The sequence below is a fragment of the Strix aluco genome, chromosome W (assembly GCF_031877795.1).
Source record: "Strix aluco isolate bStrAlu1 chromosome W, bStrAlu1.hap1, whole genome shotgun sequence".
NCBI lineage: Eukaryota > Metazoa > Chordata > Aves > Strigiformes > Strigidae > Strix > Strix aluco.
In genome coordinates, this window is record NC_133970.1 from 30,769,569 (window position 1) to 30,891,464 (window position 121,896).

General features: G+C 43.4%; 1 protein-coding gene across 6 annotated transcripts; it reads right to left on the minus strand.

Moving 5' to 3' along the window:
• Nucleotides 1-48,231: 48,231 nt before the first annotated feature.
• LOC141917757 (neuronal regeneration-related protein-like) lies at nucleotides 48,232-110,233 on the minus strand. 6 transcript variants are annotated; one of them, XM_074811193.1, is made up of 4 exons: nucleotides 110,080-110,233; nucleotides 108,243-108,305; nucleotides 53,138-53,215; nucleotides 48,232-49,875 (listed from the first exon to the last, which is right to left on the minus strand). In XM_074811193.1, exons 2-4 carry the CDS (start codon nucleotides 108,243-108,245, stop codon nucleotides 49,657-49,659), a joined length of 300 nt encoding a protein of 99 aa, XP_074667294.1. In that variant the 5' UTR covers nucleotides 108,246-108,305; nucleotides 110,080-110,233; the 3' UTR covers nucleotides 48,232-49,656. The 6 variants fall into 6 exon arrangements, 2 of the variants coding, with proteins under 2 accessions (XP_074667294.1, XP_074667293.1); XM_074811192.1 differs by lacking the exon at nucleotides 110,080-110,233 and adding an exon at nucleotides 109,740-110,065; XR_012621435.1 differs by lacking the exons at nucleotides 48,232-49,875; nucleotides 53,138-53,215 and adding an exon at nucleotides 62,420-62,593.
• Nucleotides 110,234-121,896: the final 11,663 nt, after the last annotated feature.

Below are 121,896 nucleotides of genomic sequence, written 5' to 3' on the forward strand. Positions count from 1 at the left end.
CAGAAATTTTGGACCAGGTATATCCAGGTGAAACAAAGAGCTTCACTCAACAGTCAGTATTCAGTATAACTGTTAAGCAGGTATTCTTTATTCGCAGCGCTGGGCAGCACTGGGGATTGCTCCACCACAAATGCCACATTTACTAACAAAACTCTCTGACTAATATACACAAAAAGCATATATATGCATTAGATTTCTTAGAAAAGGCAGTCTTATGCTAATGGGTTCTCAGAATTCATTTACATAGTCTGAGCATGCGTAGTAAAAATAGAGTGAGGGTCTTCTCCCCTCCTTAGGGGTCCACACAGCCTTTCTCACACTGTCCGTTAGTGAACTTTAGGTCTCTAGTGTCCATATATGGTGTTACGGAGGCTTCCAAATAAACAACTCACCACCAATTTAAAAAAATAAATAAATTTATTTTTTTCTAAAACCACCAATCAGCCCTCCGTAGATTACAGATCCGGATGTCCGCAAGAGGAGGACAGAATAACTTTCTGGGGTTTAACAATAACCCCAAAGACTTTACAAAACCCCACTCCCCAGGGGTTTAACGAGAACCCCAAACGCAAACTCCACTTCCTGGGGTTTAACGGGAACCCGAAACGTAAACAAAACCTCACACCCCAGGGGTTTAACGGGAACCCCAAACGCAAACTTCACTTCGTGGGTTTAACGAGAACCCAAAACGTAAACAAAACTTCGCTACCTAGGGTTTAACGACAACCCAGAACGAGCTATCACTCACCTGGAAAATGAGGACTCTCAACCTCGAGGACCTGCTCAGGGCAGCGTCCCAACCCAAGGCACCTCGAGGAGTTTCCTTGGGCAGCGTCCTGACCCAAGGGGAGAGTCCTGACCGCAGCGTGCAGCTCCAGGGGACAAGCTCAAAATGGCTCCCCCAGGGGACTCCGTTTATACCCAGACCGAATCTGACCTGTAGTCAATAGCGGCTCCCATTGGTCAAAGGTCTCAACTACCGCGAGACCCTGAAAACAAAGACAGCCAAAAGCTGCCACGTTTCAACAACCAGGAAGCTTTGTTTTCACTGGGCGGATGCACCTGCCACATATGGTCATAGAGTTACTTCATCTATCCTTCAGCTCCTGTTTGTTCCAAGGAGGTTAGTTCAGACCAGCTTTCAGTCACTTATCTTGACACTGGCATCTTCTTAGACACTTGGTTTTTTAGATTCCTGCTATTAGGGATGTACTCAGGGAGTTTTTTCAGACTGTCCAAGGTCTGTCTTATCTTTACTAGGCAAGGAGTTAAAGGTTTCAAAACATCTTACAAGTGGGTAACTGGGTAATGACTACAGAGGGTAGTTAGGAAAAAGTGTAAATGAAATTATATACATTACAGTAAAATACAGGAAAAATACAGGAAAAACTAAAAGCTAGTAAAATATAAGTCATGTCTAACGTTAAAACTAAATGTCTTATATTACAGATCCCTGTACATTAGCAATTTCAAGTATACTTGTAGCAACTTCCCTTCACAGGAGTGTGGGCCTCTGGAATACCAGGTAAGGCTAAGAATGCCAAATGAATAGAAATCAAATTAAAACCAGGAGCTGCTCCGGTGAGGATTAAAAAATATCCTTTGCGTGCAGAAGTTCAGTTGGGGATAAAAGAAATTATTGATAAATTTTTTTAATTCGGACTGTTAATTGAATGTGAACCAGAGTATAATACCCCTGTCTTACCTGTAAAGAGGCCATCTGTTGCACACCCAAACCCAAAAAGGTAAAAGAACTCCGAACTTTCCTTGGGATGACAGGTTGGTGCCGATTGTGGATAAATAATTATGGACTTTTGGTAAAACCATTGTATTCCTTGCTAAAGGAAAATCCATCAAGATTAATGTGGACCGGAGAGGCTAGAAAGGCATTTGAACAATTAAAGAAGGACTTAATAAGAGCTCCTGCTGACTTGCGGAAACACGACCCCACAACCTATAAGGTTATAAAGTAGGTATGTTTATTCAGCGCTGAGACACACGGGGGATCGCTCCACCACAAACGTGTGCCCCTCTCGTGGCACCTTGTCTTGGCTTTATGCTACAAAGCATCACATATTCATAATACACCTATACATATGCATGACCTATCCCCGCTTCGTATTATAATGAGCCTGAAAGTCTTTTTCATATGTTCCACCCTGGTCTCCTCCTAGTCGCGTCTGCGCAGTGTGTCCCGGTGGTCATGGGCTGGGGTCGCAGAGATGAAGTAGCTCCTCTTTCTCACTGTTGAACTTTTTACCTCGGTTCCTTGCTCAGTCTCTGTAGCCTCCTGGACTCAGGCCGGACCATAGGGTTGGTTTTGACCAGTTTTTAGGGCTGTCTTCCTATTCCATCAGGAAGCGTTCCCTCACAGTTTCCATTAATCAAGGTTTCTATATTGTTCTGCTCTCTGGCCCATCGACTATGATCTATTATCCTATTCAGTCTTAGTTATCTTTTAACTAATGGGCCTCTAGCCCCTAGCCTGATCTCTAAGTCTTCCATCTTTATCTCTAAACTAGGTTATATCTTAATTTCTTGAGTGCCTAATTTCTATATCCTATTTTAATTTCCTAGCTCCCCATCTCACTGCCATGGGCCTCCTGATGTTTCTAAACCCTTTTGGTTGTTTTCACATGAGAGACAAGGCATAGCACTGAGAGTGCCGGCCCAGCAGCTGGGACCCTATAAGCAGGCAGTTCCTTACCTTTCTAAGCAATTGCATGAAGTGAGCAAAGGATGGCCCAGATGTTTGAGAGCAGTCGCAGCAGTTGTTCTCAACATTCAGGAAGCCCGAAAGTTTACTATGGGCCAAAAGATGACAGTATTGGTGTCCCATACTGTCTCAGCTGTCCTAGAAAAAAGGGAGGCCGCTGGCTTTCTCCTTCCAGATTTTTAAAATATCAAGCCATCCTGGTGGAACTGGATGATGTAAACATTGTGACCACTAACATTGTGAATCCAGCCTCTTTTCTCAGTGGGACCACATCAGAGCCTGTAACCCATGACTGTCTGGAGACCACGGAAGCCGTTTACTCCAGTAGACCTGACTTAAAAGAAGAACCACTTGAGGATACTGAGGACACCTGGTTCACGGATAGAAGCAGCTTCATAAAACAAGGAAACCGTAAGGCAGGTACACTGTAATAATTGCCTTGACCAGAGCTTTAGAGCTGGCAAAAGATCAATGTTTGGACAGACTCAAAATATGCTTTTGAAGTAGTCCCTGAAAAGGTAGCCATCATGCATTGCTGAGGGCATCAAAAAGGTAACACTGAACAGGAAATTGGAAATAATTTGGCAGATTGGAAGGCCAGAAATGACTGAAACCATAGCATTAGCTTTGGTCCCAGACAGTAAAACTTTCAATCTTAAACTCAGATTTGAAACCTGAATATTCAAAGGAGGATCAAAAATTGATTTATGATTTAAAGGGTAATAAAGAAAAAGATGGATGGTTTTATGTTCCACATGGGCGAATAATAGTGCCTTCTAACATACTATGGAAGCTAGTTTTGGGTAAACATAGGAAAACACATTGGGGAGCAGATGCTCTATACAAGCAGCTAAATCAAAAAACAGTAAGCTGACTATGCTGTTTTAAAAAACCCAAACAACCCAAACACGTCAAGTAAGATTCAAATTGGAGTTATAGGGAAAGGTAATAGTCCGGGTCAACACTGGCAAATAGATTTTTCTGAACTCCCAAGAAGAAGGGGGTATTGGTACTTACTGGTATTAACAGATACCTTCTCAGGTTGGCCAGATGCATTCCCATGCAGAACTAATAAGACAAGAGAAGTTACCAAAGTGTTATTGAATGAAATTATTTCTCAATCTGGAGTGTTGACAGTGAGACATGATGTTGGCTTCACATGGGGGATTGTGCACAGTTGTGAATTCTAGTTGTTGTACATACATAGATGAAACAGGAAAAATAAATGTAGATTTAGGAATAATATTGCAATAATTACCTATTTTGCAGGAGATAGGAAAGGACGATACTTCTTTAGGCTTTGAAGAAATATGGAACAAGTTTACGCCATGGTTACCAAACTTCAAATGCTTAAACCAATTGCTTGTATTGATCATAGGAATAGCTGTGATGATTGTAGTAACTTGTTTGACAATTCAATGTTGTAACTGCTGTTCACGATATAGCAAATTCGTTTAAATGAAGGATAGAGCTATAAAGCACTATACCCTCAAAAGAAAAGGGGGGAATGAAAAGGCTCAAACCAGTGAATTTCTGATTAAGACTAAACTGTGATGCATGAAAGTTTTGCTTGTGTTTGTTTCCCAAGGACTCCTCAACTGTTTTCCCTAGGCCTCTTTGTCTGTCTAGACAAAAGTAAAACGCTCCCTATATAACTCACTGATAGCAGCCTTCAGTGGGCACTTGGGCAAACTAAGATAAGGGGGAACTTGAACAAAAGGACACAGAGATACAATCTAGGGAGGATGATCTCGCCGATTTAGGAAGAAGACACCTGGACTTTACCTCACAGCGCATGCTCCGGAAAGAGCGGACACCGTGAAGAAGACCACGTACTTCTTCCCTCGACCACCGAAGACCCTCACTCTATTTTTACTACGCATGCTGGGACTATGTAAACGAATTCCAGGAACTCATTATCATAAGACACCCCTTTCCAGGAAATCTAATGAATATGTATGATTTGTGTGTATGTAAACTGATGTCCCTTGCTAGTTCTGGGGAGTCCTTATGGTGGAGAATCCCCAGGGCGACCCCAGCGCTGCTAATAAAGAATACCTGCTTAACAGTTTGTACTGGGTCTGGCTGAGCCGGAATTGGTTTTCCCCTTGATTCGCGGAAAAAGACTCTACAACTCGGGGAGAGTTATAAAGCAGGTATGTTTACTCTGATGCCGGGGTGCAAGGGGATTTCTCCACAAAGCTTGCACACCAACAGCACATTTTACCAAAAACTTATAGAGTGTGGATATACATATTCATTGGATTACATAACACAAACATACATATGCATGAGTAAGGCTGGGTTAGTTCAAAAGGCTGGTGTCGGCAGTTTATGTTCTCTTTGCACCTGCGCATTGTCTCCTGGTGGTTGTCTTTGGGGGTCTTTGGGAGGAAGGCTCGTAGTCTTTCTCACCTTGTTTTTTCCCCGGAGCATGTGCAGATTCTCTTGGCCAATTTCTTGAACAACAAAAATGTTTTTCAGCCGGTTTACTCATCCTATCTTATTTAAGGAAACCAATGAAACTTCTACCATCCGTATATGGCTATCTTTACTCATTACCGAGGCCCAACTAGTTAGAGCACACCTGTTCCTCAAGGACAAAAGCATGATATTTTGCTGAACACTGCAGTTCTTGGTAGATTTTCACAGTAAACTGCTTTGTTTTGATGGACACAGTAGTCCTTGGTAAAATTCCACGGAACAGTCTGGGCAAGCAGGATTCTTAGCAATATTCAAAAATACTATAAGTAATACTATAACTTGCTAGAAGTAAGTAAATAAGTTGCTAAGCAGTTTTCTATAAGTAAATAAGTCTTAAAAGAAGTAAGCATTTCTCTGTATCACCCTATAGCAGCCCTCATGGTGCTGTGTTTTATGTTGGGAGCTGGCAGGGTGTTGATAGTGTTATAAATTGAGACCACAATGGACTATAATTCACTCTTTATTAATTATAGCAAGTAGAATATGAGCAAAGACAGCGCTGGACGGCAGGGGAGTCTGCGCTCCGCCAACTGCCGTGCTGAGTAGTTCAAATAGTCCCCTTTTTATACATCTTTACTTCCGTGCTCATGAGGTAGTGGAGGTACTCCACGCATGCTTCAGTTGTTGTTAGGGGGGGTCGTTTCCTGCCTCCTGGTATTTGTTGAGGCTGAAGTAAGAAGTCTTCCCTCTTTGTCTCATAGTTGATCTTTTACTCATATATCCTTATATGGGCTGTCTTGTCCTGTTTCTTGTCGCTTCCTGGAAATCTGGTGGTTATCTTGCATGAGCAGTATCTGGTTCAGTTTGTGTGAGCGATTACAGTTATCTTATCTCACACAGGTGGCGTCCAGTGGTTGTTTGCATGAGTGGTTTCTGTCGTCTAATTTTACATTGAGCTTAACATAAATCTTAATAAACAATACCTTAGTCCACAGTTTCTCACAATCCCCCCTTTTTCTTTTTATCCTATTGTTTATTAGGTGCTACTTTCATCTTCATTCTTGTAAACAATTTCTTTTTCACAATTTCGACATTTATTATAGCACTCACAATAATGATTTTCGCGTGGCATAATACATTCACAATAATTTTCATCTTCATTATTAGATACACTTTCATATTCTACTCTCGAGGTTAGAATAAGCAATTTAGCTGTGTCAAACCGTTCTTTAATAAAATGAAAAATATAGTGTAATATACAAGGTCCAAATATAAGTCCCGGAATCAACATAACAAGCGGTCCTGCTAAAGCCGACAACAAAGTGGTTAGCCAAGGTGAAACATTAAACCAGTTTTCATACCATGACCTGCCCGCTTCACGATCCTTTCTTTTATTATTTTGAAAAAGCTTCCTCTATCTGCTCCAGGTTCCCAATATCTAATTCCCCAGGTACGGCCAATTAACCATGTGTCATCTTCTGGTTGTTTAACTTCAATTTCTATTCTGTCGCATTCTGATGGAGATGATTTCACCCCCCTTACAGATCCCCAGACCCCGGAGCCGTCAGATCCATGTTGTGGTGGAATGCAACCTGGAGGTCCCCAAGTGATACTTATATATTTGTCTCCTTTTGTTGGCCAGTCTGAGGCTATTGTCTCGCAACCCCAATAACCGCAATAAAAATGGCCTGGATAGTTGCAATAACTCTTTCCAGGATTGGAAGCTGGACACACATAGAAGGCTTTGGAGTTGGCTTCCGTCACCTCCCAGCCTCTCTGGATATCGACCGGAATCATTGAGACTAATTGGACAGTAAAATTCCAATTTCCCGGAGAGGTCTGATTTTGTATTAGTCTAGATTCCTGTAAGTTATATAGTTTCCAGAGCATTGGTTCATGGGGGTTTCCATTTGCTTGGGTTATTATCAATAACAAAACTAGCGGTACACCAGAAAAAAAGGTGTCTGTCAATTTTGCCAATTTAAGTATATTTTTATCATCCCTGGGGAAGTTTGGCCATTGTTGCTTTTGTGTCCCATTGTTCTGATTCTTTTCTCCACAGTTTGTTCCTCCTCTGCCTCGCCCGTCGACTCGGTTGCTTCGAGCCACGGGGTGTACCATCTTCTCGGCAGCAAGGGAATTCTTCAGGAGAACAGCTGTTTTGGGCTTTCTGCCTGTTTATATAGGCTCCCCACTTTACAGCTTTAACTAATGGGATGAGGCAAGGCACAGTTGGTACTTCCCTTCTTACACTTTATAGCCAAGATTTCAGTTACAAAGGGGATTGGTTCATTGGAATAGTAACAATAATATTGAGGGTTTATTCCTTTGGTAAAAATTTCCCACCACTCATGGGATTCTTAAATAATTTCTTGTTTAGACTCTAATTGCTTTGATTTTCACTCAGTGAGAGTTCTTTGGATTTTCCAACACTGTGTGCAAACCCCTATTGAAGGGTATCCACATTCACAGTGAGTCCACCATTTATCCTGGCATACCATACACTTGGAACAAGCAAACAGATAACAATTGCGGTTCAAATTATTACACTTAATTCGTATATCTAGAGTGTTTATATTAACATATTTTCTATATTCAATATTGTGTGGTTGCATGAGTTTAACAATTTCCTTTAGTACATTTTGTATGCTTCCATATATAATATACGAAGAGAGAAATAATTATTGCAAATATAAACAACAATACACACTTTATACCAAAAGGTAATGCGATTCGTTTCCTCAAGTAATAAGGCAGCAGCGACAATGATTTGTAAACAACTTGGCCAACCCCTGCTCACAGGATCCAACAGCTTCGATAAGTATGCCACCGGCTTCTTTTGTCCAGCCCATTCCTGAGTTAATACTCCGAATGCTGTTCCTTCATGTATGTTAACGAATAAATGGAATGGCCGCTTTAAATCTGGGAGGCTTAAAACCGGTGCTTGACTTAGCTCCCTTTTGAGATTAGCAAACTGCTCTTGATCCCGAGGGGTCCACTTGAGTATTTTGTCTTTAGACAATTGTTCGTATAAAAATTTAACTTTAAAGCTGTAGTTCTCTATCCATTGTCTACAATACCCAAATAGCCCTAATGCCTGCCGAATTTGCCTCTTAGTGACAGGCATAGGTAATTCTAGAATTCCTTTAATGCGCTCTGGGTCCAATATTTTTTTTGCCATTAAACAAATAATGTCCCAAATATTTCACTTTTTCCTCCACAAATTGTAACTTTTCTTGTGATACCCGTAGTCCCTTTTGTGCAAGAAAGTTTAGGAGTCGAATGCTTTCTTTTCTTACATCCTCCTTATTGTTCCCTGCTATGAGCAGATCATCTACATACTGTAACAGCACGTTTCCCGTTTGTACCTGGTATTCTTTTAAGAGTTCTTCCAGGGCCTGTCCAAACAGATTAGGGGACTCAGTGAACCCTTGGGGGAGCACGGTCCATCTCAATTGCTGCCTTCGGCCTGTCTCTATGTCTTCCCATTCAAAGGCAAAATAATCACGGCATTCTTCTGCCAATGGACAGGCCCAAAAAGCATCTTTTAAATCAGCCACACTATACCAGGAGTTATGGGGTCCTAGCTTGCTTAACAGTGTGTATGGATTTGCTACTACAGGGAACCGGGTGATAGTTCTTTTGTTTATTTCCCTTAAGTCATGTACAAGCCGATATTTTCCATTTGGCTTCCTTACAGGCAAAATAGGAGTGTTAAAGGGTGACATACAAGGTTCTAAGATTCCTTGTGTTAACAATCGATCAATTTCTGGTTTTAATCCCCTCCGTCCTTCTAAGGATATAGGATATTGCTTTACCCTTACAGGTATGTGGGGTTCGGAAATTTGAATTTTAATCGGTGGGATTTCTAATTTACTTATTGTATCCGGAGAGTACCAGACATCGGGGTTGATTTGGTTTTGATCATCCATGGTCAAGGGATAAGCAGACACCGTTAGCTCTTGTTTTTCTACTTTGATTTCTAATTGTAGTTCAACAATTAAATCCCGTCCCAACAGATTAAATTCTGCTTCAGGGACGAGCAAGAGTTCACCCATTCCAAATTTATTTTCAGTTTCGAATATCACATTTTTGATTTTGCTTACTTTAAAGGGTTCTCCTTTTGCCCCTATTACTTGTACTTTTTCAGGGGAAGCTTTACATCCCTCAGGTATTTGCCTAATAGTCGATTTCTCAGCCCCTGTGTCTACTAAAAAGGTGAACTCTTGTTTATGGGGACCTATTTTTAACTTTATCAAGGGCTCATGATGACTCCGGTCCCCTAAAATACAGAGCCCCTGACTCTCCTATTCTGCTTTCAATATTTCCTCATCTCTGATCCTTTCTCTGCAATTCTTCTTTATGTGTCCCTTCTTTCCACAGTAAAAACAACATCTCTGTTCCTTCTTTACTACTGCGTTCCCTTGTTTTATTCCAGCAGATCTGTGTTCACCAGTCCGCCCGTTGCGATCCTCTCTGACAGCTGCTACCATCATTTTTACTTGTCGCTTGCTGCTCTCTTCTTCCCGCCTTACGTAGACTTTCTGAGCTTCCCTCAATAATTCATCCAACCCTCTATTTTGCCAGTCTTCTAGCTTTTCAATCTTTTTTCTGATATCTTCCCATGATTTTGCTACAAACTGAGTTTTTAGGAGCGCTTGCCCTAAAGGGTCGTCTGGATTTACCCCAGAGTACAGTTGAAGGACTTTCCTCAGTCGTTCCAGCCACTCAGTAGGGCTCTCATCTTTCTTTTGCATTTCATTAAATGCTTTATTGATATTCTGGCCACGGGGTACTGCTTCTCTAATCCCCTGAATTACTATAGTTCTCAGATCTTGCATATGAGTTCTATGCACCGGATCCTGATTATCCCAGTTAGGTCTTTGGAGTGGCCATTTGATATCTGCTTGGGGTCCCTGGGCATGCTGAACATCCCACAGTCTCATTCCTGCTCGTCTAATCATATCTCTTTCCTCGGTAGTAAATAATTGACCAAGGATAGATTGCATCTCATCCCAAGTATAAAGGTTTGGTCCCAAAAATTGATCTAATCTTTCTGCCACTCCAAGTGGGTCCTCAATCAAGTTTCCCATCTCGGTTCTTTTAAAATCTCGTAGGTCAGCCGAGTTTAGGGGTACAGAAATATATCCAATCATAGGCTGAGGTCCCCCCATGGGCATTTCCCTTAGAGGATACATCTGAGCTGCCCCTTTTTGACTTCTAGTCATGCGTCTAGGAGGAGGGGAAGACCTTTGTTCCGACTCCGGTGGGGGAGTGGGAGCTCTGGGGACCTCGGGAGGGGCTACGGGAGCAGGAGGAGGAATGTAAGGAGGGGGGGTTAGAAGGGTTTCGTCTAACTCTTCCTGCTTTTTCTTTTGTTTAGTTTTTACTTCATTCAGTGGGTAAAGTTTAGCTCCCGGTCTTTTTATCCATACTTCCGCATACTGACTCTCCTCCGGGTTAAGGGGTTTTTTATTATTGACCCAGAGGTTTAATTGCTGTCTTACCCAATCTTCTTCTGACCCATAGACTGGCCAAAAGGTATTTTTAGAAATCTTCTTCCCTCCCCATATCTTAGTACAGTATTCTATCATTTTCTGTTTATCTTTCCCTAGGGTTCCAGGGAAATACCTCCAATTGTCTAAGACATATGCCAAAGGGGTATTCTTAGGTACAGTGTGTACCCTTCCCATGGGAGTCGAAGGCTTGCTGCCCTTCGCCCCCATCTTCTGGAATATCCACAAACATACACTCACTCACTCCCCTTGTTCCTGGCCCAATCCCTCGCGGGAGATGGGAAACGCAGTACTTAAGAGTCCACACTCGCTTGGTTCAGTATATCGAACCTCTCATTCGTTATATTCCAGGAAACCCAGTCCCGCCCGAACGGCAAACCTGCGAGCAAATTCGCAATATACTTACGCGTCCTGCGTCTTCGTCCGGACTCCCGTGCACAGAATTTTTATGGGATTTTACCGGTTTTCTCCTTTGCTCACTATTCTAGAATTTAGGTTCGTCGGTAAGGTTGAGGTAGGCTGTCAGTCGCGGGGCCGCGGATTGCCGCGGGGCGCCTCCCCGGAGGACAGAAGCCCACCGTTCCTTATCTGAGTCACGGCACCAGGAATTGTTATAAATTGAGACCACAATGGACTATAATTCACTCTTTATTAATTATAGCAAGTAGAATATGAGCAAAGACAGCGCTGGACGGCAGGGGAGTCTGCGCTCCGCCAACTGCCGTGCTGAGTAGTTCAAATAGTCCCCTTTTTATACATCTTTACTTCCGTGCTCATGAGGTAGTGGAGGTACTCCGCGCATGCTTCAGTTGTTGTTAGGGGGGGTCGTTTCCTGCCTCCTGGTATTTGTTGAGGCTGAAGTAAGAAGTCTTCCCTCTTTGTCTCATAGTTGATCTTTTACTCATATATCCTTATATGGGCTGTCTTGTCCTGTTTCTTGTCGCTTCCTGGAAATCTGGTGGTTATCTTGCATGAGCAGTATCTGGTTCAGTTTGTGTGAGCGATTACAGTTATCTTATCTCACACAGGTGGCGTCCAGTGGTTGTTTGCATGAGTGGTTTCTGTCGTCTAATTTTACATTGAGCTTAACATAAATCTTAATAAACAATACCTTAGTCCACAGTTTCTCACAATAGCACACTGGTGTTGTGGCTACTGCTGAGTAGTGCTTACACAGCACCAAGGCTCTTTCTGACATTTCCCCCCCACAGTGGGATGGGGTGGGCAAGATCTTGGGAGGGGACACAACCAGGACAGCTGACCCGAACTGACCAAAGGGATATTCCAGACCATATGACGTCTGCTCAGTATAAAGCTGGGAGAAAGGAGGAAGGGGGTGGGGTCACCCTTGGTCCTCCGAGGCAACCACTACGCGTATCGGAGCCCTGCTTCCTGAGAAGGCCCGACATCGCCTGTTCATGGGAAGTAGAGAATAAATCTGTTTTCTTTTTACTTCTGCACGCAGACCTCGCTTTGCTTTGCTGATATTAAAACTTCTTTTGTTTTTCCCACAAGGGTTGGGGTTTTTTTACCTATCTTATTTTCTTTCCCCTCTTTGTCCTGTTGAGAAAAAAGGGGGAAGGGGGGGGAAGTGATAGAGCGACTTGGTGGGTACCTGGTATTTAACCAAGGTCAAACCACCACACAGTTATATTGGATTCTGACTGTTGAGTGAATTTCTCCTTTTCAAGCCAAAGAAACAAAAATCAGAAATGTTAAGCTAGAGCAAGTATTACGTTCACTAGCCATAAGTTCAGCTAGCTAACTTGCATCAGTCAGATAACATTATCAAGTTAAAATATATTTTTAAATTATTGCAGAAAATCAGATGTTTAAATAATGGTGTAGATGAAAAGGTGGTGAAATCTATGTATCAGGATAGTCATCAATTGCCTTTTCTTCAGTGTTTCAGACAATTTCTATTGATTTCATAACAATTGCACAAAGTTTATTAAGGCAAACACAATATTATCACAGCAAGGAACTGCCTAATTTGGCAATATTAAATAAATATCAAGTTGATTTTATACCTGGGGGCCATGTTCTTATATGTGATATAAAGTGTGAAGAAGGCTGAAAGAACCACCTTCTCTGCAGGAAAATATGGCTTTCAAGACGTACTATTTGAAATTCAAAATCTGCCCGAAGACCATTTTAGCACAAATACTCATCTGATAAAAAAAATAAAGAAAGTCCACTAAAATAAAAACAAATAAAATGTTTTCAGGGTCACTTCTGTTATGTTATGTTATCCTGAAAAATAATTTATTGTCATTATTCTTTCATTAGCATACAAAGAAGAATGCAGGACTAGTTTGCAGTTATGCAAAAAAATTATCTGTTTCTCATGTAAATGCAATATCGCAAAGTGGTAAGTGTTATCTGAGCTCAGAATGCACTAGAAGGTGGAAAGAATATTTCTATTTACTAACAAGCTAATGTTTGAGTTGATTATCCAATAACTATTGCTGATAAGCCAAGGCCAAATGTAGGTTGATTTATTTCTTATCTGCTACTAACACTAGGAAATATCCCCAGTTTTAACCATTACTTAAGTCTAAGCAGAAGATCTGCGTCTTTTTGTCCTCTCTATAAATTAGTAGTACTTCACCATCTGTTGTTTTTTTAAAATATTTGTAGTTACATATATGCCTCTTCCTGAGAACAAGACCTCCAGGTATTCATACACATCCAAAATAGGTATTGTAAAGCCTTATCCAAACAGGTCAATTCAAGGGGCTGGGATCATGCTCCTCTCAAGTCAGTGGTAAGAGTGTGAAGAGCATTCCAGAAAGCTAACTTGCTTGGTAGGGACATATCAAGAGCTGCCCAACCAGAAACACTGGAGTTTAGACTGCCTAAAATGGAATTATAGCTGCTTAAACCTCAGAAAACAATTCATTCTCTCCTGAAAACAGTTGTCACTCTTGAAGGCAAATGAAAATCAATTTGCTTTGGTTTCTTGAATGCCTGAACTCACTCTCTTGCACTGTCCTCTAACCTGTAGATAGGCATGGATATTAAGGGATGTTATGAGCAGCCACTGCCTTCAGCAGTTCTGGGCCCAGGAATCACTCCTGCCTGGCTGCTGGAGCCCAGTCTGGTATGCCCAGGGTCCCAGGGGTCTCTGTCTCATGCCAATGGATGCATCTGCTGCTTTCTTCTTTACAGGTTCAATCAGTAACAAAGCTGAACATGTATCCCAGAGACACACACACACACACACACATACAAAGGATACTGACTGGCAGTTACAAAAACTGCCACAGACAAGGTGCTGCCTTCAACAGCACCTACATATAGGACTCACATAAAGCATAAACAGACAGCCAAGTTCCCTTCCTCTTCTTCGACTGATAAGGATTGCAGCTCACTAATGAAAGCACACACATGCATCACTCTCTAGGATCACAAGCATGTGCACATTCACATATTCCTCAAGTGTCGGCAGAGCCCCTCTGTCCATCCAATACCCTTGCCCAGATCCTGAGCCCTCTTACCCACTCCAGAGGTCTCCTACTTTCCAGCTTGGTGCTTGCTGACAAAAAGATGCATGCACTCACACACTTGTCTCACAGCCACCCCACACTTGCAGGTGTATTAAGAGCCTTACAGAAGACATTGTATTTGAGTAGTTAATTGATGATCTGGGCATACCATGTCTGCTCTATTGGGCCTTGTAATTAAGGCTTGAGAAGCCTGGATGTTAGCATGACTAGCCACTGTAAGGGGACCTGCTGTAGTGCCCTGTACCAGCCTGTGCTGCATGCTGGTGGATATTATGGACCGAGAGAAGAGTCCAGCCTATTAGGAGAAAATATATGGCTTTGTTACTTAAACAAGATAAAAGGCACCATGTCATGGGAGGGAGGAGGAACCTCTCCACAGATGGGACTTGTGCAGCATGCTGTAGGAAAATTCATCTGGGGGTCTGTCTGATGCTGCATGAAATCGGGGTTCCCAGTATCTGGAGGGACATAAGATTTACAAGGGCTGCCCTGTGCCAGACACAGCCATTTCCAGCAATCTGGGCAGTGGTCCCACCATAGGCCAACGCTGAGCCCATCAGCAAAACTAGTGGCGCCTCTGTGAAAACATACTTAAGAAAGGGCAGAAAATGCTAGATAGGGAGAGGAAGAAGGAAAAACAAGAGTGAGAAACAGAGGGAACACCAATGTCAGAAAAGGAAGAAGAGGAGGTGTTCCATGACAGGTATTGCCTGCAGCCCATGGAGAACCCGTGTCAGAGCAGAGGAGGAGTGCAAGAAAGAAGGAGCAGCGGAGAGAAACAGTTATGTACTGACTACAACCTCCCTGCCATCCCCTGTGCCACTTGGGGCAAGGAGAAGAGTCTGAAGTGAAGGAATCAAGTTGATCCTGGGAAAGGGAGGAGGAAAAGTTTTTTTTTAATATTTGTCTTCTTGTTTCCTGATAACTGAATTAGCAATTATTTTTTAATTTTAATTTTCCCCAAGTCAAGTCCGTTTTACATGCGATGGTAATTGGCAAGGAATCTCCCTGTATTTCTCTTCACCCACAAGCTTTCTCATTCCTGTTCTTCCTATTTTCTCCCCCCCATCCTGCTGAGGAGGAGAAGTGAGCGAACATCTGCATGGGACTTACTATCTTACGTGGGACTTTACTGCATCAGATAGACATACACAAGTCTATGCGACCGGATGGGATACATCCGAGGGTGCTGAAGGAGCTGGCTGGGGTGCTCGCCAAGCCGCTTTCCAGCATTTACCAGCAGTCCTGGCTGACCGGGGAGGTCCCGACAGATTGGAAATTGGCCAATGTGATGCCCATATATAAGAAGGGTCGGAAGAATGATCCAGGAAATTACAGGCCTGTCAGCTTGACTTCGGTGCCCAGGAAGCTGATGAAGCAGATCACCCTGATAGCCATCATACAACACATGCGGGACAACCAGATGATCAGGCCCAGTCAGCATGGGTTTATGAAAGGCAGGTCCTGCTTGACAAAACTTATCTCCTTCTACGACAGGGTGACCTGCTTATTGGATGAGGGAAAGGCTGTGGATGTTGTCTACCTTGAATTTAGTAAGCCCTTTGACACCATTTCCCACAGCATTCTCCTGGCAAAACTGGCTGCTCGTGGCTTGGATGGGCACACGCTTCGCTGGGTAAAAAACTGGCTGGATGGCCGGGCCCAAAGAGTTGTGGTGAACGGAGTTAAATCCGGTTGACGACCGGTCACAAGTGGTGTCCCCCAGGGCTCGGTTTTGGGGCCACTCCTGTTTAACATCTTTATTGATGATCTAGACGAGGGGATCGAGTGCACCCTCAGGAAGTTTGCAGATGACACCAAGTTGGGTGGGAGTGTTGATCTGCTCGAGGGTAGGGAGGATCTGCAGAGAGACCTGGACAGGCTGGAGCGATGGGCTAAGGCCAACTGGAGGAGTTTCAATAAGGTCAAATGCCGGGTGCTGCACTTCGGCCACAACAACCCCCAGCAGCGCTACAGGCTTGGGGAGGAGTGGCTGGAGAGCTGCCAGTCAGAGAGGGACCTGGGGGTGTTGATTGACAGCCGGCTGAACATGAGCCAACAGTGTGCCCAGGTGGCCAAGAAGGCCAATGGCATCCTGGCTTGTATCAGAAATAGCGTGGCCAGCAGGGACAGGGAAGTGATCTTACCCCTGTACTCGGCACCAGTGAGGCCGCACCTCGTTTACTGTGTTCAGTTTTGGTCCTCTCACTACAAAAAGGACATTGAATTACTCAAGCATGTCCAAAGAAGGGCAACGAAGCTGGTGAAGGGTCTGGAGCACATGTTGTACGAGGAGTGGCTGAGGGAAGTGGGGTTGTTTAGTCTGGAGAAGAGGAGGCTGAGGGGAGACCTCATCGCCCTCTACAACTACTTGAAAGGAGGTTGCAGAGAACTGGGGATGAGTCTCTTGAACCAAGTAACAAGTGATAGGACAAGAGGTAATGGCCTCAAGTTGCGCCAGGGAAGGTTTAGACTAGATATTGGGAAGTATTTCTTTACAGAATGGGTTGTTAGGCATTGGAATGGGCTGCCCAGGGCAGTGGTGGAGTCCCCATCCCTGGAGAGGTTTAAGAGTCAGGTTGACATGTTGCTTAGGGATATGGTAGAGTTGAAAGTGGTCAGTGTTAGGTTAATGGTTGGACTAGATGATCTTCAAGGTCTTTTCCAACCTAGATAATTCTGTGATTCTGTGATTGTGTGACTCAGCTTTCAGCCAAGGCAAACCCTCCACAGCTAATTAGAGAAAAGGTTATTTCCTGAAAATTCAAGGGTGGACATAAAGGGAAAATGATATTGATACTGAGTTGAAATGAAATGATATTGAGTTGTACATATATAATTTCTGTCTTTGTGGCAAAAAGGAAGACTAGATCACACATTACAGTACTATGAACAAAGGACAGACTAGCTGACTAGATACAAGGAAATAATTTTTCACCATGAGTGTGAGTGGTTATGCACTAGAACAGATTCCCAGATTGTCCTGATTTTGTCTGGGATAGAGTTAATTTTTCTTCTTAGTAGCTAGAATAGTGCTGTGTTTTGCATTCAGTATGGGATTTAGTATGAGAAGAATGTTGATAATACACTGATGTTTTCAGTTGTTTCTAAGAAACCAAGGACTTTCCAACTCCCCATGTCCTGCCCATGTGCAGGTGTACGAGAGGGTGCGGGAGCACAGCCAGAGCAACGAACACAAATTGGCCAATGAAATATTCCATATTATGTAACGTCATGCTCAGTATATAGAGGAGGGTCGGCCGGGAAGGAAGGGGTTGTCACATCCCACTCAGATGAGGGAGACAAGTGACTCAGGTTCGCAAATCCCCAGTGGAGCGGACAACAAGTCTCCAAGTCCAAACATTCATTAACTACCCACAATGTACTAATTGAACACACGATAATTGGCTAAGTATATAGCAAGTTGTGGCAAGCAATATAATATGCCTTGCATTTCTTAATGGGAAAGGGAAAAGAGGGAGATAGAGGGAATGGGGAAATACAGATCACCGGTCTGGGTTTCTGCGCTGATCCCACCAGCGAGGGTTCCAGGAGGCATCCGTCTTTTTTGCTTGCATCCGTCTTCTTCGTTTCGCTGTACTCTCCAGGGCCCTCCCCCCCCTTTCTTCCCCGCCCTTGATTTATACACACTTTCCTTGGATCTGTCCCCTAGGTCAACCCACATACCTATGAATCCCATGTACGGGGAGGGGTGAGGTGTTTCATGAGATTGTGAGAAACGCTCAGTTGCCAATTATCCACGGCTCAGACAGGATGCGGTGTGAAGCACTCTTTATTACGTTCTTGCAAGACCGGGCACCCCCATCAAGTGGACGCGCCTACCAGCCATCATGCAATGGTTTATATCCCTTTCTCCCAACCGCCAGTTCCCTCCCCTGATTCCTCATTGGCTGAGTACTACAGGGTGTACAGACTTCCCGAACCGCCTACCGATACGCCCCTTCATGTATGTGTTCATACGTCGCATGTTCATGGAAAAAGCAGGGCTCCAATACGCGTAGTGGTTGCCTCAGAGGACCAAGGGTGACCCCACCCCCTTCCTCCTTTCTCCCAGCTTTATACTGAGCAGATGTCATATGGTCTGGAATATCCCTTTGGTCAGTTCGGGTCAGCTGTCCTGGTTGTGTCCCCTCACAAGATCTTGCCCACCCCATCCCACTGTGTGTGGGGGGGAAATGTTGGAAAGAGCCTTGGTGCTGTGTAAGCACTACTCAGCAGTAGCCACAACACCAGTGTGCTATCAACACCCTGCCAGCTCCCAACATAAAACACAGCACCATGAGGGCTGCTACAGGGGAAAAACCAATTCTGGCTCAGCCAGACCCGGTACAGTAAGCCATTTTTCCTTTTCTCTCACGAGAAGCAGGGGATTGCCCTGGGGATATTAGCACAAGACCTGGGCCCATATCGTCGAGCAGTTGCCTACTTTTCCAAACAGTTGGATACAACTGCCAAGGGTTGGCCTGGATGCTTGCGAGCAGTCGCGGCTGTGGTATTAAACATCCAGGAAGCCCAAAAATTCACCTTGGGCCCGAAAATGACTGTGTTAGTATCCCATACAGTGTCTGCAGTGCTGGAGGCGAAAGGTGGACATTGGCTTTCCCCACAAAGATTCTTGAAATATCAGGCTGCAATGGTAGAACAAGATGATGTAGAGATTGTGGTTACTAACATTGTCAATCCAGCCTCTTTCCTCAGTGGGAACACAGGAGAACCAGTACAACATGACTGTCTAGAGACCATTGAAGCGACATATTTGAGCCGCACGGACTTGAGAGACAGCCCTATGGAGAACACAGAGAACTGGTTCACGGATGGAAGCAGCTATGTCCTAAGTGGTAGAAGACATGCTGGGTATGCCGTTACTACCAGCCAGGAAATAATAGAATCAGGGCATTTGCCCATGAACACCTCTGCACAAAAGGCAGAAATAATTGCCCTGACCCGCGCTTTGGAGTTGGCCCAAGGCAAGGCTGTGAATATCTATACGGACTCAAAATACACCTTTGGAGTCGTACACGCGCATGGAGCAATTTGGAAAGAGAGAGGACTATTGAACTCACAGGGTAAAAACATCAGACATGCAGAGGAAATTCTGAGACTGTTGGAAGCAGTCCAGCTTCCTAAAAAAGTAGCAATCATGCACATCAAGGCACACCAAAAGGTGAACTCGGATTTGGAGAAGGGAAATGAGCTGGCGGACAGAGGGGCAAAACGAGCAGCCAAAGGAGAGGTAAAAGTAGAAGGAGCTTTAATCCCTGATGGGCGAGTTTCCCTAGAGGGTAAGCCTAATTATACTAAAGAAGATCAAAAACTTATCACAGATCTGGAAGGATCATATAATGAGGAAGGTTGGGCCCTCACCCCGCAAGGAAAGATAGTCATTCCCTCTTCTTTAACATGGTCCCTTGTAAGGGAGGAACATAAGAAAGGACATTGGGGAGCAGAGGCCCCATATAAACACTTAATTAAAGACATTAGAGCTAGAAATTTATATACTACAGTAAGACAAGTGACTCAACAGTGTGATCTTTGCCTCCAGACTAATCCTAAAAATACCCCCAGATTGGAAATGGGCCGAATTGGGAAAGGCAATGGGCCTGGGCAACAATGGCAGATTGATTTTTCAGAACTTCCAAGAAAAGGGGGGTATAGATACCTATTGGTATTAACAGATACCTTTTCAGGCTGGCCGGAAGCGTTCCCTACCAGAACCGCCAAAGCTCGGGAGGTGACCAGAATATTAATACAAGAAATAATACCGTGCTTTGGGGTTCCAGCAACAATATCCTCTGACAGAGGGCCACATTTCATTTCAAAGGTGGTGCAACAAATCAGCCGCCATTTAGGTATAGATTGGCAGCTTCATACCCCATATCATCCCCAGTCAAGTGGCCAAGTAGAAAAGATGAATCATTTAATCAAACAGCAGATTGTGAAACTTGGACAGGAAACTAATTTGGCTTGGCCTCAGTCTCTTCCTGTGGCCCTTCTGCGCATACGAACTAAGCCAAGGGCAAGAGAGGGGTTAAGTCCTTTTGAAATTCTGTACGGACGACCCTATAGCATACAAAAGGGCATATCCACGCAGGCAGGGGATGAGACTATAACTTCATATCTGGTGGCATTGGGTAAACAGCTCAATAAAATTGGAAAACATGTGTTTGGAACCCGAAGTAGAGGGTTAGATGGACCTGTGCATAATATACAGCCTGGGGATTATGTGTATGTTAAGTCTCTTGCAGAAAAGACTCTGGAACCGCAATGGGAAGGACCGTTCCAAGTACTCCTCACCTCCTTTACGGCAATTAAGATCAAGGAGCAGAGCGCCTGGATCCATCATACCAGAGTGAAGAAGGCCCATAGATCTCCATGGAAGGTTACACAAATTCGGCCAGGAAAATTGTATTTTTCACGATAATTTTGGTCAACGTCTATACCGTTGTGGTAGCATGGAATCAGAATTTCTTTGTAGGCCTTCTTCATGGGATGGCTCAAGGAAATAATTTGTCAGATTGCTGGGTATGCACAGAATTATCAAAATCAGGTCAATTTCCTTTCCTAGGTATCCCCAAATTTAACATCCCACGGTTTACAAATACGACAGGTTGGGTAGGGGGACCCACTGAAGTGCTAAGGCTTGGACAACAGGCCCAAGCCAGAGTTGACCTATAGATGAATCCTGTATATTTTATAACTGATAACCATTGTGCTAGTAGGTATTGTACTAAGTTATAACAACCCACTTATGCTGGTGTAAAAAGTGCTAAAGCATTGAAATACTGAAGCCTGAACAACAGGCCCCAAGCTGAAGCTGCTAACTTAGCATGTAGTCATTAATAAAATATGTAAACTTGCTAGTGAAAGACAAAATATAATCAGTAGTGAGGAGAGAATGTATTCAACTTTCCTTTCGCAGCCTTCTTCAAGGCTGAGAACCCAAGTATTTGGCCTTGTTAGAAACTCCCTTGGTTCCCCCCCCGAGCCCTGGCCAGGCTTTGGGTGGAATCCAACAGGAGAATGAAACCAGAAACTTTCCGCTCAAAACAAAGGTGCCAGCTATTCTGGCTTGTCGATCTCTGGTATATAAGGCTGGGCCCATTTGCAGCGACTTTGGAAGCCTCACCTATGGGTGGACGCACCGCGTAGGATTTCCCACTTGCCGGGACAGGCTCTCCAAATCCTCGCTGTAACCGGGGCTGCCCAGCGTCTGCGGATCTGGATGATGATGATAATATATGCAAGTGGTGATGTATTTCTCTTAATTACTATTCTCTCTCTCTCTCGTGTAGTAATGATTTGATGCATTACCCTGTATTTCCTTGTTTGTTGCTTTAAGTGCACTATTCTGCTTCTTACTGTATGTTTTCTGTATTACTCTGTTACATTATTTGGTTATCACCAGTAAAATACACCTACTCTTTTCACTGTGGTGTCTGAGTTTAATTGGTATCCTTAATCAGCAAAACACCCACCCCTCATGATCTGACAGGAGTATGGAGACCACCCAATGGCAATTATGACAGGTATTGTCTTTATGGACTAGATTTAAAAATTCAGTTAGAATATCAATGGATATTAGATCAAGTTGACCGAAATGATGCCTTGTATAATGAATCCAAAGCCATTGAACAAATGTGGGCAAATAGCACATGGCCACTCCGACAGCCGATAATGATGCGAAACAGGGGAAGTAGTTCGGTCCAGTTCTTAGGCACAAAAAAGGGGGCTTATCAAACTTGCAATAATATGTACCCCAGAGGGTCAATAAGGAAGACCAGCTACACGGGATGGGGGAAATTCCCAGGCGAATGCCATGATACCGCTGAGTGGAAGCACGGTCCCAGTGAGAAAAGGTGCAGTTTACCGCCAGGCTGGTGGTACTTATGTGCAAACGGAAAGGCCAGGAAGTGTTTACCTCAAAATTGGTGGGTAGAATGTACAACAGGGATTTTATTGCCTATCTCATACCCCACTAGGAATCTGCAAGGTGTCTCACGGACCCTGTGGTACCCGGTTAAACAGAAAAGAGAGGTTGAGAACCCCCTGGTAATTAGAGGAACCGGATTTCATAGCTTTGTAAGATGGCTCATCCCTATGCTAGGAGTAAGCGAATTAGAAAAAGCCATAGTAAATATCTCTGCCACTGTTGAAATCTTGGCTAACGCTACTGCTGATGCCATTGTCAATTCACAAAAGGAGATTAATTCATTGGCAGAAGTAACTATAAAAAATCGCATGGCTTTGGATCTATTAATGGCTAAAGAAGGAGGGGTCTGTACAGTAATTAATCAAAGCTGCTGTGCCTTTGTAAATCGTGAGGCCCAAATTGAGACAGATGTGCATAGGATTTGGGAAGCTTCAAAACTATTTCATTTAATAGCACAAGATGATACGTCCTGGGGTTTCACAAATCTTTGGGAAAAATTGACTTCATGGCTACCTAATTTTGCATGGTTAAAACAGCTTTTTGTTCTGGTAGTGACAGTTGATTTTAGGAGTATTAACTTGTATTTTAATCACATGTTTCTTTTGGTGCTGCCAGAACACTGGAGATGCTTATGTCACATGGAAAAAGAATCAGCTTAGGCATAGGCTAGAATCAAACAAGTACTTTTCTAAAGTGTTAGATCAGGAGTCAATTTATTAAAGGTAGTAAAAGAATTTACTAATGTCTTAGAAAAGGGGGGAATTGAGATGAGGAGCTAGGAAATTAAAATAGGATATAGAAATTAGGCACTCAAGAAATGAAGGTATAACTTAGTTTAGAGATAAAGATGGAAGACTTAGAGGTCAGGCTAAGGGCTAGAGGCCCATTAGTTAAAAGATAACTAAGATTGAATAGGATAATAGATCATAGTCAATGGGCCAGAGAGCAGAACAATATGGAAACCTTGATTAATGGAAACTGTGAGGGAATGCTTCCTGAGGGAATAGGAAGACAGCCCTAAAAACTGGTCAAAACCAACCCTATGGTCCGGCCTGAGTCCAGGAGGCTACAGAGACTGCACAAGGAACCGAGGTAAAAAGTTCAACAGTGAGGAAGAGGAGCTACTTCATCTCTGCGACCCCAGCCCATGACCACCGGGACACACTGCGCAGACGCGACTAGGAGGAGACCAGGGTGGAACATATGAAAAAGACTTTCAGGCTCATTATAATACGAAGCGGGAATAGGTCATGCATATGTATAGGTGTATTATGAATATGTGATGCTTTGTAGCATAAAGCCAAGACAAGGTGCCACGAGAGGGGCGCACGTTTGTGGTAGAGCGATCCCCCGTGCGTCTCAGCGCTGAATAAACATACCTACTTTATAACCTTATAGGTTGTGGGGTCGTGTTTCCGCAAGTCAAGTGTGGATATACATATTTATTGGATTACATAACAGGAACATACATATGCATGAGTGAGGCTGGGTTAGTTCGAAAAGCTGGTGTCAGCAGTTTATGTTCTCTTTGTACCTGCGCATTGCCTCCTGGGGGGCGTCTTCGGGGGTCTTTTGGAGGAAGGCTCGTAGTCTTTCTCACCTTGTACTTTTCTTCGGAGTATGCGCAGATTCTCTTGGCCAATTTCTTGAATAACAAGAGTGGTTCCCACTGGTTTACCACCTCTATCTTATTTAAAAGCATCAGTCTATTAATTTCTACTGCCCATATATGGCTATCTATCCATAAACTTGCTAGAACACATCTGCTTTCCAAGGACAAGAAACATTTGTGCCAAACATAGTAATTCTTGGTAAGTTTCCACAGCAAACTGCTTTGTTTTGATGAACACAGTAGCGGTAGCCTTTGGTAAGCTTCCACAGAACAGTCAGGGCAAGCAGGATTATTAAGCAATATTCAGAAATCATTATAAGTTGCTATAAGTAAATAAGTTGCAAAGCAGGTGATCATTTCCTTGTATTACTGGGGATTCTCCACCATAAGGACTCCCCAGAACTAGCAAGGGACATCAGTTTACATACACACAAATCATACATATTCATTAGTATTCCTGGAAAGGGGTGTCTTATGATAATGAGTTCCTGGAATAGTCCCAGCATGCGTAGTAAAAATAGAGTGAGGGTCTTCGGTGGTCGAGGGAAGAAGTACGTGGTCTTCTTCACGGTGTCCGCTCTTTCCGGAGCATGCGCTGTGAGGTAAAGTCCAGGTGTCTTCTTCCTAAATCGGCGAGATCATCCTCCCTAGATTGTATCTCTGTGTCCTTTTGTTCAAGTTCCCCCTTATCTTAGTTTGCCCAAGTGTCCACTGAAGGCTGCTATCAGTGAGTTATATAGGGAGCGTTTTACTTTTGTCTAGACAGACAAAGAGGCCTAGGGAAAACAGTTGAGGAGTCCTTGGGAAACAAACACAAGCAAAACTTTCATGCATCACAGTTTAGTCTTAATCAGAAATTCACTGGTTTGAGCCCTTTCAACATTAAACAGAAAAAAACCTCTCTGAGCTTACCTGAAGACATAATTTTTCAGATTTTTTATTTAATTCAAAATGTCCCAGTTTTGCTTTCAGTATCTTTATACCAGACCTATATTGAAAATATGCTCACTCAAAACCTAAGGGACTGCTGATAGTCCCTGTGTAATTGTAACCTTTAGGATCCAGAATTTTCGTTGCACGAGTGTTGCAGATGAAAGTATTAACATGGTAATGATTTAGCAGCAAATCAAGATTTATTAATGGCTAACAACACTTAATCATTAACCAATTTAAAGATTTACAAAATAATTTGGTAAAATATGTTATGATTGAAATAGCGGCTTAACTACAGATTTGAAGATGACATGATTCACACTAACTTATTAGATGGTACCTTAAATCTATACATACATACATGCGCATTCACAAATACAAAACGTACAAACACACAGACAGACAAAAGTATTTGTATCCAGTAAAGTATATATATACCTACACTCGTGAAAATAATTGTGTATACCCAAACACATCGGTAAGCAGAGAGAGAGTAGGTGAGAGAGAAGTTAGCTCAAAGTTAAAATTTCCCTCTTCTTCAGTTTAGAGTAAATACTCACAATGCATCGGCATTCCTCACAGGCAATAATTGAGACTCGAGCGGGTCGACTTCGCCCTGGCCTCCAGTCAGCTCTATCAGTGGACCATACCTTGAGGAGTTAATACCTGAGAGGCGTCTCAGCCCAGGGGAGATGCTGGTCACAGGCCTGTTGTGATCCAGGAGAGCTCAAAGGGTCTCACTTGGGGCTGCTGTTTATAGGGTCCAAGATAATTGACTTCTGTCAGATACTTATCTCTCTGCCTAGCTTGGACAATGAGGCGTTCTGGTGCCTACCACCAGTTGCCAGGAACTTGATGGGTGTGCAATTCTGTTGTTCTCCCAGATTGTTAGGAGGTGATGAGCTGTTATAACCCAGCCAGGCTCGTCAAAGGGGTGCCTTAACACTCTGTTTACTGCCATCAGCAGTAATTATCTCCCCAGGTTGGTATGTGGCCCAGGAATGGGAGGGGGGGGGAGAGGGGGAATTGCACCACCATAATGAGATGAACACAACAGCACTTCTGTGAAGTTAGATCAGCAGTATTATCCCTTTCAAAAATTATGCTTTCTACCTACTTTCACAGTGCTGATTCAGGGATGCTCATATTTATTTGTTACTTTTAATGTATTCCATATGAACAATATATTTAGGGAATAATTTTATGTAATATCCTTGAGTAGGAGTTATTTATTTTTTATGTCTTGTTTTTACTTATCAGCTGAAATAGATGTAGCCCTGAAATCGGTATTGTTTCATAAAGCATTTCCAGATTAAAAATAAACTTGTTCTACTCCCACAAATCTAACTGGAGAGCAAGAACTGATGTGTCACTCAATGGCATTCATTATAATTGTGTAAGCCAAAACATCTTGCTAAACATTTTTTTTACTGAGAATAAAGTAGGTCAATGTCAATGTAGCTTCTGGAATGTGCAGACACAGCTGAAGGTTGGTGCTTTCGTGAAGAAGAAAGGGGTTTGAAGATAAGACAGTAATAAATAAGACAGATGGGCCTATTCTTGAAGATAACAGGAACAAGGTCGGGACAAATCAAAACAAACCAGCTGAAGACACAACACAGCTGCACAGCACCTCCTAAACAGACCTTTGTGAGCATGTGTGAGCACTGAGGTCAACCAGCAGACATGGTGAGGAAGACTATCAACGACCCCCAGGGACCCCTCGAGACCACCACCCAGCAAGAAAGAGCATGCATAATTAGGATGCAAATATAATTGGTTCCAGGAAATCTAATGCATATGTAACTCACTTCTCAGAAAAAATATGAATATGTATGATCACACTGTATATTAGCTGTCACTTATAGTTTTGGGGCGCACTCACTTTTTGCGAAGCTATTCGTATAAGCTATTCGTATGTGCGCCCAGCACTGCAGTAAAGAATGCCTGCTTTCTAAAGCTCCAAAATGAGTCTTAGAGAGTTCCTCTGCCAGCTATTACGGTACCAACTGTACTTTGCCTTTCACATCTGGCTGCATGACTGCATTTTTAGTTTCAAACGTCTAGAAACACCAGGGTAATTATGTTAATATAAACAGCAGCATTCAAAAGTTAAAGAAAAACCTGTTAGAAACACAAGACAGGTCTGCTTACTTGCTCATTTTCTCTCTTAAATGTCTGCATTGCAGACTCTCTTCACCTTTACACTATTCTCTGTTCCAACACCAGCATTAGACCAAGAGAGGGCACATAATCTATTGAGCCTAGAAGTGGAAATAAAACTTGTTTTGTGCTTTCCTGTGATTTAGGAATAAGGCAGAGTTCAGAGTTGTCCTTAAAAAATTCTAAAGAGCCTGTAATATTTGACTTTGGCTAAATCATTATATAAAGTGATCAAAGATGCATGTGAAGTAAACCAGCCATACATTCATTTGGGTCTTGTCAGTTCTGATTTATCCTGAAGAATTATATAGTGATTGCTGTATATTTCAAAAGAAATACTGAAGGTTCTGCTATAACCTTATTTTATGTTCCATCCTGTTCTAATACTGTAAAACTATATGAACATTCATAAAGAAGAACCATATGGAAAATTACCTATATAATTATGAATTCTTTTTAGCAATTCATTCCCATTTTAGTAGAAGCAGGTAACTTTAGTATCATGCTAATACATAGAAATTGTACTGAATCAGATCTGAGGCCTAATTAGTCGAGTACACTATCTCTTAGAGTGATTAGATTCAGATATGTTTGCTAATTATGCAAAAAGTAGACCAATAGGAGGAAAATTTATCTGCAACATTAGGTCTTCCCTTTTATCTCCAATAGCAAAAATGACTGTACTCATAAAGCAAGGTTAAAGTTTAAAGAGATGCTGTTTGATGGTGGTCCTCTTACCTGCATGAAAGTCAGTTCTGTAAACCTGCCTAAATTCTTGGCTTCACCAATGTAGTAGAATATTTAAAAAGCTTTCTTAAATGAAGCTTAGCAATAATTGTGTTGGTTCTAAAATAAGGAAAACCATACAGAATATTCTAAGCTCTTTAAAATTCACAAAACAATAAAAAACTACAGAATTGATGTAAAATTGCTTTCACATAATATAGAAAACACAGATAATTCTTCATGTAAAATTTTCCTTGTGGAAAGTCTGTAACAAAGTTTTTGTTTTCTCTTTACTCGAATAAAGAACATTTTTAATTCAGAGCATTTCTGAACTGAATGTACAATTTCACATCTATCCATGCTTTAGTATTCACCGCTTAAACATGCCAGGAGCCAAATCTCAAGGATTAACAAAGAAGAAATTAGTCTAAGAAACAAATTTACACCTCTATACTTAGTGAAATGTGTAATAAATTATTGGTTTTGAATGTATGCATATTAATATACTGATCCAGATGATAAGATAATATTAAATATCTGATGTGCCAGAGTTAACGGGTAGGCTGCAAATGTTATTGGTGTATTTCTGAGGGGTGTGCTGAATGCTAACATAAAAGTAAAATTCACTTTTGAACAGGCAATTATCCTGCAAGTATGACATAGTGGTTAAGTGTGCTTTAACAAAGCATTAGACAGATTGAATACTACCAGCTGAGCCCAAAGAAACTGTCCTTAGCCTGTAAGTATCATTTTGTGAGGGTTAGATGCAGGCATGCAGATACAGCTTTGTTCCCATGTCCCCTCTTTAAAGACAACATAGCTATAACCAATGTCAAACACTTTATGTTCATACAGTAGCCTGTACTGCCTAGAAGCATTTGGAAAGGTTAAGAATATTTGTAATAGTCAGGTAGATAAGATCTTCAGCTCCAACTGAAGCAATTATTTTTGTACATAATTTACATGCATCCTTGTCTATCAACCAATTTATAACTCTGGCTTGTACAGCAGCAGATTAAGTCCCATTAGCTTAATCTGCGTTCCTCTTCCATACTGAATTTGCATAATCCATGCAAGAGCCAGAAAAAAATCTAGTTATTTATGCTACATTATGCTACATATTCTGCATTGCCCCAGAAAGGGGTTTCCCAAAGTGCAGGACAGTATGCTGTTCCATGTCCTACTTCTGGTAGCTTGCTTTAAGAATACTAGTACTAAAATTTGTCTACCTAAAATGTAGCAACATGATCTATTTTAAGTATATGTTTTGCCTCAGTGTCATTGTCCTGGTTTTGGCTGGAATAGAGTTAATTTTTCTTCTTAGTAGCTAGAATAGTGCTGTGTTTTGCATTCAGTATGGGATTTGGTATGAGAAGAATGTTGATAATACACTGATGTTTTCAGCTGTTGCTAAGAAACCAAGGACTTTCCAGCTCCCCATATCCTGCCTGTGTGCAGGTGTACAAGAAGCTGTGAGGGAGCATGGCCAGAGCAATGGACCCAAATTGGCCAATTAAATATTCCGTATCATATAACATCATGCTCGATATATAGAGGAGGGTCGGCCAGGAAGGAGGGGGTCCTCTCTTGCTTCCGAGATTGCGGTTTCAGGATCTTGGCTTCTCTGGGATTGTTAGCTGGGAACAGGCTGGATATTGGTTGGTGGGTGGTGAGCAATCGCATTGTGCATTACCCTTTTGTACTTTCTATTATTGTTATTATTGTTTTATTTTATCTCAATTATTAAACTGTTTTTATCTCAACCTACGAGTCTCCTTACCTTTACCCCTTCAATTCTTTCCCCCATCCCCCGAGGTGGGGGAGAGTGAGCGAGCGTCTGTGTGGTGTTTGGCTGCCAGCTGGGTTTAAACCATGACAGTCATGGTTTAACTTCAGACAGCACCACACAACTGCTCAGTCATTTCCCCCCAGCAGGATGGGGGGAATTGGAAGGGTAAAAGTGAGAAAGCTCATGGGTTGAGATAAAAACAGTTTAATAATTGAAATAAAATAATAATAATAATAATAATAATTTGTAAAGAAAAGGAAAATAACAAAGAGATAGAATTAAAACCCAAGGAAGACAGTGATGCAAATGAAAAGAATTGCTCACTGCCAACCTACTGTGAGAAACTGAAATGTCAAATGACTGTCTCAAAGCTTGCTTGTGTCTGTGCAAACCTCAAGGACAAGCTGTGGCCTTTGGATTAGTCTAAGGAATGTCACCCAAGGAAGCAGGAGTGTATCAAAGGATGCACCCTCCACTCCCTTGCAGTTGCATTGTCAAACTCCTTAGATAAGCCTCAAAGGGAGAGACATGGACTGAGTGAAACCAAATGTTTGTCACTGGTTCCATTGTGTAGCCATTCGTGGCTCTATTGTGCACGCCAGACACCATGCATGCATTGCTAACGGACTGATAAGAGGCGAGCATTTCTGCCCCAGAAGCCAGATGATTGCTCAAGAAGCATGAAGTCAGCAAAAACCTGTGGGACCAAAGGAAAAACTAAAGGTGGGCAGATATGCTAATCAGCTGTTACGATGAACTTAAAAGGCAACAGAAAACTTTGCTCAGTGTGCACCCACCACTGAAGCTAGATCCGTGTGCACCCACCACTGAAGAACTGAAGACTAAAGACCAATAGGATGCTGCTGGATCCATGGTGGTGACTATTCCTGCAACTCTATTCTGGATGCTTGCTTGATTTCTGTCTTTTCCTTCCATTCTGTCCTATCGCTACCCCTCTTCACTTTTTTAATAAAAACTGGTTTGGGTGTACGGTATTTGACCTCCTTTGTGTCTTAATCTCGCTCTTGGGATCATATCGAAACCTCTCCCGACATTGGATCAGGACACCTACTGATGCACAGCCACTCCCTGAGCAGTGGCCCCCCTGCCAACCTCACCCCTAGTTTCATTGCTGAGCATGACATCATATGGTACGGTCAGTTGGGGTCAGCTGTCCCCTCCCAACTTCTTGTGCACCCCTAGTCTCCTTGCTGGTGGGGTTGTGTGAGAAGCAGAAAAGGCCTTGACTCTGTGTAAGCACTGCTCAGCAGTAATGAAAACATCTCTGTATTATCAACACTGTTTCCAGCACACATCCAAAACATAGCCCTATACCAGCTAGTATGAAGAAATTTAACTCTATCCCAGTCAAAACCAGCACATTCTAGTAAGTCTACTGTAATAACTCAAAGTTTACAGGTGTTTGAGATCAAGCTGATGACTTACTGTTTCAACATCCCTGGTCTTTTGGCATGTAATTTAGGCACACAGTGTTCTTGGATTGTCTTTCCACCAAATATCTTGGAAATTAGTATAGATAACATCAAAACATAGAAAAGATTTAATTAAGGTCCTTCTTTTCTATAAGTGGAAGATCATTCCCTGTTTTCCAGTTCTTTGCCTATCTTGTTTTCAGGGTCTTGGGTGACCCTGATCCTCTTATTTCCTTTTAGAAATCTTTTCCCCAGCCTTAGGACATTGTGTGGGATATTCTCATGTGAAAAAATATGCCTGTTTTTTTTTTAATATCATTTTTAATGAGATATTTGGCTCACACAGCTACTGATCATGGAATCCTGTTGCTAAAACCTACTCATCTGTGTCCCTCTGGGCAGAGCAAATTGGAGAAGTGGATAAGTGTAGTGTTAGGTTTTGGCAAGATGAAAGCTGTGCACGCCCCTGCAAGTTCCCAGCTTCTCCCTTCTGACTTAAGATATTCAGAACATTCAGGAAAGGGAGGGACAGCAAATGAAACTTGTAGGAAGAGTGCCTTGGCTTTTCCTCTGAATTCATGTGACATGGCAATGGTGTGAGCTTTACCAGATGAAGCAAATGGCAATTCTGTTAACTTGGGGTCCCGAGTAAAAAGAACATCATCAAACTGCTCACATTATTGTATTTCAGAGTGCAAAGCATGAAATATATCTTTTCTCACTTTGAGATCAAAGAGCACTTTTAAATAGAAGCAATTTTGCATTTTACATATGTCACGTCCCGCTCAGATGAGGGAGACAAGTGACTCAGATTTGCAAATCCCCAATGGAGCGGACAACAAGTCTCCAAGTCTAAACATTTATTAACTACTCACAATGTACTAATTGAACACACGATAGTTGGCTAAGTATATAGCAAGTTGTGGCAAGCAATACAATATGCCTTGCATTTCTTAATGGGAAAGGGAAAAGAGGGAGATAGAGGGAATGGGGAAATACAGATCACCGGTCTGGGTTTCTGCGCTGATCCTGCCGACGAGGGTTCCAGGAGGCACAGGAGGCAGCCGTCTTTTTCGCTGGCATCCGTCTTCTTCGCTTCACTGCACTCTCCCGGGCCACCCTCCCTCCTTCCCCCGCCCTTGATTTATACCCACTTTCCTTGGGTCCATCCCCTAGGTCGACCCACATACCTACGTATCCCATGTACGGGGAGGGGTAAGGTGTTTCATGGGATGATGTAATTAGCATGATCATGTTAGCCCTCGTTAGCATATTGAGGGGTGTTAACTTTAATATGCATTTCGTGGTAATGAAGCAAAGGTCATTCACCGGACAGATGGCCCTTGAAGTTTTGGCCAGGTGCACCAGAGCAGAGCCGCCCTGTCTTCACAGAGCTCCCTCCTCCAGTCCCATCTTGTGTTATTGGGGCAGCCTTATCAGCTTCGACCTCCACAGAATGCACCCTGTGACTCATAGTTTTGTCTTGCGAGTGTTTGAGGCATTTCTTCGATCAGCCTCAACTTTCACTTTCTCAGGCTGTTTTTCTTAGTTTCTCGCAGGCCTGGTTTCTGGTCTCTCACAACATAACCACTTCCTGCCATGGTTAGGATTCCAGAATCTGACAGAAATGATTCCTGCTGCTACAGTTAATTTACTGGCAACTTACTGTTGTTTATTCATGAATGCAATGTTCAGGCATCCTTTTTTTTTTTTTTTCTCCTGCTTTCTTTCTCTGGGAGTATTTTTGCCCCACACAGCCCTGTCCTCACACAATCTTCCTGTGAACACTATTTCTAGCTTGCATGGGCTACCAATGAACTGTTGAGAATTTCACAGAATCACAGAATCATCTAGGTTGGAAAGGACCTTGAAGATCATCTAGTCCAACCATTAACCTAACAATGACAGTTCCCAACTACACCATATCCCTAAGCGCTATGTCAACCCTACTCTTAAACACCTCCAGGGATGGGGACTCCACCACCTCCATGGGCAGCCCATTCCAACGCCTAACAAACTGTTCTGTAAAGAAATGCTTCCTAATATCTAGTCTAAACCTTCCCTGGTGCAACTTGAGGCCATTACCTCTTCTCTTATCGCTCATTACTTGGTTAAAGAGACTCATCCCCAGCTCTCTGCAACCGCCTTTCATGTAGTTGTGGAGAGCAATGAGGTCTCCCCTCAGCCTCCTCTTCTCCAGACTAAACAACCCCAGTTCCCTCAGCCACTCCTCATACGACATGTGCTCCAGACCCTTCACCAGCTTCGTTGCCCTTCTTTGGACACGCTCAAGTACTTCAATGTCCTTTTTGGAGTGAGGGGCCCAAAACTGAACACAGTAATTGAGTTGCGGCCTCACCAGTGCCGAGTACAGGGGTAAGATCCCTTCCCTCTCCCTGCTGGCCATGCTATTTCTGATTCAAGACAGGATACCATTGGCCTTCTTGGCCACCTGGGCACACTGCTGGCTCATGTTCAGCCGGCTGTCAATCAACACCCCCAGGTCCCTCTCTGACTGGCAGCTCTCCAGCCACTCCTCCCCAAGCCTGTAGCGCTGCTGGGGGTTGTTGTGGCCGAAGTGCAGCACCCGGCATTTGACCTTATTGAAACTCCTCCAGTTGGCCTTAGCCCATCGCTCCAGCCTGTCCAGGTCTCTCTGCAGAGCCTCCCTACCCTCGAGCAGATCAACACTCCCACCCAACTTGGTGTCATCTGCAAACTTCCTGAGGGTGCACTCGATCCCCTCGTCTAGATCATCAATAAAGATGTTAAACAGGAGTGGCCCCAAAACCAAGCCCTGGGGGACACCACTCGTGACTGGCCTCCAACTGGATTTAACTCCGTTCACCACAACTCTTTGGGCCCGGCCATCCAGCCAGTTTTTTTACCCAGCAAAGCGTGTGCCCATCCAAGCCTCGAGCAGCCAGTAAATTTGTTGGACTTGAAAAGAAAGTATTGTGAACTGTGAAGTTGTGAAAGGCTACAGGTGGTTTTGAAAGGCCAACTGAAATCTGTGCCAGAAATATTACAGCTCCTGAGTCCCAGGGGACTTCACCAGATGGGGCTTTACAGTTGAGCTAGTGACTAATGGACAGAAAACTACCTTGGAGCAAATAGTAGTGAGGAGAAAGTGACCAAGCCAAAAATGACTCAAAGGTAAATGAAACCTTCAGAGAAAAGACTGCTTTGACAGCCTGCCAACACACTTAACTCTAGCGACAACTGTACAGCTGTCAGTACAGTCAGTGTTGTGGCCAATTGCATAATCAGTGGGAAAGTAAATCTAGGTATAGCAACAAATCTGGGGCAATGGAGTCCTAAACAAAGCAGCTTCTATAACTTGCTGTCCAGTAGTTTTGTTGTAGAAAGTTGAATGGTCAATGGTAAATCTTGCATGACTAGATATAGACTTTTAAACTGACATCTCTGGTTGGGAAATGCAACTTTTAGGATGACAAGGTGTTGAGAAGGAGAAATCAGAGCACAAAGCTTTCTGAGTTCTTATATTTTTAATGGAAGTCTGCTGAGATGAACTGAGGACTCAAGACTTGGAAAAAAATACATGAGAATACATCCAAAAAATGCATGAGAAACCTGCTCAGCACTTTCACCTTGAAGATGTGTCTTGAAAGAAAGATGCCCCTAACTGCTGTGGCTTCTTGAAGCGTTCAGGAACTGGTTTAAGTTACATAAAGTATATTTCCCAAGAATAAAATCATCTGTCTGGACAGATTCATGGGTTCAACTTTGAACATATGCAATATATGCTGTGCAAGCAGGACACTCTTTATATAAAACATCAGCTGTTGGGTCATATCTCTTCCTCTGGAATCAGCAGCTGGAAAATATTAGGTGAGTTGCAAGGAGTGAGAACTTTGAAAAGCAGCATGCACCAAGTGATACCTTTAAACTTACAAGGAAAACCACCAAATTGGAGCCTTCAGAGCAGGGATAGTGTTACAGTGTCAAGCTGGTGTCACTGACATGCTCGGGCAATATGAGAAAGGGCAAGGTAGAAATGAATGCACAGAATATGAACACCCTTTTGATTTTTTTTTTTTTTTTAAGCAGCCCTGATTTTGCACTTACACTACTTTCTGAGATAATTTACACCTGCCTACACAGCACTTTGAGCTATGGTCATACCCTGACACACAGATAGCAGCTCAAAACTCTGAATACACTTACAAAACTGTTCAGATGAATCAGCATAGGTAGTAGGAATTGTCAGTATCTTAGTAGGTTACCTGAGGATTTAAGGTTATGTTTACATAGCAGTCAAACTATAAATGCAGGATGTAGCTGCTGCTTTATTTTGCAGCATATATAGGCTGTATTTGTGTATCCAAGTATTGGAGGCTTTTTCTTCAGGAGGATGCAAACTACAATATGTCTATTCTAGAACTAAAGCCACAGGGTCATACAGTGGCTGGCCATTGTGTGAATGTTGCCAGCCAGGTACATCTGTGGCCACAGGCAAAGACAGCATCATGATGTTAAATCTGGTCTAAGCAAGCATAGCTAAGGCAAGTGTGCCCTTCCTCTTTCACACACAGCTAGTGAAGAGTCTCATGCTAACACCTTCTCCCAGTGGGACTGCAGTACTCCAGACCACCTCCCCTCCTGCAGCTCCCTGATCCCCAGGAGAAAAACTATCAATGACTGTCCTCTAAGGTCAAGTTTGCTTTCTGGGTATTTTCAGCAAGGTATTTCAGAGATCAGTGTCTAAAAAGGAAAACATCTATTGCAAATTGCAGTGTAATATACTTTGGTTCTGTTTCTGTCTCTACAAACCTTCGGTCTCTTGAGCTCTAGCTCAGACAGGCACAATGTCTTCTGAATTCCCTATTTTCCCTTAATCGTTTGCTACTTTATTTTTTTTTTTCCTCTGGTCTTTTCTTTCTCTCAACTGGAGTGTAAGTTACATGTGTTTTCATCACTGCAGCAGCAAAGCCCATCTAAGTTTCTTGCCGACGCAGAAGTCTCGGACACAACTTAGACGACCAATGTGATCAAGTTGATGCCACTTTATTAAAGGTTGCACAGCAATTTATACTCTATCTCAAGCTTCACGCGCCGCTATCTTATTGCTAATAGGCTAAAGCTACTTGTTCACGCGCCCTTCTGCCCCCTATGATTGGTCCCGGTGTGGTGTCCACGCGCTGCTCTCCCCCCAGGTAGACCCCCTGTTTTCAACATTCCAACATCTTTATTTCTTGGGCAGGAATGTAGTTTCTCAGGCCATCTCGGCCTTGTTTATGTCCTTGAACACAGCTGCAGCTTGCTGTTACAGTGAGGCCCCTCGGCCTGGATCGCTCATAATATGTCCATTATTTTCCAGCCATTCCACAAATCCCCCCCTTTTTTTGAGCGATCCAGACTTCTCCTTTCTTAAACATTTGTTCAACCAGACTATTCAACATCCATCGCAAACACTGAAACAGACAGGGAAGAAGCAACATCAAGATTAATAAACCTACTAGCACTATCAATACTCCTTTGACCAAGGTCTGCAACCAACCCCCCATCCCGAGTCTAGTGAGCCAATCGGAAAAGGGGTCATGTCCTTCAGTAATATGTTTCATATTCTCATGCAGTTTTGCTAATTGCTGGTGTATGCTCTGCGAATGGTCTGACAAATTAAAGCAACACATCCCTTCAAAATCTTTACATCCGTGTCCATGTGCTAATAATAAAAAATCTATAGCAGCTCAATTTTGTAAGGTAGCATGTCTAACACTTGTCTCACATCATGTCTCACATCAGTGAGTAATGTGCTTATCATTTGCGAAGTCAAATTAGATTGTTTCTCACACCAACAAGCCAATCGCTGTATATTTTTTGCATTTATGGCAGCCATTCCTCCTGGGAGGAAAAAGGATGTGACTATAATTGTGGCTAACGATGGTAGCTGCACTTCATCGTTGCATGTTTCATCAAAGTTTCAAATAGATCTGCCTGATCTTCGCCCCTGACTCTGACTGGGATTTAGCAAATCTCTCATGTGGGGAGCAAACAATGTTAGTCGTCCAAGATAACAAGGACCACCAACAGGTCGTATAGGAATACCAGGCCATGCTCTATCCCCACAAATCAGAAACACTCCAGGTGGAAGTTTAAAGCCCCCTGTGGTTTCTACGGAGAATCCTCCTATTTTCAAATTATTCCAAGAAGAATGCCCTGTCACATTTTGATAACCTACAAACAAATCTTGGCGACCATTCTGAGCTAACCAAATATGCCATGGGTCACCAAACCAAACCACTCCTGTGCCATTCACTGGCTGCAGCTGAGGAACCACATTATGGCAGTTTGGCCTCTCCGTAACATCAACATACTTAACAGGTGTAACACTGGCCAACAAATCCAATTCTTGCAAGGGTAAAGAAGTTAACTGGTTTAGATTCTCAATGACTGTCTTTTGCCAAGCTGCATTACGCATGGAGGGCCAATTGGAAATGAAACAACTATCGTCATCTGGTCTGCCAATCAGGTCCACTCTCTGTTGTTTCCAATATCCTTCAAAATCAGTTTCATTCTCCCGCAACGGAATGCCAATTAAACAGGTTCGAAAAGGATCATCTGCTTGTTGTAGACTCAAACAGAAATCCTTTATCCCAGATGCGTTTGCCCAGGTTACCCAAATGGTTGCTCTGGGTTCGATGTCAAGAATCCCTTCATGGCTTAATGTGAGCCAAACCAGAACAAATGTGGCCCACATTTGACGTGTAGTCATCATTTCACTTTCCTTTCTCAGGTGTCCTGGTACACCTGCCAGTTTCGAGAACAGTTCTTTCCCAACACCACAATTCTTATCTACTATCTTATTGTTCTAATTAACACACTGCAAAGCCAAGCATCTACAAAGCTTCAAAACCAATTTCTGCTAAAATCCTTTATCTAAGGTTTTCAATTAAGCCTATAACTTTAACAAACTACTGCTGTTTTCTAAAAACTAAGCCTGCCTTTCTGTAACTAAAAGTGGATTGCTGATATGTCGGCTTGTTTGCAAAGTCAGACAACCAACTTGCTTCAGTATAAACTTCTGATCTGTGATAAGCGGCTGTATTCGAACAGCCGTGCAAAACGACTGCAAGCCCAGGAAAAGACAAAAGGCTTCTCTGTTTGCTGGATGTAGTGCTGTCAGCAACGAGGTCAGAACCAGGTGCAGTCGATGTTGGTGTCTCTGAAGTGCCTCAAAACACAGGGTGCTTCGTCCAGTTCGCAGAGGCCTACGTAGATGAATTGCTACCTGTAAAGACACAAGCATAAACCCCTGCCTAGGACCTGTGAGTGAGCCTAGTGCTCTGCGTCGTTCTTCCTGACTTCCCCTTTCCAGGGCCGCACCCATTGACTCGGTACCCATCTGACGCCGGTATCTGTAACAACACAAGCATATCCCCGACCGGTCATTCTTAGTTCTGCAGGTCCTTTCCATTCTCCTGTAACGACATCCCTGTATTGAACAAAAACATTACTGTCACATTGGTTTGTACCAGATTTCAAACCCAAACTATGTATTATTACTGGTGGTTCATTTCTATCACCTGTGAGCCGTAAGTAATTTAACACATACACCGCTTTTGCAAGTCGCTTTGCAGCAGCCAAGACCTCTCCCCCTTTTTGTTTTTGCAAAAGCGCTTTCAAGGTTTGATGTGCTCTCTCCACGATGGCTTGTCCCGTGGGGGAATGCGGTATTCCTGTGATGTGACGTATACCCCAGAGTTGGCAAAAATGAGTAAATTTCCGGGAAGTGTAGGCCGGACCATTGTCAGTTTTGATCTGTGCAGGCACACCCAGTGCCATAATTGCAGCATGCATATGTTTGATGACATGCCGTGCTGTTTCACCTGTTTGTGCTGTTGCCCAGAGTGCTAGAGAAAAGGTATCAATAGAGACATGCACATATTTAAGCCTGCCAAATTCTGGGATATGAGTCACATCCATCTGCCAAAGTTGTAGAGGTTGGAGTCCTCGGGGATTCACTCCCAAACCGAGGCCGACTCCTACCTTCTGGCAATTGGGACAGGATTGCACAATTCCTCTAGCATCAGCCACAGGAATGTGAAATTGTCTGGCTAACATTTTTGCTGATTGGTGAAAAAACTGGTGTGACAGCCTGGCCTGTTCAAAGGTGTTAACGGCAGGGCCCGTCCAGGCTGGAGCAACAAGCTGATCGGCTCAAGTATTTCCCAACGCAAGGACTCCACATCGCTGATGACTGCAAATGTGCATAATGAAATATTCATCCTGACGTTGGTTCAAAAGTGTCAGCAATTGTAACAACAAAGTATGTAATACAGGATTTCGCACAGGTTTTACCATGCTGTTTTCCAGACGTTGTACTGTACCCACAACATACAATGAGTCTGATACTATATTGAGAGGTTCTTGAGACCAGCGTTGAAATGTCCAAATAACAGCTCGAAGTTCTAAAGTCTGTAAGGAGTCACCAGGCACTCCAGGGAGTATTTGATGTTCCCAGGTGTCCCCTTCCTTCCAGGTGACTGCAGCCCTTCGAGATTTTCGTCCAGCATCAGTGAAGACAGTTATCCCTTCTACTGGAACCTCTGATCGCAAGGGTAAATGTACAAACCGCTGACGGCATAATAATGACAAAAGCTTATCCGATGGATAACTATTGGTGATAGTACCTAAGAAATCAGCAATTGCTATTTGAAAGACAGTTGAAGCAGATAATAACCAATCTAAATAGAACTGAGATACAGGTATGTAGATGACCTCTGGTTCGATGCCTGAGATGTCTAAAATTCGCTGCCTCCCTTTTATGACAAGCTGTGAAAATAATTCAGGACGTGTAACAACTGTGTTTCTGGGCTGAAAAGGGAGAAAAATCCATTCCAAAATTCATAAATTTGGTTTTGTTTCACTCAACTGAATAATAAGCCCTAATGGGTGTTCACGTTCACCCCCAGAGTTAACTAACATAAAAGAAAGAGCTTTATCATCCAATCGTCTGTGAGTATAAGCTGTCATGATTTTATTGGTCATTACTTGTAAGGCTTGCTGTTGATCCTCATCCAGTTGACGGCGCTCCTGAGCTAGTACAGATGTGCCCAGGAGTGGCATCAAAGGTTTCAGATCATCGTTCGTAATTCCACAGATATTACGAACCCACTGGATATCCCCAATTAATCTCTGCACATCAGACAATGTTTCTATTTTTGTGTTGATTTTAACCTTTTGAGGGCGAATCATTGCATCTGTAATAATCCAGCCCAGATACAGCCATGGTCCCTGTTTCTGAATTTTCTCTGGTGCTATCTCTAATCCCCTCTCCCTGAGACTGCATGTTAGCTGACCCAATATTGTCTCGCAGTCCAGTTGTTTTCCTGCCACTAAGATCTCATCCATGTAATGATAAATGAGTAAATGAGGATACTGTTTTCGGATGGGTTCCAGAGCCCACGTGACGAAAGACTGACAGATCGTGGGTGAATTTTTCATCCCTTGTGGTAGCACCACCCAGTGATACCTCTTTGCTGGTTCGGCCTTATTAATCGATGGCACTGTAAAGGCAAACCTTTCAGCATCCTCTGGATGTAAGGGGATTGTAAAGAAGCAATCTTTTAGATCGATAACCACCAGATCCCAGCCTTCAGGTAACATTACTGGGGAAGGCAAACCAGGTTGTAAGGTGCCCATGTCAGAGATAACCGCATTAATCGCTCTCAAATCATGTAACAGATGCCATTTCCCAGATTTTTTCTGAATTGTAAAAATCGGAGTGTTCCATGGGCTAGTTGAAGGCAGGATATGTCCGGCATCTAGCTGTTCCTGTACCAAATCATTAATAATTTGCAGCCGGTCCAGTTTCAGCGGCCACTGGTCGATCCATATGGGATCATCAGTTTTCCAGGTTAATTTTAGGATTGGCTGCTTTACTGTGGCTGTGCCTAAAAAGGCGAAGTAATCAATCGAGCTCCCATTTGACTGAGCAGATCTCTGCCCACCAGTGCCACAGGTGAGTGCATCACATAGGGACATGTGGTTACTACCTTGCCATCCGGAAACATAAATGCTATTGTGTCTCTGCTGATGGATGTGACTTGAGTTCCTTCAACCCCTAGAACTCCTGTATTAGCTGGCACTAAAGGCCACTGTCTAGGCCACTGATAAAGGGGTACGAGCGTGACGTCTGCTCCAGTATCAATGAGCATTCGTAATTTACTCGTCTGTCCATTAGGGTGTCTCATCTCCATCTGCTCCTCTGGCTTCCCCCGACTAATGTCCAGGGCTAACAAAACATCTGGTTGTCCGGTGGACCCAAAGCCTTTTTCACCTCTCTTCTTTTGTTCTGCATTAGGCACTTTTGATTCAAATGGAATTAGCTGAGCAATTTTCGATCCCTCCATGATAGTCAAGGGGGGAGTAAGTGTGTATACCATGATTTTAATTGTTCCCTCAAAGTCAGCATCAATAAGTCCTGGGATGACAAAAATACCTCTTGCAGATGCTGAGGAACGTCCAATTAATAAGGCACTTAAACCATGACCCAGAGGTCCCACCAAATTAGAATCAACCAGATGTATTGTAGTGTCTGTAAGAGTAACAGCTACTGCTGTTGCCAAGTCCACCCCTGCGCTTCCTGAGGTGGCAGCGGAGCAGCGGTCCAAGCACCCTGGACTTGTGTTGTCGTGCGAGGGCGGGGCGCGCTCTGCCTCCCGTTTCCCCTCTTACGAGACACGTGAGCACGACATTCTGATTTGAAATGACCCATTTGTCCACAGTTAAAGCACTTCTTATCTCGCTTCCCTTTATTGTGTCTGCCTCTGACAATTGGTGTTACTGCAGCTCCTACCGCAGCAGCCATAAAGGCAGCTTTCTCCTGATCGAGCATTCGCTCTGCTGCCTCCAGCAGCTGACCTGCAGTAGATTGTCGTGGGAGAAGGCTTAAAGCTTTCTTAGTTTTGTCGTTAGCATTGTCATAAGCAAGCATATCAAGGAATTTAACTTTCATTCCCCGGGTCGCGGAAGAAGGGGTTAAAAGGAAGAGGCGGCGGTGCTGTGGGGGTGGGCTGAGCCGCTTGCTGCATTCGGATTTCAAGTTGCTCTAATTTTCTCGTTAGTTCTTGCAAATGCTGATCTTGTAAACCATAACGAGATTGTTCCTGCGGCGACCGAGGTGTCGGGGGCGAGGACGGGGGCAGGGCTGGGTCGGCGCCGTCCTCTAAGGAGGAAGCAGCGGCGGCGGCGGCGGGGGGGTCGGGCGGGGGCCGGCGAGAGCGGGGCCGGGCCGAGCGCTCCGGTGATTGATCTTTTGGGCTTGAGGGAGGGGAGTCGAGCTGTAGTAAACCTGTTGACTTTTGCTCTTGCCTTCCCTGCCGCACGGGTGCTGCGCGTGCAGCGTCCCCGTCCCTCCTTTTAGGAGCCGCCTTGGGGAACAGGGATCCCGCGAACGTCCCAGCAGTGGCGGAATCCTGAGCGCCAGCGCGTTCGGCCTCTGCTGACCAGGCAGCGAAAGCGGAGGCGGGGGTCTGCCGTTCCGCTTTCAGTTCTGTCAGAGTGTCTAGGACCAATCTCCACACGGTGGAGAGTTTCCCACTGTCTTTAGAGCCTGAGCTAATGTCGTCCCACAGTGCCGCGCCGATCTTTTCCCAAGTAGCTGCTTCAAAGGCTGCGCTCACTGAGGGGATTAGTCCGTGCTGCCGAGCCCACAACAGCACCCTCCTCAGGTTCCCCTGATAAGATAATCCTCTCTCAGAGAGTATGTGTTGGAGGAGCTTAACCACTGCCGCTTCTTCTTTACCCAGCGCGGACCCCATCTCCTCCCCAGCCGCTCACCTGATCAGGGCGAGATTCCCGACGATTGCGCGCGCGTCTTCCCAGGCGCCGGGGCAGCGCCTGCTACGGCTGATACTGTCCCCTCTGGGCCGTCTTCTCTTGCTCGGGCGAGCACCGACGGGAGGGTCCCTACTCCCAGGGTACAAGCCCCACGTATTTTGGATAAGGCTCTTGTGGGTCCCTGTTGGGGCGCCACTTGCTGACGGGGAAGTCCCGGACACAACTTAGACGACCAATGTGATCAAGTTGATGCCACTTTATTAAAGGTTACACAGCAATTTATACTCTATCTCAAACTTCACGCGCCGCTATCTTATTGCTAATAGGCTAAAGCTACTTGTTCACGCGCCCTTTTGCCCCCTATGATTGGTCCCGGTGTGGCGTCCACGCGATGCTCTCCCCCCAGGTAGACCCCCTGTTTTCGACATTCCAACATCTTTATCTCTTGGGCAGGAATGTAGTTTCTCAGGCCGTCTCGGCCTTGTTTATGTCCTTGAACACAGCTGCAGCTTGCTGTTACAGTGAGGCCCCTCGGTTTGGATCGCTCATAATATGTCCATTATTTTCCAGCCATTCCACAGTTTCTATATTGCTTTCTTTTACTTCACCAAAACTTGAATGAATCCTAGAAAATAAGGATGTGAGGGGACTACATGCCACAGATGAAAGTATTAACACGGTAATGATTTAGCAGCAAATCAAGATTTATTAATGACTAGCAGCACTTAATCATTAACCAATTTAAAGATTTACAAAATAATTTGGTAAAATATGTTATGACTAAAATAGCAACTTCACTACAGATTCAAAAATGCAAGATGTGGCCCAGGAAGAGGGGGAGGAATCACACTAATCATCGAGTGGCCCAGGAGGCGGGGGAGGAATTGAACCACCACACTACAAGAAGGGGTCTTCTCATACCAAATCCCATACTGAATCCAAAGCACAGCACTATTCTAGCTACTGAGAAGAAAAATTAGCTCTATCCCAGCCAAAACCAGGACACTGCTTTCCTGGAAATGGCTAAACACCTGCTGATGGAAAGTAGTGAATGAATTCCTTATCTGACTTTTCTTGTGTGTGCAGCATTACCTTTCTCTATTTAATTTTCTTTATCTCAACTCACAAGTTATTTCACTTTTACCCTTCCAATTCTCTTCCCCATCTTGCTCCATGGGGAGTGAGCAAGCTGCTGTGTGGTGCTTAGCTGCCTACTGGGGTAACCCACAATAGGCTGGAAAGCAGCTTTGCAGAAAAGGACCTGGGGGTCCTGGTGGACACCAGGTGGAACATGAGCCAGCAATGTGCCCTTGCTGCAAAGAAGGTGAATGGTACCCTGAGCTGCGTTAGACAAAATATTGCCAGCAGGTCTCCTTGGAGACATTCAAAAGCTGTCTGGACATGGTCCTGGGCAGTGGGCTCTAGGTGGCCCTGCTTGAGCAGAGAGGTTTGTCAAGATGGCTTCCAGAGGTTCCTTCCAACCTCAGCCATTCTGTGATTCTGTGATATGATAGTACAGCTTTAATATTGGAATTTTTTTGTGAATAAACTTGTCTAGTTTAATTGGAGTCTAACTTTTGATTTAAATCTGCTACTGTTCTTTTGTATAGGTTTTATACCCACACAGGCACAATTTAGCTAACTTCCACTGAACAAGCTGATGAATATATATTTTTTCTTTTTAAACCCATCTCCTTTTGATGTCCTTGATGGTATAATTCCAATGTGTAATGGTTAGTCCTTAGTGGTATTATTTCAAGGTGTAATGATTAGTTTTCTTCTTGCAGTAGTTAACCATGCTGGTTTTTTCAGTACTGGAATTTAACTGATAATACTTGCAGTTCTGTCCTACTTTTTACTTAAAATGTGGTGCTCAATGCTAACAATAACTAGTTCCTAATTAGTGATTTTATCTGCCTAGCGCCCTCTAGGGTTAACAACTCCTAGGGTTAGGGGTCTTAGGGTTGGTCTCCAAGGTCTTTAGGTTTAGGGGTGTAGGGAGTGTGTAGAAGGGCACTTCTGGTGTCACTGGGAAAGTTCTGGCATGGAGACAGAAATTTCTAGTTGGCAGAAGAATACTTCTGGCATCAGAGAGCAACTTCTGGTGTACAGGCATCAACTACCGGTGTCAGGGAGGTCACTTCTGGTGGTCAGGGAGCAACTGCCAGTGATGTCATCTTTGATCTCTTAAATTTGCTTTGCTGAGGGACAAAGACTGATTTTCCAGATCCTATATGAGGCATTATTAGGTTTGTGAGATAGAACCAAGGTTTCCCAAACTAATCTACCTGATAATAATGCATGAAAGTTATTCTCAGTAGTCTTTCTACTGAACAAATAATTATTTAACAAGGGGTTTAACAGGGGAGTTTGTCATGCTGTACTGTATTGTGGCAGGTGCACCCGCTCAATGAAAATAGGGGTTCTTGGCTGCTGAAGTGTAACAGCTATTGAATTCCTTTTTCCATGCCCTTGTTCTCAGGGCTTTACGGTACTTAGGCGCCTTGGCCAATGGGAGCTGATATTGACCACGGATCAGATTTGGCTTGGGTATAAATGGAGTCCCTTGGGGGAGCCATTTTGAGCTAGTCCTCCTCCTTAGAGCAGTGCTCTGTGGTCAAAGACTCTCCCCTTGAGTTGGGACATGACCCAAGAAACCTCCTTGAGGTTCCTATGGCTTGGGATGCTTCCCTAAAAAGTTCCTTGAGGTTGAGAGCCCTCATTTTTTTTAGGCGAGTGACAGAGCATTTGGAGTTGCTGTTAAATGCTGGGAAGTTTGTGGCGATAATTTTGTTTTCCTCTTATGGATACTTGAATCTGCTGTTGTATGTTTGCACAGTGCTAGTTGGTTGTGTTAAAAATAAATCTTTTATTTTTGGTTGTTGTTTGCTTATTTGAGAGCTTCTGCAACATGCATCAACTAACTGAGACACAGTCACTGCTTTTTTTCAATTGTTTTCATCAGTTTTTCCACCCACAGGAAGCCTCCTCGACAATCAGAGGAGCACTAATCTTCTCTGTTCCCCTTCCTTGCCCTACCACCACCCCCCTAGATCAACTTTTATACTGCTGGTTCTCAGATCCAGCTCAAGGTCTCTTTGGTATAGGGAAAAATAAATGTTACTATCCCATGGATGAAAATAATATAACTTCTTTTGCTCTTGTTCTTGATGCCACAAAGTTCAGCTGTGATGTAGCTGCATTAGGCATACAGCTGGGAGAGATCAGTAGCATTGTGTTGTGGGGAGGGGGGAGATGATTGGGGCAGTCTTTTGGGAAAGCTGTGAGATGGGTAAGTTTTATATATGGAGATCTTCCTTCTCCACTAAACCTCCAAGCCCTCAACCCATCTGATTTTACTCAACAGTGAGGGCCTGTCCCTTGGGATTTCATTTGCAGCAGCTGCAAAGAAGGTGCTATTGGCCCAGGCCCCATGCCAGAGTACAGACTACATGCTCCCTGCAAAAAAGAGCAGCTAGGACTTCAGGATGATTTTGAGCCCAGAGTCAGTTTTGTACAACAGACAGGAGCAAACATGATTCATGTAGATAATATTCCAGACAGTTTCTTTGCATCCACATCTAATAATTATTTCATAGATCATTACAAGGAAGAAGACATATATGAAATCCTATGTGCATGCCTTTAAAAGACCATAGTGTGGGGTTTTTTTTAAGGTATGATCACTCTGTAGCCCCCTTTTTTTTTTTTTTTCTTTCCCCAAATCTTATGAATCTGATGATTCATACATGCTACAGTCACTATTAGTGATGTAGTAATATAGGTGACCTTAAAGTGGTTAGGAAGCCTCTATCAATCATAACCAATCATCCTCGGTACATTTCAGTCTCTATAATTGTCAGCCAGTCACCCCAGCCAGCAACTAAGCACCACACAGCTGCTCACTCACTTCCCCCAGTGGGATGGGGAAGAGAAATGGAAGGGTAAAAGTGAGAAAACTCATGGGTTGAGATAAAAACAGTTTAATAGGTAAAGCAAAAGCTGTGCATGCAAGCAAAGCAAAGTAAGGAATTCATTCACTACTTCCCATCGGTAGGCAGGTGTTTAGAGCCATCTCCAGGAAAGCAGGGCTCCATCACATCTAACGGTTACTTGGGAAGACAAATGCCATCACTCTGAATGTCAACCCCTTCCTCCTTCTTCCCAACAGCTTTTATTGCTGAGCATGACATCATATGGTATGGAATATCCCTTTGGTCAGCTGGGATCAGCTGTCCCAGCTATGTCCCCCTCCCAACTTCTTGTGCACCTTCAGCCTACTTGCTGATGGGGTTGTGTGAGAAGCAGAAAAGGCCTTGACTCTGTGTAAGCACTGCTCAGCAAGAATGAAAACATCTCTGTATTATCAACACTGTTTCCAGCACAAATCCAAAACATAGCCCTATACCAGCTAGTATGAAGAAATTTAACTCTATTCCAGCCAAAACCAGCACAGTAATGTTACTATAACAAAAGATGTAAAAGGGTAAAAGTGAGAAAACTTGTGGGCTGAGATAAAGACAGTTTAATAATTTTAAAAAATGAGAGAGAAAAAAAAAAGAGAACAATGGGGGGGGGGGACGACGATGACAAAACCAAGATAAAACTAAAAAGTGATGTAAAAAACCCCAACAATACCTCACCACCAACCAATCAACGCCCAGCCGGTCCCCAAGCAACAGCAGCCCCCACCAACGTTCATCCCCCCCAGTTTTATGTGCTGAGCATGACGTCATGTGGTATGGAATATCCCTTTGGTCAGTTGGGGTCAGCTATCCCCACTGTGTCCCCTTCCAACTTCTTGTGCACTGCCAGGCTACTTGCTGCTGGGGCTGTATGAGAAACTGAAAAGGCCTTGACACTGTGTAAGCACTGCTCAGCAATAACTAAAACATCAGTGTGTAATCAACACCATTTTCATCACAAATTCAAAACATAGCACCATACAAGGTACTATGAAGAAATTTAACTCTATGCCAGCCAAAACCAATACAGACACAACCAAAGTCATCAAGCTAAACTCAATCCCCATGTAAATTCACTTAGTGGGATAAACACTCATGGTATATGTAATTGCATTCATTTGGTCTCATGACTGGAAACCTTCAGGGGCTGTTAATTGGTAGATCTCTGCTCGTGTTTTAAAAAAAAAAACGCTGCTAAATTTGTGTTCTATGCTAAAATGAAACCAATATACATTCTAAACCTAACAAATGCAGATATTACTGATAAAACTGCTTTTGAGAGAGATGCATATATCAACATTCTCTAAAACTAACTTACACATAATAGAAAAAAGGCCTGTTAATTCAGTTTATTTTATCAGAGACGGAAAATGAAATGTATTGTAATTGCCATGCATACAACCCCACAGTCTCCTCCTAGGATTACTAAAAGTGGCATCAAGTATCACATCTGACCCAGCTACTCACAAATCTTAAAAGAGATAGCTCTGGCAGCAATCACTTCCCAAATCCAGATCTGGTATTTAGGTTATCTTAATAGCTAATGTTTAGCAGACAACGATTCAAAAGGAATCACCATTTACATTACCAGATATTTCTGAAATAAACTCAGAAGTCATGTAAAGAACAGCTGCAAAGATATAGTAAAGGAGCCCTCCCTTTACAGTAAGAAAACAGAGACATCATGGCTACTTTTAGAGCTTGCATATTTATTGAACAAATCCTACTAAAATAGCTAAAATATATTGGGTACTTGTAGTGCATTATTAAAGACCACATTGTTACAAAAGGCTGCATTTTCAGCAAGGCTGCTTTTTCAGCAGTATACAACTGCAACTATACATAAATGCTACAAATGCTGAATATTATTTCTTGTTCTATATACAGCACAGTAGATGTATCTAAACTATTGAAAAATAAAATATATAAGAAGAGGGATATAGAAAGTGGGGAAAGGAAATAACTCAAGGAAGTGCAGTGCATACATTGGTATTTAACAGTCAGAAGCTAAACCAGAACAAAGCTTGCCCTGTAAAAGGAAGAGATTAAAGACAAGAGTTTTCTAAAAAACTCAAAGTGGGCTTTCAGACTGTCTAGCACAACAACATTTCATGAGTAGATGATACTATTTAGCTTTGTGTTTTGTATTGTTAGTTCTCTGGGAGCAAGAACAAAAAAAAAATCCACATGTTAACAGTACTTTGGAAATGTACCCTTTCCCCCTATTATCCTTTATTTTATGGATTTGAAAAAGACATTAAAAATTGTCTTTTCTTTCAAAAAGACTTTAAAAAAAGACCAAAAAAAAATTTTTGAAAGTGATGAAAAATTATTGTTTGTCTTTCTCCAAGTTAGGTGGATAGGAATCAAAAAGGAAATTTTAAGTAAATTACAGTTTTGTGATTGCTCCCACTATAACTGCACATTTGTGAGTGTACCCTGATAGGGAATCAGTTCCTTGCTTGTACACTTTAAGTAGTTACTCACCTACAGCACCGAATAAGAAAGCCACACTGAAGATACAAGTAAACAAATCAGTCCAGTCGAAGGAACAGCATTCAGAAAAAAAAAGCACCAACACCTTCTCAGAACATGGAAAGAAAAAAAATAATACCATCAGAGCTACCTTGCCAAGGAGGATATTTAAAGTCTAAAATAGCACCATTCATCAGTGTCTCAAATCCTGTGGCAGCATCACAATCGCTTACCACAAGGAAACCATGAGTTTCATGCTACTTCTATATATCAAGAGAGTACATGGATAAAATATAGATATACAGACAATTGATGAAAATAAACTATTAGGACTGTTACATCTAAATGAAAAAAAAAAAAGGGAGGGGAACTCTCAGCCTCTGCAAGAAGCAGTTAGGGATGGTGGAAACAGAGGGTGAGCAGTTTACCAGCATATGAGCTGTGGAGTTTAAGTAGTGGAAGACGTTGTTGCGGTAGAACCAGGCCTGAAGACCCACCTATAATGTTTGTAAACATGGATTCACAGTGTGAAATTCTGAGAGCTTCCACTTGAGTCAGAATGTTAAAAACTATTTTTATGATACACATTTATTCTGCTATTTTTCTCTAAAGCAAGGCTCAGAGTCCCATAGTTCCTTCTTACACTTGATGATTTACACAGAAACAATTCCTGATATATGACACCATGACCTCATCAAACCCTAGAACCATCTGTAATAGAAATGGAAGAGTTATGACTGAAAAGAGGTAATTGATTTTGGTGAAATTGTGTCCATAGCCATCTACTGGAGTCAGGAATGCCACTTCAGCCTCACTTTTCTTCTTGTGATTTGCTTCCTTTGAGATAGGAAGATATCCCTGGAGAGAAGAAAAACAATATTAGCTGTGCTTCTACAAAATCTGTCTGATGGGATCCTCCTTCCTTTTTCATATCCTAAGGTTTTTATAGTCCTCTAACTGTAGTTTAGAAGTAAACATCTACTAAACGTAGCTTTATCAACTGTAAATAGTGGCACAGGGAGGAAAAGATTGTTTAAAAACTAGGCAAGCCTTGGAACATCTGAGGAAGTGTCTTGTCTTTGAGCTGAACAAGTGTGTCCTAGCAGTTGAAATACAAAAGACTTAAGACAACAAGCCCCCTCCATGGCTGAGCTGGGGAATTCAGCCATTTGTTGCAGCTGGGGAAGACCCCAACAATCCTATCAAAGCTACAGGGGAAGAAGCTATGGAGTGACAACCCTTTCCACAGCTCACCATCAATTGTACGTGCTACACTATTCCTCAAAATGATGTTTCTTGCTACCCCCAAACCAAGCAAATTCTGTGCCCTTCACAAGAGCTGGGACAGCTCAGATGTAAAACTGCACCTGCACATGTTGCATGTGCAGTTATTTTGGCATACAAATATGGACGATACTTAGCAATTATCCATTTTGCACACATGAAGCACAAAACACAGTCACAGAGTCTCAATATCATGAATGCAAAACTCATGGCCACAAATCTACAGATAGTATTGAGCCCTTTAAAAAATAACTCAGTACTAATGTGAGCAGCCAAAAAATTTATGTTAAAGGTATTATCTACCAATTAATTACTTTGCTTAATTACTTCTTTTATATCCCAAGATCTATTTTATGACTCCACTTGGCCTCCAACATGGAAAGTGTGTCTTAGTTACAAAAGATTGCCTCATTATTAAGAGAATCTTTCAGAGCTTAGACCTCTCACTTTTTAAACACCTTACATCTTAAGCAGCTAGCATACACTAAGAAATGACTTTCCTATAATACTTCATTGAAAAGAAATCCTTTTCCTATTGGCACTCTAAAGGTACTGTAGTGTATTATCATGGTCTGTGGACAAGTAAAGAAATAGTGCCATGTTAGTCAGCTATCTCAGTTTTTTGTTAACCATACTTAAACATTCTGCTCCACTGGCTGAAGTCTGCTTATTTAGCAAAGCACTTAAATATATGTTTCAGTTTAAGCATCAGTAGGAGGTCTAAAGGCTGTGTGATTAAAATACGTTGCTGATGATATGTCACAATGGGATCTTAAAAAAAATGTGTTTAACTAGTAATATATTGTAAGCTGATGAAAAAAAATTTAGTGACTGTACAAATCATGTTCCCTCACAGAACTCCAGAAAATTCCATCCTTGCGATAACATTTTTTGCTTTTTTGTTGACTAAATTTGCTACTTGTGTATCATTACAGGATATGAGGAAAAAAAAAATCTAGAAACTTACACATGCAAACAGGCACACCACACAGACCAAAGATCTGGGCAAATTTCCAAAAGCAGTGTTGGGCTGTGAACATAATCTCAGTCCTGAAATTCTGCCATACAATCATAAGATAAGATAAAAAGTCCCATATGACCCGTCTAGGTCTGAAAATAAGTTGTCTTTAATCAATACATCATTTTATACTTGTTGGTTGTATCTTTTATAAGAAATTATAAGTTTAAAAAAATCTATTCTTTTATTCTTTCAGTAGTTCAACCTGTTTAGATTAACAATGAGTATATAAAACTGTTAAACTGAAGGACTGGGTACTTTCTGAAGTCTTCTTCCGCAGTTTACTCTGATTTTATAATCTTGGTAAAAAAACAGACACTCAGTTTCAGTTAGATCTGGAAGCTGGATTGTGTGCAACTAATATTCAAGTTGCTTTTGAAACTCAGTTATGAAAGAAAATTTGGAGATAGTTCTAAAAACTGATCCTCCTAAGCATAAGCCAAATATCTTTTGAAAAAATACATAAAACCTAGAACAAATGCATGGAATTTAAAAAGCAGGAATCCAATCACTTTAAAGAAAAATGTATATTTTTCTGACTAGTTCAGAAACCATTATCCCTTTTAATATACTTTTTCAAAGCTATGTACAACACTAAAAACCAGGACAATAATGCAGCATTGTTACTAACTAGGCTGCACATAGTTCACAGCTTTAATAAATGTTTCAGGAAGGAACTGTGTATAACAATGAATCAACTCAGGAAAAACTGCTAACTTAAAAAGCATGAATAAAAATCAACTAGTTAACACACAGCTGATTAGGAAATCCATTTAATATAAGTGTGACCATATATAGCACATTCATCTTAATCTAGCATTGCTATCAGCCTATTTAGCTGAACTTCTGAAATATTTTCAATGTCAAGAATGACAGTATTTTCATATATGTTAAAGCTAAGCATGCTCACACAAGTCTGCAAATCTGATACACACAAATGTAGCCTAGCTATGAATTTTAGGACTTAATTTATAAAGTGTGAAAATTATTGTGTTATCAGATTGAATAGCAAAATTTTGTTAACAGGGATCTGCAGTCTAGATAGTAAATGAAATTTAATCAAAACAGTTTTCCATGTACTCTTTCCTTTGCTTACCTGCCAATTTTATTGCCAGATTTTGAGTCCTTAATCAACAAGAATATGAGAATAAAACACACATGTTCCGTGGTTTTGAGTAACAGTTTTATTTTTTTTATTCAAATTTCACATCCAATTTGGTGTTTATGGAACCAGTTATGGTAACAGACCAAAACCTTATCAAACTTATCTGATTTGCCACATCTTCTGCATTTATGTTCAAACTCAAATGAAGACTGCCATCTTTTTATGCTTGCTACTCAAGCAGAAACAAAAAACTTAACAAAAGAAAAAGAAAATAAAGAACAAATTACCCCTTCCCTCCTCCTGCATTATCATTGACTTTTTCCTCTATATTGCTACATGAGAATTACTAAAATCAAGCATTCAAAACTCAGATGTCAAGCTGTTTAATATCATGAGACAGGCTTAAGAAACATGAACTTTTGAAAATTAGTATGTTTTCTTTTTGGCATGTAAGCCAGAAAGAGTCCATGTTTTCTGAAAGTCTGAAAGCTAAAAACATAATTTTAAAATGAAAGCTGAAATCCTCACTTAACTGTCGAGGCTTTAAGAAAAAACATAATATCATGAAACTCATGATGAAATCATGAGAGCTGGCTACTCTCTTGAAGCAGTTATAAAATAAAATCTAATGAACTTCCACAGTGTGTTTTTTTTAGAGAAAACTTTCATCTTAATAAACTGTTAGATGAAAGAAATTACATAAATAACTTTACCTTTGGAAATTCCCCATTCCCTGGGCTGGTTGGAAAGAGTTTCTGGCTAACCCAAATTGTTAACCTTGGTTGATAAACCTGTAGTGACATAAAAACATATAATTTCTTACTAACAAAAAGATACCCATTAAATGCAATCAAATGGTGTTCATGTGACAGATCACATTACTAGAACCAAAAGTCTAATGTCAGGTGAGCTTGGCCTAGAGACCTAGAGCTGTGTTTTATGCTCAGTATACATTTTTTGAGTACACACAACAACAAGATCTGTCCCTAGAGTATTTCAACTATATTGTATATGGCAATGTGCATTCAACAGGCTTTTTAAAAAAGTATAGGATGTATCTTTTTGTAATATGGCTTTTAAAATCTCTTTAAGTAAATCTGTAATATGGCAGAATTTACACATATAAAAGGATGTCTGTTACTATTAAACTGTGGAGGTTTGAACTCAGTTGGCAGCCAGGCGCCACACCACGTGGCCCGGCCGTTCACCTCCCCCTCCCCCTCCCCCCTCTGGTGAAATAGGGGAGGGACAAAAAGAAGAGAATTCGTAGGTTGAATAAAAAGAAAGAATTTACTAAATATAACAAGAGAACAGTAACAATACTGAGTCCAAACAAAGAAACGGGTAAAATGCAGCAGTGGCTTACCGAGCGCGGCGACCACCCCCACAGCAACACACACCCGGGCCGACCCGAAAATCCCGAGCCCGCCCAAGAGAGCCCGCCCCTCTATATCCCTGGGCATGACATCACAGGGTATCAAATACTCCAATGAAAGTTAACTCCATCCTGGTCGAAACCAGGACATAAATTTATTTAGGATTTTGTGAGACCACATACGTGCCCGCTCTCTTCTGCTTCCAACTCCTGTTATACAATATCCCTGGTAAAGGACATTATAGACTACTGTCTTATTGAGGGTCTAGAGGAAGAAAAACCAGGATGAACAACTCCCACAATACACTCCTGAATTACAGCTGTGCACAGTACCACTAGCAGCCATAATTCCCTGGCAAGACTAATGAAGATTATTAATTTTGCTGGAGGCTGCAGGAGACAAGGACACCTTTGATAATCCTTTCACAGTGAACTACAAACTGGAATTTATTACTTTCTGAGGTCATGGAATATAGTTATAATCCTGTGTTAGTACCTTATTTTTTTAGACATTAAAGGAATTCTGAAACATTATAAAGGACATGATGAAATAGCTGGCAGCAGGATTTAATGGTTAGGGTACTGGCCTACAATTGCTCTGTGACAAAGTGTACTATGCAATCACAGAAGAGATGATCTGGGCTGATACATTCTACCTGAGACACTAAGAGCCCACTTTCCTTAGGTCTGCTCTGCAATCAAGAGACACTCACCCATCAGAAAAATGGGTAAGATCCAAAGCAGGCCACTGACTACAGTAGGAACCTAGAGTGAATAAATGCCAGTTATGATGAATCTGAGCTGCAGACCTCCTGTGCTTCAGTTTCTCAGTTTCAGGATGGGGACTGGAGCATTTCTCCATCTTGCTCTCATCAAATACTGAAGTGCTCAGGTACAAGTTGCATATGATACTGAAGATTTTAAATTTATTTTCCTGCTGGGTCTGCCTACTGGGCTTTTGGTTTGTGAATTAAACTCTTTCTGGGCAGTGGCTGAATGTCAAACTGTTTCAAGCTGAACTACTTTATAAGTTACACCCTTCAAACTTGTTTCTACTTTGGGACTCAAAATTTACCTTGTGAACTGGCTTTTTTTTTTTTTTTCCTGGTGAACTGGCTTTTATTCACCTGCTTGCCACTGTATCTACGTTGAAAACAGAGAAATGTTTTCATTTTTGTGGAGCTGCATGTTGACAATTACTAGTCACAATTGGACTAGATGCATCTTGGAGAAATTATTAGAGGATTATTTAAATCATCTTTCCAAAGAAAATCCTGAACTCTACTGTAAAGTAGGAAACAGAGGAGAGAAATTTAAAACACAGAGCCTAAGGCAGTGCCTATTCTGATAAACTTTCCTATGATTTTCCACAGTACAAAATGCAGTGCTGTCTACTGATTAAAGCATCAAATTTTATTTTATATTTTAGCTTACTATATGATCTCAGGCAAATCAGTTAAGCTCTCTGGGTATGGCTGACATACATAGGGATAACTACCACACAGCACAGGGTACTCTGAATTCATCAGTTAATGTTCACATTGAATCTCTGAGACACTCAAATGAAAGATACCAAGTAATCCCTAAGCTCTCCTGTTATTTATAATCACTGATTACCCATCCTGCAATTATGTCTTGATTTTGTTGTTTAGTCATAACCTTTGTATTGAAAATGCATGATATGAATCAGCAATAATGGTTCAGCTCTACCACAGGACATGCTCAAACCTGCAAGTATACAAAAATGCATATTTTCCTATAGAAGGAACAAATTAGCAACAGAATACAGTATTACTCATTATAATGAATATGAACTTCTATATTTTCTGTGAAGTCTGAGATGGATTCAAGTTATCCTATAGACCTTGTCCCCCCTATTAATAATTCAGTAGGAATAAAATAAGCACCTGTAGTTAAATGACAAAAAGGAGCATCTAGACTTGAATTCATAAAAACTTAGAAGGACTACAATTTGAGAACGGGTTTTTGGGGTAGGGTAAGGAAAAGGTGTAAACTGTAAGATATACTAACAACTATGCTCCAGGGTTAAACAAAAAAAACAAAAGAAAAAAAAAAAACAAAATAAAAAACCCCCAAATTATCTATGGACAAAGTATTTAGCTAATGTCCTACTTCTTTAATACCACCTTCAAAAACATCTACTGTGGCCACCATTAGGAGATAATAATCACATGGACCTACTCCATGTGTAGTAACTGCTGTGCTATAACTGTATCAAAGTCCATAACCAGGCAGCCAAAGGACTGTAATTACCTGCCTTTTATACAACCCTGAAAGGCTGGGTAATCATAGCTTGGATTTTGGCTAAAATAAGGAAGATTCTGGACTGGAAAAAAGATGCCAGTGTAGAAAAGTCCACTCGGGACTTCCTACAGTCCACAAGGAAAAATAAAAATAAGACATGTCTTGCCATGCTACATCCTCTTTAAAATGCAGAAACTACTTAAATGTTCAGATATGCTGGTTACTAAGTTTTATAAAGACACGGTGAGAACTTTTAGTCAATTACAGCAGCTCTAAACAACTGATATTAATGCTTCAAGATGAGCTATATGGAGAAAAAAATTGCAAAGCAATGTTCCATTACAGAGTAGGATGTAAGGCTTAAAATATTCCAGCTGTTAGCATGAAGCAAACACTTCTAGATAAATGCTTTCATTGATGCACACCATATTTTCATTTCTTAGTACTTCCTGTATGATTACTATGAGAGTACAGGCTTGGATAATAACAATTAACAAACATAACAATATTGGAAAATAATAAATAACAAAAATAATCAGGACTCAAAAAAGAATTGGACAGATGGACTGAAAACTAAAGTACCTGCAAGTCTAGATAATGTATAAGAGCAGTATGCTGACTCAAACTGATAGCCTCAGTGTTTGATAATCATTAGTAAAAAACCAAGTTAGTAAACTTCATCCATAAGCTATTGGAGTGTATCACTCCTAAACATCTGACTAACATTATATGCCTTGGAAGCATTATTTTCTGGCAGAACATGTGATACACAAAAACATCACTCCCATTTTAATAAGTCAGGGGAAAAGAAACCCACTGATCTGGTAAGCACTGTGTGAGATTGTTCTGCAACAACAAAGCAGTTCTGCCTGAGAAATTGAGGCCAACTTCAAATAGGGAAGATGGTTTTAACTTTTTTAGCCTCTGTTTTCTTAAAAGGGTAAAAAAAAAATCAAAATTAAGAATAAAAATCAGAAAAAGGAAAGGTAGAGGAAAATAAATGCCCAATTGATTTACTAGCTATTACTGCATCAGGACTGCAAAACTAGTTACTGCTACTTTGTTCAAAATCAGAAGGATTTCTGAGAGTAGAGTCTTCTTTTCTCCATTCAACAAACCGAGAATCCTCTTTTTGCTATTGCAAGGGCTCTGTTTAACCACTATTTCAAAACCCTAACACCTATCGCAGTCTACAACTTCCTCAAGGGGGGCAATGGAAGGGGAGGTGCTGATCTCCTCTCTCTGGTGACCAGTGATAGGACATGAGGAAATGGAACGAAGATGCGTCAGGGGAAGTTCAGATTGGACGTTAGGAAAAGGTTCTTCACTGAGAGGGTGGTCGGTCACTGCAACAGGCTCCCCAGGGAAGTGATCACGGCATCAAGCCTGTCAGAGTTCAAGGCACATCTGGACAACACTCTTAGTCACGTGGCTTAGGTTTAGGTAGTCCTGTGAGGAGCAGGGTGTAGGACTTGATGATCCTTATGGGTCCCTTCCAACTTGAGATATTGTATGATTCTATGATTCTATTCCATTTTGAGCTACTGGTCCTCTAAAGCTTCTTCCTCTTTATGAGCAATAGAAAGGGAGCACAAAGTTTTGTCCATCTTCAGAAAAGATACATAAAATAATTGTAAAAGAGCTGAACTAAATCTACAGTATCAGTCACAACAAAATACTAAAATTAATTTCTTGCTTCCTGTCCTTCATTCGTACACATCAAGAGCATCTTTCAGTCAGTTAAAACCATCAGGAAGAAGAACAGACTTATATCATAAATATAGGGTTTTAGTACAATGAACACAGTCCTGTTAAGCTTTTCCAAGGTTTTTATATTTAAGAAACAAACAAGGAAAGCCCCCACAGTTATTTTTTCTATCTTTTTTACTTTTCTTTTTACCATGACTGAATTTCTGTTCATCAAGTCTCATTCTGATATGCAGGAGTTCAATTCCTTCGTAGTCTGGAATTCTGACCTACAAGCTCGACAAAGGAAACCAACTGCTCTAATTACAACAGAAACCACCTTTTGACAAGTTTCAGATAAGTTGTTTATCGTGTAAGCCAGTTCTTTGGAAAACAAAGAAACAAAAAACCTGATGAAAAGTTCTCAAGAAATTCCTAGTTCCAAAGAAAAGGTCACCAACTCTAGTAATTCTTCACTAGCCTACTTAGAATAAAAGAAAAAAAAAAAAAAGACAAGCTTTTTTAGATGGATTAGTAGCTTAGCAGACACGAATGGCCATGTACGGAGGAATAGAGGAGTAAAATGATACATGTATGTGTTGAAGAGGAAAGAAAGTGGCAGCACACTTCTTTCATGGCATGCTCTTCCCCTCTGCAGTGCACTAAAACTTCACTGATGCACTTCTGAGGATTGAGGGCCCTGTGCTTCTGTAGCAGCACATAATCCAGAATGGAGACAAGTTGTCCTCATACCATGCTTCTGTGGGGACAAACCATATAGCTGGAAAGGAAAACCACTCCTCATTTCCATATCTACATTCCTTTCAAGTAGTTAAGAGATTTATTCATCACTGTTCCTCATGTTGCAATGATGCAAATAAATGGTATTAAAGCTCCTAGAGAAAAGGTTGTAGATTTTTTCCTTTTTGACTGGTTTCAGCATCACTGCAAGTGTAGCAGATTTTCTTTCCAAGTTAAGTTGAATTCTGATGCATTTTCTTGTGCAAAAATTATAACATAGTTGCCTGCTAAGTGGAAACAGCTATTTTTTGCAGTATTTTAAGTTTCTTAGTTACCAGCTGGTTTGAGCTGCAATGACTTTTCCCAGCATATAGCACCATCCACTTTTCAATCCCCCAAACGCATCCTACTACAGTAAAAAGTTCTATTTAAAACCCAGAGCCCACCATCACTATCCAGATGCATAAACAGAGCTGTTGTGGTTTGACCTTGGCTAAATGCCAGGTACCCACCAAGTCGCTCTATCACTTCCCCCCCCTTCCCCTTTTTTTTCTCAACATGGCAAAGAGGGGAAAGAAAAGAAGATAGAAAAAAACCCAACCCTTGTGGGTAAAACAACAGCAGTTTTAATATAAGCAAAGCAAAGCAAAGGTCCGCGCGTGGAAGCAAAAAAAAAAAGAAAACAGATTTATTCTCTACTTCCCATGAACAGGCGATGTCGGGCCTTCTCAGGAAGCAGGGCTCCAATACGCGTAGTGGTTGCCTCGGAGGACCAAGGGTGACCCCACCCCCTTCCTCCTTTCTCCCAGCTTTATACTGAGCAGACGTCATATGGTCTGGAATATCCCTTTGGTCAGTTCGGGTCAGCTGTCCTGGTTGTGTCCCCTCCCAAGATCTTGCCCACCCCGTCCCACTGTGGGGGGGAAATGTCAGAAAGAGCCTTGGTGCTGTGTAAGCACTACTCAGCAGTAGCCACAACACCAGTGTGCTATCAACACCCTGCCAGCTCCCAACATAAAACACAGCACCATGAGGGCTGCTACAGGGGAAAACCAATTCCGGCTCAGCCAGACCCGGTACAGTCTCCACCCCTTATTCCATACCATTTACGTCATGCCCAGGTCCCACATAACACTCATTTATCCATTCCGTAAGCTTTCTTCACTCCTCCAGATGTTCAGTGACTTGGCTCCCATCTGTCAAGGTGGATGTTCAGGACAGAGCAGTATGTTTGACTGTTGGACTCCAGCACCGGCTAGGTTTGGGTCATCATCGCACGTATCTGGTTCACTCTTCGTCGTTCCTACTTCCTCCATCACTTCCTGCAACATACAACTCACCCCACAGATTATTTTCCCCCCAAGGTTAAATCTCCTTGAGGCACACACTGAGTAGCCCCATTCTCCCACATTACCCACCAAGTACATCCAGGTCCCTGAGCAAAAACAATCCCACGAGTGGGCTTGCCTTTTCCCAAGGGAGGAGCAATCCACACTGCCTTCCCCAGCCATTTCCCTGTGTGTACTACAGGGACCTTATCTCCTCCCACAGTATGAAGGGGTTTTGTTTGGGCAGGACCAGGACAGTTAACAGATCCTCTGGTGTTAATTAGCCAAGTGGCTTCTGCTAAATTTATATCCCAGTGCTTCCATCCCCCATTGTCCAATGCTCTCAACGTAGTCTTCAACAGTCCATTGTATCTTTCAATCTTTCCAGATGCTTGTGGGTAATAAGGGATGTGATACACCCACTCAATGCCGTGTTTCTTTGCCCAGGAGTTTATAAGATTATTTCAGAAAATGGGTCCCGTTGTCTGATTCGATTCTTTGAGGAGTACCATGTCACCATAAAATTTGCCTTTCAAGACCTAAGCTGGTATTTCGGGCAGTGGCATGATTTACAGGGTACGTTTCAAGCCAACCAGTAGTTGCTTCCACCATGGTGAGTATGTAGCGCTTGCCTTGGCGTGTTCGTGGCAATGGTCCAATATAGTCAATTTGTCAGGCCTCACCATATCGAAAACTCAGCCATCGCCCTCTGTTCCAGGGAGACTTTACTCGTGTGGCTCGCTTGATTGCAGCACATGTTTCGCATTCATGAGTGACCTGTGAGATGGCCTCCATGGTCAGGTCCACCCCTCGATCACGAGCCCATCTGTACGTTGCATCTCTCCCGAGATGCCCGGATGTTTCATGGGCCCATCGAGCTACAAATAGCTCACCATTGCGCTTCCAGTCCAGGTCCAGCCGAGCTACTTCAATTTTGGCAGCCTTGTCTACTTGCTCATTGTTTTGATGTTCTTCGGTGGCACGGCTTTTGGGCACCTGGGCATCTACATGACGTACCTTTAGAGCCACGTTTTCCACTCGGGCAGCGATGTCCTGCCACAATGCAGCAGCCCAGAGGGGTTTACCTCTGCGCTGCCAATTGGTCTTCTTTCACTCCTGTAGCCACCCCCACAGGGCGTTAGCCACCATCCAGGAGTCAGTGTAGAGATACAGTTCTGGCCACTTTTCTCGTTCAGCAATGTTTAGGGCTAGTTGGATCGCTTTTACTTCTGCAAACTGACTTGACTCGCCCTCTCCTTCAGTGGCCTCAATGACTTGTCTTGTGGGACTCCACACAGCAGCTTTCCACTTCCGATGGTTTCCTACCACACGACAGGATCCATCAGTAAACAGAGCATACCGCCTTTCATCTTCTGGTAACTCGTTATATGGTGGTGCCTCTTGGGCACGAGCCACCTCCTCAGGCAGTGCTCCAAAATCTCTACCTTCTGGCCAGTCCATGATCTCTTCCAGGATTCCTGGACGGTTGGGTTTTCCCAGTCGAGCTCGTTGCGTGATTAACGCTACCCATTTACTCCAGGTAGCACTGGTTGCATGGTGCGTAGAAGGGATGTTTCCTTTGAACATCCAATGTAGTACAGGCAATCGCGGTGCCAAGAGGAGCTGTGCTTCTGTACCAACAACTTCGGAAGCGGCTCGAATCCCCTCATATGCTGCCAGTATCTCCTTTTCAGTTGGAGTGTAGTGGGCTTCTGATCCTCGATATCCCCGGCTCCAAAATCCTAATGGTCGACCTCGAGTTTCACCTGGTATCTTCTGCCAGAGGCTCCATGTGAGGCCATGCTCCCCAGTCGATGTGTAAAGTACATTTTGCACAGCTGGTCCTGTCCAAACAGGACCAAGAGCTACCGCCCGAGCTATCTCCTGTTTGATGTGCTCAAAGGCTTGTTGTTGCTCAAGACCCCACTCAAAATGGTTCTTCTTTCGGGTTACTTGATAGAGAGGGCTCACCAGCTGACTGTAACCTGGAATGTGCATCCTCCAAAATCCCACAAGTCCAAAGAAAGCTTGTGTTTCCTTCTTGTTGGTCGGTGGAGACATAGCTGCTATATTGTTGACAACCTCCATAGGCACATGGCGGCGTCCATCTTGCCATTTTATTCCCAAGAACTGAATCTCTTGTGCTGGTCCCTTGACCTTGCTTTTCTTGATGGCAAACCCAGCTCTCAGAAGAATCTCAATTACTTTTTGTCCTTTCTTGAACACTTCTTCTGCCTTGTTGCCCCACACAATGATGTCATCGATGTACTGTAGATGTTCAGGGGCATCACCCTTTTCCAGTGCAGTTGGAATTAGTCCATGACAAATAGTGGGGCTGTGCTTCCACCCCTGGGGCAGTCGATTCCAGGTATATTGGACACCCCTCCACGTGAAAGCAAACTGTGGCCTGCACTCTTCTGCCAAAGGAATTGAAAAGAATGCATTGGCAATGTCGATTGTGGCGTACCACTTGGCTGCCTTTGACTCCAGTTCATATTGGAGCTCTAACATATCTGGTACAGCAGCACTCAGTGGTGGCGTCACTTCGTTCAGGCCACGATAGTCTACTGTCAACCTCCACCCTCCGTCAGACTTTCGCACTGGCCATATTGGGCTATTAAAAGGCGAATGTGTCTTACTGATGACACCTTGGGTCTCCAGTTGACGAATCAGTTCTTGGATGGGAGCCAGAGAGTCTCGGTTTGTGCGATACTGCCGTCGGTGCACGGCCCTCATAGCAATTGGCACCTGTTGTTCTTCAACTCGCAACAGTCCTACAACAAAAGGATCTTCTGAGAGGCCAGGCAGATTAGACAACTGTTTGACCTTCTCTGTGTTCACACTGGCCACACCAAAAGCCCATCGGTATCCTTTTGGGTCTTTGAAATACCCCCTCTTGAGGTAGTCAATGCCCAAGATACAAGGGGCTTCTGGGCCAGTTACAATGGGATGTTTTTCCCACTTGTCCCCGGTCAAGCTAACCTCGGCCTCCAGTACTGATAGTTCTTGACATCCCCCTGTCACTCCTGAGATCCAGATAGGTTCTGCCCCTCTATAACTTGATGGCATTAATGTACACTGTGCCCTGGTGTTGATTAAAGCCTGGTACTTCTGTGGATTTGATGTGCCAGGCCATCGAATCCACACTGTCCAATACACCCGATCATCCCTTTCCTCCTCCTGGCTGGAGGCAGGGGCCCTCTATTCCCGTTCTTGGTCAGAGTATTCACTGTCTGACCCTTGCTGTGCCAGGCCGGAGATTCCTTCATCAGGGCCAAGGGAGGTGATCTCAGTCTTCCTGTATCTGGGAGATCGTTGATTAATTTCTTGTGGTTTCACACCAGCTACATTAACAACCTTCTTGGATGTCTTCTTCTTGGCAGGGGTCTTTCCTCGCAATTCATGTACACGAGCTTCCAACTTGAAGGTGGGTTGACCATCCCACTTCCTCATGTCCTCCCCCTGGTCACGCAGGAAGAACCAAAGTTCGCCACGTGTCATGCGCCTGGGTTTCCCTTTCCCTCTGACTGGGGTGGAAGAGAACTGATTTCTTGGGGTGCTCCTAACATCTAAGGCACTCGCCCGTAGAGATGAGGAGGTACCAAGACTCTCTTCAAAGTTCTGAAGCCAGGAAGAGATTGCCTCCACAGTTGGTGTACATCTTGGTCCTTCTCCCATATCCATTTCTGGATAGTACATTGCAGCCAAGCTGGCAGAATACGAGGATGGCGCACCTTTAATTACCTTCCTCCACATGGCCCGTGTGCACAGGACATCCTCTGGATTTTTAGGGGCTTCATCATTATCTGGATCACTATAGATGACTTCCAGCACTGCTAGTTCTCTCAGGTACTGGACACCTTCATCCGCAGTAGCCCACTTCCCTGGGGAGTTGTCCGTAAGATCTTCCTTGAAAGGATATCTTGCTTTAACACTTGTAAGGAGCCGTCTCCACAGACTGCAAATTCCTGTTTCTTTTCCAATTCCCCTTTCAATTCCTCGATCTCTAGCAAGGGAACCCAGCTGTTGGGCTTCCTTACCTTCCAGCTGCTGAGCATCATCCCCATTATCCCAGCATCGAAGCAGCCAGGCAGCAATCCGCTCACCCGGCTGGCGGCTACAGTCTTTCCGCAGATCTCGCAGTTCTGATGACATCAGGGACCGGGTAGTTTCTGCCTCCTGTTTGAGTTCTGTTATTCCCTCTTCTGACCCCTTTGCTGAAGGACCCGCTTCTTCCTCCTCTTTCTCCTCCCTTATTAATCGAGGGTACGGACCTGTTGTTCTCCTTGTCCACTGTTTCTTTTTTACTACTGGGGCAATCTCTGCTGTGGTTGTTATTGTTTGAGTTCCCACCTCCACCACAGTCCTTTGAGAGCACTGAACTGCAGCTCGATAAGCACAGGCCAGGCCCCAGTACAGCGCTAGGAGTTGCTGATTTTCATCGGGATAGACAAGGCACCCTTCTATCAGGTGTTGTGTCAATTTTGCGGGGTTGCTTGCCTGTTCAGGGGTAAGATCCCAGGCTACAGGAGGTGATAACCGTCCTAGGAATCTGTCCAAATCCTTCCACTCCCCCTGCCACCCAGGGACAGGCCGCCTCAGGGCACATTTTGGTATTGACTGACCCCAAATTTGCCTTCTCTTACACCAAAAACCTAACGAGCTCCACACAGCCCACAATAGGCAAATAGCATTAATGAACAGTATCAAAGAGCTAACATAAGGATTAATAAGTACCTCGGGAGCCTGCAGAATAAAACCACTCATGATGTTCCCAATTTCTTCCAGCATGTTCCCGAGCTTAGCAAAATAAAGATAAGCAGCGCAATCAACAAACCCGTGACCAGCACAAGAGCTTGTCGCTTACTAACTGCTATAGCTATAGCACAATTAATATAAAACTGCCGTTGTCCCGCCCCGCGTTGGGTGCCAAAAAAGACTGTTGTGGTTTGACCTTGGCTAAATGCCAGGTACCCACCAAGTCGCTCTATCACTTCCCCCCCTTCCCCTTTTTTTTCTCAACAGGGCAAAGTGGGAAAAGAAAATAAGATAGAAAAAACCCCAACCCTTGTGGGTAAAACAACAGCAGTTTTAATATAAGCAAAGCGAAGCAAAGGTCCGCGCGTGGAAGCAAAAAAAAAAAGAAAACAGATTTATTCTCTACTTCCCATGAACAGGCGATGTCGGGCCTTCTCAGGAAGCAGGGCTCCAATACGCGTAGTGGTTGCCTCGGAGGACCAAGGGTGACCCCACCCCCTTCCTCCTTTCTCCCAGCTTTATACTGAGCAGACGTCATATGGTCTGGAATATCCCTTTGGTCAGTTCGGGTCAGCTGTCCTGGTTGTGTCCCCTCCCAAGATCTTGCCCACCCCGTCCCACTGTGGGGGGGAAATGTTGGAAAGAGCCTTGGTGCTGTGTAAGCACTACTCAGCAGTAGCCACAACACCAGTGTGCTATCAACACCCTGCCAGCTCCCAACATAAAACACAGCACCATGAGGGCTGCTACAGGGGAAAACCAATTCTGGCTCAGCCAGACCCAGTACAAGAGCCTTCACTAAAAATCTTGTTTCACTGCTACTGGAATGTCAGATAAATCATTCTGTTAAAAAACTAATTCAGTTTAAACAAAATGGGAAGAAAAACTTGTGCAGGGATCAATGCGTGTTTTATCATTAACTGCATTTCAAGAGGTAAACTAGTGCTCCCATCTGCAGTAGTTTATTTTTAACATTGTGAGAGGAACATTATGAAAGCATATGATTGATGTCCACCATGTTCCAAACCTAGTGTTCAAGATTTAATACATATAGCAACTGTCAGCTGAAGAGTTGCTGCTTCTCAGAGTTTAGTTGGATGGCAGTCTGCTCTCAATCAACTTTTGCCTTCTAAATCTTCTGGAGAGAGAAACACCAGTATAACATCAAGAGTGCTCATCATTACTCTTTATTTCAAAGACTAAGTCACTGAAGTTTTAATTCTTTATTATATTTAAGAAGCTGTAGTCACAATCAAGTGGGATGTTGCTGTCTTGAAAGGCTAATTTAGAAACAGGCTCAGTAAGGAGGTTTTCCCTATTAAACTACCAGAAACCACAAGTTTCCCAAGTTAAAATGCAAACTTAATTAACCATTTAAAAACAATGTGAACTGGTTTAGCTGGTGTGAGGTCTCCCGACTTTACCGACTTGATTGCTTTTTTTTTGTGTGGTTCTGCATCACAAGTCTGAGCCTCTGCTTGAGGTACAGCAAGTTACCTCAAAATAACCTGTCTTCACATTTTAAATATACTGTCAGGGTAGCTCTAGCAATCCTAATTTCCAGATTAGTGACACAAACATTAAAAAATAATGGAGAAAATAATTTAGCACTTGGTTTCTTCCACACAGCAGATAGATAGATGTAGATAAATGGTTTGTAGATAAATGGGACTGTGCAAACCTCATGAAATTCAAAAAGGCCAAGTACAAGGTCCTACACATGGGTTGAGGCAATCCCATGCACAGATACAGTCTGGGGAAGAGTAGATTGAGAGCAGCCCTGTGGAGAAGGACTTGGGGGTAGTAGTGGATGGAAAACTGACTGTGAGCCAGCAATGTGCACTTACCACGAAGATGATCAGGGGGCTGGAGCACCTCCCTTATGTGGAGACAGGCTGAAAGAGTTGGTATTGTTCAGCCTAGAGAAGAGAAGGCTCTGGGGAGACCTTATAGCGGCCTTCCAGTACTTAAAGGGGGCTACAGGAAAGATGGGGAGGGACTCTTTATCAAGGAGTAGTGATAGGATGAAGGGCAATGGTTTTAAACTGAAAGAGGGTAGATTTAGATTAGATATAAGGAAGAAATTCTTTTCCTGTGAGGGTGGTGACACACTAGAATAGGTTGCCCAGAGTAGTTGTGGATGCCCCCTCCCTGGAAGTGTTCAAGGCCAGGTTGGACGGGGCTTTGAGCAACCTGATCTAGTGGAAGGTTGGAACCATGGCAGGGGGGTTGGAACTAGATGATCTTTAAGGTCCCTTCCAAACCAAACCATTGTATGATTCTATGATATTAACATACAGACACAAAAAACCAATTATAACAGGCCTGAGTGTTAAAACAATATTTAAGTTTTCAATCAATTACTTGTGAGTTCATCATTCGCTCTTCAAGCACAATCAGATATTGAAATGTTTAATTAGTAACTATTTGTATTTACACATAATGGTAACCGCAGAAGCGGAACCAAGTCCTTTGTTATAAAGTTAGGTGAACACAGAGTATGGCAGCAAAATTCAGGACCAAAGGCTGCATACTCAAGTTCTTAAGTAGTTTCATAGTCAAGACTGACAAATTACTGGGTGCAACAGTGGAAGAAGAAAAAGCACTGTCAGAGTAACCATAGCCTAACCAAAGTTCTATTTAGTTCAGTATCCTCACTTCTTTCCTGCAGAGCCCAGCAGTTAGTCTTACCCTTCATGGGATACCAACCTCTTGCCCAATTAGCATATTTCAGGTAAGTATTAAAGGCCCCAGTGGTACTCTTGGAAATGAGAGATGGAACCACAGCCAGTACTTACCACATTAAAAGAGATGTAATAGCCACAGCTGATGATATTTTAACGGGTGCTTGAAAGCATTATGGCACATTTACCTGCACAGTCACCATATTACCATCATCTACCATCATTTGATGCATACTGCTTTACTGATACTCAAAATATAAAAGCACAGTCTAAATGGTATCATATATATTATGTATGTTGCAAATAATAAAATACTTATGAATTCTGGAATTTATCATATCAGGTGACATAAAGGAAAATAACTTTGCTTAGCAAGTATTTTGTTTCTGTTCTTGTTGCTTTATTTAATTATTTAGGTGGGAAATTAAGGGTAAAAAAATTTACCAATATTTTCAGAGGATTTTTTTCTGACAGCAGTAATAGAGTTATTTACTTGTACCCTTTAATGTTGGAAGATCTGTCAGAGATATATACTTGTCAAAATAAAGAAAGATTTGTTCCTCTCTGAATTAATCTTTTTGAGTAGCTGTATGATGGCAATATGTGCTTTCTAAACATTAACATTTTAAGAATTTAAGATTTTTTTTCTGATAATCATAGAATCATTGAATCATTCAGGTTGGAAAAGACCCTTGGGATCATCGAGTCCAACCATCAGCCCTACTCTACAAAGTTCTCCCCTACCCCACATCCCCCAGCATCTCATCTAAACGACCCTTAAACACATCCAGGGATGGTGACTCCACCCCCTCCCTGGGCAGCCTATTCCACTGTCTGACCACTCTTTCTGTGAAAAATTTTTTCCTAATGTCCACTCTAAACCTCCCCTGTTGCAGTTTAAAGCCATTACCTCTTGTTCTATCACTAATTACCTGTGAGAAGAGACCAGCACCAACCTCTCTACAATGTCCTTTCCGGTAGGTGTAGAATCACACACAGAATCATCTAGGTTGGAAAGGACCTTGAAGATCATCTAGTCCAACCGTTAACCTAGCACTGACAGATCCCAATTACACCATATGCCCAAGCTCCATGTCAACCCGTCTCTTGAACACCTCCAGGGTTGGGGACTCCACCACCTCCCTGGGCAGCCCATTCCAACGCATAACAACCCGTTCTGTGAAGAAATGCTTCCTAATATCTAGTCTAAACCTTCCCTGGCGCAACTTGAGGCCATTACCTCTTGTCCTATTGCTTGTTACTTGGTTAAAGAGACTCATCCCCAGCTCTCTGCAACCTCCTTTCAGGTAGTTGTAGAGGGTGATGAGGTCTCCCCTCAGCCTTCTCCTCCTCAAACTGAACAGTCCCAGCTCCTTCAATCGCTCCTCATAGGATTTGCTCTCCAGGCCCTTCACCAGCTTGTGCCCCCCCACCTGCAAGCGCGGAGTTGGTGGCGGCGGCCCAGGGCCTCCCTGAGCCCCCCCGCCGCGGAACGACTGTACCGTGCCCCCGGCTCATGATCGTCTGTCCCACCTCCCTCGAACACCAAAAGTGGCAGTTTTTACAGAAGGTGCTGACACTGTGATGCGGAGTCCCTTGTCCATTCTAAAAGGACTAACTTTAAACCTTTCTGATGGTCAGTACACCAAAAGCCATGATTTTAAAACAAAGAAGGGGCAATTCTCTGGATACACCACATAATCAACTGGCAATGGCTTTATATACTCTTAACGGTGTTTTGATGTTTGTAGTATTTGTCATTTGATGTTGTGTGAGTAATAAGTGTGAGGGGCCCCTTTGTGTGGGTGTGTGACTGTTCTGCGGGTGTGAGGCGCAGCCCAGCTGCAGCTGCGGAGTGCGGAGTTCTCTGACCCGCAGTTCCGTTATCCCGCGAGGGAAGAGCCGCAGAGGAACGAAGCGCAGGGCAGACTCTGTACCAGTGGGGGGGTAGTGCAGGACCAGTGAACATTCCTTAGTACAGAGAGCCCTAGTGCCCGCCCACTGGGTCATCAGTGTTGTTCGGGCTCAGTGTTTTAAGTGTCATAGGTGAAATATCTCCTCTAGTGGGAGGCAGTAATTCTCTGTTAGTTGTTGTCTTGAATTTAGGTGCATACTCTGTGGGGAGAGGGCACCCTTGTACCATCTGCCTGAGGGGGATATTGTCAGCTTATTGGGTAGCGTTTTAAGGTAAAGTAGACGAGATGGGAAGCGGCCAGAGTGGGGGAATAGTCAAAAAGAGTCCCCTAGGCTGTATTTTAAAATGCTGGAAGAAGATAGGGGGAACTCCAGGTGCAAGTGTGAACAAAAAGACACTAATAAATATTGCAATCAGTGGTGGTTTATAATAATTAAGTCGATATCGATCAGGCGTGGACCTGGCAACCTCCGAGTCAGTAACATTATTAGATACCACAGTATCCTTGATACCAACAGGAGTATATGGACCGTTGGGAAATGGAAAAAGTGCATTATTACTGGGAAGATCATCTACAACCTTACAGGGGTTGTTCGTTTTACCAGGGATCATAAATGCCAATTATGAAGGGGAAATCAGAATTATGACCCGGACCCCTGGACCCCCGTGTTCAGTAACAAAAGGGTCAAAAATTGCTCAGCTTCTTTATTTTATTGCGGCTCCCCCTAATAGTATGCCGAGAAGCCGGGGTGACTCAGGATTTGGATCAGCAGGTACTCCTCAAATATTTTGGGCTCAGACAGTGACACAAGGTCGACCTCTGGTAAAATGTGCCCTCACTAAAGCAGAAGAATCTGTTGCACTGACAGGCATTTTAGATACTGGCATGGATGTGACTGTAATATCTGCGAGCAGATTGGCTGTTAGCTCGGGTAACTCAAGTGCTTTTCGGGGTTGGTGGTCATGCTGTAACATTTCAAAGCAAAGATCTCATTCATGTAAGGGGCCCAGAAAACTGGGTAGCAAATATTCATCCATTTATATTGGAAACCCCTATTACATCATGGGGTCGTGACTGTATGGCTCGATGGGGAACTCAAATTGGATCAAATTTGTCTTAAGGGCCACTGCAGCACAACCCACCCCTAAACCCACCCTGAAACTAACCTGGAAAACAGAATCACCTGTGTGGGTGGGTCAGTGGCCCTTGCCAATGGAAAACTTGTGCCACCTTAAGGATTTAGTTCAGGAACAATTAAGTGCAGGACATATGGTACCTACCACCAGTCCTTGGAACTCCCTGGTGTTTGTTATTTTAAAGAAAAGTGGTAAATGGTGACTTTTACATGATCTCCAACACATTAATGATGCCATGGAGGATATGGGTACGTTACAGCCAGGAATGCCCTCCCCAACAACGATTCCCCGAAACTGGTATCTTGTAATAATGGATCTAAAGGATTGGTTTTTTTACCATTCCCTTGCATCCAGATGATGCACCTAAATTTGCCTTTTCTGTTCCCAGTATTAATGTTAGTGAACCTGCAAGACGGTACCACTGGGTTGTTTTACCATAAGGCATGAAAAATAGTCCCACGATGTGTCAGTGGTTTGTTGCAAAGGCTTTGAGCCCTGTTAGAATGCAGGTCCCCCAGGCTGTTATATATCATTATATGGATGACATCCTCATAGCAGCAGAAACACAGGAGATCATGGAAAAGGCTCTTGCTTTAACCAAAGACTCAGTATCTCAAATGGGGTGACAAATAGCACCTGAAAAGGTACAGCGATCATCACCGTGGCAGTACCTGGGGTGGAGAATTTGTGAACAGACCATTGTCCCGCAACAGGTTAAACTTAAAACTGATGTTAAGACTTTAAATGATTGACCGAAACTGTTGGGAGCCATAAATTGGATATGGCCATTGTTGGGCCTAACTAATGATGATCTGCATAGCTTGTTTGATATTTTGAGAGGAGATCCTTCACTGACATCACCCAGAGTACTTACAGAGAAAGCAAAACAAGATCTCCACCGGGTAGCTAACGCCATGTCAGAAACACAAGCATCACGATGTGCACCTGGCCATCCGTATCAACTGATATTATTTAATCCTCCAGGGCAGCCCTATGCTCTGCTGTTTCAGTGGGATGAAACAGTTAGTGACTCTCTTGTTATTACTGAATGGATTTTTTTGTCACACCAAATGCACAAGACAGTCACTACTCATCCAGAAATGTTTGCCAAACTGATCATGAAAGGTAGGCAGCACCTACTATTACTTGCTGGTCAGGAACCTGTGTGTATCATTGTTCCGGTTACTCTGCACATGTTACATGACTAATACAAATGTCTTTAGAATTCCAGACAGCGATCTGTGACTACCCCGGACAGCTTGTAGTACACAGCCCGTCACATAAATTATTACAGCAAAATTTTTTATTATATGCCATGCCAAAGTGCAGCGACGTACCGTTGCAAGCCTTGACTGTGTTTACTGATGGATCTGGAAAAACGGGGAAGTCAGTCATAGTATGGCAAGACCCGCATACTCAAATTTGGCAATCAGACATTACTCGATCCCCGGGATCGCCACAGATCGTTGAGCTAGCTGCAGCAGTCCGTGTATTTCAACGCTGGGACACCCCAATTAACATTGTTACTGATTCTGCTTATGTTGCCAATCTTGTACAGCGTATAGAGAATTCATGTCTGAAGGACGTTAATAATCCACTGTTATATTCATTAATGCACACCCTTTTATGGTTATTAAATAACTGCAAGACTTCTTATTTTATTGTACATATTTGAGCGCACACTGCACTACCTGGACCTTTGGTTGAAGGCAATTGACAAGCAGATGCATTGACTCTGGCAACCCAGATGGGACCTAATGTCTTTGAGCAAGCTCGGCTTTCACATGCATTTTTTCCACCAAAACACCAGGGCAATACAAAACCAGTTTTCCTTATCAATGTGTCAGGCTAAAGACATCATCGCGACTTGCCCTGAATGCCAGAAGGACTCCCTCTCTTCAACAGCTAGTGGTGTCAACCCTCGGGGATTCACCTCCTCAGAATTATGGCAATCTGACGTCACTCCCTTTGCTGCATTTGGATCGTTAAAATAGGTACATGTGTCTGTTGATACCTTTTCTGGAGCAGTGTTTGCGTCCTGCCATACAGTGGGGAGTCAAGCATCTGACCGGCATTCCCCACTCACCGACCGGACAGGCCATTGTGGAGCGTACGCATGGCACGCTAAAGTGTCTATTGCAACAACAAAAAGGGGGAGATGGAGGGTATCTATCTACACCTCATGGAAGGCTAAATAAGGCATTATATGTCATGAACTTTTTAAACATTTCCCCTGTCTCACAGGTGCCACCAATATTGCGTCACTTCTCGTCACAGATACCAGATCAATAAGAAGTCCAGGGCAAGGCTCAAGTGTTAGCAAAAACCTGGAAAGTGGTAACTGGGAAGGACCATATCCTTTAATAACCTGGGGAAGAGGTTATGCTTGTGTCTCCACAGGTCACAGTTGTCGCGGATGAAAGTATTGACACGGCAATATTTAGTAAGAAATCTAGGTTTATTAATAACTAACAGCAATTTGTTATTATAAAATAATTCAGAAATACTAAAAGAAAGAAAAGCGACTTATTCAGATTCTAAAATGACAAGATTCACACTAACTTACTTAACGGTACCTATATATACATATATACATGCATGCACATAACAAAATGGACAAACATACAGAAACAAAGGTGTTTGGATTCAGTGGAATGAACACAGAACAGACATACACACACAGAAACAAGGGTACGTACCCACACACACACACACACACACACAGAGTAAAGAGAAGCTAGCTCAAAGAAAATTTCCCTCTTGAGTTTAGAGCAAATACTCACAATGCCTTGGCATTCCTCAACGGGCGATAATTGAGACTCAAGCGGGGGACTTCGCCCTGGCCTTCCGTCTGGAGCAGACGACACCTTAAGGGTTTGGTACCTGAGAGGCGTCCCAGCTCAGGGGAGATGCTGGTCACAGGCCCACTGCGATCCAGGAGAGCTCAAAGGGTCTCCCTGGTGGTCGCCATTTATAGGGTCCAAGATAATTGACTTTTGTCAAATGCCTTCTGGTGCCTTCCAGCAGTTACAAAAGAATTTGATTAATGTGCGACTCTGTTATTGTTCCCATTTGACCACATCCCAGGCACAGGTGTGCCAGGCCCTGAGGAGTTGATGGGCCATTTTAACCATTTCCGAGCAATCGGGAGGGGCAGGAGCCAGGCTCGTTAACATTGTCAGTCCTTATCTCCACAGACTGGTGTATAGCTCGGGGGATGTGGGTGGAATCGCACCTAGCACCAAGCAGCCCAACAAAGAGGGGCGGGGGGAGGTAAGGATTGCACCACCACAACAGTCCCCGGTGGTTACCGGCAAGGTGTGTGCGACCATACCTGAGGCGTGAGAGGCAGCTTTTGGTGGACACTCAGGAGCCGGCTGTGGGTGCTGTGGGTGCCCCTGTGCCGACAGTTTGCGGTCTCTTCAACTGATCATTTAAGCAGAATGTATGGGCAATGCTTGATACTGCAATAGGACAAAATACACTATGTCTGTCCTTAATCACACTACAGTTGCCAACTCCTTTAAGAGAAAATGCTGACAGTAATTGCAACTCCTTAATGAAACATATAGGCTTACTAGTCACTAGTGAAAGATGCAGCTTAGACAAAATGTAGTTATTAATAGGGATGAAATGCTATAAGAATGTGTGTATTCAGCTTTCTTTGTTTAGCAATATTAAGAATTAAGAACTCAAGTGTTTAACCTTATTAGAAACTCCCTTGGTTTCCCCCCTTGAGTGGTGGCCAGGCTCTGGGTGGAACCCAACAGGAGGATGAGATCAGATGTTTCCGCTCAAAGAAAATTGCCAGTTATTTTGGCCTGCTGATTTAGAGGCTGGACCTGCTTGCAGCGATGTTGGATGCCTCACCTACGGATGGACGCATCGCGTAGGATTTCCAACTTGCAAGGAAAGGTACTCCAAACCCTCGCTGCAACCAGGGTTCCCCAGCAATTGCGGATCTGAATATTAGTACCCCATTAAGTAAGTGTGCTATTCTGTATCTTCCTTATTTTCTAATACTTAGTCATATCCTTTAATTACTGGCAGTGAAACTAGCCTATTCTTTTCAACTAGTAACTGTGACTGCTGTATTGTTTTTAGCCTTTTGTAGAATTATTTTATGTATACTGTGGTTTTTGAAGTTTGTCTAAAACTTAATTGGTAAAGCTCTGAAACAAGTCTTGCAGGTGCAGCTATAAAACAAAGAAGGGGGAGATGTGGGAGAGAGGCGAGTCGACATCGGCCTGTCAGATCTTCGCAGCCCCTGAGAAGCAGCCAGGCTTTGATGAAAAACAGGCCTTGGGAGAAAGATAAGAAACTGCCAAGTTGTGCCAAGGTGGCAGGGAAAAACAATGGACAGCTGCAACACTGAACTGTGGAAAAGTACTGAACTGTGAGAAGTTACCGCCACGTGAACAGCGCGTGAACAAGAAGGTGATTGGTCTGCACAGCGCGTGTGAGAGTGGTCTTATGCTGATAGGAGAAAAGGTTGAGAGCTGTCTAATTGCTGATTTGCTAATTATGAAGTAAGAGCTTTGGAGAGAGCATAAGTATGTGCTATTAGAAAAATAAACGACTTTGCTTGATATAACTCTCATAGAGTTGTGCAAGTCCGATATTCTCCCGCAACAGGGATTCATGAATTGAATTTGCCAGATCAGAAGCCTGAATTGAATTTCATGTAATATTCAAACAATGATTCATAGTATCATTCCACATTAAACATTTGAAAAGAACATTTTTTTTCACCTTTACAGATTGCACCCTCAACCAATACAGTTTAATAAAGCATCAGAGTGAAAAAAATCTTTGAAATAAAAGGAAAATACAAATATTAAAAATATTTTATTAAAATATCCTGTCCCAGTCAATTTACTGAATTATTTTTATGAAGTTGTTCTGGGGCTATCTCTCTTTAGGCATACAATGCTCAGAGCTCAGGGGTGGGGCAGCAGTATTATGATGCAAAAACTTTGTTTATTGGTGAAAGCTTTTGCTCACAACACCCGAAAAGCAGTGTCATGACTCTGTACTATTACAAGTTGTATATGAATTCTTATTTCTGATTTTTCAAGATTTCAGCCTTTGTGAAAAAGGTTCAATAAAGATTTGTCCTGGAAAAAGACAAAGTATTATTTAAACCTCCAATTCGATGTGTCAGCACTGTCCTGCTCAGATACAGTATGATGGTGCACAATTATAAAATGTTATCATCTGGGTTGTGCATGTTTGTGTCTGTCTAGACTCGCATACATATAGCTACTTTGCTTTTAAATGTGCATATGAATTCTACCACAGAAATATACACAATATCTGCTTTGGACAATGACTTTTTTTTTAAATCTACTTCAAATTCTTCTAGCCATAATCAAGTAAAGGTGCTACACAATTGAACAGCTGAATTAGAAAAAGTATTGCAAAAAGTGAGCTTTTATTTCTGCTTATTTATTTTGTAAGTTGGGAAGGCCTTAATTCTCCCTAAGTTTTCAGTAATCAATATTGTCGGACAAATTGCATCAGACGTATTCTTCATGTACGATACATAAGCACACTAAAAAAGCACAATATACACATTCAGATGGCCAAAACTGTTTAACTCTCATACCTCTCAGCAACTTCTCTTGACCAAATTCTTCCCAAGGCTATATAGAAACAGAAAAGGATCTGATGTATTCCTAAAGCTCCTATGCAGTTATGAATTACCATAAAGGAGAATTCAATTTCAGTTTGTAAGGAACTGAAGGAATTAATGCTTCAAACATTCATCGACACAGAAAACCTCAAGGACAAGCTGTGGCCTTTGTGATTAGTCTAAGGAATGTCACCCAAGGAAGTACAGAGTATATCGAAGGATGCACCTTCCCACTCCCTTTCAGTTGCATTGACAAACTCCTTAGATAAGCCTCAAAGGGGGGGACTGTAGCCCGTACAAATGTTTCTCATAAAGCACAAGGACCGCTAATCACTGGATCCATTGTGTAAGCCCGATACTTTCTGGCTTTATTGTATAAACCTGATACCATGCAGGACTTGCTAAAGACTCCACCACTGAAGAGGTGATAAGGACTCATAAGAGGTGAGCATTCTGCCCCAGAAGCCAGATAATTGCTCAAGCATGAAGTCAGCAAAAAACTGTGAAAACTGGGGGACAAGTAAAGGTGGCAGGGCGAGCACGACCACCGACTCAATTGGATGAGGGGATTGGTGCACCCCATTCTCCCTCAGTGTATGCACAGAACCCATGCTCCACCTTTTTCCTCTTTTGGATAACAGTTTTTCTGGCAATCCAGATGGGACAGCTGTAACGCCTTGCCTGGATCAACTTGCTGACTCTTAGCGGGGAGACCCTGCTTTCTGGACTCCAGCGCTCACCGACCTTTTGATCGGGGACTCCATGAGTATTCTCCCTGACCAGAGTGGGTAAGCGACACAAGGGTGCAACCCTTGATAAAGAGATATTGCTTGATATAAGGTTGTGCATGCACTTAAGGGGGGATTGTTGGTAAAATAGGTAAATTCATATACGATTGACAGTGACGACTGGAGTATATGAAGTCATGGATCAGAATGTTCTTTTTGGGTAAAAATATGGGAGTTCAGCCATCTAAAATGACTCCTTGCTCTTCTCTTTGGTATATTACAAAATACTGGGGAAAATTTGGAGGAGATCCATTAACAAGGCAACAGCTAATTGCATATTGTACTAAATGGTGGCCACTGTATAAGTTGGAAGAAGGGGAAAAGTGAGCTGAGAATATAATACTATTTTGCAATTAATGTTGTTTTGTCCATGGCAAGACAAATGGGATGATGTACCTTATGTTTATTTATTCTTTACTTTGAGAAATGATCATGAAACTTGAAAGAAATATAGATTTTTGGATTCTGATTCTAATGTAATGATGATGATGGAAGATAAAGATAAAGAATGCTGTTGTTGTTCTGCATGTAGTATTGGGAAGAAGTGTTCAAAACTGAGTGATGAAGAGGAGGATGTACAAATGATGGTGGCTCCGAATAGTGTGGAAAATAATGCTGGAGGAGCTGGTGGTTTTAGCCCTATAGCAGGGAGAACTCGAGCACAGCAAAACCTTACACTATTAGCTCCTCTTTGACAGGAAGTAGGTCCAGTAGGAAATCCAGTAATTGTCAAAGTACTTCTGATTTAATGAACTGGAAAGATTCAGCTGGCTCATATAGAGAAAACCCAGGCAAATGTACTATTCTTCTAGAATGATCATTGAAAATCATAATCCAGATTGGCAGGACATGCCAGTTTTATTAAATAGCTTGTTGGGGTGGTTTGAAATCAGCCGGTAGCCAATCACCACATGGCCAGTTGCTTACTTCCCCCCCCACCCCGGGTGAAATAGGGGAGGGACAAAAGAAGAAAACGGGACATGAGAAAGCACGCATCCACCTATACCGTGAGCATGATGTCACATGATATGGAATGCTCCAATGATCGATCTGGACCCGGCCCTCTAGCTGTGCTCCCTCTCAGCCCAAGGAAAGTTAATTCTATCCGGACCGAAACCAGGACAGTCTCCACACCTTATTCCATACGATTTACATTGTGCTCAAGTTCCAAATACATTCTAAGGAATCACCACCCCTTTCCCAGGTCTCACCGATATCATTCCCTCAGTCTATGGGTCATCCTTCCAAAATGTCTACTGAGTTCATTTAGTCCATAAATTTGGGTTCCATCTGTCATGACAGTCTTTAAGGCTGGAGGAATGAGGTGGAGTTGGCTGTCGGTGGAGCAGGAGGCTTTGGCTGTGGCACGGGAATGTTGCGAGGCACCAATTGCAATAACAGGGTTATTTGACAGTTCGATTCATTGGCTATTCTCACCTAAAATCAAATCTCCTTGAGGCATGCATCGGACGTCTCCATCCTCCTGCATTATCTGCCGACGTGGAAGTCTCGGACCCAACTTAGATGACCAATTTGATCAAGTTGATGCCACTTCATTAAAGGCTACACAGCAATTTATACTCTATCACAAGCTTCACGCGCCGCTATCTTATTGCTAATAGGCTAAAGCTACTTGTTCACGCGCCCTTCTGCCCCCTATGATTGGTCCCGGTGTGGTGTCCACGCGCTGCTCTCCCCCCAGGTAGACCCCCTGTTTTCGACATTCCAACATCTTTATCTCTTGGGCAGGAATGTAGTTTCTCAGGCCGTCTCGGCCTTGTTTATATCCTTGAACACAGCTGCAGCTTGCTGTTACAGTGAGGCCCCTTGGTCTGGATCGCTCACAACATGTTCGTTGTTCTCCAGCGATGCCACAAATCTCCCTTTTTGTTTTTGAGTGATCCAGACCCCCCTTTGTTCCTGTGCTAAAAACATTGCACCGACAGTCCTCTGCAGGGCCCTTTGCAGAAGGCCTATAAGGCAAGGTGACATTAAGAGCACAGTCACTACAATCAAAAGGACTACTCTGACAGTTTTGACTAATGTTATCAACCAACCAGATAATCCCCAACCTTTAAACATCCTTGTCAGCCAGTCCAAGCCATCATCTTCTGTTAAGCGTTTGACTCCATCCTTCAATTGCTGAATGCTTTTAAAGATAGATTCTGAATGATCGGATAGATTCATACAACACATTCCTCCAAATTCAGCACAGCCATGTCCTTGCGCTAGAAGCAAAAGCCAATCACAGCTCTATTTTATAATGTAGCATGTCTGACACTATCAGCATCAGTTAAAAGACCACTTAAAGCCAAAGAAGTAGCATTAGTTTGTTTGCTAAGCCAAAACTGCAGTGGGTTCGGCCATGTATCCACAGGTATTTCTACCAAGCATGTAGAGAACGGATTTTCAGGGCTTGCGGTGGCGTTTGGTTGTGAGACCACCCATCCTTCACCCTGAGGCAGGTTCCAATACAGGCCGAACACACCGAGCAGGAACCCAGCGAGAACCGGCATCTGTGAAGACACAAACATAACCCCTGCTCCAAGTTAATATCTCATTCGGTTTCTGTTTCATCTTTCTTAACTTCCCTTTTCCAGGGTCGCACCCATCGACTCGAAACCCATCTAGTGCCGGTATCGGTAATAATGCAGGCATAGCCTCGACCCGTCATTGTTAGTTCCACAGGTCCTTTCCACTCTCCTGTAGCAACATCTTTGTACTGAGCAAAGGCACTATCTCCACACCGGCTTATACCGGATTTCAGACCCATACTATGTATTACTACTGGTGGTTCCTCCCTATCACCTGTGAGCCGTAAGTAATTTAACACATACACCGCTTTTGCAAGTGGTTCTGCAGCAGCCAAGACCTCTCCCCCTTTTTGTTTTTGCAAAAGCGCTTTTAAAGTTTTGATGCGCTTTCTCCACTATGGCTTGCCCCGTGGGGGAATGTGGTATAGCTGTGATGTGACGTATACCCCAGAGTTGACAAAAAAGAGCGAGCTTTTGAGAGGTATAGGCTGGTCCATTATCAGTTTCACGGGTCAATTGAACTAATTCCCCATATTCCCTGGCCCATTCCGCCCTACCGCGACGGTAACTTCTCACAGCTTAGTACTTTTTCACAGTTCAGTGTTGCAGCTGTCCGCTGTTATTCCCTGCCCCCTTGGCACAACTCAGCAGTTCCTTATCTATCTTCCAAGGCCTGTTCTTCATCAAAGCCTAGCTATTGCTCAGAGGCTGTGTAAGGCTGACAGGCCAATGCCTCCCACATGTCCCCTTTCTTTGTTTTGCAGCTGTACCTGCAAGACTTATTTCGAGACTTTATCAATTAAGGGTTAGGCAAACTTCAAAAAGCACAGCATACTTAAAATAGTTTCACAGAATGCTAGAAACAATACAGCAGTTACAGTTACTAGTTAAAAAAGAATAGGCTAGTTTCAGTACCCATAACTAAGGGATATGATTAAATACTACAAAGATAAACAGTAAGGAAAATACGGAATAGCACACTCACCTAATGGGGTACTAACATTCAGATCCGCAATTGCTGGAGAACCCTGGATGCAGAGAGGATTTAGAGTGCTCTTCCTCGCAAACCGGAAATCCTACGCGATGCGTCCATCCGTAGGTGAGGCATCCAACATCGCTGCAAGCAGGTCCAGCCTCTAAATCAGCAGGCCAAAATAACTGGCACTTTTCTTTGAGCGGAAACATCTGATCTCATCCTCCTGTTGGGTTCCACCCAGAGCCTGGCCACCACTCAAGGGGGAAAACCAAGGGAGTTTCTAATAAGGTTAAACACTTGAGTTCTTAATTCTTAATATTGCTAAAGAAAGAAACTTGAATACACACATTCTTATAGCATTTCATCCTTATTAATAACTACATTTTGTCTAAGCTACATCTTTCACTAGTGACTAGTAAGCCTATATATTTCATTAAGGAGTTGCAATTACTGTCAGCATTTTCTCTTAAAGGAGTTGGCAACTGTAGTGTGATTAAGGACAGACATAGTGTATTTTGTCCTATTGCAGCAGCAAGCATTGCCCATACATTCTGCTTAAATGATCAGTCGAAGAGACCGCAAACTGTCGGCACAGGGGCACCCACAGCACCCACAGCCGGCTCCTGAGTGTCCACCAAAAGCTGCCTCTCACGCCTCAGGTATGGTCGCACACACCTTGCCGGTAACCACCGGGGACTGTGACCTGTGGAGACACAAGCATAACCTCTTCCCCCGGTTATTAAAGGATATGGTCCTTCCAAAGTAGCACTTTCTAGGTTTTTGTTAACAGTTGAGCCTTGCCCTGGACTTCTTGTTGATCTGGTATCTGTGATGAGAAGTGATGCAATATTGACAGCACCTATTTTAACGATCCAAATGCAGCAAAGGGAGTGACGTCAGATTGCCATAATTCTGAGGAGGTGAGTCCCCGAGGGTTGACACCACTAGCTGTTGAAGAGAGGGAGTCCTTCTGGCATTCAGGTCAAGTTGCAATGATGTCTTTAGCCTGAGGCCTTGGTAAAGAAAACTGGTTTTGTATTGCCCTGGCGTTTTGGTGGGAAAATTGCATGTGAAATCCGAGCTTGCTGTGTTTCTGAGATGGCGCTAGCTACACGGTGGAGATCTTGTTTCGCTTTCTCTGTAAGTACTCTGGGTGATGTCAGTGAAGGATCTCTTCGCAGAATATCAAACAAGCTATGCAGATCATCATTAGTTAGGCACAACAACGGCTGTATCCAATTTATGGCTCCCAACAGTTTCTGTCAATCATTTAACGTCTTAACATCAGTTTTAAGTTTAACCTGTTGCGGGACAATGGTCTGTTCACAAATTCTCCACCCCAGGTACTGCCACGGTGATGATCTTTGTACCTTTTCAGGTGCTATTTGTCACCCCATTTGAGATACTGAGTCTTTGGTTAAAGCAAGAGGCTTTTCCATGATCTCCTGTGTTTCTGCTGCTATGAGGATGTCATCCATATAATGATATATAACAGCCTGGGGGACCTGCATTCTAACAGGGCTCAAAGCCTTTGCAACAAACCACTGACACATCGTGGGACTATTTTTCATGCCTTATGGTAAAACAACCCAGTGGTACCGTCTTGCAGGTTCACTAACATTAATACTGGGAACAGAGAAGGCAAATTTAGGTGCATCATCTGGATGCAAGGGAATGGAGAAAAAATCAATCTTTCAGATCAATTATTACAAGATGGCAGTTTAGGGGAATCAATTTGTTGGAGATCATGTAAAAGTCACCATTTACCACTTTTCTTTAAAATAACAAACACCAGGGAGTTCCAAGGACTGGTGGTAGGTACCATATGTCCTGCACTTAACTGTTCCTGAACTAAATCCTTAAGGTGGCACAACTTTTCCATTGGCAAGGGCCACTGACCCACCCACACAGGTGATTCTGTTTTCCAGGTTAGTTTCAGGGTGGGTTTAGGGGTGGGTTGTGCTGCAGTGGCGATTAAGACAAATTTGATCCAATTTGAGTTCCCCATCGAGCCATACAGTCACGACCCCATGATGTAATAGGGGTTTCCAATATAAATGGATGAATATTTGCTACGCAATTTTCTGGGCCCCTTACATGAATGAGTTATTTGCTTTGAAACATTACAGCATGACCACCAACCCCGAAAAGCGCTTGCGTTACCCGAGCTAACAGCCAATTTGGTTGCAGACATTACAGTCACATCCACACCAGTATGTAAAATGCCTGTCAGTTCAACAGATTCTTCTGCTTTAGTGAGGGCACATTTTATCAGAGGTCGACTTTGTCTCCCTGTCTGAGCTCAAAATGTTTGAGGAGTAAGTGCTGATCCAAATCCCGAGTCACCCCAGCTGTAGTAAAATAAACAAGCTGAGTAAGTTTGACCTCTGGTAAAACGAACAACCCCTGTAAGGTTGTAGATGATCTTCTGACAATATCCCCCTCAGGGAGATGGTACAAGGGTGCCCTCTCCCCGCAGAGTATGCACCTAAATTCAAGACAACAATTAACACAGAATTACTGCCTCCTGCTAGAGGAGATATTTCACCTATGATACTTCAAACACTGAGCCCGAACAAACAGGCAGCATCGATGACGCAGCGGGTACTATGGCACTCTGTGAAAGAAGTCTGCAGTCTGCAGCTGCCGCGTCTCGCACACGCAAAACAGTCACACAAAGAGGCCTCTTACACTTATTACTCACACAACATAAAATGACAAATGCTACAAACATCAAAACACCATTAAGAATATATAAAGCCATTGCTTGTTGATTATGTGGTGTGTCAGCAGCTTCTGTAAAAACTTCTGCCGCTTTTGGCGGGGGGGGGGGGGGGCGCGCGCTGAGAGCACGGTGCCTGTCTCGGCCGTAGGGGGTTAAGAGACTGAAGTCTTTCTCAGCCCACCCATCAGCACCATCATAAGTAATGCTAATGAGAAAACTAAGAAAGTCCCAAGCCCCCCAAGCGTCATCATGTAACTCAGGATTAACATCAATAGTGGCATGTAGTCTAGCAATAAATTTTGGATAGGGCTCCGTGGGCCCCTGTCTTACTCCTGTAAATGCTGGCGCTGCTTTTTCATCGTTTATAAGGCCAATTCTTGGGTTAACAGTAATGCTTCTGGTTGAAATCCGACTTGCCAGTCTGGGCTAGCAAAAGGGCCTGCGCCCATCAGCATCTGAGCTTGCACCCCATATAGAGGATCCCCTTGCTGATGGGGTGTGGCTGCCGCAGCCTCGCAGGCCACTTGCCAACGTTGGAAAAATTGCAATTGTTGAAAAGTTGAATTATTGAACTAGTACATGGTGATTTTAACTCATATTCACCATATACTAATTCCGTAACCCAGCACATCTCCATCATTTTCCAAACTCAGGCTTCCCACTCATTGCCTTGTGAGGTTACTGTTACTGGAAACGTCATTGGTCTAAATTCGTTAAACTGCCCCTCTATTATAACATCCGGAATAACTCCCCGCCATCGATGTGCCGGATTACCATTACCACCCGCGCGTCCCAGTGCCCCCCCTCCCATTTGGGCCGACGATGGCAGCGACCCGAGAGCCACCGTTTCCCTCTGACACCCCCCCCCCCCCGGGTCGCGGAAGAAGGGGTTAAAAGGAAGAGGGGGAGGCGGCGATGCTGTTCAAGTTGCTCTAATTTTCTCGTTAGTTCTTGCAAATGCTGATCTTGTAAACCATAACGAGATTGTTCCTGCGGCGACCGAGGTGTCGGGGGCGAGGACGGGGGCAGGGCTGGGTCGGCGCCGTCCTCTAAGGAGGAAGCAGCGGCGGCGGCGGCGGCGGGGTCGGGCGGGGGCCGGCGAGAGCGGGGCCGGGCCGAGCGCTCCGGTGATTGATCTTTTGGGCTTGAGGGAGGGGAGTCGAGCTGTAGTAAACCTGTTGACTTTTGCTCTTGCCTTCCCTGCCGCACGGGTGCTGCGCGTGCAGCGTCCCCGTCCCTCCTTTTAGGAGCCGCCTTGGGGAACAGGGATCCCGCGAACGTCCCAGCAGTGGCGGAATCCTGAGCGCCAGCGCGTTCGGCCTCTGCTGACCAGGCAGCGAAAGCGGAGGCGGGGGTCTGCCGTTCTGCTTTCAGTTCTGTCAGAGTGTCTAGGACCAATCTCCACACGGTGGAGAGTTTCCCACTGTCTTTAGAGCCTGAGCTAATGTCGTCCCACAGTGCCGCGCCGATCTTTTCCCAAGTAGCTGCTTCAAAGGCTGCGCTCACTGAGGGGATTAGTCCGTGCTGCCGAGCCCACAACAGCACCCTCCTCAGGTTCCCCTGATAAGATAATCCTCTCTCAGAGAGTATGTGTTGGAGGAGCTTAACCACTGCCGCTTCTTCTTTACCCAGCGCGGACCCCATCTCCTCCCCAGCCGCTCACCTGATCAGGGCGAGATTCCCGACGATTGCGCGCGCGTCTTCCCAGGCGCCGGGGCAGCGCCTGCTACGGCTGATACTGTCCCCTCTGGGCCGTCTTCTCTTGCTCGGGCGAGCACCGACGGGAGGGTCCCTACTCCCAGGGTACAAGCCCCACGTATTTTGGATAAGGCTCTTGTGGGTCCCTGTTGGGGCGCCACTTGCTGACATGGAAGTCCCGGACACAACTTATACAACCAATGTGATCAAGTTGATGCCACTTTATTAAAGGTTACACAGCAATTTATACTCTATCACAAGCTTCACGCGCCGCTATCTTATTGCTAATAGGCTAAAGCTACTTGTTCATGCACCCTTCTGCCCCCTATGATTGGTCCCAGTGTGGTGTCCACGCGCTGCTCTCCCCCCAGGTAGACCCCCTGTTTTCGACATTCCAACATCTTTATTTCTTGGGCAGGAATGTAGTTTCTCAGGCCATCTCGGCCTTGTTTATGTCCTTGAACACAGCTGCAGCTTGCTGTTACAGTGAGGCCCCTTGGTCTGGATCGCTCACAACATGTTCGTTGTTCTCCAGCGATGCCACAATTACCCACCAAGTGCACCCAGGTCCTTGGGCAAAAGTAATCCCACGCATGGGTTTACCTTTACTCAATGCAGGAGTAACCCAGATGGTCTTCCCCAGCATATTCCTAATGCGCACTACGGGGGCTTTATCCCCATCCACAGTATGTAAGAGGTTTGATTGAGCAGGGCCAGATTATTTGGCAGATCCTCTGGGATTGACTAACCAGGTGGCTTTTGCTAAATGCACGTCCCAGTATTTGAAAGTTCCACCACCCATTGCTCTCAGTGTAGTTTTCAGCAATCCATTGTATCGCTCAATTTTCCCAGAGGCTGGTGCATGGTAGGGAATGTGATATATCCACTCAATGCCATGTTCTTTGGCCCAGGTGTCTATGAGGTTGTTTCGGAAACGTGTCCCATTATCTGACTCAATTCTTTCTGGCATGCCATGCTGCCATAAGACTTTCTCCTCAAGACCTAAAATGGTGTTCCGGGCAGTGGCATGGGGCACGGCAGAAGTTTCCAACCAACCAGTGGCTGCTTCCACCATTGTAAGCACATAGTGTTTGCCGTGCTTAGTTTGTGGGAGTGTGATATAATCAATCTGCCAGGCCTCCCCATATTTATATTTTGACCATCGTCCTCCATACCAAATGGGCTTTAACCGTTTGGCTTGCTTGATCATAGCACATGTCTCACATTCATGGATTACCTGTGCAATAACATCCATGGTTAAGTCCACCCCTTGGTCATGAGCCCATCTATATGTTCCATCTCTTCCCTGATGGCCTGAGGAGTCATGGGCCCAGTGAGCCATAAATTGTTCACCCTTATGTTGCCAGTCCAGATCTACTTGAGCCACGTTAATCTTAGCAGCTTTATCTGCCTGTTGGTTGTTCTGATGTTCTTCAGTGGCCCAGCTCTTGGGTACATGAGCGTCTACATGGTGTACTTTCACAACCAGGTTCTCTACTCGAGCAGCAATATCTTGCCATAATTCAGCAGCCCAGATGGGTTTGCCTCTGCGCTGCCAGTTGCTCCATTTCCACTGCTGTGACCACCCCCACAGGGCATTTGCCACTGTCCATGAGTCAGTATAGAGGTAGAGCACTGGCCACTTTCTCACTCAGCAATATTCAAGGCCAGCTGGATGGCTTTCACCTCTGCGAACTGACTCGATTCACCTTCTCCTTCAGCAGTTTCAGCAACCCATCATGTGGGGCTTCACACAGCTGTCGTCCACCTTCGATGTTTCAGCACAATGTGACAGGATCTGTCAGTAAACAGGGCATATCGCTTCTCATTATCCAGTAGTTTATTATATGGTGGGGCCTCTTCAGCACACGTCACCTCTTCCTCTGGCGCCATTCCAAAATCTCTGCCTTCTGTCTAATTTGTAATCACTTCCAGCATTCCTGGACAGCTGGGGCTCCCTATTCGAGCCCGTTGTGTGATTAATGCGACCCATTTACTCCACGTGGCATCAGTTGCATGGTGTGTAGAGGGGACACTCCCTTTGAACACCCAGCCCAGCACTGGCAGTCGGGGAGCCAGGAGGAGCTGTGCTTCAGTCCCGATCACCTCTGAAGCAGCTCGGACCCCTTCATATGCTGCCAATATCTCCTTTTTAGATGGAGTATAGCGATCCTCGGATCCTCTGTATCCCCGACTCCAAAACCCCAGGGGTCGACCCCAAGTCTCTCCTTGTGCTCTCTGCCAGAGACTCCAGGTAGGGCCATTCTTCCCGGCTGCAGTGTAGAGCACATTTTTAACATCTTGTCCTGTCTGAACTGGCCCAGGGGCTACTGCATGGACTATTTCCTGTTTAATTTGTTCAAAAGCTTGTCATTGCTCTGGGCCCCATATAAAATCATTCTTTTTCTGAGTCACTTGATAGAGAGGGCTTACAATCTGACTGTAATTTGGAATGTGCAGTCTCCAGAAACCCACAACACCCTAGAAAGCTTGTGTCTCCTTTCTGTTAGTCAGTGAGGACATAGCTGTTATTTCATTAATCACCTCCATTGGAATCTGACGACGTCCATCTTGCCATTTTACTCCTAAAAACTGAATTTCTTGTGCAGGTCCCTTGGCCTTACTGTGCTTTATGGCAAAACCGGCTCTCAGAAGGATTTGGATTATTTTCTTCCCTTTCTCAAAAACTTCTTCTGCTCTATTACCCCATATAATGATGTCATCAATGTACTGTAAGTGCTCCGGGGTTTCACCCTGTTCCAGTGCAGTCTGGATCAGTCCATGGCAAATGGTGGGGCCTTGTTTCCACCCCTGGGGCAGTCAATTCCAGGTGTATTGGACACCCCTCCAGGTAAAAGCAAACTGTGGCCTGCACTCTGCTGCCAGAGGGATGGAGAAAAATGCATTAGCAATATCAGTCGTGGCGTACCACTTGGCTGCCTTCAACTCTAGTTCATACTGAAGTTCTAGCATGTCTGGCACGGCAGCACTCAGTGGTGACGTGACTTCATTCAGTCCACAATAGTCTACTGTCAATCTCCACTCTCCCTTAGACTTTCACACTGGCTACATGGGCCTGTTAAAGGGGGAGCGTGTCTTGGTCATGAGTCATTGGTTCTCTAGGTGACAAATCAGTTTATGGATAGGGATTACAGAGTCTCGATTGGTGCGATATTGCCGTCGGTGCACTGTTGTAGTGGCAGTTGGCACCCGTTGTTCTTCAACCCTCAGCAATCCCGCAACAGAAGGATCCTCTGATAGACCAGGTAACACAGACAGCTGTTTAATTCCTTCTGTTTCCAAGGCAGCTATACCAACAGCCCCACCGATACTCTTTTGATCCTTAAAATACCCTCTCCTGAGATAATCTATACCAAGAATACATGTAGCGTCTGGGCCAGTCACAATGGGGTGTTTTTCCCACTCTTTTCCACTAAGGCTCACCTCGGCCTCCAATACAGTCAACTGTTGAGTTCCCCCTGTCACTCCTGAAATACAAATGGGTTCTTCCCCTTTAAAATTTGATGGCATTAGGGTGCATTGAGCACCAGTGTCCACTAAGGCCTTATACTGCTGGGGGTCAGATGTGCCAGGCCATCGAATCCACACGGTCCACTAAACTCGATTGTCCCTGTCCTCCGCGTGCCTGGAGGCAGGGCCCCTCTAAAGTTAGTCATAATACCCGCTAACGACAAATGGGTTAGTGTGGTGTGCATGGATTTCAGCCTCATCTGGATCACTCACTTCTTGTGAATACAAGTCAGAAGTACTTCTCATAGGATCATGAGCAAAGTCAACCTTTCTGCTCTGTTTGGGCACTTGATTACTGGAAACAGGAGCAGCATTTCTCCTAAAAGAACCCCGTTTTGTACTTGTTCTTCCTTCCAACTCACGTACACACTCTTCTAGGAGGTAGGTAGGTTTTCCATCCCATTTCTTCATGTCTTCTCCATAGTCACGCAGGCAATGCCACAGCTTCCCTGGTAGTGTATACCGGTTCTCTCGGGTAGAGAAACAACTGCTCCTAATAGCCTAGATCCTTGTCCGTGCAGGTGGGGAGTAGGACATGTCCTCTTTAAATTGCTGGAAATCTTGAGATAATTTCTCCACAGCTGTGGCGAGGGAGGAAGAGAGACTTTCTTCATATATTGGCCGGGGCTCAGGGAAAAAACTAACGTGAGACTGACTTCAGATATTTCCGCTTAAAACAAAGGTGCCAGCTATTCTGGCTTACTGATTTCAGGTATATAAGGCTGGGCCCGCTCACAGCGACTTTGGAAGCCTCACCTACGGGTGGACGCACCGCGTAGGATTTCCCACTTGCCGGGACAGGCTCTCCAAATCCTCGCTGTAACCGGGGCTGCCCAGCGACTGCGGATCTGGATGATGGTAACGTATGCAAGTGGTGATGGATCTTTCTTAATCACTATTCTCTCTCTCAGGTAGTAATGATTTGATGCATTACCCTGTATTTTCCTATTTGTTTAAGTGCACTATTCTGTCTTTTCTTACTGTATGTTTTCTGTATTATTCTGTTATATTATTTAGTTATTTCTAGTAAAATACGCCTGCTCTTTTCACTCTGGTGTCTGAGTTTAATTGATATCGCTGATCAGCAAAACAACCTCTCTCCATAGTGGTCCGCTTACTTGGATGACATACAAAATCTTCCTTGAATGGATACCTCTCCCTCACACTTGACAGAAGTCACCTCCAGAGACTGAGATTTTCTGTCTTCTTTCCAATGGCTTTGTCGATGCTCTCTTCCCTAGACAGGGATCCCAGCTGCCTGGCCTCCCTACCCTCTAATTCCACGCTGCTGGCCCCGCTATCCCAGCATTGGAGCAGCCAGGTAACGAGTTGCTCACCTGGATGGCGGGTGAAATCTTTTTGCATGTTTCGCAACTCACTCAGGGATAAGGATTGGGTGACTATCACCAGCTCTGCCTCCTCCTCCTGTTCTTGTGATGGCCCTGGTTCATCGTCATCCTTTACAATGCGAGGGGATTTTCTTGTGTATTTCTTCTTATGTATGGGAGCAACTGACACCGTCATGGGTTGGTCCCCTGGTTCAGCTGCAGGGCCTGTCCTTGGGCTTGTAGCGGCTGCAGTTTCTGTTACTTTGTTACCAGATCCAGAGCCCTTCTCTTCCTTTTGAGGGTACCGAATAGTGTTTAATAGCACTCGGTAAGCGTGGGCTAGGCCCCAGCATGTTGCAGTGAGCTGTGCCTCTCTGGAATTACCTGGGTGACAACATACTTTTTCCAAATATTCTACTAGTTCTTCAGGATTCTGCACCTGTGCAAGAGTGAAGTTCCAGTACACTGGAGGTGCCCACTGTTCTAGGTACTTGCCCATGCTACTCCACACCCCCAGCCACTCATAATTCTCCAATCTTGGGGTAGATTTCCAAGGGATACTCTTAAATAGTTGCTTAACCCTGAACAAACCTGAACCACATGCAAGACACTAGCTCGTAGCAGTAAGACGGCCATGTTAATGTCAACATTCCAAGGATATCTGAAATTCCTGAATTTCTCAAACACAATTGTAAATAGCCCCAGGGCCGATGGCAGCACCCCATCATAGATGGGGTTCACATAGTACAGCAAAATCAAAACCTTAACCCAACTCTCACGTACTGTCAGGAACAGCATGGGAAATACATATAGCAGATGAGGTGATAAAATCTTAAGGAGCCAAGCAATCAACATTATTACCCGTTCGGTCATTATCTCAAACCTCAGGCTCCTCGTTGGGCACCAAAAAAACTGTTGTGGTTTGAACTCAGCTGGTAGCCAATCGCCACGTGGCTAGTTGTTTACTTCCCCCCCCCCCCCCCCCCCCCCGCCCTCCCTAGTGAAATAGGGGAAGGACAAAAGAAGAAATTCGTAGGTTGAATTAAAAAAAAATTAATAATAGTAACAAAACCAATAGTAACAATATTAAATCCAAGACGGGTAAAATGCAGCAGTGACTCACCGAGCAGTTACTGGTATGGAGCCCGTCCCCAGCAGCGATCCCGACCACACCAGAAAATCCCGCCATGCTGACCCAGAAACCTTAAACGGGGCGTGAGAGAGCATGCATCCGCCTATATTCTGAGCATGACGTCACATGATATGGAATGCTCCAATGATCAATGTGTACCCGGCCCTCTAGCTCTGCTCCCTCTCAGCCCAAGGAAAGTTAACTCTATCCCGGCCAAAACCAGGACACTTGTTAACCCCAGAAAAAAAGAGAAAGAGAAAGATGTAATAGAAGAGAAATTAAAAGATAGAAAACAGAAAGCTGCAATTTTGGCAGGCACCCTTGCTAATGCCCAAATTTTAACTTGAGGTAGAGGATTTTTCCAGAGGGTGAGGAATAAGAGGTAGGGGAATAGGTAGGGGATTAGGATGTGGAAATATGACCAGACAGTCAGTACCCCTAGGAATTAATCCATATGCCTTTTGCAGGGAGCAAGGACACTGGAAAAATGAGTGTCCAAAAAAAAAAAAAGAGCCAGTCAGCCACGGGAAATACCTCCTTAAGCTGACTTGCTTATGATGGAACTGAATCTGAGTGATGGGGACTGGGGGCAGGGAAGGAGGACTCTCCAGCCAAGCCCCTGGTTCCAGTAAAGCTGGGGAATAAAACTTTTGATTTTCTAGTAGATACAGGAGCAAAATATTCAGTCATAAATACTTGTAAGGGGCCTCCAAGTAAATTTAATATGTCTATTGTTGGGGTCATGGGAAAGACAGAGGTCAAACCATTTTTGAAACTGTCCTGGTTTTGGCCAGGATTGAGTTAACTTTCCTTGGACTGAGAGGGAGCACAGCTGAAGGGCCGGGTCCCGATCAATCACTGGAGCATTCCATGTCATGTGATGTCATGCTCAGTATATAGGTGGATGCGTGCTCTCTCACACGCATTTTTTTTGTTTTTGGTTTCCGAGTCGGCATGGCGGGATTTTCTGGTGCGGTCGGATCGCTGCTGGGAACGGGCTCTGTACCGGTCACTGCTTGGTGAGCCACTGCTGCATTTTACCTGTTTTGAACTATGATTGTTACTGTTGGTTTTGTTAGTATTACTACATTTTTTTTTATTCAACGTACAAATTTCTTCTTTTGTCCCTCCCCTATTTCACCAGGGCAGGGATGGGGGGGGGGGGGGGGGGTAGTATGTGGGAAGTAAACAACTGGCCATGTGGCGATTTGCTACCAGCTGAGTTCAAACCAAAACAGAAATCCTTGAAATGTAGAATTGAAGGAAAAACAGTAATGCATTAACTTTTATATGCACTGGAGTGCCCAACGCCTCTCTTGGGACAGGATTTATTAAGTAAGCTAGGAGTACAAATCAATTTTTAAAAAGGAAGATTCAAGTTCATTTTTCCAAAACTAATGCCTGGCAGGCACAATTATATTTGTTACAGACTCGGAAAATAAAGAAGAGGAACTTGGAAACATTCCTGAGGAAATTAAGAATGCAGTTACTCCCTTTGTATGGGCATCTGAGAAACCTGGAAAGGCGAAGAATGTGGAACTGGTAAAAGTTGAATTAAAACCAGGAGTTCATCCGGTAAGAAAGAAACAATATCCTATTAGCATGGAAGCCAGGAAAGGCTTGGAGCCAATAATTTTCTTAAATATGGACTTTTATGAGAGTGTCAATCTGAATATAATACTCTAACCACGACTGTTTGCAAGTCATTGAACAGGTGTATGCCAGAAACCAGACCTGAGAGACGCTCCCCTCCAAACTCCAGCTGACAGAAGCAGTCTCATTGTGAAGGGGATAAGAAAGGATGGTTATGCTGTGGTGACACTGAGGATTGAGAAGTTAAAGCATTGCTTCCAAATACCTCTGCACAAAAGGCTGAAATAATTGCCTTAACCAGGGCTTTGGAAGTAGCCAAAGGAAAAAGAATCAATATCTATACAGACTCCAAATATGCTTTTGGGGTTGTTCATGCCCATGGTGGTATTTGGAAAGAATGAAGACTTTTATCTGCTAGTGGCACACCTATAAAGTATGGAGCAGAGATTTTAAACTTGCTGGAAGCAGTACAGAAGCCGAAGGAAGTTGCCATGATACATTGTAAAGCACATCAGAAAGGAAATTCGGATGTAATCCGAGGAAATCAGAGGACAGATGAAGATGCAAAGTGAGTGGCACTTAGTACTATTTGTGTTCTAATTCCATCAGGGGAAATGCAAGTAGAACCCCTGAAGTATAGAAAAAGGAAGATAAATCGGCTGACTTACTAAAATGTAAAAAGGACAATGGAGGGTGATGGATTACCCCACATAGACAACGTGTAGCAACTCCTGAAATCATGAAAAAGTTAATGACTAAAATCCATGAAGAAACCCCTATGGGAACAGAAGCAATGGTTGAATCAGTAAGACAATATGCAATAGGGGTCAAATTGTTGCTCATTGCCAAAAATGTGAGTAACAATCCAAAGATACAAGCCCGACCACCTTCAGGAGAGGTAAGAAAAGGCATAACTCCTGGTGAGTATTGGCAAATAGATTTTTCAGAATTGCCAAGGTGTAACCAATACCAATATTTATTGTTATTGGTGGATACCTTCTCTGGTTGGCCTCAAGCTTTCTTGTGTTAAACCAACAAGGCAAAAGGTAACAAAGCATTTAGTAAAATAAATTATTCCAAGGTTTGGGGTTCCTTTAGGAATGTCCTCTGACAGAGGTCCACATTTTTGTCAAGAATATGAGCAAAATACTAGGGATCAGGTGGAACTTACACACCCCCTGGAGGCCACAATCCAGTGGACAGGTAGAAAGAATGAATCAAACACTAAAATGACAAATTTCTAAATTATGCCAGGAAGCCAAATTAAAATGGATTGAAGCTTTTCCACTTGCCCTATTGAGGATTAAAGTGACTCTTAGAAATAGAGAAAGGATAAGCCCTTTGAAATTCTATATGGCAAACCTTATAATGTCAATCTGACAGGGAGGCCCAAACAAATGCATATAGTAGGGGAAAGGGTGTTAACTGATTATCTTTTGTCTTTGAACAAAGTATTGAGTTCCATCCACAAATATGTACTTCTAAGAGCACCTGTACCCCTTGATTCCCTTGTACACTCTTTCTGTCCCAGAGATCAGGTCTACCTATGGACATGGAAGGACGATCCCCTTGAAGAAAAGTGGAAAGGATCCTATCAAGTGTTGCTAATCACAAACACTGCTGTGAAACTTGTAGAAGTGGAACCGTGGATCCATTACACCAGAATAAAGAAAACACCTCCTGGTACATTGGTACCTAAGGGACCTTTGAAATTAACTTTAAGAATTATTTGTTCATCTAAATTGTATACAAGGAATATTTATATTTTGTATCCTTATAATTGCGGAGGGAATAATTGTATTAACCTATTTGTACAAAGAATTTAACCTGTGCTAAGATTGTTTAGAATGGAGATCAAAGTCTTATTAGTTTATTAGTACTTTCATTAGATGGTATTAAGCCTCAATTCTTAATGCCAAAATGAGATAGAGATCAAAATGTTTGGGAACTCTTAGCCAGAGAAGTAACTAGCACATCTTCCTTCTGTATATCTGTAGAAAACTCAGTAGGAGGAAAGTATAGTTCCTGTCTTATAGAGATACCAACTCCTTTAGAGTTGTTAAAGAACTATACTATGTTCCAAAATTTTGATGCCAAGTTGACATATCTTAACATGTATAGACTAGGTAAATTGACCAAAATCAAAGAAAAAAGGATGTTAAGAGTGAAGGTGCGAGGAACACTCCCTGCGATATATTGAATTTAACACTTCTGAAGCCTCCTCTAAGCTGTAATACCACCCAAAATTTAAGTTATGATTGGGCACATACTAGATTACCTATGGGCTGTTTTTTTCTATGTGGGCAATTGGCATATACCAGCAAATGTGACTGGAGGACCATGTTCCATAGGAAGAATGGCTCCACTGTTATTAAATAAGGAAGATTTAGAACAGAATAAATGAGTTAAGAGAAGCGCACATCAGATATCTGAAGATTGTGACTCCCAAGTCACTCTATATAGCTCAAGTGAAATGTCAGCAGCAGCTATACTTGCCCCTGGAGTTGGAGTGGCTATGAATTATCACACAATAAAAAGGATTACTTGTGCCCTAGTTAAAGATATAATTTATATTTCACAGGCACTCACGGCTATTGGAACTGAAATGGAACAAATAAGGGAAGCTACTCTTGAAAATAGGGCAGCAACTGATTACCTACTTCTGAAGTGGTAAGGCTTGGACAATAAGCCCAAGCCAGAGTTGACCTATAGATGAATCCTGTATGTTTTATAACTGATAACCATTGTACTAATAGGTATTATACTAAATTATAGCAAACCACCTATTCTGATGTAAAAGGTGGGACTATTGAAGCCTGAGCAACAGGCCCTGAACCGAAATGGCTAACTCAGTATGTAGTCATTAGTGAAATATGTATAGAAAATGTAGCTTAAACATCATAAAACATGTATCCTTCTTTGTGTGTGTAAACAAGGTAACAGGGCCACAGAGACAGTTGTCTGGCCCTGTGACCTGGTGTGTGACTTTGCTCATAAATCACCTAGATAAGCAGGGAAACTCCCTTAGTTTTTTCCCTGAGCCCCGGCCAGGCTCTGGGAAAATCTAACGTGAGACTGACTCCAGATATTTCCGCTTAAAGCAAAGGTGCCAGCTATTCTGGCTTACTGATTTTTAGGTATATAAGGCTGGGCCCGCTCACAGCGACTTTGGAAGCCTCACCTATGGGTGGACGCACCGCGTAGGATTTCCCACTTGCCGGGACAGGCTCTCCAAATCCTCGCTGTAACCGGGGCTCCCCAGCGACTGCGGATCTGGATGATGGTAACGTATGCAAGTGGTGAGGGATCTTTCTTAATCACTATTCTCTCTCTCAGGTAGTAATGATGTGATGCATTACCCTGTATTTTCCTATTTGTTTAAGCACGCTACTTTGTCTTTTCTTACTGTATGTTTTCTATATTATTCTGTTATATTATTTAGTTATTTCTAGTAAAATACGCCTGCTCTTTTCACTCTGGTGTCTGAATTTAATTGATATCCTTGATCAGCAAAACATAAATTGGTGTCAGGAGTGGGATCCAACAACAACAACAAAAAAAAGCCATTATTTAAATTTAAAGGTAATTTGTCAAGTCCACCAGAAATTCCTGGCTGGGAAAATCCTCCCTATAGTTTGCTGGCTCAGGAGTGGGCTAGGGTCGGAGGACCGTGCGAACAATGGGAGAGCTGGCTGAAAGAAGCCGAGCCATTAGATGCTTTAAATTGTATGAAAAAGATACCTATTGGAAAAGGAAAAGAAATTACAAATTCAAATAAATGGGGATGGGTTTTGTTAACTGCATGTAGAAAACAACACCAGAGTAAAGAGAGGCTGTTGTTAGAGCGCTCCCAGATGGAGCGACAGATATGTGATTTGCAGAGTCAAATAGTGATGTTGTAATGCTGGAATAAGTTGCTTGCTGATAAGCTGGATACTTATCAGACAGTGGCGGAGAAAGCCACAGTGCGAGTAGCACAATATAAGTATAAGAAAAGGAGAGGGCGAGTGAATCATAAGAAAGTGCATGCAGTAATTGCAGATGCAGGTGTGCAGTGGGACCCAGAGAAATGGGATGGTGATATTTGGGATTCTACAGATTCTGATGAGGCTGGTTCCACAGATGAATTCATAGATGCAAAACCTGTGTGGAGGCAAAAGACAGAAGTGGATCCTAATAGTATGCAACCTGTAAGGAAAGATACCATAGAGGATTATACACAGCATGAAGTAAATGATATAATTGAGAGATTTAAGCAGAAACCGGGGGAACCCCTACTCTCTTGGATGGTGCGTTTGCATGATCAGGGAGCTGCAGGGATAACCCTAGATGAAAGAGATGCTAAAAAGTTTTTGATTTTAAGTTCAGATTCATTTGTGCAAGATGTATTTCGAAACAATAATCAGGATATCAATTTGTTAGCATTGGCTGCTCTGGGATGTAATACTAAATATCCTACAGAAAATGATTGGCCGGCATCTGACCGTCAGTGGTATACTTTGCGAGATTGTATACAGCGAATGAAAGAGGAAGGGATGAAAGCAGCTATATTTTTAGGAAACACTGACCTTTTGATGCAGTATCCTTTGTCGGTCACTATGAGAAACAGAGTGATTAAAACTGCTCCACCAGCATATAAAAATGTAATTATGACCCTCCTCATTAATGAAACGGGGAACCCCCTCAATGAAGTAATTGAAAAGGTGCAACAATTGCGTGACCTTGGAGAATGGGGCCCCCGAGGGAGTGCAGGGAATCGGGACATTCGAGGCAGCCCCAAGAGCAGTGAAAACAGGATTTCTCGTAAGGAAATGTTTACTGCTTTACTAAAAGATGGTATGTCCCATGAAAAAATAGATGGACTTTCGACTCCAGAAATGTGGAAAATATATAAACAGAGAGGGTTGAATAAACCCAGCAAAAAGGTGCAATATTCACAGGCAAAAAAGGCAGGGACAACTCAGCCTACGGCGCCACCTCTTGACCCTTAACGGGACCTTCCATCTGCTCACGGAGGGCCTCCCGTGAGTGGATCATCGGTTCCGGGGGTGAAAGAGGATTGGGCACCGTTCTCTGACTTGTACCCTTTGCAGGAGGCAAGGGAGGTGAGTCAACATTATGATCAGCACAAATGAATTAATGGCCAAGCTCCAGTGCACTGGGTACGGAAGGACCGACGGCCCCATGTGGAGCTTAAAATTTTCTGGAACAACCGATCCCCACAAACTGTAAATGCTTTAATTGACACTGGAGCGGAGGCCTCTTTAATTTTTGGAAACCCAAAGAAGTATAGGGGACAACCTGTAGTTATTACTGGGTTAGGAGGAAAACAAATTGAGGCAGTACAAACACAAATAGAAATGAAAATAGGGAACCTCCCAAAGCGATTGTACCCGGTAATGATTGTTCCTATTCCCGAATATATAATTGGTATAGACATTTTGAAAGGTCTGACTTTAAATCTCTCTGATGGTCAGTATCAATTTGGAGTCAGATCCTACATTAGTGCCAGACCTGTTACGGTTGGCAAAGTAAAAATGCCTCCTGTGCAGATCCCGGCTGCAACTCAGTCATAATAAAGCAGTAGAGAATTCCAGGAGGACATGAAGAGATATCACAGACAATTACAGATTTATTAGATGTAGGAGTTTTAAAGCCAACCACCACAGCTTGGAACAATCCAATATGGCCTGTCAAGAAAAGTGACGGATCCTGGAGAATGACGGTGGATTTTAGAGAGTTAAATAAACACACTCCACCGCTCACAGCAGCTGTCCCAGACACTGTCACTTTAATAGAAAAGGTGCAGAAACATCCGGGAACCTGGTATACTGTAATAGATTTAGCTAATGCATTTTTTACTATCCCAATTGCAGAAGAGCACTGGGACCAGTTTGCTTTCACGTGGCAGGGCCGGCAATACACTTTTACCAGATTACCACAAGGATGGTTGCACAGCCCCACTATCTGTCATAGAATTGTAGCTGAACACTTAGATGAAATACAGCTGCCTCCTCACACACAATTAAGTCACTATATAGATGATATTTTGATTCAAGGAAATGATGAGGAGGAAGTACAACAAGTTCTTGAATTAATAGTAGATCATATGAAACAAAAGGGTTGGGAAATTAACCCTGAAAAAATCCAAGGACCGTCTCAGACAGTGAAGTTTCTGGGAATTCAGTGGCATTGCGGGCATCGAGAAATACTGCCTAAAGCCCGAGAAAAAATTTTGGATTTTGCTGTACCACAAAATAAAAAAAGAAGCTCAAAGATTTATTGGGCTATTCGGCTTCTGGAGACAACATATTCCCCATTTAGGACAAATTTTAAACCCCTTGTATAAGGTGACAAGGAAAAAATATGAATTTGAATGGGGAGATGAACAACAAGCTGCTTTTGAGTTAGCTAAAGAAACCATTCAAAAGGCTTTAGATATATGGCCCCTGCAGGAAGGGGAGGTAGAGCTAAATGTGTCAGTAAATAAATCACATGCTAACTGGAGTCTGTGGCAGAAACAGGGAAAGAAAAAGGTTCCTTTAGGATTTTGGGGCAGAAAGCTGCCAGAGGCAGGAAACAATTATACACCTTTTGAGAAACAGCTGTTAGCATGTTATTGGGCATTAGTTGAAATGGAACAGCTCACAATAGGCCATGAAGTGGCTCTCCGTCCTGAAATTCCTATCACGCAATGGGTAAAAAGTTCTCCAAAAACTCATCGAATTGGGCATGCTCAGGAATCAAGCATTATAAAGTGGAAATGGTATATTCAAGATAGAGCAAAGATAGGAGTGGGTAGGATAGCCACCCTCCATGAGCGAGTGGCTACTATTCCCACAGAGGATCAAGATCCCACAGAGGATCAGGAAATAAATCCTGATTTTACAGCTGAACAGGAATCCCCAGTACAGTGGGGAAAGGCTTTGGACCAATTAGAACCCTCTGCAAAGGAACATGCCTGGTTTACTGATGGATCAGCAAAGTACATAGGAGGGAAAAGGTTTTGGAAAGCAGTAGCCTATCATCCTCATTCAGAAAAATTTGTAGAAACTACAGGAGAAGGGAAAAGCAGTCAGTATGCTGAATTGTATGCAGTGTATATGGCTTTGAGACAAGAAGAACTAGGTGAATGTCATCTATATACTGACTCTTGGTCAGTAGCTAATGGATTAACAACTTGGCTGCCGACATGGGTAGCAAAGGACTGGAAAATATATTCCAAAGAAGTTTGGGGAAAGGAACTGTGGAAAGATATTTGGGAAATAATACAAAGAACTAAAGTTACTGTGTTTCACGTGGATGCTCATAGTAACACTGACACTCTAGAAAGACTTTATAACTCTGTTACAGACAACCGGGCAAAGATTTCCCAAGCTGGATTGGAGTTCCCTCAGAAGGAGGATCATGAAGGCTTGGCAAAATGGGCACACCAAAAGTGTGGGCACCTCAGAGAAAAAGCCACTTATAGGTGGGCTCAAGATCATGGCATAGTAATGTCACTTGATATGATTAAATCCATAATTGCTCAGTGCCCTGTGTGCCAGCACACTCATAAACGCCCGGTACCACATGTGATAAAGGGACAACTGGGGAGAGGGAAGTTGCCAGGAGAAATTTGGCAAATGGATTATGTTGGACCCCTACCCAGAGATCGAGGGTGCAAATACATTTGCACAGCTGTAGATACTTACTCTGGATATTTGATTGCTCATCCCTGTAAGAGAGCCACCCACCATAGTACTATTTGCACTATAAACCTAATAATTTTATACTATGGAATTCCCCTGCAAATTCAAACTGACAATGGCTCTCATTTTTGAAACAAGTTTATACAGCAATATGCTGAACAACAAAATATTCAATGGGTTTTTCATATACCGTATTACCCACAAGCTGCTGGATTGATTGAGCGAATGAATGGGTTGCTAAAAGATCAATTGAGAAAATTGGGGGATGGGAACCTATCCCGATGGAGGACCCATCTCACAGATGCATTGCATATTCTCAACAACAGGCCTACTGGGGAAATGGAAACCCCCTTAATGCGTATGACTACACCCAATCTGCAAATAAAATCTTTGACAGTAAATGAGACTTTAACTTACTGGGAAATTGCCCCAGGTGCCCTGGCCCCTTATCGGGCCACCCCAGAGGCTGCAGGGTTAGATCTTTATGCATTAAAATTGACAAAAGTGACCCCAAAACAGATAAGGGTCATAGATACCGGTATAGGAATTCAGATTCCTACTGGACATTTTGGACTAATAACAGCTCGCTCGAGCCTAGCCCTGAAAGGTGTTCAAGTCATGGGAGGGGTGATTGATGCAGATTATCAAGGTGAAATTAAAGTAATCTTGTTGAACAACGGTGATCAAGATTTGACTATTGAAGTGCTAAGGCTTGGACAACAGGCCCAAGCCAGAGTTGACCTATAGATGAATCCTGTATATTTTATAACTGATAACCATTGTGCTAGTAGGTATTGTACTAAGTTATAACAACCCACTTATGCTGGTGTAAAAAGTGCTAAAGCATTGAAATACTGAAGCCTGAACAACAGGCCCCAAGCTGAAGCTGCTAACTTAGTATGTAGTCATTAATAAAATATGTAAACTTGCTAGTGAAAGACAAAATATAATCAGTAGAGAGGAGAGAATGTATCCGACTTTCCTTTCGCAGCCTTGTTCAAGGCTGAGAACCCAAGTATTTGGCCTTGTTAGAAACTCCCTTGGTTCCCCCCCCGAGCCCTGGCCAGGCTTCGGGTGGAATCCAACAGGAGAATGAAACCAGAAACTTTCCGCTCAAAACAAAGGTGCCAGCTATTCTGGCTTGTCAATCTCTGGTATATAAGGCTGGGCCCGCTCACAGCGACTTTGGATGCCTCACCTATGGGTGGACGCACCGCGTAGGATTTCCCACTTGCCGGGACAGGCTCTCCAAATCCTCGCTGTAACCGGGGCTGCCCAGCGTCTGCGGATCTGGATGATGATGATAATATATGCAAGTGGTGATGTATTTCTCTTAATTACTATTCTCTCTCTCTCTCGTGTAGTAATGACTTGATGCATTACCCTGTATTTTCCTGTTTGTTGCTTTAAGTGCACTGTTCTGCTTCTTCTTACTGCATGTTCTCTGTATCACGCTGTTACATTATTTGGTTATCACCAGTAAAGTACGCCTACTCTTTTCACTCTGGTGTCCGAGTTTAATTGGTATCCTTAATCAGCAAAACAACTATTCAACCCCGTGACCGAGTAGCACAATTGTTGATACTACCAGTTTTGCAAGCAGGGGTAAAGAAAGGGGATCCACCCCCAGTCACCACAGTCCAAGGAAGTAAGGGGTTTGGATCGACAGATATTAACAATGGAGCCAAAGTATGGGTCCAAAGGCCAAGCGGCTCCCCTGAAGCGGCTGAAGTAATAGCCACGGGGAAGGACAATACCATTCTGATTACCAAACCTGGGCAAGAAAAATGGGAATATGTCCCTGCAACAAAATGTTATTTGCGAGAATAACTAGATGGTATAGAATTTTGTTTTATAGATTCTACACGATTGAATCTACCTGTCTACCGCAACGGCCCCTTCAGGAGAAGATATTATCCACGTAACCTGATCTAAGAAACTGATCTTCGAAGAACAGAAGATATAAGGACAATGAAATTGTTGTTGGTATTACTAGTTAGATGCTGTTATTGTAATCAAATTGTAAATTGGGAAAACAGGTTCTTGTCCCTTGGAGAAACAATAGCAAAAATATTCGACCTGCGCAACTGTTGGGTCTGCGGGGGCCCAGGAGGATTTGAGGACTGGCCTTGGACAGCCCAACCGGTGTCACCTAGATGGTGGATCAGCACACGAAGCGACGTACACGAAACAACAGGATTTTGGACTGATGACAGCGACCCTTGGCGACTGCATTTTCCCGGAAAAGGCCTTTTCTGTCTCAATCGGACACGAGAACATGGGGTTCAAATGGGGAAAAGTGTTTGTGAATGGACCTTGTCTCTAAGTTTTGATTGTTGGACTCCTAATTGTCCTCCTTATGATTGTTTTAAATATCGGAACAGATGGAATCAAACACATGTAAAACTCACTAATGGTAGCTGGGTAAGATGTTCTTACCACAAGTATAAGCAAGATTTTGAAGGCTGTAAAGCCGTAGGACAGGACGGTTTCTTTGACCACTTATTTCTGAGCTGTCCCAGAGATAACTCTACAAGTAAAACTCATGTTGTCCGAGATTATCAGTGGAAGTGGCAACACCAAAATGGCACCCGAACTCATTTTAGTATGTTCTGGTCCAAATCTAACAAAACATCTCGGGGATGCAATTGTAAATGGAAATCCCCTGTGGGAGCCTGGAGATGCACCTATTGTGATTCTTATGGTGCATCCACTGTGGTCGGAGGACCACTAGGCCTAGGAAACACATTATATTTTGACCCACCAATTGATGACGAAACCTGGGAAGGTCCCTTTGCCAATGGAACTTGGGCTTTAAAGGGACATTATTGGATTTGTGGCCAACATGCTTATCGGAGGCTGGCCCCAAATTGGTCAGGAATACGCTATATAGGATACATCCGACCCCTATTCTTTTTACTGTCACAAGATCAGGGAAAGGGGCTTGGAGTCAAAGTATATGATGATTTGGTTAGAGAAAAACGGTCCATTGACACTTCCATAACGAGGGGAAGTGTTCAAAAATGGGGACAGGATGAATGGCCACCTGAAAGAATCATAGAACATTATGGACCAGCTTCTTGGAATCCTAACAAAATAACTTCAGGTGCCAGGGAACCCATTTATAACTTAAATTGAATAATTCGGTTACAAGCTGTTTTAGAAATAACAACTAACCAAACAGCTATGGCTCTTGACCTTCTGGCTGACCAATCCACTCAAATGAGGAATGTGATTTTTCAGCATCGCATGGTCTTAGATTATCTGTTAGCAGAAGAAGGTAGGGTTTGTGGGAAATTAAACAAATCCAATTGCTGTTTACAAATTGATGACAATGGGAAAGTAGTAAAGCAAGTAACTCAAGAAACGAGAAAATTACCTCACGTACCGATCCAAACATGCAAAGGCTTGGACCTGGATCCGTTCTCATGGCTGCCAGGGGGTCCCTGGATCAAACGTGCCCTTTTCTTTTTCCTTTGTGCTGTCGCTAGCCTAGTGTTTATTCCTTGCTTAATCCCTTGTGGTATACAGTTGATTAAGTGCGCCATAACAGAAATGCAATTTGTAGTTGTACCTGACAAGACATCATCAATTGATGAACGAAAACTAATGTCACTAACCATAGAAATGGTTTGAGAGCCATGATTCACCTATAGGTCAAAAGACCGAATGAAGTGCTAAGGCTTGGACAATAAGCCCAAGCCAGAATTAACCTATAGATGAACCCTGTATGTTTTATAACTGATAACCATTGTACTAATAGGTATTATACTAAATTATAGCAAACCACCTATTCTGATGTAAAAGGTGGGACTATTGAAGCCTGAGCAACAGGCCCTGAACCGAAATGGCTAACTCAGTATGTAGTCATTAGTGAAATATGTATAGAAAATGTAGCTTAAACATCATAAAACATGTATCCTTCTTTGTGTGTGTAAACAAGGTAACAAGACCACAATAACAGGGCCACAGAGACAGTTGTCTGGCCCTGTGACCTGGTGTGTGACTTTGCTCATAAATTAACTAGATAAGCTGGGAAACTCCCTTAGTTTTTTCCCTGAGCCCCGGCCAGGCTCTGGGAAAATCTAACGTGAGACTGACTCCAGATATTTCCGCTTAAAACAAAGGTGCCAGCTATTCTGGCTTACTGATTTCAGGTATATAAGGCTGGGCCCGCTCACAGCGACTTTGGAAGCCTCACCTACGGGTGGACGCACCGCGTAGGATTTCCCACTTGCCGGGACAGGCTCTCCAAATCCTCGCTGTAACCGGGGCTCCCCAGCGACTGCAGATCTGGATGATGGTAACGTATGCAAGTGGTGATGGATCTTTCTTAATCACTATTCTCTCTCTCAGGTAGTAATGATTTGATGCATTACCCTGTATTTTCCTATTTGTTTAAGCGCGCTACTTTGTCTTTTCTTACTGTATGTTTTCTATATTATTCTGTTATATTATTTAGTTATTTCTAGTAAAATACGCCTGCTCTTTTCACTCTGGTGTCTGAATTTAATTGATATCCCTAATCAGCAAAACAACTTCTTAGACACAATCATGGCTGTGGGGAATTTAAAGGGATGTGTTGTTTTAATTTAACAGACAATTTTCAACTGGTAGAAAAGAAAATTCAACAACTGAAAGATCTGGCATCCAAATTTAAAGAACGAGAAGGATTAGACGTGTCTTGGTTACTCTCATGGCTTCCTGATCTCAAATTTATTTTTATTCGCATTACTTATAATAATTTTAATTATTGTAACTTGTTTCTTGATTCAGTGTATGCTGCTTTGCAGACCAAAAAAATCTATAAAGGAATGGTGCAAGACTTACATTGTTTATAACATCATAAGTCTGAAAGGTGGGAATTGATATATTAGACTTTGCATTTTCTAGTAGCCATGGTTAGTAATTGTGCTAGTAGCCAGTTACTGCACATATGGGGACAATTATGAGGTTTTGAAACCTGGTCGAACAAGACTTTGAATCGTGGTCGAGGCAACCTTGATTATTGATAAGAAGTTTATTAAGAACAAGCTTTGATCTCCAAACCCTAGACAATAAGCAGAACATCCTGGACCATAAAAGTGAATGTCTGGGATTACTTAACTTGGCAATGAAACTGACTTTTGAGTGTCCTGAAAGTGATCTGCCTTCATTATAATACTAAAAAACACACCCACAGGTCAAAAAGACCCCTGCCCGGGTTAAGACCCTTCCCCTGAGCATGCATAGTAGTAGAAGCATTATATGAGTTGTATTATAATTGTATGTTAATCACTAACCAATTAGTATCTAATAGGCGTGTTTGGAAAAGTACTAACTTCTGATTTTTGTGTATAAAAGGAGCATGAAAACCTGCTGTTGGTGTGCTTGGTTTGTGGAAAAGTCCACCGAGCACCCAGGCCTGAATAAATACAATATCTCTCCTGAGCGTGTTAAGATTGCTTTATTGCACACCGGGCACGCTTTTTGGATAACAGTATCACCTCTTTCTTACTCCTCAGAGCACATAAAAGGTATATAACAATGTTTGCCTCTGTCAGACCAATCCCAGGCTCCGGTTTCTATAGATTATCTTAAAGCTATGAACAGTTGTTCCAACTAAACTGAAATAATTTTTTATACACAGAAAATTACAGAATGTGTAAAAGTATCTGCAGATAACCCACTGGAAAAAGGTTCTTGAATGGATAAGTTGGGATGAGATCTTAAATATAAGCTTTCTCATATACATATCTTCAATTAAATGATATTATACATTTCCTTATGAACTACAGAAAAGAAATGGGATGATGATTTTTTTTCCTTCATCCAAATGCAGGTTGTCATTTCTTTCTCTGACTTAATGAAAAAAAAAAAAAAAAAGCTTTCCCCCAATTGTCTTTCTCTCCAAGAGACCACCATCCCATTTTTCTCTTTTTTTTTTTTTTTTCCAAGTAAGATTACAAAATGCAGAGAATGCAAGTGATAAAATAACCCCATAACTGATCCAGTTCAGACAAGGATACACTACAGGAAATGTTCAACCCAAATGACCTCCCTTTAGGGTCTTTTGCTTTGGGATGATGTAGCTATACTGTACAATACCTAGTCTCTGAGATTCCACAGCACTAGTGCTTTAGAAGAAAGCCATCTAATCATGGTAAGTCAGAAGTAAAATAATGAGCTGCTCTAGAATATTTTTTTAAATTTATTTTCAGGTAGGTCAAAATTAAATTATAAGGGATGTACCTGTTTACTGATACACACTTTTATTAGTTAGTGATAAACCTGTCATTTAAATTCCTTCACACCTGCACTGCAAACTCTCAGTACTAAACTTGAAGTCCAGAAATGAACTGCAATGGGAACAGGGGAAAAAAGGACACACTGTAGTGCTTTAAAAGAAAACAAACAGATCTCTTTTTTTAAAGAAAGAAATAAAACTGGCCTTTTATACAGTTCATAAAGTGTTTACCTTGAAAAAGTCTTTCCTGATTTTGCTAAAAGTCACAGAAAACTGGACAGAAAACTGACTGGAGGTCACAGAAAACTTTGTACATTATGACAAAGAGCACTTTCCATGAAGGTGGCATACTGAAATTCTAACATTTAAATAAAACAAAAATTTAAAAAAAATATATCTCAGGACTTTATAGATTGCAAAGAAATATAAAAGGTTCCTTCTTTCTTCAGAGGTCACTTTGTAAGAAAATAAATTTTACACAATTAAGGACAGATCCTTAAATGTCAGATCTTAGGTAAGATGGCTAAAAATATCCATGAGTTAAAATTGTCAGAACAAAGTACACTCTTTTGCCTTTTTATTTGTCTTTAAATTGTTGATCATGTTGATATTATACAGCTCCAAGAAAGATTTATTAACCAGGTATGAGCAAATCATAGTTCTAAGTTTAGGAAAAAGAGAAGCAGCATTGAAAAATAACCTTCTACAGTGCTCGTTTTTACTTGTAAGGAGTTTAAGAAATACTTTATGGAATAAAAACATTAAGAAACTGAGAAGCTGAAACAGTGGAGTTAAACCAAGTATTAATTTGTTCTCACTCAACAAGCTTATTCTAGGCACTTTTAATTTTACTTTAACTAAATAATTAATGTACCTTCAGTTTAGCAAAGGAAATAGTTTTAGTTTGATTTTTTTTCTCTTTATAAAAAGTTTAGTTCAGCCTGGTGAAATGTAACAGCTAAATTCTCAATGACCAGTGAAAGCAGAATACAGCCTTTGCATATTTTGTTATATTTCAAAAAAGTAAAAATTTGACAACTATGTATTTCAGTGTAGAAAGTGTTGATTACTTAAATATGCAAAGAAGAATTTTTCCTGCAAATCAGAATGTCTAAGGAGATGCTTGGAATAAGTACAAGAACTATGCCAAAGACAAATGTGTCCACTACTGCAAAGAAAGTATGTCAGTGGTCTGACTTCATTATATTTAGTATTATTGTGCCAAAAATGGTGGTAGGGGAAGAGAGTCTGCCAAGTCTCATATTTCAGGCAACCTTGTAAACTGGGGCAAAAATCTAGTCTTTCTTAGATTGAAATTCTGATCAACAATCACATTTGGATGGCTTTAAGTTGTATTTTATGTTCCGGCCTGGAGGCTGGCTTTACAAAAGCAAGGTTCCTGTAGCAGTTGGTGAAATCTTTGCTTCATCCCCCTCCCCCAAGTCAAAACAACTCCAAAGATGGAGACAATTATAATAATTTATGCAATTATTTTAACCCCACCTTTATAAGACTATATCCTTGAGAGCCTCACACTTTGGAAAATATTCTGTGCTAATGCACACCCTATGCAATGCAGATCCCTATCACAAAGAAAGTCTATCCTTCTGGAAAATGTATTAAATAATAAGAAAAATTATTTGGCATCTTATTTACTTCCCTGACAGTGTAACATTAAAGCTGCTTAATTTACTAAATGCAATGACTTATTTCTTCTTTTTTTTGGGGGGGGGGGGGGGGTGGTGGGGTGGGGGGGTGGGTGTGTGTGTGTGAAATTATTGGATATTGCTTTGTCTGTTTGTATTCCTACATGTGTTATTTATATTTTTCATACTTTGCTAAACACTTTTCATTTTTTTTAAATAAGCTAATTAAATAAGCCTTCAAAAAACTTATGAAAATCAAAGTTCCAACATATAGAGGTTTCCAGAGTACATCAATCATTGTATGGCAAATCCCTGTAATCTCAAAAAGTATGTCTTATGTGGGTCATATTTATAAATGGGTATTGGCAATGGGGAAAGGTTTGTATTAAAAAAATCAGTGATTGTTTGCTAAAGCAACTAACTTACCATTTTTATATTCTGTTAAGTCTTTGGATTGCAGCTTCTCTCAAGTAGCAAAAGGAGAACAATCTGAGAAAAAGGACAGGAAAAAGGACATGTAATTCCAAGTGTCACAACATTTGAAAGGCTTTTTGCTAGTATAATTGTGAGTGAGCCAAGTATAAGATTCAGTGATTAAGATTAAAGTAATGCAAATTATTCTAACCAGATCTTCTATCATGCTTATCTGCACTTCAGTGGTCTGTAGGCTTAAACATAGGCCAAAGGAATCCCTGGTACCTGGATTTGCAAACCCCAGCAGTTCGTACCTCTCTGAAGAGCACCATACCTGATGGTTAACACACTTAAAAGTCACCCAAGCGGACAAAAATCCATCATCCTATGCTTACCGTAAAGGTGGTCCATTGCCCCAGGCATACTACAAAGTGTTGTGGGTTTTGCAATTAAGAAACAAGCATAATAGTGTCAGACTTTCACAATGAAATGGCCCAGAGAGTAGGCATTTTTTGAAATGACACTGCATTACATAATCTACAGTTTTCTCTCCCTTTATTCCACACATACACACTCCTACTTTAAATAGGGAGGGGAAAAAAAAGAGCAGGTGCTATCTCATTTAAATGGCACCTTAAATTACTACTTTCTTAATTGACTGTATTTGTAGCATAACTCCTTTATCAGTTTTCATATAGTGACAAAAATTAAAGTTCTCTTCTATTGATTATATATTTCTTACCTATAGTGTGTGTATATATGTGAAATGTAATTAGATATGAGTCATATATACATACAGATTGGATATTAAATTGCAAACTTATATTTATAGGTGTACACAGAAACATTTGGACGAAAGCACACACCAAAATGAATTTTTGTTGGTTTGTTTTTCAAAAGAACCACCCAAAATTTAACTACTGCATATGCAAAAATGCAGGAGGCTGTTACAAGAATGACTGCTTTCTAAAAATAGAGCCCCAGCAGCCTGAGGGGAATCCAGTAACATGGTGGAGAAGAGAGAGATTCATTTTATAAGGGAGAAGAAGAGAGATGGAAAACCAGTCTGAGAGCCTTTCATGCATGCTAAAAAAGCAAAGTGCATTATGTTCAAAAACGCATTTTGGTGTTTTTGTAGTGCAAGAGTGGAAAAAAAAAAACCCAACAGATTTAGAAAACCACTTCACATCTTCCCTTGAATATGTGCATAAAAATCCTCAGCCTAGAAATCCAGCCTTAAAGGATAAAGACAGACAGTTAAATATATATACACTGCACGTTTCTCAGATTTTTTAAGAAAGCCTATTTGAAAACGTTTACTGAAAGGGGGGGCGGAAAGTGAAACTGCAGCAAAGTCCAGCTAAGGGCAAAAGGAAAAGAAACAAAGAGATAATTAATTAAAAACAAACAAACAAAACCCACAAAAACCAACCAAGCAACCAAATCCCAAACCAAATACACAAAAAAAAACCCCGAACACAACTGTGAATTGGAATTGCATATACTTACAGACAAAAGCCCCTGCTCACTTTCTGTCCTTTCTACATGATGTGAAACACAAATGTGGATTAAAAAAAGGGCAGCATGCTACAGAAGGGAATTTATAGCTGGAGGAGTGGAGACAGGGTAGGGGGTGTGGGAAGAATGACTGCACTTCTTCCAAAGTGCAGCCTTAAGGATAAAAAGAAAGGGGTGGGGGTGACTGGGGGAAAGTCTCTCTCCCAGGATGGGTTTTGGCTGCCGGTGCTGGTTATATTGAACAATGAGCTCATTCTGATGATAGCTGGCTGGCTGTCAGCTCACTCCCCTCTCCTCCCATCCCCTCCTTACACATACACACTCCCCCTACTTGCTCGCCTGCTGGCTTCCGCCCGCCCGCTGCTGCTGAGCCGGACTGCTTAGTCTGCAATAATCGGCAGCCCCACGTTCCCCAGATGTCTGGGACCCAGGGCAGCGCCGCCCCGCCGCGGGCCGTGCTGCCCCGGCCGCCGCAGTCGTGAGCAGGGCCGGGGCCGGGCGGCGTTAGCGCCCCCCAAGGCCCAGAACTGCCACCGCCCGCAGCACTAAGAAGCAAACGGGAAGTCGCTGGCACGCCCATCCGTTGGTGTGCCGGCCGTTAGTGTCCCCCCGCGCGGGCGGGGCCTGGTGCTCCCCTCACATCAGGGACTTAGGCGGAGGCCAGGTGCGGAGCGAGGTCAAGGTGCTACATAGCCTCGGAGTAGTGAGTGGAGAGGTAGCAACGATATACTATAATAACAACTCTGCAGCAGCGGCAGCAAAGGGCATCTGAGAAGAAGGAGAGGGAGACAGAAGCAGCTGCCCACCACTTTGCTCGCTGCTCCTCATCTCATTTCACCTGAGAGGAGAAAATGCTAGGTGGGAAGGATGGGATGCCATGCTATGGCACAGACACGTGGGGGCTGTGGTGGGGACTGGTCTCCTAGCTCCCTCAGCAGCGTGGACAGATGTTGAGGAGGCTGCCCAGGGAATCAGGGTAGCAGGGTGGGCAGGGTGCTGAGTCCCCTGGCAAGCTGGTCCCCAGGGAGGTGGGTGCTACAGGGAACCTGAGACTACTGGGCACAGTCAGCCTGGAAGGGAAGGTGCACACTCAGGGAAAAAGCCTGGCTGCAATACCAGCCAGGGAAAGGCACACATCCAGACACAGAGAAGTTCAACAAAACCAGGGAGAGAGACCAGAGAGGCCTGCAGCCACCCAGAAGTGCAGGTGCAGTACACACAGAGGTGAGCAGAAACTGCCCATGCAGCAGTGCCTGCAGCCCCAAAGAACTCAGAAGGATGCACAGAACAAACACAAGTACACTGAGCCCCAGGCAAAACAGCCTAAAAGCTGGGGACTGGGAGAGACATCTGGGGGCCTGATAGGATCTACCTGTTGGCCTGATGAAGTAAACACTTCTTTGGTCGTAAACTGGCAGGACTGATTGAGAGAACTTTAAACCAGGATTGATGGGAGAAGGGGACACCATCAGAAGAGCTGAAGGTAAGCCAAGGGTTGGCATGGCACTGCCTGAGGGTAGCAATGCTAATAGGAGTATTTACTCTGCTCCAGAGAGTACTGAGGGTTTAGGAGTACATCAGAAATGCTTGTACACCAATGCATGCAGTATGAGAAACAAACAGGATGGACTGGAAGCATTGGTCAGTTCCCAGAGCTATGATGTCTTTGGTATTAGTGAGACTTGGTGGAATGTCCCACAACTAGAGTGCTGGGATGGAGGGTTACAGGCTGTTCAGGAGGGATAGGTAGGGCAGGTGAGGTGGAGTTGCACTGCATGTAAGGGAGAGGTGTGACTGTATAGCCCTTACAGTTAGGGATTATGTGGTTGAGAGCTTCTGGGTGAGGATTAGGGGGATGGAAAACAAATGAGATGTTGTAGTGTGTGGTGGTTTAGTCCCTGCCGGGGTCCGAGACCACGTGGCCGCTGCCCCTCCCCCACAAAGGGAGTGAAATACAAAGCCCCGGAGCTGAGATAAGGACAGGTTTAATACAGCAGTGCAACAGCAACACAACAAACAACAGCAATAACAATAACAGTAATAACAATGAACAGAGCAAAGTATATACCGATACAGCAGTGAGAGGAACGGCTGCACAAACCCACGTGCTCACCGATTCTTCCCGCGCTATCGGCGCCCGGAGGTGACATCAGCATGGTATATGAATAACCTGGCTAGAGCTTCCCCCCACTGCTGGGGAAACTTAACCCTATCCTGGCTAAACCAGGACATAGTGGGTGTCTACTATGAACCGCCCAGCCAGGATGTTAGTACTGATGAGTTATTCTATAGGCAATTAGGAGAAATCTCTGGATTGCTCGCCTTTGTCCTTATGGGAGATTTCAATTTCCCAGACATCAGTCATTTTAGTAAGGCTTTTGATACTGTCCCTCACAGTATCCTTCTGGACAAGTTGTCTAACTGTGAGATAAGCAGGTACATGGTGCACTGGGTGACAAACTGGCTGAACAGCAGGACTCAAAGGGTTGTAGTGAATGGGGCTACATCTGGCTGTCAGTCAGTCAGTAGCCAGTGTTCCTCAGGGCTCAATTCTAGGGCTAGTTCTGTTCAATATTGTTATCCATGATCTGGATGCAGGAGTTGAATGCACCATTAGCAAGTTTGCTGATGATACTAAACTGGCAGGTGCTGTTGACTCTTGAGGAACAAAAGGCCTTACAGAGGGATCTGAATAGATTGGAGCATTGGGCAATCATCAGTGGCATGAAATTTAACAAGACCAAATGCTGGATTCTGCACCTGGGATGGAGTAATGCTGGGCACAAGTATAAATTGGGAGAGGAGTGGCTGGAGAGCAGCCCTGCAGAAAGGGATCTGGGGGTGCTGGTTGGCAGCAGGCTCAATGTGAGTCAGCAGTGTGCCCTGGCAGCCAAGAGGGCAAACCTCATCCTGGGGAGAGAAGATTTGGAGAAATAGTCTTGTAACAAAAGCTGCCACCCTTTCACTTCCACTCTCAATCTACAATGAAGGTAATTAAATGAGCCTTCCCATGCATTCCCTCTGTAAACTTTTCTGATTAATCTTCAAGCCTTTTTATGAATTGAAAAGAATATTTTTTTTTTCCTTGCAGTCAAAAAAATTTCTCATCTGTGCTTAGCTGTGATATCTCTGTGGATGACAAATACATTGTCACTGGCTCTGGGGACAAGAAGGCTACAGTCTATGAAGCTGGAGTGTCTTTGCGTTAGAATCAGGGGGAAGGCCAAAAGGGCAGATGTTGTAGTAGGAGTCTACTATAGGCCACCCACCCAGGACAGAGAGGTGGATGAAATATTCTATAGGCACTTAGGAGAAATCTCACGATCACTTTCCCTTGTTCTTGTGGGAGACTTTAACTTCCCAGACATCTGCTGGAAATACAACACAGCAGAGCGTGACCAGTCCCGAAGATTCCTGGAATGTGTGGCAGATAACTTCCTGACGCAGCTGGTGAGTGAACCGACCAGAGAAGGTGCCCTGCTGGATCTCCTCTTTGTGAACAGAGAAGGACTGGTGGATGATGTGGCGGCTGGAGGCCGACTAGGGCACAGCGATCATGAAATAATAGAGTTCTCTATTCTTAGAGAGGCCAGGAGAGGGGGCAGCAGAACTGACATCCTGGACTTCCAAAGGGCTGACTTTGACTTGTTTAGGTACCTGCTTAACAGGATCCCTTGGGAGATGATCCTGAAGGGTATAGGGGTCCAGGAAGGCTGGGCACTCTTTAAGAAGGAAGTCTTAATGGCACAGGAGCAGGCTGTCCCCAGGTACTGTAAGAGAAGTCGGCGACAGAGAAGACCACCCTGGCTAAACAGGGAGCTTTGGCTGCAACTCAGGGAGAAAAGGAGAGTTTACAGCCTTTGGAAGAAGGGGCTAGCCACTCACAGAGATTACAAAGATGCTGTGAGGCTATGCAGGGCAGAAATCAGGAGGTCTAAAGGCCAGCTGGAAATTATTCTGGCTTCAGCAATCAAGGACAACAAGAAATGTTTCTATAAGTACTTCAACAGCAAAAGAAAGACCAGGGAGAGCCTCCATCACCTGCTAGACGCAGGAGGAAACATGGTAACAAGCGATGAGGAAAAGGCTGAGGTGCTTAATGCCTCCTTTGCCTCAGTCTTTAATAACAAGACTAGTTGTACCGAGGGAATCCAGCCTCCTCAGCCAGAAGACAGAGACTGGGAGAACGACCCCCCCGCATTCCAGGAGGAGACAGTCAGTGACCTACTGCATCACATAGACATACAGAAGTCTATGCGACCAGATGGGATACACCCGAGGGTGCTGAAGGAGCTGGCTGGGGTGCTCGCCAAGCCACTTTCCATCATTTACCAGCAGTCCTGGCTGACCGGGGAGGTCCCGACAGATTGGAAATTGGCCAATGTGACGCCCATCTATAAGAAGGGTCGGAAGAATGATCCAGGAAATTACAGGCCTGTCAGCTTGACGTTGGTGCCCGGGAAACTGATGGAGCAGCTCATCCTGAGTACCATCATACAACACATGTGGGACAACCAGATGATCAGGCCCAGTCAGCATGGGTTTATGAAAGGCAGGTCCTGCTTGACAAACCTGATCTCCTTCTACGACAGGGCGACTTGATTATTGGATGAGGGAAAGGCTGTGGATGTTGTTTACCTTGACTTCAGTAAGGCCTTTGACACCGTTTCCCACAGCATTCTCCTGGAGAAGCTGGCTGCTCGAGGGTTGGATGATCACACGGTTTGCTGGGTAAAAAAATGGCTGGCTGGCCGGGCCCAAAGACTTGTGGTGCATGGAGTTAAATCCAGTTGGCAGCTGGTCACGAGTGGTGTCCCCCAGGGCTCTGTTTTGGGGCCACTCCTGTTTAACATCTTTATTGATGATCTAGACGAGGGGATGGAGTGCACCCTCAGGAAGTTTGCGGATGACAAAAAGTTGGGTGGGAGTGTTGATCTGCTCGAGGGTAGGGAGGCTCTGCAGAGAGATCTGGACAGGCTGGAGCGATGGGCTAAGGCCAACTGTAGGAGTTTCAATAAGGCCAAATGCCGGGTGCTGCACTTCGGCCACAACAACCCCCAGCAGCGCTACAGGCTTGGGGAGGAGTGGCTGGAGAGCTGCCAGTCAGAGAGGGACCTGGGGGTGTTGATTGACAGCCGGCTGAACATGAGCCAGCAGTGTGCCCAGGTGGACAAGAAGGCCAATGGTATCCTGGCTTGCACCAGAAATAGCGTGGCCAGCAGGGACAGGGAAGGGATCTTACCCCTGTACTTGGCACTGGTGAGGCCGCACCTCGATTCCTGTGTTCAGTTTTGGGCCCCTCACTACAAAAAGGACATTGAATGACTCGAGCGTGTCCAAAGAAGGGCAACGAAGCTGGTGAAGGGTCTGGAGCACATGTCGTACGAGGATTGGCTGAGGGAACTGGGGTTGTTTAGTCTGGAGAAGAGGAGGCTGAGGGGAGACCTCATCGCCCTCTACAGCTACCTGAAAGGAGGCTGCAGAGAGCTGGGGATGAGTCCCTTTAACCAAGTAATAAGCGATAGGACAAGAGGGAATGGCCTCAAGTTGCCTCAGGGAAGGTTTAGACTGGATATTAGGAAGCATTTCTTTACAGAACGGGTTGTTATGCGTTGGAATGGGCTGCCCATGGAGGTGGTGGAGTCCCCATCCCTGGAGATGTTCAAGAGTAGAGTCGACATAGTGCTTAGGGATATGGTGTAGTTGGGAACTGTCAGTGTTAGGTTAATGGTTGGACTAGATGATCTTCAAGGTCTTTTCCAACCTAGATGATTCTGTGATTCTGTAAAGTTATTTATTAGAGACAAATCTGAATGCAGACAGGACTCCTTCTCATAGCACTTTCCTGTATATATATTGTAGTGCATGAATTCCTCTTTTTGCTTTGCTTGCACGTGTGGCTTTTGCTTTCTCTACTAAACTGTCATGAGTCTTACCTTCCTTTTATTTTCTCCCCATCTCATGGGAGAGGTGAGCAAGCGAGAGGCAGGGTGGGTGTTTGGCTGCTGGCCAGTGTCAACTCACCACAGTCAGAAATTTCCCTTTTGCTAAGCATTAAGAAAACACCTAATCTACAAGTCAGGGCTGCTAAGACAGCCTGGTGTCATGGTTTAACCCTGGCCAGCAACTAAGCATCATGCAACCGCTCATTCACTGCCACCCCCCACAGTGGGATGGAGGGAGAATTGGAAGGGTAAAAGTAAGGAAGAAACACATGGGTTGAGATAAAAACAGTTTAATAATTAAAATGAGAGAATAATAATTTAAAAATTGTAAGAAAAAGAGAGAAACAGAGAGAGGAAAATAAAACCCAAGAAAGACAAGTCATGCAAATGAAAACAATTGCTCACCACCAACTGACTGATGCCCAGCCAGTCCCTGAGCAGTGGCTCCCCCACCAACCTTCCCCTCAGTTTTTTTGCTGAGCATGATGTTATATGGTATGGAATATCCCTTTGGCCAGTTGGGGTCAGCTGTCCCAGCTGTGTCCCCTCCCAACTGTTTGTGCACCTCCGAACTACTCACTGGCAGGGCGTGAGGATCAGAAAAGGCCTTGACACTGTAAGCACTGCTCAGCAGTCGGTACAACACTGGTGTATTATCAACACTGTTTTCATCACAAATCCAAAACATAGCCCCATACAAACTACTATGAAGAAATTTAACTCTACACCAGCTAAAACCAGTACATTCTCCACTCCTTATTCCATACTATTTACATCGTGTTCAGATCCCACACTATCCAATACATCCTCGTTAACCACCCTTTCCCCCTGAAAAATGTTTCTAAAATGTCCATAAATTTCCCTAAAATGTTCATTGAGTTCATTTAGTCCATGACTTTGGGCTTCATCTGTTATGGTATTCACTTAGGACAGGCGAGGTGGTGTGTTGCGTGGAGTTATTGGGTGCCAAAGCCAGCTCAGGTCAGGTCACTCCTGCATTTGCACTGCTTCTTGTGAGGTTTATCCTTCATTGGTTTAGGTGGTTTCTTCTGTAGTACTTCTTATAACATGTAACTTATATAATGAGTTACAACAATTTAAAGTTATATCCATTATAGTCTCCACCCCGGTCCCTTTGGACTAGGCTATAAGGTTTAACACTGCAATGAATTCTTTCTCTTGCCTCTCGCTTAGCTAGCAACAAGAGGTTTCTGCTATAATACTTTTGACATATGGCAGCCACAGCAGTGGTGACATACGGCATCATATAAAACTGACATTATACAACTCAAATCAGGGGTTATTTTCACCCAGGATTAAATCACCTTAAGGTACCCATTGGACTCCCCCATCCTTCTGCATGACTCACCAAATGCACCCAGGTCCTTCCGCAAAAGCAATCTCATGAATGGGTTTGCCCTTTCCTGGGGGAGGAATAACCCAGATTGTTTTTCCCAGACAGTTTCTTATATGTACTATGGGACCTTACCTCCTTCCACAATGTGCAGGGGTTTTGATAGGGCAGGGCCAGGTCAACTGGCAGATCCTCTAGTGTTAACTAGCCAAGTGGCTTCTGCTAAATGTGTATCCCAGTGCTTGAATGTCCCAGCACCCATTGCTCTCAGTGTAGTTTTTAACAGTCCATTCAATTTTCCTGGAGGCTGGTGCATCATAGGGGATGTGATACACCCAGTCAATGCCATACTCCTTGGCCCAGGTATTTGTGAGGTTGTTTTGGAAATGAGTCCCATTGTCTGATTCAGTTCTTTCAGGGGTGCCGTGTCACCATAAAACTTGCCCAAGATAGTATTCTGGGTAGTGGCATAGGTCACAGGGTATGTTTTATAACCATCCAGTAGTTGCTTCCACCATTGTAAGCACATGGTGCTTGCCTTGGGTTCGTGGTAGTGTGATATAATCCATCTGCCAGGCTTCCCCATATTGATATTTCAGCCATCATCCTCTATACCAAAAAGGCCACTTGGCTTGTTTGATTATGGAGCACGCTTTACATTCATGGATAACCTGTGTAATGGCATCAATAGTCAAGTCTACCCCTCAATCGCGAGCCCATTTGTATGTTGCATCCCTTCCTAGATGTCCTGATGTGTCATGGGCCTATCGAGCTATGAATAGCTCACCTTTATGTTCTCAGTCCAGATCCTGGCTGCATAAAAAGAAGCGTGGCCAGCAGGCCAAGGGAGGTGATTCTCCCCCTCTGCTCCGCCCTGGTGAGACCCCACCTGGATTACTGCATCCAGCTCTGGGGTCCTCAGCACAAGAAAGACATGGACCTGTTGAAGCAGGTCCAGAGGAGGGCCACAAAAATGATCAGAGGGATGGAACACCTCTCCTATGAAGAAAAGCTGAGCGAGTTGGGGTTGTTTAGACTGAAGAAGAGAAGGCTCTGGGGAAATCTTATTGCAGCTTTTCAATACTTAAAGGGGGCTCATAAGAAAGATGGGGACAGACTTTTTAGTAGGGCCTGTAGCGATAAGACGAGGGGTAATGGTTTTAAACTGAAAGAGGAAAGATTCAGACTAGATATAAGGAAGAAATTTTTTATTATGAGAGTGGTGAAACACTGGAAAAGATTGCCCAGAGAGGTTGTAGATGCCCCATCCCTGGAAACATTCAAGGTTAGGATAGACGGAGCTTTGAGCAACCTGATCTATTTCAAGATGTCCCTGCTTATTGCAAGGGAATTGGACTAGATGACCTTTAAAGGTCCCTTCCAACCCAAACCATTCTATGATTCTCTGATCCACCTGAGCCACTTCAATTCTAGCAGCCTGGTCTACCTGTTGGTTGTTTAGATGTTCTTCAGTGGCACTACTCTTGGGTATGTGAACATCTACATGATGTACTTTTACAACCAGGTCCTCCACCCGGACAGTAATATCTGGCCACAATACAGCAGCCCAGATGGGCTTACCTCTGCACTGCCAGTTGGTCTGCTTCCACTGCTGTAGCCACCCCCACAGGGCATTTGCCACCATCCATGAGTCAGTGTAGAGATAAAGTACTGGCCACATTTTTCATTCAGCAGTCTTTATGGCCAGCTGGATGGCTTTCACTTCTGCAAACTTACTCAATTCACCTTCTCCTTTGGCAGCTTCTGCGACCTGTCATGTGAGACTCCACACAGAAGCTTTCCACCTTCAGTGTTTTCCCACAATACAACAGGATCCATCCGTAAACAGGTCATACTGCTTTTCATTTTCTGGTAATTTATTATACAGTGGAGCTTCTTCAGCATGAGTCACCTCCTCTGTCGATACTTCAAAGTTTCAGCCCTCTGGCGAGTCCATGATCACTTCCAGGATTCCTGGGCAATCGGGGTTTCCCCATTCAAGCCTGTTGTGTTATCAGTGTGACCCACTTACTCCATGTAGCATCAGTTGCATGATGTGTAGAGGGGATCATCCCTTTGAACATCCAGCCCAGAACAGACAATCGAGGTGCCAAAAGGAGCTGTGCTTCAGTACCAACTATTTCTGAAGCAGCTCAAACTCCTTCATATTCTGCTAATAGTTCTTTTCAGTTGGAGTTTAACGGGATTCAGATCCTCTATATATCCAGCTCCAAAACCCTAGAGGTCAACCTCAAGCCTCTCCAGTTGCTTTCTGCCAGATGCTTCAGGTAGGGCCATGGTCCTTGGCTGTGGTGTAAAGCACATTTTTAACATCTTGTCCTGTCTGGACTGGCCCAAGGGCTACTGCACAAGCTATCTCTTGTTTAATTTGTTCAAATGCTGCTCAGGGCCCTGAAGTAGTTGTTCTTCCAGGTAACTCAATAGAGAGGGCTTATGATCAGACTATAACCTGGAATATGCATTCTCCAAAACTCATAATGCCTAAGAAAGCTTGTTTTTCTTTTTTCTAGTTGGTGGAGACATAGCTGTTATTTTATTGATCACATCCATTGGGATCTGACAACGTCTATCTTGCCATTTTATTCCTAAAATCTAGAGTTCCTGTGCAGGTCCTTTCACCTTACTTTGTTTTATAGCAAAATCAGCTTTCAAAAGAATCTGGATTATTCTTCTTCCCTTCTCAAACACTTCCTCTGCTGTGTTGCCCCACACAATGATGTCATCAATATACTGCAGGTGTTCTGGAGCTTCACCCTTTTCCAGTGAAGTCTGGATCAGTCCATGGCAAATATTGGGGCTGTGTTTCCACCCCTGGGGAAATTGATTCAAGGTGTACTGGATACCCCTCCAAAGTGAAAGCAAACTGTGGCCTGCACTCTGCCACCAAAGGAATCAAGAAAAATGCATCAGCGATATAAATTGTTGCATACCATTTGTCTGCCTTTGACTCCAGTTCATATTGGAGTTCTAGCATGTCTGGTACAGCAGCACTCAGCAGCAGCATGACTTTTTTCAGGCCATGATAGTCCACTGTTAGCCTTCACTCTCCATTAGATTTTTGCACTGGCTATATGGGACTAGTAAAGGGTGAATGAGTCTTGCTGATCACTCCTTGACTCTCCAATCACTGAATCAGCTCATGGATGGGAACCAGGCAGTCTCAATTGGTGCCATATTGTCGCTGGTGCACTGTCATGGTAGCAATTGGCACCTGCTGTTCTTTAACCTGCAGCAACTCCACCACAGAAGGATCCTCTGAGAGACCAGGAAAGCTAGACAGCTGTTTAATCTCCATACTCAGGGCAGCTATACCAAAAGCCCACTGGTACCCTTTTGGGTCCTTGAAGTACCCTCTCCCGAGGTAGTCTATTCCAAGGATACATGGAGCCTCCAGGCCAGTCAAAATAGGATGCTTTTGACACTCATTCCCAGTTAGGCTCACCTCAGCCTCCAACACAGACAGTTCTTAGGATCCTCCTGTCACTCCAGAAATACAGATGGATTCTTCCCTTTTGTAATCTGACAACTTTTCTAGATACCTGCCCATATTCTCCCACATGCCTTGCCACCCATAACCACACTGCCTCAGGGCCTGGGTGATATTCCTAAATAGCTGGTTAACCTTAGAAAAAGCCAAAACAATATTCCTAAGAAATACCAATAGAAGTATTTTGATTACCCAAGGATGTTCAAGATACTGAAGAGTTATTGTAATGAGGGAGAAAACATCACAGAAGAAGGTGGTGAAGGTGCCATTCTGTATTTCCTCCACAAAAAACCTCTCAGAGGAAGAAGTATAATTGTCTCCATCAGATGGTACCCAAAGTACAGTACTGGCTTCAGTACAGAGCCCAAATATCAGATTAAGCTCAAGGCCAGTGTTTTAATAATAAATCTCCCAGTCAAAACATCACAAAGTGCTACCGAGCACAGAAAACTGCAAAAGCCAAAACCACTCTTTAAAATATGCAGCAAAAAAGGGAGCATGGCACAGATCAGATAAACTAATATCGAGAACAGATGAATCAATATAGTGACGTACAACTGTTAACAGATATAAAACCCTTCTAATATGCTCTGGTCAAATCTGCTATTATCTCAAACCCTTCAAACCCCTTGTTGGGCACCAAAAATGACTGTTGTGGTTTAACCCCAGCCAGCAGCTAAGCACCACACAGCTGCTCACCCCACCACCTGGGGGGATGGAGAAGAGAATTGGAAGTGTAAAAGTAAGAAAGAAACACATGGGTTGAGATAAAAACAGTTTAATAATTAAAACAGATATAATAATAATTTTAAAATTGTAAGGAAAAGAGAAAAAGAATAGGAAAGAGAGAAAAATAAAACCCAAGAAAAACAAGTGACGCAACTGAAAACAATTGCTCACCACCAACTGAACGATGCCCAGCCAGTCCCCAGCAACAGCCCCCCTGCTGACCTTCCCTGCAGTTTTATTGCTGAGCATGACATCATATGGTATGGAATATCCCTTTGGACAGCTGGGGTCAGCTGTCCTATCTGTGTCCCCTCCCAACTTTTTGTGCACCTCCAAACTACTCGCTGGCAGGGCATGAGGAGTATAAAAGGCCTAGACCTTAGTAAAGCCTTTGACACCGTTTCCCACAGCATTCTCCTGGAGAAGCTGGCTGCTCGAGGGTTGGATGGGCACATGTTTTGCTGGGTAAAAAACTGGCTGGATGGCCGGGCCCAAAGAGTTGTGGTGAATGGAGTTAAATCCAGTTGGCGGCCGGTCACGAGTGGTGTCCCCCAGGGCTCGGTTTTGGGGCCACTCCTGTTTAACATCTTTATTGATGATCTAGACGAGGGG

What these genes read in the sequence shown, in the direction of transcription:
- LOC141917757 (XM_074811193.1), bottom strand. An exon ending in GGAATGGGGAATTTCCAAAG is followed by an intron (nt 49,876 to 53,137) that starts GTAAAGTTATTT and finishes TCTTCTCTCCAG; the next exon opens with GGATATCTTCCTATCTCAAA.